General features: G+C 38.9%; 1 protein-coding gene across 1 annotated transcript; it reads right to left on the bottom strand.

Annotated features, from left to right (window-relative positions):
* Positions 1–24,395: 24,395 nt before the first annotated feature.
* Positions 24,396–24,932, bottom strand: LOC145002210 (secreted RxLR effector protein 161-like). Its single transcript, XM_078961505.1, has one exon. The coding sequence runs from the start codon at positions 24,930–24,932 to the stop codon at positions 24,396–24,398; it is 537 nt and encodes a 178-aa protein (XP_078817631.1).
* Positions 24,933–144,179: the final 119,247 nt, after the last annotated feature.

The following is a 144,179-nucleotide window of genomic DNA, read 5'->3' as shown; positions in this document are numbered from 1 at the left end:
TTTTAATTTTTTCATCTTTATATTTTTTTCTTATTTGTTTTCCATATATTTGTTTTTATTTTTTGTATTTCAAAACACGAATATATCATTGTAGTGTAGATTCAACAGACAATGTTAGCTTAGATATCTTGGAAGAAAATAGTTGGAGTCGTACTTTAACAATTGCAATGGTGCTACTTGCTTTGAGATCAATGTTCACCAACCCTAACCCTTGTATGTATTTCATTGTTTTTGTTATAGTTTAATCCTTAAATACCCTATTTAAATTGTTATATTATAATCTTTTAGCATCTTTAAAAATTTGAAATTTGGATAAAGTTGATAATTTTGTTTTTCAATTGTTGCAGATAAACCTCAAGTTCTAGGAATTACTCATTTGTACTTGGTAAACAGAAGTAAACATAATGCACTAGCTGCAGAATGGACTCAACGATTTGCAAAGTAAAAATTAAGCATTTAGGAAACCAAATAGTCATGAGTGTTTTTAGTTCATATATTATATAGGAATTATATTATATATTTCATGTATAAGTATCGGTTTTTCTTATATATTACATTGTAAATTGGCTTAAGAAGTGCATGCTTTTTAAATTTGGAAGATCTTCAAAATACTTGGTCCATATAAGTTAAAAATACAAATAATAATAATAATAATAATAATAATAAAAACAAATAACTGGAAAACAAATAAGAAAAAAATATTGTTACGTGCTTGGTCCATGTCTTACCCTAAGCAGTTATCGCGGTCCAAATTTCAATAGCGGTAACATGCCGCTATTTGAAATCGCGGTTATCGCGGTGGTATAGCAGTGGTATAGCGGTTATTTAATATTATGTATAATTTATATTATATATTTATACAAAATTTATATATTAGATTATTAATACTATATAGAACTAATGTCACAAAAAAATCATATAAAAACATAACATAATCTATATATAATATTCTAATATAGTTATATGGAAACTAAAAAGTATCAAAATGTCCTTACAGCTCAAATCGTTTGTGGTTACTAAGTACTGAAACATATGAGAAAGGGAAGATGTTATTTGTTGATTTGTAGTTTGTAATTAATTATATTTATTATTTGGACTTATTAAGACAAAAATTGTAGTGGACTACTTTAAAAAATAAAAATTTAATATTGAAATATCACACAATCATTTTTTTCTTTGTTAAAGTACTCTAATATGTACGAAATTCTAAAAGCAGGTGTAGCATCGCTATAGTGCTGATGAGTTTCGCGGTAAATAGCGGTCAATAGCGCCGCGAACTGCGCTACCGCTATTTGAAAATGCTATTTCAAAATAGCGGTTCAGTAACACCGCAAAACATTATAGCGTCGTTATAGCACCGCTATAGCGCACTATTGATAGTATAGGTCTTACCTAAATAGACTATTATTTAAATATAGAAAAATAATGGGGTAAGTAATGTAATGTGAGGGGTGGAGTTGGGGATGTGTTTAAAAAATAATGGGCAAAATAGCATTTTTAGGTAAGACATAGACTATGACGTAACGAAAACAAACAATAGAGACTTTTCAAGTTAAAAAAAATATGTTAAAGACCAAACACGCAAATTAACCTAAATCATAGGGACCATTCGTGTAATTTACTCTTACAAATATGTGTATACATAAAAAAAAATGAATATATTAAAAATGTATTTTTTTTGAAAAGCTCTTTTTTGAAATATTAATTTCCATATATAAGGAATATATTTGTTGATTTGAATTTTTTTTTCAAATTAGCGAAAATATTCATTGTATTTCGAAAATAATGTAATTTTTAAAAAAATAAATGCATTTTAACACATATTTATATTATTTTAATGCATGTATATATGCACATATTTCTATTAATTATATATATATATATATATATATATATATATATATATATATATATATATATATATATATATATATATATTAAAGTTACGAAAGATTTTAACAGTAAACTGCTCATTTTTTTTTTTTGTCAATTTTGATCATTCATTGTTTGAATTAAATTGTTTGAATTAATGTTACGATCCTTCATCTTTATGCTTTTGTTCACAAATAATTCTTTCACTTTCGTTTTAATTTTTCATAACCCTCGCCTTTTATTACATATTATTAGTATTTAGTCATATTAATATTTTTTTGGCAGAAATGGTCCCTCACCTATATTTGGGTCATTTTAAAGTTGCTTCGTTTTTGTCTTTTTTGGTTCCTCTACTTCCGTTGGTTATTTGTGGCATTGTAGGTTCTTATGTTTTCGTTTAATTGTCACTTATTTAGTTGTTGTTATTATTATTATTATTATTATTATTATTATTATTATTATTATTATTATTGTTATTAGACAAAATTACACGATTGGTCCCTGTGGTTTACCAGATTTAACACATTGAGGACAACGATGAAAAACGAAATTACTCTTTTACTTCTAATCCGATTTTTTTTTTTTTATTTTATATTTCTATTTTTGGTATTAAATTAATGTTTTATTTATTAGAAAATGTTCACTCAATACCATAAAGTCACCCACCATCTGCCATCACCACCACCACCACCGCCAAAATTACATAAATGGTCCATATGGTTTACCCGTGGTCACAAATTCAGTCCCTACTACCTGAAAAGACCAAATTATTCTCACATTAACGGAGAAAAACCAACGGTCTATATTTTCCAGATTGGTTTTCCGGCTACTGCAATACATGACAATAAAGTTCAATTTGTGAGACCAATTATTTATTTTCCTTATTTATTGCAAGAAATAATGATTTAGATTTCCTTACTTAGGTAATTAGATGACATTGTTTATCTTCCTTTACTAGATTATTTCAATACAATTCAACATACTACTTTACTTTACGAAACAATACCTTCCGATCCCGAAAATGCCAGGGAATCCTTTCTAGTTTATATTAAAAAAACATGTGCCTAGATAAATGCATATGCTTTTTTAATTTTTTAATATATATATATATATATATATATATATATATATATATATATATATATATATATATATATATATATATATATATATATATTCCTATTCTCGTAGATATACATATACAAGTATACATTTGAAATTTCATAAATAAATTCAGAATAGATAAAAAGTTTAATGATTAACTTGGTTAGTTTAGTTTTTCATGGATCTTGCCTCGTACACAATATATCATTTGTATACAAAATTGTATCGGCTGAATGCAAAGATAAATATACGAGCCAAGAGCCTATAAAAGAAATATATACTAATAAAAAAGACTACATAGATTAATTTGTTGATGTATCAATTGAATTTGCGAGTTATCAAAAATGATAGTGGGTAATAATGTCTCATTGCAACAATTTCTTATTTAATATTGAACAAATGACAAATGAAAAAACTTGCGTTGCACTTTTGAGTGCATTAAAATAGTGCAAAAAGTAATACAACATGTTAGAAGTGCCCGTTGATTTGTTGATTTAACCTCATAAAGAAACCTAACCGAAGAAATATTCCATTTCTAGCAACCAATTAAACGATTAGGTTTTCTATGGAAACTTATACATAACACACTATATTGAATAAATTAATTAACAAATATATTAGAAGAGAAACATAAAAAATTTAATTTTGATAACATTTTCTTATTTAAAAAGAAAAAACATAATCTTTTAATTATGATATTTATATAATAATTAATTATAAAATTCACATTTGTTTAGTTAGGTCATATATGAAGTCCATTAAGTCCATTAATTGTAATTATTAGTAAATATTTTCGAAAAGTTGTGAAAAGCAATATATATATATATATATATATATATATATATATATATATATATATATATAGTCAAGATCAAATAAGAAGGAAATTTTTGGTAGGAAGGTAAGAAGTTTTTTTTCTACATATTTTTTTCGCGAACAAACAAAATGAATCATTAGATGATTCATTTGTAAGATGATTCACAAGAAAAAATTCTCAAAAAACTTCCTTCTTATTTGATCTTGACTCTATATAGGATATAGATCCGGTAATAAATTTTTTTTGGTAAGAAGGTAACAAGTTTTTTTTCTACAAATTCTTTTGATGAACAAAACAAATGAATCACTAGATGATTCATTTGTAAGATGATTCATAAGAAAAAATTCTCAAAAAAACATTTATATGATTCATTTTTAAGTAAATTAAGAAAAAAATCCACTTTTATGACAATTTTAGTCAATAACAACAAAATCATTATATAAATGAATCATCGAGATGTTTTTTTGAGAATTTTTTCTTGTGAATCATCTTACAAATGAATCATTTAATGATTTATTTTGTTTGTTCGCGAAAAAAATATGTAGAAAAAAAAAATCTTACCTTCCTACCAAAAAGTATATATATATATATATATATATATATATATATATATATATATATATATATATATATATATATATATATATATATATATATATATATATATATAGGATATATCAATGATTCATTTGAGATTAAAAAATAAAAAATAAAGATTTTGAGATTCAACCTTAGCCACATATTTTTCATTTGCCGTTCTAACGCTCCAGCGGACCGACAGCAGCGGCGTATGCCTAATAATAAATTATTATATGACAAAGAGGTATAATCATATCATGTTTATACGTATATGCATAATCATAAATGATTATATATAAATGTTTGTTCAGAGATTAAGTAATTATATATGATTATGACAGTTGATAGCAGAAGAGGTGGTTGTGACAGATGCAGCGGTGGTATAAGTGACGGAGGTGATAGTAGTGGGGTCGGTTAGTGTCAGAGGTGGTGGTGGTAGTTGTGGTGGCAGTGACGGTTGTATTGGTGGGGATGGTAGTGGAGGAGAAATGAACGGACAACGCTATATAATAATTTATAATTATAACCAATATGTCGCGCCGGTACGCCATATGGTTAGCGTGGCAAATCTGAAATATATCGTTGAGGTTGAATCTCAAGATCTCAATTTTTTTTAATCTCAAATGAATCGTCGCTATACACACACACACACACACACACACACACATATATATATATATATATATATATATATATATATATATATATATATATATATAAGAGACGGTTCCTTTGAGATTAAAAAAAGTAGAGATCTTGAAATTCAACCTCAACCACATATTTCTCATTTGCCGTTCTAATGCTCCAGCATACCGGCAGCAGCAGGGTATGCCTAATCATTAATGATTATATGACAAAGAGGTATAATCATATATGATTATACATGTTTATACGTGTGTATATGACAAAGAGGTATAATCATATATGATTATATGACAAACCATGACTCCGACACAAAATAGAACACGGTGATTAACAGGAGTCTGGATGTCCCATTTAGGATCATGTTCCCGGGGATAGAAATCGCCATAGAGGCGTTTACGGATACTGGTGATGAGGAAGAAGAAATACATGGTAAGATTTATGGTATTTTCATGTTTTGATTTAGTAAGTATTTTCATTTTCTTTTTTTGATTTTTTTTCATGGAAATATTTCTAGTGAACATTAATTATGTAATTCTAAGAAGTCATGGCGGTTCAAAAATCTTATAAAACAGAAAAATAATTCTATGAGAATATTGCACACTAGGTGTTTGTAGAAATGTTTAAAAGAGAACTTGATGTTCAAATTCTTGAAGAACACAAAAATAATTTATAAGTTCATTATTTGTGTTACTTGGTTTTAACATGTAGTATGAGTTCTCTTAGAAGTACTAAAATTTGTTTTATTTTTGTCGTATAAAAGCATTTTCACATAGTTTTATTCTTACATAATTCAATTTCATGAAATTTATTCTTATAGAATGAATGAAGTACATGATGATCAATGACGCGAAGGTTGGATGAATGCATGTGGGATAGACATGAACAATCCTCAATGGTGACAGTAGTGGGGTCGACTTGTGTCAGAGGTGGTGGAAGTAGCGGTTGTGGTGGTAGAGGAGAAAGGAACGGACGCTACTATATAATCATTTATAATTATAACATGCATGTCGCGCCGATACGCAGGAGGGTTAGAGCGGCAGATGTGAAATAAATGGTTGAGGTTGAATCTCAAGATATATATATATATATATATATATATATATATATATATATATATATATATATATATATATATATATATATATATATATATATATATGAAAACCACAAAAGATTAAAAAATATAAGAACCTCATTTTGTAAGTAAATATGTACACAATACTAATTAACTATGTTAAAACCCAATTTTATTTTTTTATTTTTTTTATTTTTTTGTCCTTTTGGTACGAAATGGGAAAAGTTATAATTTTTCCAGTCTAATATTTTCATTCATACATTAATTCATATTTTAACACAAAAATTATACAATGTACAAAAAAAAGGTCCATTTATAGTTTCGTACATAAACTTTACAATTTAAATACAACTATCATATCACTAATTCACTAATTTAGGAGAGTCAAACCCAATGTCTACTACCATCACTAACTACCACCAGTGTTGTAAAACTCGCCGAGTTGGCGAATTACTCCTCCGAGTACTCGCTACTCGGCCCCTTGCCGAGGCGAGTTACAGAATCCCGAGTACTCCCCATTCGGCCCCTTACTGAACTGAGCGGTGTTGTAAAACTCGGTCAACTCAGTGATTAATATGTGTAATATACTTAATGATATATTATTTAACATACACACATGTGACTATTTCCAGCCTCCAAGTCCTAAACCCTAGATTCAAAAACCCTAAAGCAATTATGAGCTTATGAGCCATTTTTGAGTGAAACCTTGTGTGTTTTGAAGCTTGTGAAGGAAGCGGAAGATTTAGGACTCGAGAAGAAGATACTAGATCTAGCAACTTCGTTTCTTTCTCATCATTTTCTGGTAAACAAGTCTCAAACTTGCTTAGTAGCTTCTTAGATCTCTTTATCATCTTTTATTGAGTTTTTGGTCCAAGAAGCTTGATCTTTGGGATATGGATGTCCCAAGTGAGTGAGCCATCAAATCTGGAATCATTAAGGGCTTTCGTGGGATAAAGGTGCAAACTTTATGGCCATTGAAGCTCAATGCAAGCCATATGATGTTATTTTCGGCCTTTTAAGCTCTAAAAGGTCATGCATGAAGTGAAAGGTGGAAACTGTACGTGTTCAAATGATGTCTAAGGACTAAATCTATGTTTGTATGCTTTAGTTTGGAGTATGGAAAACTTGTGGACTAAGATCTAAGTTCTAAAGAGTTAGGGTTTGAGCCAAACCCGTCAGATGAGGGTATTAATGGGTAAAGTTGGAAACCTTACCCTTAAAATGACGTTTTCAATGTGTATGAGAAGCATGAAGCTTAGATCTGAAGTGTAGGGGCTTAATTCATTCAGATGGACCAAACAGATAGAGAAACTCATCGAGTCCATAGGTGAACTCAATGAGTTGAGTCGGTTTGTCCCGATTCTAAACATGGTAGAACTCAACGAGTATGAGGATGACTCGACTAGTTGACTCGCCTAATCGCGACTATGAGCTGCCATGAAACTCGGAGAGTCAGGGGGATGACTCGACGAGTTGGATCGTGATGTAAGGGTTTTTGATTAATGGAACTCGATGAGTTGATGGGGCATCTCGGCGAGTTAAGTCAACCTAGAATGTTGACTTTAACCATAATGTTGAACTTGGGCAAGGGTAAAATGATCATTTTACCCTAAGAAGGATTATGGAACTTTGACTAAGAGTTAATGTGTTAATGATAGTCGAGGAGTCATTGGAGTAGCCGTCAGAGATTCCTCAGCGTGAGATTTCACAGTCAGGTTTGCAAGGTGAGTTTCCTTCAGTAATAACGGGTCGAATGCACCAATGCCAGCTTGTGTAGACTATGTATGATGATTAGTAGCTAAGTGTGGGAAGGGCCTGTATCTTAGACTCGTTTATGATTAGTAAGTAAGTGTGGGCAGGGCCCGTATCTTAGTATTATTTGAGCATGATTATGAATTGGTAGATTATGCTATAATTGTTGTCTGTGTGATACTTGTATGTATGTTTAGATAGAAAGGTGTGGGCGGGGCCCGTATCCTCCAGATAGAGGAGCGTGGGCGGGGCCTGTACCTCCTAGCTAGCTGAGTGTGGGAGAGGCCCATATCTCATAGATAGCTGAGTGTGGACGAGGCACGTATCTCATAGCTAGTCGAGTGTGGGCAGGGGCTCGTATCTCCTTGAGTGTGGGCGAGGTCCGTATCTCCTAGCTGCTTGTTATATGTTACGTGTATGGTATGTAGTAGTTTGGGGAGACTCACTAAGCTTCGTGCTTGCATTTTTCAATGTTGGTTTCAGGTACTTCCGGTAGCAAAGGGAAGAGCTCGGGATGATTGCATTGCACACACCACAACGTTCAGCCTGGGATGATTTACTCTGATATTTGGACATGTGATTTGACACAATATATTTGATATGATGTTTTGAGATATTATCACTTATGTTTTTATGATACGGTTTGGTTTGCTATGGTTTTATTAATAATTTAAATGAAAATTTTGGAGTGTTTCAAAAATCATGCATTCATAGCTTAAAAAACTTAAATTCACATTATTTGAGAAAACACTACTATTATAAAGACACGTTTAAATTCATATTAAAACTTATAAAAAATCATTCCTACACTGTTTAAAACTTATAAAAAAATCATTTAATCACAACTAAAACTTATGAAAAAAAAATCATGCATTTACAACTTAATACTTACAAAAAATCATGCATTCACAACTTAATACTTATAAAAAAAATCATGCATTCATAGCTTAAAACTTCTTCTAATTGAAACAGTCAGATATGTATAAAATCCATGCATTAATAACTTAATAATCATAAAAAAACACTTATTCACAACTTAAGAAACTAGTCTAGACTTTCATTCACAACTTAATAAACTAGTTTAGAAACTTATTCATATTATTCAAAGTTTAAAAACTATACCTTGTTTTCAATGAAGCATTTCACAAAACACCTTCAATGCATCTTATGTCAAGATTTGAGATTTTTACCTTGCTTCAGATCCATGATCACCGATGGTGGGCATCAACAATGGTGGTGTGACGTCGGTTGTGGTAAAGGTGGAGTCACATCGACGGTGGTAGCATGAGATCCGGATGTTAGATCTGTTGGCGGTGATTTCCGTCAAATCTACTGTTCCGAAGAAGCAAATCAGAGAAGTTTTCTTGTATTCCATCGGATTTAGATGTCGAAGAGCTGGAGACGAACTAGGTCTAAACTTCGGAGCAGACTGTGACGTTTTTTGGTGTTCCGATAAAGCACGATAGCTAATTTTAGTCGGTAGCTAGTCGACAATCACATCTGACCAAATCACACCATATTTGATATGTTTTGCACTTTTTAGAGAGAAAGTGAAGTTGAAACAACTTCTTGACACTAGATTTGAGACCAAGTTGAAATCGAAGATCTGGAGCCAACCGGAGCTTGTGGATCTGGTGGTAGTGGTTCGTCGGCAGCAGGAGGCGGCGGCGGTTCGCCAATGGTAGGAGGCGACGACAGTCAAGGGTGGTGGTTGGTGGCTAACTGGTGGTAATGTTGCATGTTTGAAACGACTCAAAAATACGACCCAAAAATTTCGTTTTTAATACCATCAAAACTATAATCAGAGTATCATATAAATAAACCATGCGTGATATGCCCCGAAATATAATAAAGTACTGTGCGGAAACTGTAACATACTATATCCAAAAACAACAACTAAATCAAATCCAGACTAAAGCTGTAACGGTGGTGTGTGCGATGCCGTCACCCAGAGCTCTTCCCTTTGCTTGCGGAAGTACCTGAAACCAAAACTGAAACTGTAAGCACGAAGCTTAGTGAGCTCCCCCAACTTACCACATACCATACAACAACATATAAACACATATTGGGCCTTGCCCACTGCATCGGGCCGGGGCCCGGAAACTGCATCGGACCGAAGTCCGGAACTGACTGGGACCTTATCCCCTGCATCGGACCAAAGTCCGGAACTAACTGCATCGGACCGGAGTCCGGAACTAACTGCATCGGACCGAAGTCCAGAACTGGCTGCATCGGACCGAAGTCCGGAACTGACTGCATCGGACCGAAGTCCGGAACTGACTGGGACCGTGTCCCCTGCATCGGACCGGAGCCCGGAACTGACTGAGCATAGCATAGCATATCATAACAAACATACTGCATACTGCATCGGGCCGCAACCCGGAACATAAAACACATAACACATAGCACATGAATTATGTCTGAACCACGAAGGCATCAAACATACTAACTACTACATCGGACCGAAGTCCGGAAACTACTATTAACTGGACGGGCCGGCATTGTGGCCTTAGACCCGCCCCTACGGGAAGGAAACTCACCTCGTAAGCTAGCGGATGAGTGTGTGGCTCGGAAAGCTAACGGCTGCTGCTCCTGAATCTCCTCGGCTACAAATCCATAAACACACTCAATCAATCACTAGCACTACACTCAGGGTAAAATGACTCTTTTACCCTTGGTCAAAGTTGACTTACTCAGGGCTGACTCGCCGAGTCGGGATACCCGACTCGCCGAGTCCTAGACTCTCCGCTCAACTCTTACATGCTGTTACTCGTCGAGTGTGGCATCGACTCGACGAGTACCCTCTGGATCCAAGAACTCAGATGATCTTCATCCGACTCGCCGAGTCAGATGAACAGACTCGACGAGTTGTTCTTGATCCTCAAGAAGATTGCCTTGGACTCACCGAGTTGTATGAACAAACTCGCCGAGTCCCTCTATCACTGGGTCTACTCTTAACTCGCTGAGTCCACTCCCTAACTCACCTCGTCCACTCGACACTGAAGAAACTGAAGAACTCGGGACTCGCGACCTGACTCGTCGAGTCGTTCTTCCGACTCGCCGAGTCGCCGCCATGCAACAGATTTTTACTCGATTTCTCTTGAATCCAACACATGCAAATGATAGATCTAGCTCCATTAAGCTGTTTTACCACGTAAAGTTTCCAACTTTACATGCACAACCACATGAATGAGGGAAATAAGACTAAAATATGCACAATAAGGGTAGATCCATGGCTAATAAGCAATGTAACTCCAAAAAGACAGTGGATCTGGACTCTACAACACCCCAACACTCAGATCCAAAGGTATTTCGGCTTAATAACACATTCAAGCAAGCATAAAGCTTGGAACAAGCATCAAATAGCCCTTAAAAGAGCTCTAATGGAAGTTTAAGCATGAAACCAGAAGAGAACTCCGAAAATACCTCAATAAGTTCACACTTGATCTTGGATCTTGGCACTAGAACTCGTTTCCTTGCTTCCTTCTTCTTCTCCTTCTTCACCCCTTCACAAAATGGAACAAGATCACTTATAAGCTCACAAGAGGAAGGTTTAGGGTCTCTCACAGTGCTCTCAGGGGGAAAGTGACGAGATGGAGGCTATAATGGGGTTTAAATAGTGAGCAAACCCGGGGAGTTAGGGTTTCACCCAGACGGACGGACTCGCCGAGTCCAGGATATGGACTCGCCGAGTCGCCGGCTCCCGCGTGCACAAGATGTGCGACCCGACTCGGCGAGTCAGGCTAGAACTCGCCGAGTCCCTCTTGAAAATTTAGCCCAAATCAAATTAATTAACATACCGGAAACGGGTCGTTACAATGTTCTTAAATTTTGAGAAGAAAAAGAAGATAATCGTATGAGAGTGTATGTAGTGTGTGCATATCTGATATAACAAAAGCTGAAAGTGAGTTCTTGTGTTATACTTTAATAAAAATGGTTCTTAAGTGGTTCTTAACCTTTAATGGTTCTCATTTGATCTTTTATGTGTGTGTGTATACATACATACATACATACATACATACATACATACATACATACATACATACATATATATATATATATATATATATATATATATATATATATATTATAGGCTAAGGTTATTCTATTCTAACTAATTATTGTGTGGATATCGTATGTTATAAGAATTACTAAGAGAATAAGTTGTTTAGCAATGTGAATACGTTCAATCTTACATAACTATTGTTATTAACACACATTCTTACTAATTAAATCGTCTATAAGGTTATTATACACTTATTATTATTATTCTCATTTCTGTCAGAATGTTGTCAAAATCTTTATTGGGTCGTATTCTGTTAGAATGAAAAAGAGTGAAAAAAGATGTGTGAGAACAAAATTATATAATAATTAGCGAGAATGCATGAAAATGATGATATTTTTGTAAGGTTGAACGTATTCGCATTGCTAAACAACTTATTCTCTTAGTAATTCTCATAGCATATGATATACGCACAATAATTAGTTAGAATACTTGAACCTAGTTATATATATATATATATATATATATATATATACACACACACATACACACACACACACACACACATATATATATATATATATATATATATATATATATAGGTAAAGGTTCAAATGAGAACCTATAAATGTTAAGAACCTTAAGAACCTTTTATTTATAAGTTATCATTAAATTTTTTATTATCTTAATTAAATATGTTATTGAAATATTTAAAAGGTTATTTTTTTTCAATTGCAAAATTTTCATTATTTTTTCTGTTAAGGTATTTTAGTAATTAACAAATGCAAATAAAAACTAGATGTCCAATTAAATTTATTTTTTAATGATAATGGTCGATGTCATCTACTTTCAACATAGATTCATCAAAGATTCTTCATGATTCATTTTTCGTGATCTTCATTGTTTATTGAATTGATAGATTCTGTTAATCGATTATCTTAAGTTGTTTGATATTCATTTAGATTTAATTTATATGGAGTCATTATCTGAAATTGATTCTAGTAGATTAGGATATTTGATCAACAAAATTGATCGGTTTTTGTCGATTGTTCGATCTGATTTCAGTTGCTTTCAAGGTGAAGTATCATCGCTTTCTGTGTCGGATTCAATGCATGTTCAAAGTAATGTTCAAAGCATATCAGGAATAAATCAATTTAATCTTCAATATTTAGGTCAGTTTCAAGCTAAGTCTGATAATGATATTAAAATCGAAGGTGAATCAGTAGCAAGTATGTCGTTTTTTTTATTAATCTTCTTTAATTTTCTTTTACTTGTAACACTTGGTTCAGGTAATATTTATTTTACAAACATTTTGGGGTTCTGGGCTGGAACTCGACGAGTTGGGGAGCTCCAACACGTCGTGTGGGGATCTATTTGGACGCGCAGATTAAGCACCTAACTCGACGAGTTGACGCTGGGGATGAAAACCCTAATTTTTGGGCATTGCACCCTATATAAAGAATATTAACCCCCTTGGATGGCCTCCTAACCAACCTCCTTGCCCAGAGAAAACCCTAGAATTGCCATCCCCTCTTGTTCATTGAGTTTTATGAGTGTTGAGTGATTGCTTGAGATCTTTGAAGGAGGCTTTGAAGAGAGAAGTATCAAGCTTGGAGGAGTGAACTTGGATCTAGAAACTCTACATCAAAGGCTGCATCTTGGAGGTATAAAGTCATACCCTTGACATGTTGCTTATTAGATCTCATCTTTTGTAGTTTTGGGCTTGGTTTTGGGACTTTGGCTTGGATGTCCAAATAAAAGAGGTTTCTAGAGGTTGAGGGTGTAGATCTGGCTTCTATAAGACCTCTAGAGGATTAAAGTTGCAAAGTTTTGTTGAATCAAGATATTGACCCTCTTAAACCTCTCAATCTGAAAGACCCCAACTTTCATATTTTTGAAAGACCCAACCTTTCATACTTCACAATATTATTACTCTAAAACATGTTACTTGTATATTCATAAAAGCAATATATTACATTGATAAAGAAATTACAAACTACTGGATACAAACCGACTATTACAAAGTGTTATATATTACATAAATACCCAGGATATTGTAATTTATACAAACATAAACTGAAGTACAAAAGTACTATTACAAACTATTCTACATCTTTCAACAGTATAAGATCATACCGGTTACTTATCACCTGCAATTGTTAAATATTGATAGGGTAAGCAGTGATGCTTAGTAAGTTCAATAATAGATACAATATAACGTTATGACATATATATACATCAATATAGCATAAGCAAAGAGGAACAACAAAGACATATGTGAAATCATGTGACAAGCGTTCATATCAATCAAAGACTTTATTCAAAGATATACTTTTCAATGCTTGATATACATCAATAAAACTTTGGCCCAAATGGCATACAATTTCTGATTAGCATCTTGTTAGATTTCAGGCTTATAGTCCTGTCTAACCATTTGCCAATGCCATAGAATAGAAGTCATTCTCTTACGGAGACATGCTCTACATGGCCAGAGGCTACGTACCAGTACCAATGTGAATCTAAGTCTTTTCACTGATCACATGGTCAAATGTATTACATTTGCTATAAAAATAGCGAATACAATAACACAGGAAAATAACTCGGAATAATAATACTAAAAAGCACATAGAAAATATAGCACATAACATACAATTGTTCCTATATATTGAACTCACCTTAAATTAACCGGGGGTTAAAATAGTAATTTGGACAACACTTCGGCTTTAAATATGACTTTCTATGTTGAAAACCGAGAGCTTAATTGAAAACCGGGCTCTGCGAAGGCAGGGCTTCAAAACCGAAAAGATAAATCTTTCGGGCTTCTCGGGAGTTTCGGGTGCTAAAATTGATACCGGGGCTTCGGGGGAAGTTAAAATAGTGAATATATGGAATTAGGGTGAAAAAGTGTCAAAAATTCAAAGTTGCCCGGGAAGGCTCGCAGCCTCCTTTTATATAGGGTGAGAGGGTTCGGACCTTGTGGCTGAGAAGGGACCACGTCGCATCTACGAGGCTCAGTCCGGAGGGAGAGGCGTGGCTCATGCGAGCTTCAGACACGCGGCAGGAGAAGCGAAGGCCATGAGGCCACTGCGAGGCTCGAACGTGGCTCAGTATGCGAGGCTGGTAGGCGAGACGTGGCTCGCTTCGGATTGGCCACCGATGCGAGGCGTGTCTAGTTCTTACTGGACCTCGGCCTCGGATGAATCAAAAGAGGACACAAAGCGGACACGCGTTGGTCTCGGACTAGGCCACGTCTCGGATATGTTGCTGCTTCGTGCGAGGTGACGCGGCCTGGCACTATTAATGCAAAAATTCTCGAAAATTGTGCCCAAATCTTCTAAAATTCATAGCTTTTGCATACGAGCTCTGTTTTTGACGTTCTTTATATGCACGCGTAGCTAAAATTATACTCTACAACTTTCGTAATTTTATGTTTGCATCACTGTCTCATGAATGAAGAATTTTATGATAGATTTGTTGTTATGAAATGTAAAGATATTATTGAGTCTACTCCAAAATTTGTTAATGAAGAAGATTCAGAAAGGGGGTGTGAATTTCTTGTTCTAGAAAAGAACTTTTTTTCAACTTAAATTATATTTTTTTCATTTTTGTTTTTCAATTTTGAAGTTGTGACTTTTTAATATTTTTGTTTTTTATTTTATTTTGGATAGGTTGTTTATGAGAACAAGGAATCAAGCTTTTAATGCTCTTGTTCATTGTTCTTTCAGCATGGTATATTATGCAGACATATATTTTGCATTTTTAGGGATTACTAAGTAAACAAGATTCCTTCAAAGTCTATTCTTAGGCATTGGTGCAGAGGTGTAATTCCATGTGAGATTCTTATGAAGCAATGTTCAAGTGATGATGCCTCATCATCTTCATCAACATTATATGATCCTCTTTCTCTTCATGTTTTGAGTTTTGTTGAAGAATGTGTGTCTATTTTGAGTAAAGATGAGGAGAAGCTAAAGGAGTTTTTTAAGCTCATTAAATAAGCAAATGTGAAAGTTGGTGGTGTTTATATCTTGCATCAAATTTTTCAGATTCATTGGTGAAAAGAAAAGATATTTTTGAGTTTGTTGAGTCATCTTATGGAGTGAAGAAGCCATTTATATCTGATTTTGGAAACCCTTCAGATGACATATGTAAGAAAGGATGTAGTACAACTAAGAGGTTGAAAAAAGTTAGAGAAAAAGCCATTATCGAATCAATTAAACAAATAAGGTTTTGTTCCAGATGCAAACAATATGTTATTTGTCACAATAGTAGGTCACGTGAGCATTCGGAAAGAGAAGAAAAAGAAAAAGAAAGTTCTACAAATGGAAAAAATAAGGATGCAGGATGTAGTTAAGAGCTTTTAAAGATTTTTATCTTTTAGTTTTTTACTTAATAGTACTTTCATTATATATGAGATTTTTATATTTTTTATTTCAATAGTATTTGTTTTGTATTCACAGTTTAATTTCTTTATGTATTATGAAATTTACATAATAATCATTGTTAAGTTTGATATCATTAATATCTATGATTATTGAAATTATATCAATATAGTGGTTTTAACAAATGTTAAATTTTTTAATTATATTTCTAAAATTTTTATGTATGCTATTTACAAGTTAATTATATTATTAAAAAACTATCTCATCTATATGAGTGTAGTCAACATAGTAGTTAAGATTCTTAATTTTTATTTTACTTTAATATTGTTGTCTTATATATATGAAGTGCATTCAAATGCTTTTTAAATAAATCATGATGATGTTAAAATTATATATATATATATATATATATATATATATATATATATATATATATATATATATATATATATATCAATTTTTTTCCAAAATTCTATTCATAACTTAATACTTTAGTTATTTGTTTTAATTTAAACATTCATAATTGTCAAAATTAAGATTAACATTCATTTTCTTAATAAATTTTATATCAAAATCAAAAATTAACTAGAAATTCATATTTATCTAAGAAAATATATCATTTCAACATGTTCACCATGTTTGCGCAGACAATATCCAAAATAATAACATCATAGACATCATATTTGCTCAACCAGATAGAAGTCTTCAACATGACCTAAGCATTTATAAAAATAAAAATAGTAGATATTTATTTTTTAGTCTTCACCAATCAACTGAAACATTTCCTCATAGTTGTGCATTCCATGAATCACAAGTTGTTTTTGTTCTATTCACATCTTTTCAAACTCAATACCTTCTTCTATTATCTTGTTGCTATGGATATTGATGCCATTCACCAAGATCTTTGTAATATATTTTGATTGAAGCTTTGTCAATTGTATTTTCTGTTGCTTTTGATCTTTTTCAATGCTAGAATCCCAGTTATTTGGCCCTTGTCCCTTGAAAGTATGCATACGTCTCATCAACATAACTAAACCGTCGTTCATGTTGTTTTCTGTCCACCATTTGAGTTTAAAAATCACAACTTCCTTCTTTATTAAATCTTTTGATGTTGGGTGTTTTTTATAAATCAAGTATGATATCATCAAATTGAATTGTATTTTAAAAAATCATTAGTAAGGATCATAAGATATAAAATTCATAGTTTAAGCGTTAATAAAAAACATTTGCATTTTTTGCTAAGTTATTAATCAATACTCACCAAATTATATGGCAACATTCCATAAGTACGCACAATATCTTTCATGGTTTTTTCATTTTCAATCAGATGTACACTACAAATGATGTAGTAGTGCTTTCTATCCAGTATTGGGAAGGATATATGCATTAATAATATAGTTGAAATTGCTAATAGTTTAATGTAAATGTTTGTATATATAAAATATAATTATAATAAAAAGGAATAAACTTTTTCTTACAATTCCAAGTTTTTTAAAATCCTTCAGATGTGGGTAGTTCTTCATCATTTCATCAGTTTTTCTTCAAACATGTCCGGTCTGTTATCATATCCTATATCTCTATCCAACATTTGATTGCTCTAGGAAAAAATCAAAATCTTATTTTATTAAATTATATTAGTTATTTAATACTACTATTAAAATTCTATAATTATATTTTAAAATATTTCTTACAATCATTCATATTTGGAAGTAGAAGCATAATGGTGTGGTATTTGTTTCATGCCTCTCTTCATCGTTCAACAACATCGACCAACAGTCGATTACTTTTGTGTGGATTCATGCACTTGGTATTAATATTTCAAAAAAACATCTTTTCCACTTTATGCCTATGCATTATTTGAAATATTATTTACCTGTGTGACTAATAGAAAATGAATAAATTTAATTGTATTAAGTTGTCAACATTAAGTTGTGAATGCTGATATTAGTGTTTGTTTTTATCAAAGAGAAAATAAACTATTTTTATTTTAATTTTTTTCATATGTATATTTTCATTCACAACTTAATACAATTAAATTTAATTAAGTTTTTTTAAGTATTATTTGTATTTAAATCATTCACTTACTTGTCATCCTTTTGTAGTGAGAAAAAGGATTTTGAAATCCTTTTCTCAACAGCTTCTAAATTTTTTCTCACTTCAACGGTTCGCCTCAAGTAAGGTGATTAGTAAGGCTCTGTTTTACTGGTTGTCCTCTTTGATCTTTTATAAAAATTTTGTTATTTTCCTCTTCCTTGATCATTCTTCTCTTTAATTATATTTTTTTTTTCATTTCTTGTTGTGAGAACAAGATCGATGCACATGGACAATGTTTGAGAACTCAAACCTTGATTGAATGCTTAAGATCAATGTCTGCTTGCTAATAATAGTTCAAGTCTAGACTAGAAAGACTAGTCAAGTATTAGATAGAATATTCAGCAAATGATCAAGACAATAAATGAAGAATGAGAGTGTAAATGATCAAATTAAAGATAATAAATGAAGAACAAGATGAATGTTTTAATGAACTTATTAAAGATGCCAAAAGTGAATAAAAGATATGTAGTTGACTTGTATTGAATGCTCCTTTATATAGGAGAGAATGTTACAACGAATTAACCCCAGTGTTTACATAAGACCGGACAAAAGAGATGAATCTGACATTCTGATTGTCCAAATACAACTATAGACTAAGTCCTAGGAAACATTACATCAATGACAAGACAAAAGTAATAAATGAACAAGAGACAAAACATAGATGTTCCGGATCAGCATGCTTTCCGTACATGAGGATCAGCTCCGGAATGCCTTCATTCTTCTCATCTTCTTACTTGGTTTGGACAGATTTCGGACCACTGTTCACTTCGGAAGTCACACCCTTCGGAATAAGGACTTAGGATTGCTAGAGGTTCACTTTCAGGTTCCAACAATCTCCCCCTAAGTGAACTAGCAAGCTTAGTTCATTTCTTCCTTGATGAAGGTGTAGGATCTGAACAACCATTCTCGCACCGCAATGTACCATATATGCCAGTTGACTTACAAACTTTGCATTGATATGTTCTGGAGCATCAGACTTGGATGCTCGGGATATGAACTTCTTCAAGGCGTTCGTCGGAACTAGATATTTGTCAAGGACTCGGAAGCAGTCCTTTTTGTTTGTTTTTCTGGTGGTGTAGACAAACCCTAGAATCGGTTCTTTAATGGGCCATCAACAAGAACTTCGGATTTCGGAAGAACGAAGTCGATCTTTGCAACAAATTGTGCTGTTCCGTAGAGGTGTGCAAGCTCGTAGTCATATCAGTAGAACTCAGCAACATAATCTTTTAGAAAGCTGAGAGTTGCGTGGTAAGTACCCATACTGACGTCATCCTTCTGATTTTTTATCAAGTAAGCAGCTAAGGTAAGGATGTCATTTGCATTTATTGAAGGAAAATCCGCATCAGAAATGGTTCGGGGAGTTGTCTTGTTTTAGAGGAGATGGAAGCGGAATAAGGGACAATTCAGCTCAAATTTTACCAATATCTTTCTTCCGAAGCCTTGAAATTTAGTGATCCTCTTCCTTGTTTACACTTCCTTGAAGGGTTGAGCATTCTTGGCATAGAAGGTTTTGAGCCTTTCTTGCTCTGTCCGGATGATCACTTCCGGATTGTCAGTTGGGCGAAGAGGAGCAAATTTGGTGTAGAATTTGATGTAAGGAGAGAGAGGAAGATCCAGCTGATCAACATCATTATAGGGAAGTTCATAATAGAGGCACATAATGATTTCCTGAGCCTTGAGGATGCCTTCATGGCAGAGAGGAGAGATGCCACACATCAAATCAGGATTGTCTTTCAGAGCTTGGATCTGGATGCTGTCCTCTAGTACCTGATTCATTTCCTCCTGAGACTATCCATGTTTTTGCTTGGGAGGAGGTCCAGAGTGAAGGCTTTGTTGTTCAATGGTCATAGGATTCATCCCTTTGTCTCTTTTCAGAGCTTCCATGACAAGCTTCATGTTCTCATTGATCGTAAATTCTGGAATGGAATTTGGAAGTGGTTCTTCCGGAATTTCATTAGGGATCTGGAGAGGAGAACCCTGGTCGATCGGAGCAATTTTTGGTTCTAGAATGGGAGGCTGCATGGAGGGAGTGGCTCGGAAAGCTTGTATGGTGAGGAGGGATTTTTCTTTGGCCATTTGAGCTGCCTTTTGAAAAGAATATGGTAAAGAAGTTGGCCAGGAGATTACGGACCAAAGTATCTTCTCTTCCTCAGATATAAATAGAACCTTTGGGAATATCTTCTTAGGAGCTTCAAGGCCTAAAACTCCATTTTGTGACGTACGTATATCCGTTACTGTCTTCTTCATCAGTAGAAGAGTTTCCTAGAAGTCCGGACACGATTTGAACTTCATCATCGGAATCCAAGTCTTCATCTTGGAGTTTGAACTTTGAGGTTGGTTTCCATGGCTTACTTGGTCCTTCTCCCTCTCTTGCAACGGTGACCCTCGGAACCGGTGCAAGTGACAAGAAATTCTTGAGCTCGTCAAATTTGGAGAAAACTCTTTGAAGGCTAGTTTTATGCTGAAGGTTGAGGGCACTTCGGATGTTGGGGCTTGAGCAGAAAGATGTTTGAACATGTCACCGAGGATGGATATCATCTCATCAAACTTCCAGTTTGCAACATCAATAATGTTCCAGGTTGATCGAAGAAATTTGATAAGGACTTGTTGAATTATCATGTTCATCTCATCCTTTTTTTTATCTCCTTCTCCAGCCTTTGAATTTGTTTCTCATGAAGAAAGTGGGTCTGCTTTATTAGGTCGTTGGTAGTAGCCACCAAGTCATCATGGACCTTCAACATGGAAGTGGTTATGTTGAGATAATTATCGACCAGAATGTCGTATTTTGAGTCCACTTCCTCTATTGTTCATTTGAGTCGGAGAGAGATCAGCTGATCCAGATGATCTTCTCTCTTAGTAACAGATGGTTTAGACTGCTGAGAAAGAGATTGAAGAATGGCATCAAGCTTGAAATCAAGTCCGGAGACCTTTTGATCCATCTTCGTATTTAGCTCAGTGAAAGAAGTTTCAATGGAGGCCACTTTCTTCATGGTGTCGTAGACATTCGTTTGGATCTTGAGGACTGCGAAGGGGTCTCTATAGTCACTAGCGGAGGATTCGAAATTCGAATCTGAGTTGTTTAGAGGAGCTTGGGAGGAAACGTTTGTTGAAGGACCCGACTTTGTTGCTGCATCATCTTCTTGAAGTTTGGCATTTTAACCTCTGTTCGGAGTGGTAGAAGATGAGGATCCAAAGTCATAGGCAAACTTAGATGCATATGACTTTGATTGGTAGTGAACTGAAGTCATAGAATGTGCGTCCGAAAGGGTTTTTGCATCTTCATCCAACATGATTTCTTCAGAGATCCCTTCTTCGGATCTATGTGGAAAACACTTTGATGTGTAGTAATGGGGGTTGTTCTGAGGAGAGCTTTTTTATAGCATCTACATTAGTGGGAGGTACATAGGGCAAGTTGGTTTGAATAGCCCTATTCCTCATGGCAATAAGCGTTGACTCCACTTGAGCTCGAGTGAGATCTGAACGTCTAGATGCAGCCCGATTAACATAATCTTCCCAAAGAGGATCATTAGTACCTGGTCGTCCTGTACTCCTTCCTGGTATCATACCAGTTAAGGCTTTCGGAGTTGGAGAGACTGCTCCATCCCCAGAAATCTTGGGGTCCAAAACAAGGGTTCCGGAATGTGTGCATGTAGAAGAGACGATAGGATCATCAAAGGTGACACGTGGGTTGGTTCCAGGGGGCTGCAAGGAACTTTGTTCAACACCTGCATCACCTTTTTAAGAAGGTGAGGGTGGATTGTGTGGAGACTCCCCGTGCGTGTGTGCGAGTGATTTTGAAACATTGAGGAGTACCTCAGATGAGTGCGTAGGTGAGGTGTGCGGATGGCCAGAATTAGCCGGAATGTCATGGGTGTCTTCCTGTTGAGAGGAAGTACCGACTTTGGCTTTCTTTTTGGTCTTGGGCTTTGTGGGGGAATCCTTTCTCTTTGTTGGCTTCTTGATTTTAGATCCGGACTTAGCAGGTTTAGCCTCTTCCGATGTAGGATCAACTGAGACAGGGGCAGGTTGTGTTAGGTCGAGCACAACCAAAGTATCAAGATGATGTTTTAAATAAAGGGATTTGGAAGGAATGAGGGCCAACATATGGTCCGGAAGGTGTCTCACTGGACCAAATGAGGATTGGTCTGGAATCCTATAAGCCTTTACAAGTTTAAAAATTACACGTACCTCCGGAGGAATGGTGTTGACCTGAAGCGGTTCTGAAAGCTCCTTGAATACTTGTTGGAGTGTCAGTTCCCCAGAACCTACGACTTGAAATTTCATTAGGCTTCCTCTTGGTAGCAAATTTGCAGAAGTCTTTCTATAAGACTTCCGGAAGATCAACAACATTCATGCGTCCGGAGTAGATGCTGAAGGCGACATTGATCGAATCCTTGCTTAAGGTGTCCGTTCCTCCATGCTTTCCGGACAACCATCTGATGATGAGGTGCATAAGAACAATCCAAAGTATGGAAACAACAAACTTCTTGAAATCCTTGGCCTTGTAGTCTAGTATGTAGCCAATGTAGTTCAGAAATGTCTGAAACTCTTCAGATGTTGGTTCATCGACCTTGAAACCCTTGGGATTTGCCTTTATACCAATAGCCTTGAGGAAGGTCAATTTGTAAATGGAAACAGTTCTTTCTCCAATGATGGTGGTCTCCAATGTACCATCATTTAATCTGAAACTGGTGAAAGCTCGGTGAAGATGATGAAGTGGTAGTGGAGGTTCATGGATTTTGGTAAGTGGAATGGATATAGGGTGATTTGCGATGAACTCAATCATAACCCTGATCGATTCATCATAGTCAAGTGGGTTGAGAGAGAACAATTGGGTAGTGTCTCTTAAGAATGGTTCTTGATCAGCAGAGGAGGAGGAACCTTTTGAACCTTTAGAAGACTTTTTATTTGCAATGGAATTCTTTGGGATTTGAGCAATTGGCCATTGTTGCAGGTTATCAGTTCTTGGGGAACACGAAGAAGAGTTGAGAGAATTTAGAGATTGAGGGTTTTAGGAGCATAAAGAGGTAAAAGGGGTTTTGAATGGGTTTATATAGGTGAGGTTAGTGGGTCAGGTCAGTGAATGTGATGATGAGGATCCGGATGGAAAACGGGTCGTATTAAATGATAAGAGTATTTGTGGCTAAAAATGGAATATGTAACCGTCGAGTTGATGGCTACAATTATGGGGGCGTGCAATTGTGTCACGAAAATCGAGGAAGATGGGATAGAGGTCTTCCTAAAAAAGTAATCGTTAAAAAAATGTTTAACCTTATTATCCTTTGGACTTCCGGATGATCTATTCCGGACAAGGTGTGACCAGAAAAAGATTGTATTGCAAAACATATTTGTTTGTTTTTGTTTTTGTTTTTTTTTGTTTTTTTTTTATTAAAAAGAAGTTCGGAATGAGAAATATTACGGAGTGAGTTTCATTTTGATTTGAAAGAGTTGGTGAGTCTAGAGAAGAAATTTCAGAATGGTGATTTTAACAAAGATTCGGAGTGAAGATTTTGAACATATTCCGGAGTCGGTTTATGAAAATTCCGGAGTCGATTTTGAAATTTTCAGAGTCGATTTTGAAATTTCGGAGTCGATTTTGAAATTCTAGAGCACGGAATGCAATACCTTTTCCAGAGTGGAATTTCGGGATGCCATTATGAAGTGTATTCTGAGATAACGTTCCAAATTCAAGATCAATGTGGGCTTAATACAACAATCAATCAGAATGAAATGTACAACTTGAAAACTCAAGTGATGGTCAGAAATAAAGATAAGAGAAATGATCCTATGTATTCCGAGTGAAAGTAGTTCCGAGATGAAAAGATTTTGAGATCGAAACTAGGTTTCTTTCAAATATGTCTTTCAAAGAGAAAAAGTCTCTTGAAAGAACTGCAGATCTGGTATCATCATACCCATCTTGTTCAGAAAACCATTGAATTCGGTTACGTCTAATGCCTTGGTAAAGACATCAGCAATCTCATCATCATATGGAACAAAAATGAGTTCAATGTTACCATTCAGTACATGGTCTTTTATGAAATGGTACCTTATATCAATATGTTTGGTCATTGAGTGCTAAATTGGATTGTGAGAAATCGCTATTGCATTTTGAGAGTCACAATAGATAGGAATGCGTTGAAAGTGGGAACCATAATTGAGGAGTTGAAATTTCATCAACAAAACTTGAGATGTACAGCTGGCAGCAGCAATGTATTCCGCTTCGGCTATAGAGAGGGCAATGCAGTTCTGTTTCTTAGATGACCAACTGACCAAACGACCACCTAAGAATTGACAGCCACCCGAAGTGCTTTCTCTATCAAGTTGAAGACCTCCATAGTTTGAATCTGAATAAGCTTGAAGTAGGAAGCTCTCATTTGTTGGGTACCAGATTCCGAGACTCTTGGTACCTTTAAGGTATCGGAAAATTTGTTTCATAGCCAAAAGATGGGACATCTTTGGCTTGACTTGAAATCTGGAACATAGGCATGTGGAAAACATTATATTTGGATGACTTGTTGTGAGATAGAGTAAAGATCTAATCATTCCATGATACTTCTTTTCATCAACAGGAACACCGGAAGGGTCAGCAAAGATCTTGTGTCCAAAGCCCATTGGTACCTTTGCAGAGGCACAAGTGTCTATTGAGTATTTTTTGAGGAGTTTTGAGATGTACTTCTCTTGGTGAATGAAAATTCCTCTATTAGTCTATTTGACTTAAAGACCAAGAAAGAAGCTTAACTCCCGATTCATGCTCATTTTGAATCGATTGATCATAAGTTTAGCAAATTTAGCATCCATAGATGGGTCCGTAGATCCAAAGATGATGTCGTCCACATAAATTTGCACTAGCATGAGATGCTTACCATTTGATCTTCAGAATAGTATGGGGTCAAGAATACCTCTTTGAAAACTGGAGCGTTTGAGAAAATCAGTGAGGGTCTCGTACCATGCCCGAGGAGATTGTTTGAGTCCGTAGACAGCCTTCCGGATTTTTTAACAGCGGTTCGGAAAGGAGAGATTAATAAATCTGGGGGGCTATTGAAGGTACACTTTAGATTCAAGTTCACCGTTAATAAATGCACTCATCACATCCATTTGTTTAAATTTTGAAGCCTTCGTAAGCAACATAAGCAAGAAAGATTCTAATAGCATCAAGACTTGCAACCGGAGCAAAGGTCTCATCGTAGTCAAGGCCATCAATCTGAGTAAATCCTTTTGCCACCAGTCTTGCCTTATTTCGAATAATAACTCCTGCGTCATCTAGCTTGTTGCGAAATACCCATCTCATGCCGACAATGGGATGATTCTGAGAAGGAGGCACGAGAGTCCAAACTTCATTTCGGTTAAATCCAGCCAGTTCTTCCTGCATGGCTGTAATCCAGTCAGCATGCTCCAATGCTTCCTTGATGGATTTGGGTTCAACCATGGATATAAATGCTGAAAAATTGCATTCATTTTGGACACTTGTAGCAGAACGAGTCTTTATACCAGCATTGGGGTTACCGATTACTTGGTTCGGAGGATGATCCTTGGTCCAAACATGTAATCATGGTAGTTCTTGTGTCGCAGTTGATCCTATATCAACATTGGAATTGATTCGCTCCCCCTGAATGGTTTGAATGTTGGGATGACACTCCCCCTAAACTTCTGAACCAGAGAGATTGACATCATCATCAGAAGGAAACTTAAAGAAGTTTTCATTTTCATCATTGTTGAGAGGATTAGAGTCATTGAATTCAGCAGCTGCATCTTGGAAGCCATTCACATTTGATTCAAGAGAGGGATGAGCACTCTCCCCCTCAAACTGAGAAGGTTGAATGGTTCAGAATCAAATGAAGGGAGGCTTGGGATCAGACCGGAGACGTTTTGTGAGACACGAACTTCCGAAGAGGAGATTGGAATGATGTTTGGTCTTGATCGAGATTCTGAATCAAGAGCAGTTTCTGAAGGACCAAAGAGTGTTTCAAAATCAACTTCTAAGATAGATTGAGGGTTTGGACATCCTGGAGGAGGAGCATCAGACTCCATAATGTGAGTGGTGATGTGAGTTGGGCCAGAATTCCGGACGAAGTTGTCATCGAAAGTAACATCAAAGATTTCTTCCAGAACACGAGGTCTCTAGTTAAGAACTCTGTAAGCTTTCAATTTTGAGGAGTACCCAAGGAAGATGGCATCATCAGCTTTAGGTTGAAACTTGTTAAGTTGATCTCGGTTGTTCTTGATGAAGCACCTACATCCTAAGAAATGTAGAAATGAGATTGTTGGCTTCCAGCCATTCATTGCTTCGTATGGTGTCATGTTGATGCGTTGATTGATGATACTCTGATTTTGAGTGAAGCAAGCAGTAGATACTACTTCAGCCCAAAGGTAGAGTGGCAGATAGGCGAAATTCAACATGGATCGAGCAGCTTCAACAAGAGTTCTATTTCATCATTCGACTACACCATTTTGTTGTGGGGTATAAGGAGCTAAGAAGTTGTGGTGAATTCCTTTTTCGATGAGGAATTTTTCAATGGTGGAATTAGTGAATTCCGAGCCATTGTCACTTCAGATTCTCCTAACTGGGAGTTTGATGAGAAATTCTATTCCCTTGATAAAATTGATGAGCTCTAAGGCGGTTTCGGATTTCAACCGAAGGAAGAAGACCCAAGTGAACCGTGTAAAATCATCAACAACCACAATAATGTATTTCTTATGATGAAGACTTTCTACAGTAGACAGTCTACAAAGATCAATGTGTAGAAGCTCCAATGGTTCCGAAATGAATTTTTTGATGATAACAGGATGACCCTTCTTTGATTGTTTACCACACTCACAAGCAGCACATAAATGATCATTTTCGAATCTGAAAAGAGGTAAGCCTCTTACCATTTCACCAGATACAATATCATTTATGTACCGAAAGTTTAGATGAACAAGCCTTTGGTGCCATAACCAACTGACATCAGGAAAAACTTTGGAGTTATCGACCGCACGCATCAGTCAGTACAGATTAGGACCCCTAGTGGGGGAGAGCTAGCGGTTCAAGGTGAAAAGCCACAACGAGGACCAGCTTTATGTTTGGCAGTGAGGTTTAGGCGCTACCTCTAGTAGGATTGCGCAGGTTATGTCACCTATGTTATGGATACCTGGGAGACGGGTAGAACGATGGTGGGTGATGTGCCTGTAGTATGGGAGTTTGAGGATGTATTCCCCGAGGAGTTGCCCGGGGTACCTCCGAAGAGACAGGTGGAATTCAGAATCGACCTAGTCCCTGGTGCGGCTCCGATAGCCAAGGCACCATATCAGTTGGCTCCACTTGAGATGCAAGAGTTGTCTACATAGTTGCAGGAGCTGTTAGACAAAGGGTTCATTAGACCGAGCAGTTCACCCTGGGGAGCCCCGATTCTGTTTGTGAAGAAGAAGGACGGGTCGCATCGGATGTGTATAGATTATCAGGAGCTGAATAAGGTGACGGTGAAGAGCCGTTACCTACTCCCGAGGATCGATGATCTCTTTGACCAGCTACAGGGAGCATCTTGGTTATCCAACATTGATTTGCATTCAGGGTATCACCAGATGAGGGTCAGAGAGGAGATGTGCAGAAGACTGCCTTTATGACCCGTTATGGTCACTATGTGTTTATGGTGATGCCATTCAGGCTCACTAATGCTCGTGCCACGTTCATGGATCTCATGAACCGTGTGTGCAGGCCGATGATGGATCGGTCTGTGATAGTTTTCATCGATAACATCTTGGTCTATTCCAAGACGCAATAGGAGCATGAGGAGCATCTGTGAGAGGTTATGGAGATTTTGAGAAGGGATAACTTGTATGCTAAGTTCTCCAAGTGTGAATTCTGGTTGCACGAGGTGCACTTTCTTGGGCACCTTGTCAACCAGAATGGGATTTCAGTAGATTCGGCCAATGTGGAGGCCGTGTTGAGATCGGTGGTTCCGAGGTCTCCATCTGAGATTCGGAGATTCCTAGGAATAGTCAGATACTATCCAAGATTCATCCGGGATTTCTCCAAGATAGTCGTACCCCTGACCAGGCTAATGAGGAAAGTCGTGGTCTTTCATTGGGGGCCTGAGCAGCATGCTGCATTTAAGATATTGAGGCAGAGGTTGTGTGAGGCGCCGATCTTAGCCCTGGTAGATGGCATGGAGGATTTCATTGTGTACTGTGATGCGTCCATCTCAGTTTTCGGTGCAATATTGATGCAGAGAGGGCATGTCATTGCATACGCTTCAAGGCAGTTGAAGCCTCACGAGACGAACTACCCGACGCATGATTCAGAGTTGGGGCTGTCGTGTTCTCCTTCAAGATTTGGCATCATTACCTCTATGGGGTTCATTGTACAATTTAAACGGACCACAAGAGCCTGAGGTATCTCATGGACTAGCCAAATCTGAATATGAGGCAGCGTCGATGGCTTGATGTGGTAAAGGATTATGACTGTTGGATCCTCTACCACCCAGGAAAGGCCAATGTGTTGGGTGCCGAGTTTAGCTGCAAGGCAGTGCCGATGAGGAATATCTGTCTGAGGATAACAATGGTGACTCCATTGTTAGAACGGATTCGGAAGGCCCAGCAGGAGGCCATGAAGGAAGAACATCGAAAGAGCGAGCGAATTGTGGGGCAGGTTTCCTCCTTCGACTATGACAGCAGATGATTATTAACACAACACCATAGGGTTTGGGTGCCATACCACGGGGGTCTGCGCCAGGTTCTGATGGAGGAGGCACACAAATCTCGATTCTCCATTCATCCTGGGGCGACGAAGATGTATAGGGATCTTCATCTGTACTATTGGTGGCCCTGCATGAAGTGGTATGTGGCACAGTACGTGGAGCAGTGCTTGACATGTAGGAAGGTCAAGGCCGTGCATCAGAGACCTCACGACAAGATGCTGCCGTTGGATATCCCGCTGTTGAAATGGGAAGACATTACGATGGATTTTATCACAAAGCTTCACAGGACCGCGCGAGGAGTGGATTCAATTTGGGTCATCATTGATCGGTTGACCAAGAGCATCCACTTTATTTTGATTCAGGGGAGTATTTCGGCTGAAATGTTGGCCGACATCTATATCATGGAGGTGGTGGCGCGGCACGGGGTCCCGGTGTCGATGATTTCATGTAGAGATGTTCGGTTCACTTCCAGGTTTTGGAAGAAGTTTTACCACCGCCTTCCACCCATATACAGATGGTCAAAGTGAGCGAACCATCGTGACTTTGGAGGACATGTTGCGGGCATGTGTCTTAGACTTCGGAGGTAGTTGGGATACTTACCTTCCGTTGGCTGATTTCTCGTACAACAACAGCTATCGCACGAGTATCGATCGTACTCCCTTCGAAATGTTGTACATGAAGAAGTGCAGGACCCCGATATGCTAAGGAGAATTTGGCCAGAGGGTCATGGGGAGCACCGAGGTGGTGCTCAAGACGACAGAGAGGATTCAGTAGGTCTGGAGCAGGCTTCAGAATGCTCAAAGTCGGCAGAAAAGTTGTGCTGATAAGCGCCGGTCAGACCTGGAATTCCAGGTTGGGGATATGGTTCTCCTGAAGGTGTCGCCATGGAAGGGCATCATTCAATTCAGGAAACGGGGCAAGTTGGGCCCCAGGTACATTGGGCCTTTCAGAGTTACCGCCCAAGTGGGCAAGGTGGCATACAGGTTGGATCTACCAGCCGAAATTAGTCAGATCCACAACATGTTCCACATCTCCTAGCTGTGGAAGTTCCTGGTGGATGACTCAGCAGTGGTACCCTTAGAGGAAATTCAGGTCGATGACAACCTGAATTATATTGAGTGGCCAATGGCAATCCTCGACCAGAAGTCGAAGGATCTGAGGAACCGGAGAATGGAGCTAGTAAAGGTACAATGGCAGCAATGGAAGGGATCAGAGTGCACTTGGGAGCTGATGGATGAGATGATGGAGCATTATCCAGAACTTTTCCAGGAATGAGTAGCAGACTTCGAGGACGAAGTCTGAAATAAGTGGGGGAGATTTGTAACACCCATTTGCTGGTATGTATTTTATTTAATGTATTTTTCATTTTTGGCCTGGGACTCGGTGAGTTGAAGGCCCAACTCGTCGAGTAGGAGCAGGTTTGGACACGGCACATAAGTGGCAGACTCGTCGAGTCGGTGGACAGACTCGACGAGTAGGCTCTGACTGGATAAAAACCCTAATTTGAGGGTTTGCACCCTATTTAATCATCTCTTTCACCTATCACTCGTCCCTATTGCTCCCAGAAACCCTCCATAGCAAACCCTAAATGTTTTAGTGCAAGAGCTAAGGCTTTTGAGTGATTTTTGTGGGTTTTGACCTCAAGGAAGAAGGAAGAGCATAAAAGGATCAAGAGGAGACTGAATGATTTGAGTTTGGTTCATCATTTGCAGTCTTTGAAAGGTATAAAGTATGTACCTTGCTTGCTTGTTTGTTAGATCCCTTTTGGGGGAAGATTTAGGGCTTTTTAAGCCATATAAGGTGGCCAACCATGATTACAAACATGGTTTGGGGTTCAGACTTCGAATCTAAGTCTTGGGAGGAGTCACAAGGCAGATTTGGGTTGCTTTTACACCCAAGGAAGGTCCCATGCAACAAAAGAGCCATTTTAGAGCCTTTTAGGCTCAAAAGTCCCATGCATGCATGTAAAGTTTGTAACTTTGCGCGCTAGATCGAGCTTAGGGGCTTGGATCTATCATTTGGTTAAGTGTTGTACATCAGAAATAGAGGATTTAGGGTGTGGACGTTATCAAATCGGCGAGTCCGTTCTTGGGGCTCGACTAGTCCAAGGCATTAAGTCCCATATCTGTTGAGGGTCAAAAGAACTCAGTTGGGTGTTAGAAGGGTTGTATCAGGTCAGAAGGAGTGACCCAACGCATTGGACTTAGTTCTAGAAATGGAGTTCATGGGACTTGATGAGTGCTAGAACAGACTCAGCGAGTCCAAGGAAATCTCCTTATGGTTGAAGATGAACTCGACGAGTTGTTCATACAACTCGGCGAGTCAAGGTCAAGAATTTTTCATCAGATGAAAGTGAACTCGACGAGTTGTTCATACAACTCGGCGAGTTGGATGAAGGTTCATTCGATGCTCATAAAGATGAGGAACTCGTCGAGTTGTTGCTAAACTTAACGAGTCGAGTCGTGTATAAGGACAGGTAAAAGCTTAGGGACTCGACGAGTTGATGACCCAACTCAGCGAGTCGGGTCAACTTGAAGTTGACTTTGACTGGACTTGAACTACCCTGTTTAGGGTTGCACGTTCTGTGTGCTGACTTGAAGGTTGTTGTGTAGGGATCGAGGAGTCGAAGGGAGTCAACTTGTATGCTGAGGAGAGTTCAAAGACTATACGACATTGAGGTGAGTTACCTTCCAGTAGGTGTGGGTATAAGGCCACAATGTCGGCCCACCAAAGAGGGGTATTTAGAAGATTATTGTCTTTGTGATAATTATCTTGGTCTGGTTATGTGCTTTGGTCATGAGACTTATCTGTATGATATGTTATGTGTATAGTAAGGATCAGTTTCCTTGACAGCGGTCCTTAGGATTAAGGGGTAGGTCGGTACCCAGATATGTCTGACTGTATGTTTATATCTTGTTGTTGTATGCTAGTGGTAGGGGTGGAATAGTCCCCAGTTACTGGTTGAAAGATACCGATGATGATTACCGGTTGAAAGATATCGATGATGACTACCGGTTGAAAGATACTAATGATGATTACTGGTTGAAAGTTACCGATGATGATTATCGGTTGAGAGATACCAATGGAAGTTACCGGTTGAAAGATACCAGCGATATTGTATGGTATGTGGTATGATGGGGGAACTCACTAAGCTTTGTGCTTACGGTTTCATTTTTGGTTTCAGGTACCTCTTCGCCTAAGGGGAAGAAGCTGGTGGCGTAGCATCACATCAGACATATATGATTCCGCATCAGACTTTCTGGGATTGTACTCTGATTTTTATTGTACTGATGATGTGGATTATGAGACATGACTTTATGATTTACTTTATTGGCAATGTTCTGGTGTTATAACTTATGTTATACTTAATTTAAAATGAAATTTTCGGGCTTGAATTTTGGGATGTTACACATTTTCTATTCAAACTCCAAGAATACCCCGCATTTGAATAAAAAAGAAGTGAACTTTGATATTCAAATAAGGGATGTAAGATATGACATGCATCTGAATAGGTGTTCTAAAACTTGAACCTTTCATAGTGAGTAGTACTTGGATCTACTTTGTGGGTAGTGAACTAGAGTCTTGAACTAACCATTTTTATAGTAGAATAAAAAACAAGAAGTATCACACATATCATATCTAAGCATAGATCATTTCTTACCGTTGTGTTCACTTCGGTCGTGAACAATCCTTTCTTCATGACACTTTTAGAGAGCTTAGCCATATCAGCTCCCACAGATGCGACCTCACATCCATCTCACATAGGTAATGCTAATCTGGAACAATCCGTACTTATTCCACTATAAAAGCTATCAGCATTATTAAGAATAAAGAATTCATCCCTATATCATCAATGGAAAAACACAAAATAAATATCATAAGAGTGAGCATACCTTTGTGTTATTGCTTCTTTGAGTCTTCCCTAACTAGTTGTCCTATTGAACCTAGACCATGGGATCTCCAATGTTGCTAGATTAGGTTTCCGCCAGGTGGTGACTCATTGTGTTGGCTTTAAGCCAATTCCCCTCGATGTGAAGAGAACTTGCTCTCTACTAAGGCCTTTTGTCAAGGGATTAGCTATATTTTCCTTTGACTTTATGTAACTAATGGAAATGATTCCATTCTTCAGCAAGTCTCTTATTGTAATATGTCTGCGCCTAATGTGTCTCGACTTGCCATTGTATATATGACTTTGTGCTCTAGTAAGAGCATCCATACTATCATAATGTATGCCAATGGCAGTAACAGGTTGGGGCCACAGAGGAATACCTTCTAGGAAGCTTTTAAGCCATTCAGCTTCTTCAACAGCTTTGTCTAAAGCAACAAACTATGCTTCCATTGTAGAACGAGTATTCACAGTTTGCTTAGATGATTTACAAGAGATAGCAGCTCCACCAAGAGTGAACACATATCTACTTGTGGATTTTGCCTCTTAGGTATTGGAAATCCAATTTGTATCACAATACCCTTCAAGAACAGGAGGATATCTTGTGTAATGCAATCCATAATTTATTATATGCTTTAAATATCTAAGCACTCTCACTAATGCATACCAATGATCTTTCCTAGGATTGTGGGAGTAGCGACTCAATCTACTTACACTATATGCTAATTCTGGTCTTGTACAATTCATAATATACATTAAGCTACCAAGAACTTGAGTATATTCTAGTTGAGCTACATTATCACCTTTATTCTTCTTTAGATGAATAGAAGCATCAAATGGGGTGACAACCGGCTTGTCATCGTAGTGCCCAAACTTCTTGAGTGCACTTTCAATATAATAGGACTGAGTAAGAGTATAACCATCTGGTCTTCTTTGAACTCTTACACCAAGGATCACATCTACTACTCCCAAGTATTTCATAGAGAAGGAAGAGTGTAGTATTTTCTTGGTTTGATTAATCACATCCAAATTAGTACCCATTATATATATATATATATATATATATATATATATATATATATATATATATAATATGTGAATGTTGAAAGTTTGTAACATAAAAAAACATATAGTCAAAGTAAAACTACATCGCCTTTGTTCTAGACAGAAAAGAGTAAAAGTACTCCTTACACTGACTATGTTCACATGCATCCATGAAAAATAATAATATTAAGTTATATGGTAAGCATAAATATAAAAAGTCGACGAAACATTACTATAAATAATATGGTAATTATATGGTAAGCACATCAAAGGAAGCTTCATGTAAACCATAGAGAACCATCCCCAACGTGGACAAAACACAACAACCATCCCTATTAGAGGGTTAAATAAAATCACCATTCCCATCGGGGAAGAAACAAAGCAAATATCCCTCAGGAGCATAGTCTCATTTCAACATTCACAAGAGATTACCACTTTATGTTCAATCCTATCCTTTGGTCTTCCTGGACATCTACCTAACTACCAAGTAATTCCAACACATATGTTACTTACAACAAAAATTAACAGTTATGAATAAAATTCAACATGCTTACAAATATCCATTACATATGGTTACTCATTTTTGAAGATGTTATATATCTACTTCAATCTTTGATGTTTCTTGCTTTCGTTGAACCTTCAAACCTGTGTTTTACCAATTCAAGGCACTAAAAATCAATTCACTACATTACTTTGCACTAACCAAGCATAATAAAACTAACTATTCATCTTGTAGTCCATTTTTATGCAACTTTAGTTTGTTTTAAGATTTAAATATTTTTAGCTGACATAGTTTTGCTTGGACTACACATGACTTTTCCATGCACTTATTAGGACCATGTATAAGAACCCAAAAAATGTTTAAGTTGCCCCAAAATTCATAATTTCTTAGACTCTTGCTTGGATTAAACACCAAATGACTTGATTTGTTTTACATTAACTTAACTTTTAACTTAGTTGCATATTAAAGTTTTTGAAACAATCATATTTGAAAATAGTATTGAACGTATACAATAGTGTCCAAGAAAATATGCTATTTACTCCATAATAACATTCTAACTTGGGAACTGTGATACTTGACATATATGTACACTACTACGTTATTTCAAGAATTAATTTACATTGACATATATGTACACTTATATATTATTTCAAGGATTTATTTACATCATATACACCCTTAAAACATTTGATAAGGGTTCTAAAAGTTCTTACATAAACATATATGGGTGTTACATTCATGGTCTTCTTAGAACAACTAAATTTTAGCAAGAAGCTAGAACGGTAAAAGATTGTTACAATGATTTAAATGGAGTTTAGAGTCAAGAAGCTCACTTTACATTTGTTAATGGTTGCTAATATATTGATTTTGATCCTAAATATCTCAGATGCAAAAACAATCCTGATGACATCTGAACATATTCTAACACAATATAAGTATTGTGATCTTAGGATCCTGATAACATCTTACCTTGATCTCAGATATTTATCCTTATTCCATAGTCAAGTGTTAGCCTTCTAATCCTTAGGATATTCATCCTTTTTTACTAAAAAAGTCTCATGTAGAGCTTTAAAACATATACATTCTGCTTGAAATCGATACTAAAAAAATCCATACATTAAGAGCTTTAAAACATATACATTATGCTTGAAATCGATACTAAAAAAATCCATACATTAAAATCAAATGCGAGCATAACAGATGGCAGAATACCTCATAGAACATCATAGCTCCATCTAATCTTACAAAATTAGATATAGCCTCATGACGCACATGTTATCTCACTTTGTGATGTGTTTTTAGTTGTACATGGTCATAAAAATATTGGTACTTGTTATTTTTTTATTTTTTATTTTTGCTTAAGATGTTTTCTACGTAATTATATGTGGTTTACATCTCCAAATTATAATGTATGCTTTATAAGTTAATGTGGATTTCACTATCGATTTCTAAATCATCATCAACTTATCATGCATTCTGTATAGATAAGATATTACGAGAAATATTAAGACTAATTGATTTTGTTATGGTATTTCTATTTTCATCGACTCTTAATCATGATCTTGGAAAACATAAAGGATTTATGATCCAAATCTTGACAATTTTACATATATCTAGTACATTATGATAAAAAAAAAATATTGATAACAAATATTTAAAAAAATATCAAATAATAAAAATTTAACAATGTTTAATTGGATTATCATTTGAATTTCTTAAAGTCTGGAATTTATAATAACATACTTCAGATTTTACGTTACAAAGCATCAGCCTTTAAAATAACATATAGAGTAAATTACATAAATATTCATTGTGGTTTGGTCGAATTTTCAGTTCTTTTACAACCCTACATATAAGTGAATGATGTAAACAAAACATATATAAAAAACAACAATAAATAATTATATTGGACGAACAAAATGTTAAAAAAAACACAAAATTAAAAAATATATTTAAATAAAACGTCCAAAAATATTTAAAGGTTTTTAAACCACAAAAACAAATATAAATAAATAAAGGATTAATAATAATAATAATAATAATAATAATACATGATTTAGATAACTTATATAAAAATTAAAAATAGTTTTACAAATAATCTATATTAATTATGTTAAAATAAAGAAAAACAAACAATAATACATATATATATATATATATATATATATATATATATATATATATATATATATATATATATATATATATATATATATATATATATATATATATATATATATATATAATTTGTTAAAAGAAAAAAGGAAAGAAAATAAAATTTGATTTTTTTATACGGACCAAGGACTTACAATGTAATTTTCACAAATCACAAGGATATAACCTATCAAATTTTAAACTTAAGGATAAAAACCGAAAATTCGACCAAACCATAAGTACCATTTCTATAATTTACTATAATATATACTCATATAACATGTTTTTCTGAGTTTAAAAGACGGATTTTGTTTTACCTTTATTTTTATAATTAAAATAATTAGGCACTAAAATATATTATTATACATAGTGCAAATGGTCAAGGTGTCTACTCAAGTAGTTTGAATTTTTAGTTGTATATGATGTGTCTTCAAAATCGTGTTCACCTTTTGGCCAAGTAATGCCTCTCAATATCCTTTTTGACTAACAAATCCATAAACAATCATAAATAAATATATTCATAAATTGATTATATACAATATTATCATTTTCGCATTTTGGCTCCCTGTTACCCGTCAAGGTCTAGGTCCCTTGACAGATATGGAATGAGAAATTTTAGGAAAATAACTTACTAATGTAACTTTTTTTTTATGGTTTTGTTCATATTTACCTAATTTTTTTTTATATATTTTATCATTTAATTTGTTATTATCATATTTATACGTGTTTACATATCGTTATTATTGTCGGTTATAGTAGGTGATAATGGACATATATGAACAAATTAACAAATTAAATGGTTAAATTTGTACAAAAAAAGAAAATTACATAAATGTGAACAAAACGAAAAGTTATATATACTCTGATAAATCATTTTTCTTACTTTTAATAGCGATTTTATTTTTCGTATTTGCTTGTATTAGTTTTTAAAATGTTATTTTTAAAGTATCAATAATTTATGAAATATTAATTAAATATTGATCAATTTTAAACTTTATTTTTTAATTAATAAATAAGTTTTTGTTTTGTGCACTATTATATATATATATATATATATATATATATATATATATATATATATATATATATATATATTCCTTTTGCTTTTAAGCCTATACCATATTTTTAAAGTAAATAGTGTAACAATAAAATTAAATAAATTAAATATATAACAATAAGTATGTAGGTTATTTAAAAAAAATAATAAGAAAATAATACTTAACAGATAAAACAAAAACAAAAAAAATCTATATAATGTAAATGTTCTAAAATTATTCCAACTTTTTAATACTTTTTAATTAGAAGTTTATAAACTTTTTATTTTTTTAATATAAAGTTTTAAACTAGCATTTAACGAAAGTATTTATAAATGTTATAAAAAATACTAAACTGTCATACAAAATCTGTGAAATAATTTAAAAATGTTATAAATGAAAGTTTAGATATAAATGTATGAAAGTATAAAAAAAATTGTACGAAAATGTAAAAAAACTTCGAGTTAAAAAACTTGTAAAAAAATTTAAAACATTTATAAAACATTTGGTTTAAAATCACTTGTATTAAAGTTATATAAAATTATAAAAAAGTTAAATAAAAAAATTATAAGAAAAGTTTAAAACAATGTATTAGAAAAACTTATAGGAAACAAATACATTAAAATGTTGTAAGAATTTATAAAAAAATTGTTCACATTTAGATAACTTTTTTTTTTTGTTTATATTTAACTATTTAACTTGTTAAATGTGTTCACATATTATCATTATCACTTCCTATACGAGGTAACAATACTAATAGGTTAACACATTTAACATATTAATTGGTCAAATGTGTAAAAAAAAATAAAGTTCCATAAACATAAATAAGATGAAAATATAAATACCTTTACAAGTCATTTTCTACATAAATTTTCCATAGAATCTTTTATCAGTTTAACCAATAAATTTGATATAGCTTTGGTGAATACCACTTGACAAAATCTTTTATGGATACATGAAAAATAACCAATGTGGCAAAAAAAACCGTTTCCAAACTATCATACATTTTGATTTGTGAGGAGCTTTGCTTTGAGACTCATTTATATCGTCGGAAAGCTCTCAACGGCCAGAGCTTCTTACAAACCGCCAAAGGCAATTTAACCTTCAATCGAGCTCCAATTTGGCAAATCCCATTGGTTAGGATCCATATTATATTTTCTCTAAATTATTGTTTATTTATGATTCACCTTTAGCACTTTTGATTGTAAATCATGTGATTGATTGCCTAAAATCACATGATTGATTAATATTTTTATTTCTATGATTTTTTAAAATTGTATTTACTAAAAACCTGACAATGCGTGTTAGATTTAGATCTCTCGTATAAAACATGTTGAATGTAACACGTAGAAATCATTAATTTACAAACATTCACCATTTGGATTATCTTGAACAAGTTTTATTCTTGTTTTCATTTTATATATACTTAATTGTGGGGAGCCTTACCTACAGATACTTTTTGTATCTTCACATTTTGGCCACTAAAAACATTCCAAAATCAAAATTTGGACACTTTACTTTAATTTGTTTTGCCTACTTTACATTTTCGCCACCAAGTTTGTCCCATTTTTTTTGCCTTTTTGACACTTTATTTTCATTTTTCTATTTCTGCCCTTATTTTATCGACTGCTCCTCTCGCCCAATCGTTGTCGGGTGTCCCTTTCGCCCAATCGCTTGGTGCACCGCTATATCATCGGTTAATAAGTCGCCTTCTTCTTCTTATCTCCATTTCTTCTCGATTTCGTTCACACCTCCGAATACGCTGACATAGGTATTTATTCTCTCAAGAACATGGTGCAACACAAACGATCTTTTTAATCTCTCCTTTGTTGCGTATGTATAGCATCGGTTTTTCCTAACTCTACATCGTTCATGATTTTGCTCGAATTGGATTATACGGTCGGTGTTTTTTTCATAACTCTAAAGCATTCATTATTTTGCTCCAACACAGGTACAGAAACTTCAACAAAACACACACACACAGACTCAAAAACCAACGTCTGTTTGCTCTTACTATTCATGGAATTTCAATTTTGGACCTTACAGGATCATCTTATAGCTATCGACTTGTGATGTCTCAGGTTTTTCATAATCATTTTTCTAGATAAATCATGTTTTTAACATAATTTCTAAATCAATGAGTAAACCTATTTTTAAGTTATTTTTAATCTTCTTCATACTTATGTTTAGTTGGCAGAATCTGGATTCTAATATTTTAGGCGGCTGGTTGGATAGGATTTTGTTTCAGTGACAAGCCACAATCAAGATATGGCTTTGACTACACTTGTTAGTAATATCAATGGCGGAAAATGAATATGTGAACTTCTATTTACTCAATTTTTTGTTAGACTATTAAAGTTAAATTTATTAAAACTATCTAACCAAAGTTATTGTTAGACAGAAAAAGAGTACCATGAATAACCAACAACTAGATAAATTGCTTCATGTCTTGGAGGTCAAATCCCCTTTCTCAATGTTGGTTCAGCGTTGACCTAATTTGCAATTTTATTTGTAAAAACTTCTTTTTTTTTTTTTTTTTTTTTTTTTTTTTTTTTTTACAATGATGTAATTAGACTACTTATGTGTCTCTTGTTGACTCTTATTTATTATATGGATTACTTTTTGGTTCTTATGGATTAACTTGGCCTTTAAAAAATCGAAGCAGAATATCCAAACTTGTAATTATGCACACTTTATTGACAGCTTCATCTCTTGCCCAAGACTGTTTCAATAGCTCTAGTTCATATTCTATAACAAATATTTGATTTTTTTTACAAAAAATATAACTGTCACACCCCCAAACCAGAACGACAGAAACGTTCGGGGGCGAAGGATGTCATGTACAGTCTCATAGCAATGTACAATAGTAAACAAGCAACAACATCATCCATTGCATTAATAATATAATTTAATACAAGTGTGTTCTGTGTATAGTTTGAAAGACACCAAAATATGAATCATAATAAAAGACGAGTCTCGAATGTGCTCCGTCTTCTCAAAACCTGGTCCAGTGTACCTGTCTACTGGTGACCTGAGAATACAAGTTATTTTGAAAGAGTAGATCAACATTTAAGCTAGTGAGTTCATAAGTAATTTAGCGTCAATGTTTGTATAAGTTTGATGAAAGTGTTTGTAAATATTTGATGTAAATGTTTGTGTAGGGTTTCAAAGCACTCCATGGATGATGGCAATGGGCCCCTTTGATGAATTCTAGGTTAAAAGCTCAAGACTTGTCTTTTCCCTATAAATAGTCATGTATTATTCACAATTAGGGTTAAAGAGAGTGAACCAAAATGTAGCAGCCATGTTTTGAGGTTTCTTGTAGAGTTAGATTCTTATTTCTTAAGTGTAATTTATTCCTCATATTTGAATAAATCGAGTGATCATTCGACATAATCTTCATATTTGTGTTTGTTCTTATTTCCGCATCTTGTTCATCAAATCTCAATTAGGGTTTTAATCCCAACAAAATGCATTTAAAAAATCATTTAGTACAAAACCCAACCTTAATATTTATTTAAGGATTAAATATTTTATTTTTTCCGTTGAAAATTTCAAGACAAAACTTCAAATTTGTTTCTTGTGGCTTCAAAAAATTATCGATAGACTTTAAAAAGTTTTCGACTTGCATGGAAGGTCCAAAATAAAGAATTTTTCTTAGTTTTGGTACCAAAATTAAGATATTCCCATGGTTTTGGTCATTGGAAAACCTGAACGAACGGTTTTGCCCTTGAAATTTCTTTTTTACACTACGTTTATCTGTTTTAATGTTTTATAATTACAAAATAAAAAGAAATATAAAAAATATACACCCACTTGAAGATTTAATGTAAGCTTCATTGCAACCCACAATTCATCCATCCCCATTTCTTCATTGGAAAACCCAAAAAAAAACCAAAAAAACCCACCGGGTATTACCAGCTTTAACCTGCAACCGGATCAAAACACACCCACACACATTGAGAATCGATCTGTAAAAAACCAACAAAAACTTACCAAAAAAGCTTCAATTTGTCTGTAATACAACCAAATTGCTAATGGTAGTAATGTTATGGCTCTCCGACCTACATATCTGGTGGCTGTCTAAACGATGGTGGCGATGGTGTGGCTCTCCAGCGACCAGATTCTTAGCCTCTAATGAATGAAGGTGTTGGTGATGGTGGGTTTGATTTTCTTTGTTCTTCCTGATTTTAATCTTGATTTCACAACTAGGTCAAGAACAAATTAAGAGGTGAAATTAATTCTTGAAATCCCAGACTTCAATCCTCATACAAAATCCATCCTTATGAAAATTGAAACCCTTACCCTAGATTGGTTGCCGACCATGAAAGGTGCCATCGGTGTAGCGTCTCAGTTGCATAAGCCTTGGGTTCTCGATCCAACTGTCGCCGGAGCTTCTAGCTTCAGTTTAAAGACATGTTTTGAGCTAATTCAAATTAAACACACAATGATTCTTGGAAACATGTCCAACATTATTGCTATTTCCATGGCTTCTATTGGTTCCACCAATGTAAAATTACTAAAAATGTCTCTTTCATCACTCAGATATATTGAAAAGGTCCGAATTTAGCATTCATGATTATCTAGGTGTCCTCGAATTTGATAGACAAGTGTTTTTTACATAATCATGGTGGTGGGTCTTCTTCGAAATCATGGCCATTATCTTCAGAATTTGGAGATTGTAGAAAGTAGTGAGAATTTTGAACATATTAGAAAGACTTTGGTGGGTGGGTTTGATGATGAAAGAAGATGAATGATCAAGTTACATGTGCTTGTATCTTTTGAGTTGCAGGTGTATGAATGTGTGTCAGAGAGAGAGAGAGAGAGAGAGAGAGAGAGAGAGAGAGTGTGTGTGTGTGTGTAACACCGTAAAAATTTGAACAATTTTTCACTTTTGTAGCCCACAAAATATCATTTGAAATCATAAACAAATCATTATATCAACATTGTATCAATACAAAACCCAAGATCTATATATATATATATATATATATATATATATATATATATATATATATATATATATATATAAACACCGGTATGCGTGTGTACGAATCATGCCGACGCCTTCCCGCGATCATCGTCGGTACCTGAAACACATAACATATAACACTGTAAGCATAAATGCTTAGTGAGTTCCCCAAAATACCACTCTAACACATAATAGCCACTCGAGGTTGTAACTCTGTTGACCCTCAGGTCTATGCGTCTCAGTGGGGCCCTCCAGCCCCAACTCTCTATGGGCCCTCTGGCCCTAAATCCGTGGACCCGAAAGTCCTAACTCTGTGGACCCGAAGGTCCTAACTCTGTATTTCTGAATCATACATAGCACATATCACAATAAATCATAGCACATAAATAACATGCAATTACACTAGCATATAACTCTAAAATACTCTATCATATAACTCTGTTACCACACTAGGTAAAGTATAGTGAGAAGACTCACCTTAGGCGTCTCGGTAAATCTATGACTCGGTAGGAATATTGCCTAGTCTTTTCCTATTCACATAAAGTAAATACTCTTATAAATATAATTCTCAAGACTAGACTCAACCTGCCTTTGGCACCCTCAGGTGGGAAAAAGGCTATTTTTCCCCCTTCTCGACACAAGTACACCATTGACCAAACCCTAAAAGTCAACGGTCACACTTTGACCCTACTCGTCGAGTGCACCCTAGTGACTCGGCGAGTTCACACATGCTCTTTAACACTTTGTCCCGCTTGGCACGCTGAGTCCCTCCCTATGCTTGACAAGTCATACTAGGCATGAATTGCGGGGCCACCACGACTGAAATCGCCGAGTCTCAAGAACAACTCGGCGAGTACCGCCTTGAACTCTAGTCCTCTAACTCCCTTCTGACTCACTGAGTCATCCCCCAACTTAGCAAGTCTACTCACTGAGCAATTTACGTGAAACCCTAACCTTACTCGCCGAGTCTCAGGAACAACTCCGCGAGTTCATGCCATGCACAAACTCTACTGGCCTCCTAAGGTCAGATCTGTTTCCTTAAATCAAAGATCTGGCCTTCCCAAGCATGAATGTCACGTAAAGCACGAAACTTGATGCTTGTATAACAACAATAATGCATCAAAAGGAGATTTAGTCCCAAAAATAGCAACCTAAGTCCAATAACCCCAAACTGATCCATAAAGCTCCAAGGGTTAAGGTCTCTGGACCTCTTTGAGTCCAGATCCAAGGTACAAACTCGAAGAGGGACCATTTGCTCCACATAATCACTCTCCAAAATGATCAACACCAAAACTGAATGAGATTCGAACTATTACCTCAAAATGAAGTCTCTGAATCCCTGAAACTGCTAGAATCGCACCTCCCCTCTTGCTCTTGCACCTCCTTCTTGCTAAACCAAAGATACAAGGATCAAAAGTGACTTCTTCTTCCTCACAACGATTTGGCTCACTTAGGGTTCTCTCAAGGGATTGGTATCCGCAATGAGAGGCTATAAGTGCCCTTAAATAGGCTCCAAACCCAGGGATTTAGGGTTTCATTAAACAGCGTGGAATCGCCGAGTCCACTCATGGACTCGCCGAGTCCAAAGTGAATCCGGATGAACAATCACGATCCTACTCGGCGAGTCTACGCATCAACTCGCCGAGTTCCTTCTCATAATTCAAAATAATTAAATAAAATAATATTCTTGGAAACCCGACTGTTACAATTCTCCCCCACTAGAATCGGACTTCGCCCTCGAAGTCTCACTCTGGAAATAACTCTGGATGCTGCTCACGCATCTCATGCTCCAGCTCCCAAGTCAGCTCGGACCCTTTCCGGTGCTGCCACTGAACCAAAACCGGAGGCACTTCCTTGTTCCTCAAAACCTCGATCTTCCGATACCTGATCACCACCGGTCTCTCAGCATAATTCAGGCTCGCATCCACCTGAATTTCCTCCAATGGCACACCAGCCGACTCATCTGCTATACACTTCTGCAACTGCAATACGTGGAAAGTGTCATGAATCTGACCCAACTCTGTAGGTAGCTCCAAGCGATACGCTACCATGCCCACCCTCGCGATCACTTTAAACGTCCCAATATACTGGGGTCCCAGCTTGCCCCTCTTTTTGAATCGGATCACTCCTTTCCAAGGAGATACCTTCAGAAGCACCAAATCACCGACCTGAAATTCGAGCTCGGATCGTCGCCTATCAGCATAACTCTTCTGGCAACTCTGAGCGGTCAACAATCTCTGCCTGACCTGCTGGATCTGCTCAGACGTCTGAAGCACTATCTCCGTACTACCCATCACACGCTGCCCCACTTCTCCCCAACAAATGGGGGTCCGACACCTCCTCCCATACAACAATTCAAAGGGTGGCATACCAATGCTCGAATGATGGCTGTTGTTGTAGGAAAATTCCGCCAAGGGTGAGTACGTGTCCCAACTCCCACCGAAATCCAACACACATGCCCGGAGCATATCCTCGAGCGTCTGAATAGTCCGCTCACTCTGTCCATCAGTTTGGGGGTGGTACGCGGTACTGAAATGCAGTCTAGTACCCAATTCCTCATGGAATTTCTTCCAGAATCTAGAGGTGAAACGCACATCTCGGTCTGAGACAATCGAGATCAGCACTTCATGCCGTGCTACCACTTCCCTCACATACATCTCCGCCAACCTCTCCGCGGAAGAGCTCTCGCTAATAGCGAGGAAATGAGCGCTCTTCGTCAATCGATCTACAATCACCCAAATTGCATCGACGCCCCTCGCGGTCCTTGGCAATTTGGTGATAAAGTCAATGGAAATATGTTCCCACTTCCACTCGGGAATCTGCAATGGCTGCAACTTGCCGTGAGGTCTCTGATGCTCGGCCTTAACCCTGCGACATGTTAGACACCTCTCCACGAACCATGCAACGTACCTCTTCATACAGGGCCACAAATACTCCCTTTTCAGGTCCAAATACATCTTAGTGGCCCCAGGATGGATCGAGAACTTCGATCGATGAGCCTCTTCCATCAAAATGGTACGCGTTCCGCCCACATGCGGTACCCAGATTTGACCCTGAAACATCATAATCCCCCGTCCATCGGTGATGAACTCTGATACTTTCCCGACAACCCGCTTTCTCTCTTCTGGTTTTCTGGCCTAACGGCCTCGGCATGAGCTCCTCGAATGGTGTCCAACACTGGAGTCATCACCGTCAACCTCATACAAATGTCACGCTTCGGAACACTCTCTACCCTATGACTCAAAGCATCGGCCACTACGTTGGCTTTTCCCGGGTGGTACAGGATCTCGCAATCATAATCCTTTACCACATCCAGCCATCTCCTCTGCCGCATATTAAGGTTGGGCTGATCCATCAAGTACTTCAGGCTCTTGTGATCCATGTATAAGGTACACCGGACCCCATATAAATAGTTACGCCAAATATTGAGGGCGAACACCAATGCCCCCAACTCTAAATCATGGGTAGGATACCTCGCCTCATGCGGCTTCAGCTGCCTCGATGCATACGCTATCACATGACCCCTATGGATAAGTACTACTCCCAATCCTGATATCGACGCGTCACAATATTCCATAAAATCCTCCATTCCCTCCGGAAGGGCTAATACCGGGGCTTCGCATAATCTCTGGCGAAGTGTCTCGAAGGAGGCATACTGCTCTGGACCCCAAGCAAAAACTACACCCTTCCGGGTCAACTTGGTGAGTGGCACGACGATATTGGAGAAATCCCTGATGAATCTCCGATAATAGCCTGCCAGCCCTAGAAAACTCCTAATCTCCGTGGGCGACCTCGACACCTCCCAACCCATCACCGCCTCAATTTTAGCAGGGTCAACCAATATCCCTTTCTGGTTAACGAGATGCCCCAGGAACTGGACCTCTCGTAACCAGAAATTACACTTGGAGAACTTGGCATAAAGCCTCTCCGATCTCAAAACCCCTAGGATCTCCCTCAGATGCTCCTCATGCTGCTCTCTAGATCTCAAATACACCAAAATGTCGTTGATGAATACGATTATCGAGCGATCCAACATCGGTCTGCACACCCTGTTCATGAGGTCCATGAACACCGCTGGTGCGTAGGTGAACCCGAAAGTCATCACCACGAACTCGTAATGCCCGTAACGAGTCCTAAATGCTTTCTTCTGAATATCCTCATCTCGCACCCTCACCTGATGATATCCAGACCTCAAGTCGATTTTGGAAAACCAAGATGATCCCTGCAACTGATCGAACAAATCGTCAATCCTCGGCAACGGGTAACGGTTCTTGACCGTTAATTTGTTCAACTCCCAGTAGTCAATGCACATCCGGTGTGAACCATCCTTTTTCTTGACAAAAAGGATAGGAGCTCCCCACGGTGAACTACTTGGCCGAATAAATCCCTTCCCCAACAGCTCCTGCAGCTGCGAGGATAGCTCCTGCATCTCCGGTGGCGCAAGGCGATAGGCGCGGCCCCCGAAACCAAATCGTTACTGAACTCCACCTGCCTCACAGGAGGAACGCCTGGAAACTCCTCTGGAAATACATCCGGGAACTCACGCACTATCGGAACCTCTCCCACAGACCTCGGTCTCTCCGACTCAACCCTCGCGTCCATAACATATGCTATGAATCCTTTACATCCCTGCTGAAGGATCTGTCTCGCCCTGGTGGCTGAGCAAAATGCTGAACCGGAACGTGTACCCTCGCCGTACACCGTAAGGACTCCCCCACTAGGGTCTCGCATGGTCACCAGCTGTCGCTCGCAGTCGATGATCGCTCCAAATCTGCTCAACCAGTCCATGCTCACGATGACACAGACATCCCCCATCGCAATAGGGACCAAATCTATTGGAAACTCAACCCCGAAAATCTCGAGTACACAACCACGTATCACCTAGGTGGCATACACCACCCTCTCATCCGCGATGGAAACTCTCAGAGGTCGACTCATCGCCTCTCTACTAGTACTAATGTGTCGGCTAAAGGCCAACGATACAAAAGATCGACTCGCACCCGAGTCAAATAACACTAGAGCAGGTATAGAATTCACAAGGAAGGTACCTACGCATAACATAATCTAAGCATAATCATCACAGAATGCAAAAGAATACATGAAAGAGTACATACCAGCCACGACATCGGGCGCTGCACGGACCTCCTCCGCAGTCAACTGGAAGGCTCTCCCACGTACCTTCGGTGCTTCAACCTTTGCAGGCTGAATATTCGTAGCTCTCACCGCAGCACGGGCTGATCCCGGAAATGCTCCCTACACTGACCCCCGTAACTGTGGACACTTTTCCTTCCGGTGTCCAGTCTGGTTGCAATGAAAACAGACTAAAAACCCCTTAGGGCAATCCTTGGCCATGTGCCCCTCCTTGCCACACTTGTAGCAAGACCCTTCTTTGCAAATCCCCTCATGGCTCTTTCCGCACTTGCCACAAGTGCGGCCCTTCTGGTTCTCAAATCTCGAATCAGCGGGTTTGACCTGCTTGGCTGCCGGCTGAGACTGAGCCGGCCGCTGATCCTTTCCCCGAGACTCAGCCTCCTCCCTAGCTTGGGTCTCCAACTCTATCTCCCTCTTCTGGGCATTTGCCTGATGCTCGGTAAATGTCCGGTACGTCGAGTTCGCCATGAACTCATGTATATCCCTCCTCAAAATGCTCAAATATTTGCTCATGCGTGCCTACTCGGAGGACACGTGCTCTGGACAGAACATCGTCCGCTCATGAAACATCCTCGTAATCACCGTAACAGACTCAGTAACTTGCTTGAGGGTTAGAAACTCCTGGGCCAAACACTCCCTCTCCACCTGGGGAACGTACTCATCTCGAAACATAGCGGTGAACCTCTCCCAGGTCACCGCAGCAAGCTCAGCATGCGTAAAATGCGCAGTCACAAACTTCCACCAGTCCTTCGCTCCCAAGCGAAGCTGGTTCAGCGTGAACCAGACTCTCAAATGCTCTGGAGATGAGCAAGTAAAGAAACACCCCTCTATGTCATAAATCCATCTCATCGTCGCGATCGGGTCCTGGGTCCCGTCAAACTCCGGTGGTTTTGTGTTACTGAACTCTCGGAATAACAACGCATCACCACCCTGCGGCCTAGTCGCAGTTATAACTGCAGTGGCCGCAACAACAGCAGCCTCAGAAAGAGCAGTATATCTCTCATCAAATGTCTCCATCAGATTGGGCTTGATAGAACCGGACATCTCTGGTATCTCTCCCCTGATGGCCGCAGCCACATCCTCCTGGATGATCCTACGGATCTCAACATCACTCGAACTGCCGATCACTGGTGTGTGGCGCGTCCCAACCATGGTCTCCTTCTGAAATACAACATAAGAATATTGGAGACCCTTTTCGAGTATAAATACACTCGATAACTCCACCCTACTCGTTCCTTGGTGCCCAAAGGATTCTTACTTGGACTGCGTACCAACCCGGTATCTTCAGTAGTAGAGGCCCAATACTACCGTCCAAACCATGTTGGCATTCATCCCAAGTCCTCGTCCTTGAGCCTCCAATCCCAAGTACTCTACTCTTTCTATCATGTGCTATTCACTAACAAAACTCTCATAAGCACCTCGCTGCTATCTAAATCACTTTTAAGCATCTCTAGCAGCGAAACCCCTAGACTAAGGCATCATGTATCAGGCCACTCTAGTCCTAATAAGAATACCTAGTCTACTCTAGCATGCATATCGTAACTCATCATATAGCATACATAACATATCTGATAATCACTTATTAGGAGGGTATTTTGGGAAATCACCGTTCGGGCGCTGGCTGATCGTACACACGGCTCAGCTCTGTTTGTCTCTAGACTCATTTTACTCTTTTTCAAAAAAATAATATTTTTATTATTAAAAGTTTCCTCAAATCCCCAGTTTGAGTTCAGATACGCCCGAAGATATATCCGAATCCCTCAAACCAAGGCCCGAAGATATATATATATATATATATATATATATATATATATATATATATATATATATATATATAAACTCTGGTATGCGTGTGTACGAATCATGCCGTTGCCTTCCCGCGATCATCGCTAGTACCTGAAACACATAACACATAACACTGTAAGCATAAATGCTTAGTGAGTTCCCCAAAATACCACTCTAACACATAATAGCCACTCGAGGCTGTAACTCTGTTGACCCTCAGGTCTATGTGTCTTAGTGGGGCCCTCCAGCCCCAACTCTCTATGGGCCCTCTGGCCCTAACTCTGTGGACCCGAAAGTTCTAACTCTGTGGACCCGAAGGTCCTAACTTTGTAACTCTGAATCATACATAGCACATATCATAATAAATCCTAGCACATAAATAACATGCAATTACACTGGCATATAACTCTAAAATACTATTTCACATAACTCTGTTACCACACTAGGTAAAGTATAGTGAGAAGACTCACCTTAGGCGTCTCGGTAAATCTCTAACTCGGTAGGAATATTGCCTAGTCTTTCCCTATTCACATAAAGTAAATACTCTTATAAATATAATTCTCAAGACTAGACTCAACCCACCTTTGGCACCCTCAGGAGGGAAAAAGGCTATTTTGCCCCCCTCTCGACACAAGTACACCATTGACCAAACCCTAAAAATCAACGGTCACACTTTGACCCTACTCGCCGAGTGCACCCTGGTGACTCGGCGAGTTCACACATGCTCTTTAACACTTTGTCCCGCTTGGCACGCTGAGTCCCTCCCTATGCTTGACAAGTCATACTAGGCATGAATCGCGGGGCCACCACGACTCAACTCCCCGAGTCTCAAGAACAACTCGGTGAGTACCGCCTTGAACTCCAGTCCTCTAACTCCCTTCTGACTCACTAAGTCATCCCCCCAACTCAGCAAGTCTACTCACTGAGCAATTTACGTGAAACCCTAACGCTACTCGCCGAGTCTCAGGAACAACTCGGTGAGTTCATGCCATGCACAAACTCTACTGGCCTCCTAAGGTCAGATCTGTTTCCCTAAATCAAAGATCTGGCCTTCCCAAGCATGAATGTAACGTAAAGCTCGAAACTTGATGCTTGTATAACAACAACAAGGCATCAAAAGGAGATTTAGTCCCAAAAATGGCAACCTAAGTCCAATAACCCCAAACTGATCCATAAAGCTCCAAGGGTTAAGGTCTCTGGACCTCTTTGAGTCTAGATCCAAGGGACAACCTCGAAGAGGGACCATTTGCTCGACATAATCACTCTCTAAAGGGGGTTAGAAAACCCTAACTCTAATAATCAACACCAAAACTGAATGAGATTCGAACTATTACCTCAAAATGAAGTCTCTGAATCCCTAGAACTGCTAGAATCGCACCTCCCCTCTTGCTCTTGCACCTCCTTCTTGCTAAACCAAAGATACAAGGATCAAAAGTGACTTTTTCTTCCTCACAACGATTTGGCTCACTTAGGGTTCTCTCAAGGGATTGGTAGCCGCAATGAGAGGCTATAAGTTCCCTTAAATAGGCTCCAAGCCCGAGGATTTAGGGTTTCATTAAACAGCGTGGACTCGCCGATGCCACTCATGGACTCACCGAGTCCAAAGCGAATCCGGATGAAAAATGATGACCCTACTCGGCGACTCTACGCATCAACTCGACGAGTTCCTTCTCATAATTCAAAATAATTAAATAAAATAATATACCTGAAAACCCGGCTGTTACAGAGAGAGAGAGAGAGAGAGAGAGAGGGAGGGAGAGAGAGAGGTTGCCAGTTGAGTGATAAGGTGGGTTATAACTAATTTTTTTATTCTTAAATTATAAAAGGTATTAACATAAATATAGAAAATTGAAAAAATAAAAGAAAAGGGTAAAACCATCTTTCAAGTAGTCGAGAGACCTAAATCATGGAAATTTCTTGATTTTGGACATTCCATACAAACTAAAAAGTTTTTGGACCCTATCCTTAATTTTTTTTTTTAAAATGATAAGAACCAATTTTACAGTTTTATCAAATTTCAATAAACATTACAGTTTTATCATTGATTTTTAAGATGGCATCCCGTAATTATAAGTTTAATCGGAGATGTTCTAAGGTAACAATCAATGTTACATAAAAAAACACTTCTAGAAACTTTTTTCCAAAACTTAAACCCTTCAATGTCACATAGACAACCCTTCTACAAACTTTTTTCCAAAACATAAACCGACTTGAGTTAAACTTGAATTTTTTGGTTTACATTATGGATAAAATATATATCTATGTAAACAGAGCTAGGTTCAAATGTTGATTGACATCTATTATGTGGACGTGTGGACAATGTTATTATGTGAGAATGACAAAGAAAATATGTTGTTTGATAATGCGAATACGTTCAATCTTACATAATTGTTGTCATTATCATGCATTCTCACCCATTAAATCATCTATAAGGTTATTATAGACTTTATTATTATTATTCACATTCTGTCATAATATTTATTGAGTCGTATTCTGTAAGAATGAATATGGATGAAAAACGATGCGTGAGAACAAAAATGAATAAAAATTAGTGAGAATGAATGAAAATGACAATAATTGTGTGAAGTTGGACGTATTCACATTACTAAACAACTTATTCTTTTAGTAATTCACATAGAATAGCACTGTCCATATATCCGCACAATAGTTATCCATCCACATTATAACCTAACCCTATGTAAACATGCTTAACTTTTGTTTATTAACTTAGATATAAAAGTGTAGAACACTATTTGTAAGACGGAATTAACTAGACGGGAACATGTGAGTTTGTTACCAAAATTCACCAATCTATGCTTGCATAATCCGGTTTATATATAAATGATTATCTTTATTACATATAATGATAACAAATGCAAACATTGTAGTAAAAAGATAAGAATAACATTTAATACAAATATTATTGCAGATGTATCCATTTTACATTCCATTTTATATAATGGTTTAAATGAGTAAATAAAATATATCAAATAAACGGTCCCCTAAAATACTGTTTTTAATTGTATATGCATCATTACCATTTTGGATATGTCTAAATATTATTTAAATCATGACCACCTTAAAAGTGCCCATCGTGCGTTGCTTTTCTTCATTCTTCCACGTCGTTATATCACTCTCAAGTCTCAACCAAGACCTTAAGTCAACTTGATTTTCCATTACGCATGATCTAAAAAGTTGCAAAAGATTAGGACACAACCCTTACCAACTCACATGTGACTTCTGATTTATTGAAAACGTGTTACCTATCGGTTTGTAGGAACAAGCACTCTAGCTAGCAGCCATAGCCCATAAAGATATTTGAGTTGCCAAATACCAAGTTACGAACTTGGCAATTCTGGTGGGTCAAATCGAGTGATCAAGTCACTTGACACATGTTTCTTAGAGTTATTGATACACATTCATACATATCTTGTCGAGTCATGTCGAGTCGTTCTAGTACCAAACATATTAACACCCATAAGAATTAGTCCAATCAAATGATATTGGGTCTGACATTTGATGACGATGGTTCATAGGAGTCTCTAAAACGTGTTAGTTAGCCATCAAATGGGCAATAACTGGTAATGGTGGCTGCCAAATATCATTGTCTATAGTTGGCCTTCTTTTGCTAGCTAGTCGTTTTCCATTGCATTTTGTTGGGGATGGCCTCTCTTATTTGTCTAATGTTTACACGAATTGCAAGAAACATTTTCCAGCTAAACACATAAAGATAAAAAAAAAATAATAATATTATGTGTTGTGCTTTTAGTTTAGGGAATGACTTTTCAAATCAACGCACATGATTTAAGGATCTATACCTTTTTTAAGACAATTGCACGTACTCTCAAAGGGTTTCTAGCCAATAATGTTTTTCCTCCTTGAAGTCGAGAGTGGGTTCAAGTCGCGTCTGAAACATATATGAAATTGTGAGTAGTTTAGTGGTGGATTGGAGTTATCATTTTAAAAGAAAAAAAAATCAATTCATACTTACAACTCTTATTGATTTAGTTGTAATTCTTTTCTTTTCAAGTGTGATCATCATGACTCATGAATCGTGGTGTAAGATTATGGAAAATGTCATCTAGAGAATGATAAACAGTTTGTTGTTACAGCACCCTCAAAATCCAAGAACATATACCCATAGGAACACATGATGGAATACAAAAATAACAACACTATAAACCGAGAAGTCCGAATTAGCACATATTACAAAACTCCTTTGGGCGTTTCTACATAAAATCTAAAATATAATAAATATTAAATATCTAAAATCTCAACATGTTCACATTAGTAGTGTAGCACTTGGCCTTTTAATACATGATACACCCTAAAAAAAATTAGTTTTTTATTTATAAAACACATTGATGTATGCTTACATTAATAATCTAACACAAATAGTTATCAACATAATCACACTAAGAGTATAACATACAATGATGAGAGTTGAACATCACTATCTTTCTTCTCCAATCTTTACTTCTTAATCGATTTACCTGTAAAACACACATCAAAAGGATAAGCTACAAAGAGCTTAGTGAGTAATCGTTAACTAATGTTATCTTTAATCACACCTTTCAGCTATACTCATGAAATACAATCATAACAGCTCATTATGTATCTCGTCATACACTCTCTACTCTTATTCTCTTTTGTCCCTCTTACTCTTTACTTATCCCATTTCACCATATCTCTCTCTATACTTATTCCTTTACTCTATATGCCCTCTTTACTTATTCTCTTCCTTTTCCTCTTCATCTCTCTCTCTCTCTCTCTCTCTCACACACACACACACACACACACACACACTTTCTTTCTTTCTTTCTTTCTCTCTCTCTCTCTCTCTCTATATATATATATATATATACATATATATATATATATATATATATATATATATATATATACACTATCTCTTCCTCTATTTATTCTCTTTCTCTTTATATCCTTTATAATCATTCTCTTACTATGTTGCTACTCTCTCTCTATACTCTACACTGTCACTTATTCTCCCTCTCTCTCTCTCTCTCTCTCTCTCTTTGTGTGTGTGTATATGTGTATAAATATATATATATATATATATATATATATATATATATATATATCCTTACACTCTTACGCATTCTCTCGCTCTATGTGGAGAAGTCGATATCTGTTATGGGCAGAAGAACGAAGGCTCTACGGAACAAGGTGGTGACCTTGGCGAAGGTGCAGTGGCAGCACCGGAAGGGTTCCGAATGGACGTTAGAGACCGAAGAGGAGATGTGTGAGCACTACCCAAATTTGTTTACTGCTACAGATTTCGAGGATGAAATCTGATTCATGTGGGGGAGAATTGTAACACTCATTCCAAGTATGAGTTTATGCTTAATATGCTTAAGTTTATAAGTTAGGTTTTGAGTTTTAATCTCCTTCACAACATGGTGTTGTCTTACCACGACATGGTAATGCCACGTTACTATGCTGTGTCATTCATTAAACCTCTATAAGTGGTCACATTCCTAGCTTTGTAGCTTAAACTTCCTGGATCTAGCATTTTATGGCTTTTTATGTACCTTTTGTGGTTTTGAGGGTATATTTATGTTGGACTTGACCTAGGATGGTCCTGATTGATAAGGTACCATATCGCCTCGCACTGCCTAAAATGCAATGGTTATCCTCTCAGCACCAAGAGCTTTTGGGCAAAGAGTTTATTCGACCGATCAATTCGCCTCGGGGAGCGTTGATCTTGTTTGTTATGAAGAAGGACATTTCACATCAGATGTGCATAGACTACAGAGAGCTGAATTAGCTAACAATAAATAATTGTTATCCACTCCTAAGGATCAATGACATTTTTGATCAGCTGCAGGGAGCATCTTCGTTTTTCAAGATTTACTTGAGGTCGGGTTATCATCAAATGAGGGACAGAGAGGACGACCTTTTAAACTCCTTATGGTCATTATAGCTTGTGATGATGTCATTTGGGCTTATCAACGCACTGTCAGCGTTCATGGACCTGATGAACCAGATGTGCATGTCGATACTCAACCGCTCGATTATTGTATTTATTGATGATATTTTGGTCTTTTCTAGGTCCAAGAACCAACATAAGGAGAAATTGTGGGAAATTATTAGGGTTTTGAGGAAGGAAGTTTTATATGCCAAGTTCTCTAAGAGTGAGTTCCGAAGTCTCCATCTGATATTCAGAGTTTCCTTGTTTTAGTAGGTTGCTACCGGAGGTTCATTCAAGATTTCACCTATATTGTTGTTCCTTTGCCCTAAGCAGCAGGTGGCATTTGAGACATTGATACAGAAGCTATGCGAGGCTCCAATGTTGACCCTTCCTGAGGGCGTTGCGTATTTTGTGGTATATTGTGATGCTTTGATCATAGGGTTGGGAACGGTATTCATGCAACTTGGTACAGTGATTGCTTATGCTTCTAAGAAGTTAAAGCCTCACGAGGCTAATTATCCTACTCATGATATTGAGTTTTGGGCAATGATGTTTTCCCTCAAAATTTGGCAACACTATTTGTACAAGGTTAATTGTACTATCTACATAGATAGCAAGAGTTTTAGATACCTAATAGACCATAAATATCTCAATATAAGGAAACATAGATGGCTCGATGTGGTGAAGGATTATGATTATGAATTCTTGTATTACCCAGAGAAGTCCAATATGGTGGCCGATGCTTTCAGTCGCAAGGTGACTAGCGCTCCTATCGGAGACCTATGTTTGAGGATTACCGGATGAAAATAAGTTCACCACTTTTGGATTTGATCGAGGAGGCACAAGTCGAAGGGATTAAGGAAAGGAACTGAAATAAGGAGAAGATTAGGGGTCAAATTGCTAACTCTTCCACTGATAGGCGTGGATTACTGAATCAATGTGGCAAGGTTTGGGTTCAAGTTTCAGGTGGGGTTCGAAAGATGTATAGGGACTTGAGACTTAGTTATTGGTAGCCTTGCATGAAGAGGGAAATAGCTTGGCATGTAGAACGGTGCTTGGCTCATCCGAAAGTCAAGGTTGATGTAACAGCCTGAAATCCAGGTATCCTTCTATTTAGCCATGCATCTTTGATATGTTGCCATTTAGGGTTTGCATGTTAGGCGAGTACACTGGGCGTACCAGGAGTACGTTGCGCGTACTCACGCTCTTTATTTGTACGCGTTCACCCTCGGGTACGCTGGGCGTACCCAAAGTTACGCTGGGCGTAACCGGTCCAGACCTAAAAACCCTAATTCATTCGGAGCGCTATAAAAGGAATGTGTGGCTGGACTTCTCAGCCACCATCCCTCAGAGAGAAACCCTAAAGAGAGTGTGCATTCGTTTTTAGGCCATTTTGTGAGTATTCTACGCTTGGTGGTGCCATTCCAAGGTAGCAAAGGAGAAGAAGAAATCATTGGGTAGGCTAGAAGTGGTGTTCAAGTGTAGATCTGAGTTTTGCAAAGGTTGAAGCTTCATTATCAGGTAAAAAGTTTGGATCTTGACATATGGTTCATGATATATGCTTCAAGTACCATTTTCTAGGGTTTTAGTCCCAAAGGTGGAAACTTTTTGTGCAAATGGTCTTAATAAGCTTAGATCCATCATATTTCTGGTCTATTGGAGTTGTAGACTCATAAAAATGATATCTTGGACGTGAATGTTGCACCATGCATGAGATCTAGGTCTTTAACTTGGAATAAAATGATGTTAAGAGGTGTTGGAGCCTTTACAGCCATGCCAAGGCTTAAAGGTCTCGACTTTATGGGTATAGATGCATAAACAGAGCCGGATCTAGAAGTTGGAGTAATGGCTTAACCGATTAAGACCAGATATGATGTATGCTAAAGTCTGATGGTTACAATGGGCGTAACTCCCGGTACGCAGAGCGTACTGGGCGGAGACCCCGATCCATGGGTTGGCGATGTACGCCCCGCGTACATCAAGCAGTACGCCCCGCGTACTCACAAAGTTGACTTTTGTTGACTTTTAGGGTTTTGGTCAACATGAAGACTTTGGGTCAAGGAAGGGTAAAATGATCTTTTACCCTCTGAGGAATGATGATAATGGGTAAAGTTTAGTTGTGGAAGTCTTTGATTATTAAAATGATATTTTTATGATTAGGCGAGCTAGAGTCGTCGTTGGGAATCGGAGATAGCGAGTACGCGAGATCTTAGACTTTCCACGAGGTGAGTTTTCTCACTATACTGTACCCGGAAGGGTTTTATTATGTGATTGGAAAGTCGGATATGTTATGAGTTATATGCATTGTATGTGATAAGTTAATCGTTTATATGTGCCATGTATGATATGCTTGATATGGGCCGGAAGGCATTATGTTATGGTCCGGAAGGCGTATATGTTATGGGCCGGAAGGTGTTGTGATGTGGACCGTAAGGTTGACGCAGGTAGGACCGGAAGGTTTATCTAGTCGGGACGGAAGTCCCCTGAGACACATGGACCGGAAGGTCAGGGCCTGGAAAAGCGTATGTGCGTAAGTTGTATTTTGGGGAACTCACTAAGCATTTATGCTTACAGTTGTTGTGTTATGTGTTTCAGGTACTAGCGAGGACCGTGGGAAGGCGCCAACGTGATTGTACACACTGACGTAGAAACTATTTTTTTTATGATCATGGATGTAATTTGTTATGATAACAATGTCCACGTTTGAATTTGGAATATTAAACGATCGTTTTTGATGTTTGCAAAAATGAAAATTTTGTTTTAAATTTACGTTGTTACAAGTTGGTATAGGAGCCTTGGTTTGAGGGATTCGGATACACCTGCGGGCGTAACTGAACTCAACCCGGGGATTTGAGGAAAATTTTTAATTAATAAAAGCAATAAAAATTTGATAAGAGATTTCGAAACAACCAAAGGAGAAGCAGTGTGTACGGTCAGCTAGCGCCCGAACGATAAAATCCCTAAAATACTCTTACAATATGTGTTATGAGATATGTTATGATATGATACGCATGCTAGTAGACTAGGTACTCATATTAGGACTAGAGTGGCCTGATTTGTGAATTCTTAGTCTAGGGGAAACTTCTGCTATGAGAAGCTTTGAGAGCGAGTGGGTAGCCAGCGCATAGCAAGAATAGAGTACTCATGATTCGGGGTTGGGGGAGGAGGACTTGGGGTGAATGCTGATGCGGTGTAGTCGGTAGTATTGGGCCCGTACTACTGGAGACACCGGGTCAGTGGGCAACCCAAGTAAGAATCCTTGGGTATCGGAGACCGAGTAGGGTTGTGTTATCGAGTGCGATTATGCTCGATGGAGTCTCTGATATTTTTATGTTGTATTTCATAGGCATTATGGTTGGACCACGCCACAAACTTGGTACGAGCGGTGTGAGTGACGAGGAGCTTCATCAGATGATTCACGAGGAGGTGGCTATGGCGATCCGGGTCGAGATTCCGGAGATGTTTGGGTCTATTAAGACCACTCTGATGGAGACTTTTGATGAGCGGTACACCGCGGTGACTGAGGCCGCAGCTACCGCAGCTGTGGCTGCTGCCAGACCACAGGGAGGTGACTCGTTGCTATTTCGGGAGTTCAGCAACACGAAGCCACCCGAGTTTGACGGGACACAGGATTCGATCACTGCGATGAGATGGATTGCTGATATTGATGGATGCTTCTACACTTGTTCATGTCCGGAGCATCTGAGGGTACGGTTCGCTTTGAACCAGCACCACCTGGTAGCAAAGGATTCGTTGAAGTTCGTGAAGGCGAACTTCACTCTTGCGGAGATTTCAGCCGTGACTTGGGAAAGATTTACTTCTATGTTCAGAGACGAGTATGTTCCCCCGGTGGAGAGGGAACGGTTGGTTCAGGAGTTCTTGACCCTCAAGCAGGGTAATGATTTGGTTACGGTGATTACTCGGAAGTTTCATGAGAGGGCGATGTTTTGCCCTGAGCAGGTGTCCAGTGAGCAGGCTCGGATGAGCCGATATTTGGGTGTACTAAGGAGGGATATCCGGGAGTTCATATCGAACTCGTCATACCAGACCTTCGCTGAACTCCAGGAAAATTCCAGGAAGAGAGAGATCGAGTTGGAGACTCAGGCCAGGGAGGAGGCCGAGTCTCAGCGGGTGGATCGGCGGCCGGCTCAATCCCAGCTAGCAGCCAAGCGGACCAAGTCCGCCGATTCGAGGACGGGAGGTCAGAAGGGCCGCACTTGCGGAAATTGCGGCAAGGGTCATGAGGGGGCATGTCGATCAGGTGTTTGCTACAAGTGTGACAAGGAGGGGCACATTGCTAGAGATTGCCCCAAGGGATTTATGGTTTGCTTTCATTGCAACCAAACTGCCATCGGAAGGTCGAGTGCCCTCAGCTTCACCAGGGATCTACACCTACTGCTAGGGTTACCGAGACTCGGCCGGTGAAAGCCGAGGCTCCGAAGGCTCGTGTTAGAGCTTTTCAGTTGACTGTAGAGGAGGTCCGCATGGCGCCCGATGTCGTAGCTGGTATGTATGCTTTCGTGTATTTACTTTTATGCTAAGATATTGTGCTTATATTATGATATGCGTAAGTACTTTTCTTGTGAATTCTGTACCTACCTTGGTATTATTTGACTCGGGTGCGAGTCGGTCTTTTGTATCTTTGGCTTTTAGCCAACACATCGGTATTGATCGGGAGGTGATGAGTCGACCCCTGCGGGTTTCTATAGCGGATGCGAAAGCGGTATACGCCACTGACGTGATTCGAGGATGTGTGCTCGAGATTTTTGGTGTCAAGTTCCCTATAGAATTGATTCCTATAGCGATGGGGGATGTCTGCGTCATCGTGGGCATGGATTGGTTGAGTAAGTTTGGGGCAGTCATTGACTGCGAGAGACAGCTGGTAACTATACGAGACCCTAGTGGGGGAGTGCTTACTGTGTATGGCGAAGGGACCCAGTGTGGGTCGGTGTTTTGTTCGGCTGCCAGGGCGAGACAGAGTTTGCAGCAGGGCTGCAGTGGATTCATAGCCTATGTGATGGACACTCGAGTGGCCGCGGGGAGGCCAAATTCGGTTGGCGAGGTTCCAGTAGTATGCGAGTTTTCAGATGTATTCCCCGAAGAATTACCAGGTGTGCCTCCGGAAAGGTAAGTGGAGTTCTGTATCGATCTGGTTCCGGGGGTGGCGCCCATCGTGAAGGCGCCCTATCGCCTCGCCCCACCGAAAATGCAGGAGTTATCCTTGCAGCTTCAGGAGCTGTTGGGAAAGGGGTTTATTCGACCGAGTAGCTCACCTTGGGGAGCGCCGATTCTATTTGTCAAGAAAAAAGATGGTTCACACCGGATGTGTATCGATTACCGGGAGTTGAACAAGTTGACGGTTAAGAATCGATATCCGTTACCTAGGATCGATGATCTGTTCGATCAGTTGCAGGGGGCATCTTGCTTCTCTAATATACACTTGAGGTCGAGTTATCATCAGATGAGGGTTCGAGATGAAGATATTCTGAAGACTGCATTCAAGACCTCGTTACGGACATTAAGAGTTTGTGGTGATGCCTTTTGGGCTCACCAATGCCCCGGCTGCGTTCATGGATCTTATGAACAGGGTGTGCAGGCCGATGCTGGATCGGTCGGTGATCGTATTCATTGATGATATTTTGGTATATTCGAGGTCTAGGGAGCATCATGAGGAACATTTGAGGGAGATTCTTGGAGTACTGAGATCAGAGAGGCTGTATGCCAAATTCTCCAAGTGTAATTTCTGGTTACGAGAGGTCCAGTTCCTTGGGCACCTTGTTAACCAGAAAGGGATATTGGTAGATCCGGCCATGATCAAGGCGGTGATGAGATGGGAAGTGCCGAGATCGCCCACTGAGATCAGGAGCTTTCTAGGATTAGTCGGCTATTATCGAAGGTTTATCAAGGATTTCTCCAAGATCGCCATGCCACTTACTAAGATGACCCGGAAGGGTGTTGCATTTTCATGGGGACTGTAGCAGCAGTCCTCATTCGAGACCCTTCGTCTAAAATTGTGCGAGGCCCCGGTGCTTGCACTCCCGGAAGGGATGGAGGATTTTGTGGTATACTGTAATGCATTGATATCGGGATTAGGGGCGGTGCTTATGCATAGGGGACACGTTATAGCGTATGCTTCGAGGCAGCTAAAGCCTCATGAGTCGAGATATCCCACCCACGACCTGGAACTAGGGGCTGTGGTGTTTGCCCTCAAGATCTGGCGGCACTATCTTTATGGGGTTCGGTGTACCATATACACAGACCACAAGAGTCTGATGTACTTGATGGATCAGCCAAATCTGAATATACGACAGAGGAGATGGTTGGATGTGGTGAAGGATTATTATTGTGAGATCCTGTACCACCTGGGCAAGGCGAATGTAGTGGCCGATGCGTTGAGCTGTAGGGCGGAAAGCGCCCCGATCCGAGACATTTGTATGAGGTTGACGGTGATGACTCCGATTTTGGACACCATCCAAGGAGCTCAGGCTGAGGCTGCGAGACCAGAAAACCAGAAGAGGGAGCGGGTTGTCGGTCAGGTATTAGAAATCGTTACGGATGGACGGGAACTCATGACTTTTCATGGTCGGATTTGGGTACCGTTTGTGGGCGGTACGCGTACTATTTTGATGGAGGAAGCGCATCGATCGAAATTCTCGATTCATCCTGGGGCTACTAAGATGTATTTGGACCTAAAGAAGGAGTATTGGTGGCCCTGTATGAAGAGGGATATTGCATGGTTCGTCGAGAGGTGCCTGACTTGTCGTTAGGTTAAGGCCGAGCACAAACATCCTCACGGTAAATTGCAGCCGCTGGAGATTCCCGAATGGAAGTGGGAACAGATTACCATGGATTTTATCATCAAATTTCCGAGGACTGCGAGGGGGGTCGATGCAATTGGGTGATTGTGGATAGATTGACGAAGAGCGCTCATTTTCTAGCCATCAGTGAGAGCTCTTATGCGGAGAAGTTGGCAGAATTATATGTGAGGGAGGTGGTATCGCGGCATGGGGTTCCGATGTCGATTGTTTCAGATCGGGATGTACGATTTACTTCCAGGTTTTGGAAGAAGTTTCATGAGGAGTTGGGTACGAGGCTGCATTTCAATAACGCATACAACCCGCAGACGGACGGACAGAGTGAGCGGACGATTCAGATGCTTGAGGATATGCTCCGAGCATGTGTTTTGGATTTTGGAGGGAGTTAGGACACCTATTTACCCTTAGCATAGTTTTCGTACAATAACAACCATCATTCGAGCATTGGTATGCCACCCTTTGAGCTGTTGTGTGGGAGGAGGTGTCGCACCCCCATCTGCTGGGGAGAGGTAGGGCAGCGGGTGATGGGTAGCACGGAGATTGTACTCCAGACGACCGAGCAGATTCAGCAGGTCAGGCAGAGATTGTTGACCGCGCAGAGTCGTCAGAAGAGTTTTACGGACAGGCATCGGTCTGAGCTCGAGTTTCAGGTTGGTGACCCGTGCTCCTAAAGGTCTCTCCTTGGAAAGAAGTGATACGATTCAGGAGGAGGGGCAAGTTGGGACCCCGGTATATTGGACCTATCAGGGTAATTGCTAGGGTAGGCAGGGTAGCCTACCGGTTGGATCTACCTGCTGAGTTGGGATAGATCCATAACACCTTTCATGTCTCGCAGTTGAGGAAATTTATTGCCGACGAGTCGACAGTGGTGCCATTAGATGATATTCAGGTGGATGCCGGCCTGAACTATGTGGAGAGACCAGTGGCGATTAGGGATTGGAAGGTTAAGGTTCTGAGGAACAAGGAAGTACCCTTGGTACAAGTGCAGTGGCAACATCGGAAGGGATCTGAGTTGACATGGGAGTCCGAGTCTGAGAAGCGGGATCAGTATCAGGAGTTGTTTTCAGTATGAGACTTCGGGGACAAAGTCTAGTTCTAGTGGGGGAGAATTGTAACATCCCGAAATCCAGGTATCCTTCTATTTAGCCATGCATCTTTAATATGTTTCCATTTAGGGTTTGCATGTTAGGCGAGTACGCTGAGCGTACCAGGAGTACGCTGCGCGTACTCGCGTGCTTCATTTGGATGCGTTCACCCTCGGGTATGCTAGGCGTACCCAAAGTTACGCTGGACGTAACCGGTCCAGACCTAAAAACCCTAATTCATTCGGAGGGCTATAAAAGGAATGTGTGGCTGGACTTCTCAGCCACCATCCCTCAGAGAGAAACCGTAAAGAGAGTGTGCATTCGTTTTTAGGCCATTTTATGAGTATTCTAAGCTTGGTGGTGCCATTCCAAGGTAGCAAAGGAGAAGAAGAGCTCATTGGGAAGGCTAGGAGTGGTGTTCAAGTGTAGATCTGAGCTTTGCAAAGGTTGAAGCTTCATTATCAGGTAAAAAGTTCGGATCTTGACATATGGTTCATGATATATGCTTCAAGTACCATTTTCTAGGGTTTTAGTCCCAAAGGTTGAGACTTTTTGTGCAAATGGTCTCCATAAGCTTAGATCCATCATATTTCTGGTCTATTGGAGTTGTAGACTCATAAAAATGATATCTTTGACGTGAATGTTGCACCATGCATGAAATCTAGGTCTTTGAGTTGGAATAGAATGATTTTAAGAAGTGTTGGAGCCTTTACAGCCATGCCAAGGCTTAAAGGTCTCGACTTTATGGGTATAGACGCATAAACAGAGTCGGATCTAGAAGTTGGAGTAATGGCTTAACCGATTAAGACCAGAAATGATGTATGCTAAAGTCTGATGGTTACGCTGGGCGTAACTGCCGGTACGCGCAGCGTACTGGGTGGAGACCCCGATCCATGGGTTGGCGATGTACGCCCCGCGTACATCAAGAAGTACGCCCCGCGTACTCACAAAGTTGACTTTTGTTGACTTTTAGGGTTTTGGTCAACATGAAGACTTTGGGTCAAGGAAGGGTAAAATGATCTTTTACCCTCTGAGGAATGATGATAAGGGGTAAAGTTTAGTTGTGGAAGTCTTTGATTATTAAATTGATATTTTTATGATTAGGTGAGGTAGAGTCGTCATTAGGAATTGGAGATAGCGAGTACGCGAGATCTTTGACTTTCCACGAGGTGAGTTTTCTCACTATACTGTACCCGGAAGGGTTTTATTGTGTGACCGGAAGGTCGGATATGTTATGAGTTAAATGCATTGTATGTGATAAGGTAATCATTTATATGTGCCATGTATGATATGCTTGATATGGGCCGGAAGGCATTATATTATGGGCCGAAAGGCGTATATGTTATGGGCCGGAAGGCATTGTGATGTGGACCGTAAGGATGACGCAGGTTGGACGGGAAGGTTTACCTAGTCGGGACGGACGTCCCCTGAGACACATGGACTGGAAGGTCAGGGCCTGGAAAGGCGTATGTGTGTAAGTTGTATTTTGGGGAACTCACTAAGCATTTATGCTTATAGTTGTTGTGTTATGTGTTTCAGGTACTAGCGAGGATCGTGGGAAGGCGCCGACGTGATTGTACACACTGACGGAGAAACTGTTTTTTTTTATGATCATGGATGTAATTTGTTATGATAACAATGTCCACATTTGAATTTGGAATATTAAACGATGGTTTTTTATGTTTGCAAAAATGAAAATTTTGTTTTAAATTTACATTGTTACAGTTGAGCATCACATTCCTTCTGAAAAGTTATAGCCATTAGAGATCCCTATATGAAAATAGGAACATATCACCATGGATGTTATTATGAAGCTACCAAGGATTACTAGGGAATTTAATGCTACTTGGATTTTCTTTTATTTTTATCCAAGAGAGCTCTTTGGCTGAGAAATTGGTAGATATCTACGTTCAAAAGGTGGTTTCAACTTTTATAGTTTCAGATCAAGACATTCGGTTCACTTATAGGTTTTGGTAGAGGTTCCACAAAAAGTTGGGTAGTCGGTTGCATTTCAGCACTCCATATCGTCTACAGACAGATAGGAATAGTGATCGGACCATTCAGACAATCGAGAACTTGTTGAGGGCTTGTATTACCGATTTTGGTGTGAGCTTGGATTCCTATCTTTCTTTGGTGGAATTTTTATACAATGGAAACTATCGTTCTTGCATTTGTGTTCCACCCTTCGAGCTTAATTATAAGACAGAGTTTTAGACCCATATTTATTGCGGATTGGTTAAGTAGAGGGTCATGGAAATCACTGAGGTAGTGCTCAAGACTATAGAGCTCATTTAGTAGGTCAGATAGTGACTGCAGACAACATAAAACCATTAGAATCGTTATGCAGTAAGACATCATTTTAAGTTGGATTTCCATGTCAGAGTGAAGGGTCCAGTTTGTGGTTTGGTCTTGGCTTTCTATTGTATATGGTCTATTGAGTCAATTTTGTGTATTTTGGGGGTGTTTGGTAGTTTACGGCCCAGATTGGTGTTTATGGCCGTAAACCTAGTTTGCGGCCAGTGTACCCTATATATAGGGCTTGTCTAAATCATTTGTCAGGTTGTTTGTCTAATTGTTCACGGCCAGGTGTATTCGAGTTGTACCAGGCATTTTAATAAATAAACGAGTGTAAGCTTGATTTAATTCTTTTCTACTCCAATTCTTGTTACTTTGATTGATTAATATCTTGATCATTGGCTAAGATCCGTTTTCAGGACCTTACAATTGGTATCAGAGCAAAACCAGTGTCAAAGCATATTTCAATCAAGTTCTCGGCAAAAGGATATTAGCTTCATCACTATTCCAGATTGCTATTAGTGATTTTGTAACTAGAGGGAATCGAATCTACCAAAATCACTGTTTTTCGTCAGCATTCGAAGAGTTTACAGCCACATGTTTACAACCGTAAACTCCTATATACAGCCATAAACTCAAGATCATTAATAACCGTGAACACAAGAAAATCCATTGACTGTGAACTCGTTTGACCGTAAACTCCAGTTGACCGTGAACTGGTTTGACCGTAAACTCTGTTTATGGCCGTAAAGATCCTTGACCGCAAACCATCATTTGAATTTTCTTGTTTTTAATCCTGTTGATTTAAAATCAATTAAATTAATTAAAATGGACTCTCAAAGTCAAGCACATCATCATGAATTGGACTCAGTTATGGGAATAACCATGCGAATTCCAAGAATGATGTCTGCAGATGGGTTTCGTGAATGGAAATACCGAATTGAAAAGTACATCAAAATGAAAGACTTCAAGATTTGGCTAAGCATTGTTAAAGGTCTAGTTAGAATTACTAATACTGTTGCGGGACAACTAGTTGATTAAGCAGTTGAAAACTATATTGATGTAGATTTTGAGAAAGTTGAAGAACAGGAACGGGATTTAGCCACTCTGACTATGGCTTTGCCTCCTGATATAGCTCATGGTTTTAGACAATATACTTCAGTAAAACCTTTGTGGGAAGCCCTGATCGAGGTGTATGAGGGAAATGAAGATATGAAAGAAAGTCGTCAGGATATGCTACGACAGAAATTCAACAAGTTTAACTATATTCCTAGAGAAACCCTGGAGGCTCAGCTATAATGATTTACCACTCTGACTACTGAGATGAATATAGTTGGGATCTTCTTGACCAAGTTTGAGATAAATAAAAATCTACTGAACGGACTTCCAAAATCTTGGGATATGAATGTTGTTGTTATCAAGAAGACGAAAGACCTAAGTCGTCTCACTCTTGATGAAATAATGGCGATTATCAAAGCTTGTTATCTTGATGATAAGCAGCGAGAGATTAATCATGTGAATTCCTATTCACCTGCAAATCTCGGGATTTCTTGAAAAAATGTTCTTTCATCACTCATCTCCTCTCAAGGCCAAGCGTTTGCTGTTCAACAACCTCAGAGTTAGACTTTTGCTACTCCATCAGCAACATCTCTTCCTCCTACGTCATCCGTGTCTCCATCTATTGTTCCTCAAGCAGTTCCTTGTGGTGGCTTCTTCCTCAATTTCCAAAGAAAATAATGAGAATCTTGCTCTTCCCATTGGACTTGTCAACTGCTACAATGACCTTTTAGCCGGAGAGCTCCCACCTCAGCTATCATTCGCTAGCCTGGATCAAATTCATCCAGAAGACGTGGAAGAGATGGATATTACATGGAAAATAGCTATGGTAGTGTTCAGAGCGAATCGGTTCGCAAAGAAAACTGGAAAGAACAACTGGGAAATGAACGCTGACAAGAAGGTAGGGTTTAACAAAGGAACGTTGTGTCGTTTCAACTGTCACTAGCCATGTCAATTTGCTCGTGAGTGCCCAAAACCAGATCGAAGGATGAATAATGACAGAACAATGGTAGCTGTGGGAAACCCCTAACGGCCCAAATAAATGATGATGCTCCTATGCAGAATGTTGAGGCTGATCTAGAAAAAAAATGATGGAGCTAGAGTTTGCCCTAATGGTATCTTCTACCTCAGAATCCAACAAGATTGAGGTAAGTTTATCTTCCTGTTCTCAAGCATGCATTGATTATGTTATAATTCTTAGTGAGGAAATAGAATCATTATGTAGAGATGTTGAGGACCTAAAATATGAATGTTATCAACTCAAAAAAGGACAGAAACCCCTAAAGGCCCAATTAGAAGCAAAAACCCAAGACTTTAGGAAACTTCAGGAAGACTATAACAACAAATGTGAAAATTATGACTACGTCAAGAGACAATTTGACGAATTGACTGCTGAGCTTGACACATTAAAAGGAAAATTTGAAACTGCAAATTTTGATTTTAGAAAATTTGATGTACCAAGCAAAGTAGTTGCCAACATGATACATAACTGCTTGCAATTTAAACATAACCAACAAAAGGGTTTAGGATATGACAAAGTGTCTCCTCCTTTTAATCATAATTATCAGTATCACCCCGTAACTGATGAGGAGATTAACACCGAACAATTCATGGTTTATGGAAAACCAACTGGTTTTGTTTCAGGAGGATTGATTAATATTGAATGTATTAATGTTTCTACTTCTCCTGCAGATCAATCCTTAGACCAGTCAAAGCACGAAGTTGAAGGATTTGTTTCTGAAAATAAAACTATGTATGGACTTGAAAATAAAATTGTGTATGAACCTGCTGTTTCTGTTTTGAATGAAAACCTTAATGTTTCTAATGTTAAATTTGATGATACTGCATCGGATCCTATTGAGTTAATTTTTTTGACATATTTGAAGATTTGTGTGATAATCCTGATACTTCTGATGAGTCTGTTACAAGCACATCCACTCCACCAGTCACACAACCTGATGCACCCTCACTTATCGCACAATCTGGTTCTTGCACTTGTTCTTATGGGAAAAGTAAGGGTGTCATTAAGGAAAATAAATCTGAAAAACGTAGTACCAGTTTCAATAACAATAAACAAATATGTTTTAATTGTGGTATTGGTGGGCATATTGCTAGGAATTGTCCCAATCGGGCTTTTGTACATTTTATGTCACCAAGAGGAGAGAATGAGTCTAGAGGAAGGTCTTTAACTAGAAAGCCCTCAGGAACTCACTCTCGAGATGATGATTCAAAGAATGATCAACACAAGAAAAGGGAAGTTTTTCAAAAGAATAAACATGTTTTCAATAACAAAGTCACAAACAGTTTGCCAAAATCGAACAAGGCTCCACCACGATCTGTTTCGTCAAAGAGTGGATCTGGGTCTTCAACCACTTCTAGTAGAAAATCCAGATTTTCAATGCAAACTGAAAAGAAATATCTTTCAAAACCACCTGTGCTTCTTAATAAACCTAAATATCAATGGATGCCCAAATTAACTCCCAACCAATTGTCGTCATCCTCTAAAAAAGTAGTAAATGATAATTCAAATTTAAAAGCTTCAAAAGACACATCTGAGTTAGCAAAGGGTCAACCCAGGAAAGTAATGACCTGGGTTCCCAAATCTAAATGATCCCGCTCATTTTACAGGGACAGTTGTGGAGGAATGTCGTCAGACCTTGGTATGTCGACAACGACTGCTCCCGGTATATGATAGGAGACATCTTTCAATCGAGCAACATTCAATCCTTTAATGGGGGATATGTTTCCTTTACGGGTGGAGAAGGTGGAAAGATCACTCAGAGAGGAACCGTAACAAATGGAGTGCTAAGTTTCGGGAACTTCAACTATGCTCCCGAGTTAAAGCATAGCTTGTTGAGTGTTTCTCAGATTTGCGACAAAGGTTACTCAACGCATTTATGCCAATAAAGAATGTATGATCCTTAAGCCAGGCATTGTCATCCCAGAAGAGTGGATTCTTGTCAAATCAAAGCGGGATGGAAATGCATATATCATAGATATGAACAATAACATTCCAGAACAAGTCACATGTCTCTTTTCGAAGGTCTCAGAACAAAATTGAATGTTGTGGCATCGACGACTCAATCATGATAACGCTAAGAATCGAAATCGTCTTATGAAAAATGAGGTGATATGTGGCTTACCTGTCAAAGACTTTATAACATTTGAGAAGTGTGTGTCATGTGCCCAGGGAAAGCATCATAGAAAACCACACCTTCCAAAACAGGTTAATTCAATCAGTCAGGTGCTCCAATTATTGCACATGGACTTATTTGGTCAGGTAAATGTCCTAAGCATCAACAAAAACTCGTATTGTCTAGTTGTGATCACTGATTTCTCTCATTTTATGTGGGTTTTCTTCTTATCCGACAAAGTTGGGGTTGCCAATCTGGTAAAGAAGTTTATTGTGGTTATTGAGAACTAAACTATCAACTGGGTGAAGGCGCTTCGCACTGATAATGGAACAGAATTCAAGAATGCAATTCTTGATCATTTTTGCATAGAAAAGGGAATTATGCATCAATATAATTCTCTTCGCACACCTCAACAAAATGGTGTGGTTGAGCGAAGAAATCGAAGATTAAAAGACGCTACAAGGACGATGCTTTGTGACTCTAAGTTACCTGTTTTCTTTTGAGCTGAGGCGATTAACACTACTTGGTACTTTGAGAATCATTTTCTGATCAATAAAGCCCAGATGAAGACTCCATACGAAATTCATTATGGTCATAATCCTTCTGTCAGCCACTTTCGTGTATTTGGCTGTCCTTGCACCCTTCTTCACCTGGAGTCCAACCCAAAATTTAATGCCAAAGCCGATGATTGTTACTTCGTGGGGTATGTTGTACGCACAACATATAGGGTTTACAATAAGAAGACAAAGCAGATTGTTGAATCTTTCGACTTGCGCTGGTTGGAGGAAAGTGAAACAGATGCTCGAGTGGGTCCTGATTGGCTATTTGATTACACATCGTTATTCAAATCCTTCAATGTGTCTTTAGATGGTTCGTCTGGCTCCTCCTCAGGCTCGAAGATTTCTCCTGAAGATGAAGACAAAGAAGTTGTTTACAGACCTCCACCTGTATCCTCTTCAATACCTCAGGAGGAGTCATCTGTTTCACTTAATAGTCCATAATCTCGTATTCAGCATGACGCTCCAGATGTTGATGCTACTCCTCTTACTCCTGTTGAAAGAGAGTTTATGTCTAGAGATGCTTCCGCTGTTACTCCAACTTTCATGTAACTACTCTTTCCTAAAAAAATTGCTAATGAGTTTGTAGTAGATCCATCTCATGAGATAGGTTGATCTGATATTCAACGTTTAGCAAATGATGGAGTTATCAACATTCACAATCTTCCCATCTCCCCTGATGACATCAACCAAGAGATACCCTCATGCATTCAACACGATCATCCAATCGAGAATGTCATCGGCCAACTGGGTGATAGTGTTAAAACTAGAAGTCAGAGTGGAGATGTAAATACATGCCTCTATTCTTGTTTTATCTCTCAAATAGAGCCAAAGAACGTTGAAATGGATTTGAATGAGCCCATCTGGGTAGATGCTATGCACAAAGAGTTAAATCAATTTGAGAAACTTGGTGTTTGGAAACTAGTTGAATTACCTCAGGGAAAAAAGTCTCTTGACACATGCTGGGTATACCGCAATAAGTAGGATGATTTTAGATTCATAGTGCGTAATAAGGCAAGATTGGTGGTTCGCGGGTTTAAACAGATCGAGGGTCTTGACTACACTGAGGTTTATGCTCCAGTTGCTCTCTTGGAGGTTATCCGTATCTTCCTTGCATATGCTTCATACATGAACTTCACAGTTTATCAGATGGATGTTAAGATAGATTTCTTGTATGGCAAGGTGAAGGAAGAAATTTATGTTGACCAACCCCCTGGGTTTGTTGACTTGAAGTTTCCTAATCATGTCTACAAGTTATACAAGGCGTTGTATGGATTACATCAAGCTCCGCGAGCGTGGTATGAGGCTATCACAAAGTACTTGCTCGAACATGGATACTCTTGTGGCACTATTGATCAAACTTTATTCATCAAGCATGTGGGTAATGATCATATTCTAGTCCAGGTCTATGTTGACAACATTATCTTCGGGTCTACTAGTCCGTAGCTATGTAAAGAGTTTAAAGGCGTGATGAAAAAGAGGTTTGACATGAGTTCTTTAGGGGAAATGACCATGTTTTTGGGGCTTCAAGTCCAATAGAAATCAACCGGAATCCTGCTCCATCAAGCAAAGTATGTGGAGAATATACTTGAGAAGTTCGGGTTTCAAGACACCAAAACTGCATCGACATCGATGGCCGAAAGACCTCTGCTAAATCCAGTTAATCATGGTGAATCCATAGATGAGACTCTCTACAGATCGATGATCGCATCATTGATGTATCTAACTGCAAGCCGCCCAGACATCATGTTTGTAGTTTGTCAATGCGCACGTTATCAGGCTAATCCTGAACTTTCACATCTTATTGTTGTTAAAAGAATCTTTCGGTATATCAAAGGCAACCAAAAATTCGGTCTTTGGTACCCAAAAAATTATGAATTTGATTTATATGCATTTGCTGACAGTAATTATGGAGGTTGTGAGCTTCACAGGAAATCTACATCAGGAGGGTGTCAATTCCTTGGTGATCGGCCGGTCTCATGGCAGTGAAAGCAACAGCACATTGTCTCAAACTCAACAGCAGAAGCGGAATATGTTGCTGCCTCTGCCTGTTGTTCTCATGTTATATGGATCCAACATCAACTGTTGGATTATGATTTGAACTATCTAGAAACCCCTATCTTTTGTGATAATGAGGCTTCCATTCAGATCACTAAAAATCATGTCCAACATTCCAAAACCAAGTGCATTGATATCAAAATTCATTTTCTCAGATACTGCTATGAGCGTTCGCTCATTAGGCTGGAACATGTCCCCACTCCTAATAATGTGACAGATCTCTTCACACAGCTTGATTCGATGTGCTTATGAGCTTTTTGAAAATGATTTGTTTTGAGGATTAATGTTTTTAGGTTAGTTTCAATTTGTGCATTTTAATTTCATTCTCACTCATGCACAAATTTAGGGGCAGAAAGAAACAATAACCAAAAAAAATCAAAAAATCAAAAATCCAAAAATAGTGTTAATTATGTTTTAATTTTTGTTAGAAAATACTTAAAAATCCAAAAACATTAGAAAATAAAAATTAATTAAAAATTTAGGTGTTTTTGTTAGTTTTGTCTACTGGAGGTGATATAATTATGTGATAACAGATAATCTGAATCTGTGTAAGGTAACTAAGTCGAATTGTTTTGATCTATGTTTGATGTGCCGGTAGACATGATGGATCTTTTAATGGACTTGACTAGGATCAGATGAACTTGAAAAGTTTAGAGACCTGACAAACCATAACGTAGATATTTCCATTGAGTTTGACAATACGATGCTTATATAGGTTGAGTAGAGAGATATACATGGGAATCTGCGAATACACTAAATTAATAAGCATCTGTCACACCCCCAAATCAGAACGGCGAAAACATTCAGGGGCGGAGGACGTCATATTCAGTATCATAACAGTTCATAGAAAGGAAAGTACACACCACCATACATATATAAAGGTTTTAAAAATGTTTACATAATTGTATTCATTACATGTTCAAAAGATAAATACATAAACATCTTTCAAAAGAAGTAATTAACGCCAGCGCGTTAATCCCAAAAGTTGATTTCCAAACCTGCTTAGCGGTGCCCTAAGAATACAAGTTATTTCAAAGAGAAAGTGTCAACAATTAAGTTGGTGAGTTCGTAAGTGGTTTAGAAAAATTGAATGCCATTCCAAAATGGGTGTATGTTTTCCAAGAAAATCCCTTATTTTCTTATAAAAGTATGAAATTCATGAGAGTATTTGTGTTTGAAAAATGTAGATAGTTGAACCAAGAAAATCCCTTATTTTCCTAATAGTTGTTTAATGTTCAAGACTAAAAATTGGAAGCAAGCCACATGCTTTTAAACATAGATCTATATAATAAACCTATCAGAGGATTTTCGTTTGTTAGATAAAGAATAGTTTTAATAGCTACTCGTTCATCAATCAGATGTACTATAATAATTGTGTATCCGATGAGTTTTATAACCATACTATACATAATATGCCTTTAGCGACGTTCTTCAGGCGTCGTAGCGTTATGACAACTATCACCCCAAAGGATGGACTATAGCTAACAGTCAGGGCGCGGGATCATGACTTCCCATATAGATTCATACACATTTGACATGTGCTCCTAACGGGAGACTCTGGTTATAGACAGGACTTGTAGCATTACTCTCTAATAAGAAAGTAGTATTTGAAGATATACACGTCTTATGGATTCTCAACTAAGTCTGTATTAAAGTGATAGTTTGTATGCAAAGTTTATCCTTTTTCACAATGTTTGACAAAGCATAAATCATAAGTTTTTAGAATGTATAAAACGACTTAGCAACGAATGGTACTTTGAAATCACTATATACTTTGTATAAGTCTAATGCATGCAAAGTATGACAAGAGTTTTCCATAGTAGTAATGAATTCCAAGTGATTTATTCGATAAAACAAGTGAAGTGAAACTTTATAAAATACACGATAATAACCGTATGTTTACTTGTATCCCCCCCTAAAAGAGTATAAAAGCATTTAAAATGTATTTAAAGTGTGTTTGAAGGGGGTATGAACTCACTTGATAGTTTGAAGAAGGTGTGACGAAAACCGAGTAGAACTTTGGCTTGAAAAAGTGGATTTTCTCGGGATTCTCGGGAGTATAAACGACCTTCGGAACTTGAGCTAATCGACCAGGGCTTCGGGTTTGCACGGGCACGGAAAACGAGGCAAAACGCAAGAAGAACGAGAGGAAATGAGTAAGTTTTCCCGGAACCCTCGCATCCCTTTTATAGGGGCTGAGAGGCCTCGGTACGCAGGGCGTACCTGTGCGTCATGCATGACCGAGTCCTCGACTGCCCCGGAGTTCGGATGGGACGGGGCGTAGCTCGCATAGTACCGAAGTTTTCAATAAAATTATATATTAATTATTTATCAAACTTCAAAAATTCATATCTCCTTCATAAGAACCCCGTTTTCGACGTTCTTTATATCCACGCGTAGGTGAGACTAAGATCTACAACTTTCGTTTAGATTCCGTCGGCAAATTCTGAAATTATTTTTATTATTTATTTTATTAAAAGGTCGGGGTAAGAAAATTCGTTAAAAATTCATAACTTTTTCATACGATGTCCGTTTTGGGCGTTCTTTTTATGTACATTTGTAGTTTAACGATATATATGACTTTCATTTAGACACCTAAGGTCAAAAAGTATTTTATTGAAACTTTGCGTTTTTACGTAACTTCGTATTGCCGTTTTTTGTCGGAAAACTTAGAATGGTCATAACTTCTTCGTTATAACTCGGATTTTAGTGTTCTTTATATGCTTGGAAACCTTAAGACGATATTTACTACATCGCGTACTCCGAACATAGCTTTTGAATACTTCATTTTTCGATGATATTCCAATCCCTTTTTCAAAGAGGTTACAAGACTCGATCTTCAATGACCTGAAATGACAGGTTGTTACACCATCCCCCCGTTAGAGGGAATTTCGTCCCAAAATTTTAATACAAAAGAAAAGTTTTAGGGACCGAGGAAGAGGTGTGGATACTTCTGTTGCATCTGATCTTCTCGTTCCTACGTGAACTCAGGTCCCCTCTTAGGATTCCATCGGACCTTTACTATTGGAATGCGGCTCTGTTTAGTTCGTTTAACTTCCCTATCCATGATCTCGACGGGTTCTTCTACAAAGTTAAGATTTTCATTTAGTTCGATTTCATTGAGTGGAATTACAAGTGTTTCGTCAGACAAACACTTTTTCAGGTTCGATACGTGGAATACTGGATGTACTTTGTTAAGCTCGATTGGAAGTCGGAGTTTGTAGGCCACTGGACCAACTCTTGAAATGATTTCGAAGGGTCCAATGTAACTAGGATTTAGCTTCCCACGTTTTCCAAAGCGTGTCATGCCCTGCCAGGGTGAGACCTTTAGTAATACACGGTCGCCAATCTGAAATTCCAAGGGTTTACGTCTTTTGTCGGAATAGCTCTTTTGCCTATCCCTTGAGGATTTCAGTCGTACTCGTATTTGTACGATCTTTTCAGTTGTTTCTCTGATGATCTCTAGACCAGTGAGGGTGCTATCAGGGACTAGACCTTTTGCTAATTGCGTGTCGCCCACTTCCGTCCAACACAGAGGTGATATGCACTTACGGCCGTAAAGGGCTTCAAATGGAGCAGTCTTGATACTAGTATGATAACTATTGTTATAAGAGAACTCGACCAAAGGTAAGTGAACATCCCATGCCTTACCAAAGTCGATTACACATGCTCATAACATGTCTTCCAAGGTTTGGATCGTCCTCTCACTCTGTCCGTCAGTTTGGGGGTGATAGGTTGTACTCATGTCCAATCTTGTTCCCATGGATTTTTGCAATGATTGCCAGAATCTGGAAGTGAATTTGCTATCTCTGTCTAAAATGATAGACATTGGCACACCATGAAGTCGTACGATCTCCCGGATGTAGGTTCTCGATAGCTTTTCCATTTTATCAGTTTCCTTGATCGGTAAGAAATCAACAGACTTGGTTAATCTATCGACGATTACCCAAATAGTATCTTGGCCACCCTGAGTTTTGGGCAGTTTCGTTATGAAGTCCATGGAAATCTGCTCCCATTTCCACTCAGGTATTTCAGGTTGTTGGAGTAGACCTGAGGGTTTCTGGTGTTCTATTTTTATCTTGGCGCAAGTCAAACACTTGCTCACATAGGTAGCAATCTCCGCTTTCATGTTTGGCCACCAGTAGAGTTGCTTGAGATCTTGATACATCTTGTCTGACCCTGGGTGTACGGAGTATGGAGTCTTGTGTGCCTCGTTCATAACTACCTCTCTGAATCCACCAAACTTGGGTGTCCATATTCGGTTCATGAGGTAGCGTGCTCCGTCACTCTTGATTTCTAAGTTCTTGTCCATTCCCCTAAGGGTCTCACCTGTCACATTTTCAGGTTTCAAGGCCTCTATTTGAGCTTCCTTGACTTGTGTTGACAGGTGCGAATGGATCGACATGGCTAATGACTTCACTCTTCGGCCAGAGTACTCCTTACGACTAAGGGCATCTGCCACGACGTTTTCCTTTCCTGGATGATAGCGAATATCACATTCGTAGTTGTTGAGCAATTCGACCCAACGTCGCTGTCTCATGTTCAACTCCTTCTGGTCGAAGATGTGTTGGAGGCTCTTGTGGTCTGTAAAGATAGTGCACTTGGTACCGTATAGGTAGTGTCTCCAGATTTTAAGAGCGAAGACCACCGCCCCAAGTTCTAAGTCATTAGTGGTGTAGTTGACCTCATGCGTTTTCAGTTGTCGTGAGGCATATGCAATAACCTTTCCCCTCTGCATTAGCACACAGCCCAGCCCTTGCTTCGAAGCATCGCAATACACCACAAAATCTTCGGTCCCCTCTGGAAGAGAAAGGATGGGTGCACTGCAAAGGGCATGTTTCAAAGTCTGAAATGCAGCATCTTGCTTTTCTCCCCAGTTGTAGGTCACACCTTTCTGGGTTAAAGCGGTAAGAGGCTTTGCGATGCTGGAGAAATTCTGAATGAACCTTCGATAATAACCAGCAAGACCTAGAAATTGGTGAATTTCTGTTGGTGTAGTTGGTGCAGACCAATTTTTGATAGCCTTGATTTTTGATGCATCCACGTGGATTCCTTCCTTGCTGACCACGTGACCGAGGAAATCCACCTTTCTAATCTAAAACTCACATTTTAAGAATTTTGCATATAGTCTCTCAGTCCGTAACGTCTCTAAGACTTGCCTCAGATGCTGACTATGCTCTTCTTTATTCTTTGAATAAATGAGTATGTCGTCTATGAATACTATCACAAATTTATCCAAGAATGGACGACATACCCGATTCATTAGATCCATGAATACAGTCAGGGCATTGGTTAGTCTGAACGGCATCACTACGAACTCATAATGTCCGTATCTCGTTCGGAAGGCCGTCTTGGGAACATCACTCTCCAGGACTTGCAGCTGGTGATATCCCGACCTCAAATCGATCTTGGAGAAGTAGTTGGCTCTTTGGAGTTGGTCGAATAAGTCGTCGATTCGGGGTAGGGGGTATCAGTTCTTAATGGTAAGTTTGTTGAGTTCTCGGTAGTCGATGCACATCCTGAATGATCCATGCTTTTTTTTCACGAACAACACGGGTTCTCCCCATGGCGAGAAGCTCGGCCTGATGAATCCTTTTTCAAGTAGCTCATTAAGTTGGCTGGATAGCTCTTGCATCTCTGTCGGGGCTAATCGATAGGGTTCTTTGGCTACTGGGGTAGCTCCGGGAACCAAATCAATTATGAACTCGACTAGTCTCATGGGAGGTATTCCCGGAAGGTCCTCGGGAAAAACGTCGGGAAAATAACATACATCGGGCACATTCTTGACGTCTTGGACTTCGCGTTTCACATCTACAACATGTGCCAAAAATGCGTGACACTCCTTGTGTAGGCACTTCTGAGCTTGGATACTTGAGATGATACGAAGAGTGGTACTGGGCTTGTCGCCTAAGACAATGAAAGTTTCGCCGGTTGGCAGATTAAGGCGAACGGCCTTATCGTAACATAAAATGTCCGCATGATGAGAACTCAGCCAATCCATGCCAATGATGACATCGAAACTCTTAATCGAGACTGGCATGAGGCTGATTGAAAATGGATTATCATTTAGAGTTAGGGTGTAGTTTAAGTATATCTCCTTAGTGCCTTCGGTTTTCCCGTTGGCCATTTCTACTATGAATGGTTCACTTAATGATTGTGGTATTGGTTTTAGCAGGCCTTTAAAGTTGTGACTCACAAAACTCCTTTCCGCTCCACTATCAAACAAAATGCATGCATACGAGTTATCGAGAAGAAACGTACCCATAACAACAGTAGGGTCCGCAATGGCTTCATTTTGTCCCATTGCGAAAACTCGGCCCCTTCCACCGGTATTCCGGTTGTTTGCCTTTGGGCAGTCCCTGCGGTAGTGCCCCGTGTCTCCGCACTCAAAGCAGGCACGGCTTACTCCGGTATTAGCAGTGGGGGCGGATGGTTGGGTTGGCTCTTTGCAATAGCAGGCTGTATGTCCCTTCTTATTGCACCTGGTGCATTGAAGATCACGGCAAGGACCGTGGTGGTGGAAGTTGCATTGGTTGCACTTAGGAAGTTTCCCATTGTATGAGCTTGTGGGGGCATAGTTGGTAGGTACAGTCATAGCGTGGGTCGCTACTACTTGTTGTTTCTTGGGGTTCTCCTGGAGGTTTTGTCCCCTCCTCTTGTTCCAAGGCCTACTCTGGCCCTGAGCCTCCTTAGATGGAGTTGCGGTTGCTGCAATGGTACCCTGTTTTACTCCGTGGTCGATGAGTCGTTGAGCTAAGCGTTTAGCGCTGTTGTAGGTAATAGGGTTGGAAGCTAGGACATGCCCTTGAATCTGGGGTGACAACCCCCAAATGTACCTTTCAACCTTCTTTGATTCTGGGTTGACCATGGTAGGGCACAATGCAGCGAGGTCGTTGATCCTAGCTGTGTAGGTGACTAGATCAGACCCAGTCATTTTTAGATTCCAGAGCTCCTGCTCAAGCTTTTGCACTTCGCCCCTTGGGTAGTATTCTTCCAGTAGTAGAACCTTCAGATCCTCCGAACTCATGGCGTTGGCGACAGTGAGCGTCACCGAATTCACATGGCTTTTCCACCAAGTGAGGGCTCGATCTATGAAGGTGCAAGCAGCGAATTTAACCTTGCTTGTTTCTTGGCATGAGCAGATCTCGAAGACTGTTTCGGTCTTTTCGAACCATTGCATTAGCGCAATGACTCCTCCAATGCCATTAAAAGTCTTTGGCTTTGAGTTGGAGAACTCCTTGTAGGTACATTCCCTTACTTGACCCTGGTCGGTGCCACGATTGGAATGATTCGTGCTGCTTCCTGTTCCTCCATTTGCATTGGAGTTTATTTGCAAGAGAGCTGCTGTTACAGCTGCTGTGATAGCAGCCTGGACCATGGCCGGATCATAAGTTAGTGGTGGAGGTGCGTTTGTACGTGCTGATCTACGAGGAGCCATCGTTCTGTCAAAAGAATAGAATGAGAGATTATAAGTTTCAGTGGTTACGAGTTGGATGATATTGAGTTAACTTTTAATAGTTTAAGAATTTGGTTTGGCCAACACAGGGTTTTGAGCTTGAAAATAAAGTTTGAATAGATGTACTTATGAATTGAACGAACTACACATAATTAAAACAAGAAAGGGATATGCCCTTATATATATATTAAACATATAGTTGTGTTACATCTGAGTCTAGACAAAATTTTTTGACCTTTCTAAAGGTCTCCGATTACAGAAAATTTTAAAGAAAATAATACTTTTATCCGAAGACCTAATTTATAACAAAAATTGAGAGTCGGGCAAGTACTACTTGCGGCGTGGTTTGCGCTTGGAGCTTGACTCCGTGTCGGACTGCTTTGACTCCATGAGGTGCCTATCAAATGCGGTTTGTCGTTCCCTTATCTCCGCTATTGCTGCGATTGTTGCATTCATTTGTTCTTGGAGGGCATTAGTGCGGTCTAGGACATACCCTTGTAACTTGTCCAAACGGCGAATGTCGGAAGTGTGCAGTTGCACTTCCACATTGACCTCGCGGATCCGGTTGGCTTGAACTCCAGATTGATAGCACTGGTTGGCGAGTTTGCCAACCATGACCAGAAGTGCTCGGTCTACTGATCCCCCGCCTCTGACATCATAGAAGTCTCGGCACATGCCGTAGGGAGGGCGTAAGCTTTGTTGTTGGCTCCAATGGTGGAGGTGACTTCCCCACACAGGAGTGGGTCCTTGGAAGTTCCTCACGTGGACGGGAGGTTGTGGGATCGGTGGATTGATAACCTCTGGCTCCGAATCTGTACCAGAGTCATCTCCTTCCTCCAACTCTATAGGCTCTTCGTCTTCTTCAGGATCTTCTTCGATCCATCCTCCATTACCTTGGTTGGGGTAGTAGGGGTCATTGGGGTGATGGAATCCAACCATTGAGTCTGTACGAGAATAGTGTTAAGAATTTACTATAAGCTAGAGCACATGAAACTTACCCTTTAAGTTTAATGCTTGATGACAACACAAAAACTCCCTTAGTATTATGTGATGATGTGCTTTTGGTAAGTTTTTAAGATTGTTGTCCACTGCAGACACTCCTTGGCATACGTTAGTCGTCTCTCGAACAAATATAGTTGATCAGGCTATATTCTTCCCAATTCCGATTACATGTCCCAAGGCGTACCTGTACTGCACAACTTATTTATAATACCTCTAAAATTATTCGATATGAAACTGTTATTAGTATGAAATGAGTGCATGCTTACCTTAAAAACTAAATAAATTTAATTTCAAAAGTATGACTTTTCTCAGAGTGTTTTTGCCCATTTGAGTTTATAGTTGTATACCAAAAAAAAACAAATGGTTTTGATATACTTAATTCCCTATAAACAAAGCTCTGATACCAATCTGTCACACCCCCAAATAAGAACGGCAGAAAACATTCGGGGGCGGAGGACATCATATTCAATATCATAACAGTTCATAGAAAGGAAAGTACACACCACCATACATATATAAAGGTTTTAAAAATGTTTACATAATTGTATTCATTACATGTTCAAAAGATAAATACATAAACATCTTTCAAAAGAAGTAATTAACGCCAGCGCGTTAATCCCAAAAGCTGATTTCCAAACCTGCTTAGCGGTGCCCTGAGAATACAAGTTATTTCAAAGAGAAAGTGTCAACAATTAAGTTAGTGAGTCCATAAGTGGTTTAGAAAAAATTGAATGCCATTCCAAAATGGGTGTATGTTTTCCAAGAAAATCCCTTATTTTCTTATAAAAGTATGAAATGCATGAGAGTATTTGTGTTTGAAAAATGTAGATAGTTGAACCAAGAAAATCCCTTATTTTCCTAATAGTTGTTTAATGTCCAAGACTAAAAATTGGAAGCAAGCAACATGCTTTTAAACACAGATCTATATAATAAACCTATTAGAGGATTTCCGTTTGTTAGATAAAGAATAGTTTTAATAGCTACTCGTTCATCAATCGGACGTACTATAATAATTGTGTATCCGATGAGTTTTATAACCATACTATACATAATATGCCTGTAGCAATGTTCTTCAGGCGTCGTAGCGTTATGACAACTGTCACCCCAAAGGACGGACTGTAGCTAACAGTCAGGGCGCGGGATCATGACTTCCCGTATAGATCTATACACATTTGACACGTTCTCCTAACGGGAGACTCTGGTTATAGACAGGATTTGTAGCATTAATCTCTAATAAGAAATTAGTATTTGAAGATATACACGTCTCATGGATTCCCAACTAAGTCTATATTAAAGTGATAGTTTTGTATGCAAAGTTTATCCTTTTTCACAATGTTTGACAAAGCATAAATCATAAGTTTTTAGAATGTATAAAACGACTTAGCAACGAATGGTACTTTGAAATCACTATATACTTTGTATAAGTCTAATGCACGCAAAGTATGACAAGAGTTTTCCATAGTAGTAATGAATTCCAAGTGATTTATTCGATAAAACAAGTGAAGTGAAACTTTATAAAATACACGATAATAACCGTATGTTTACTTGTATCCCCCCCCCCCCCCCTTAAAAGAGTATAAAAGCATTTAAAATGTATTTAAAGTGTGGGTGAAGGGGGTATGAACTCACTTGATAGTTTGAAGAATGTGTGACGAAAACCGAGCAAAACTTTGGCTTGAAAAAGCGGATTTTCTCGAGATTCTCGGGAGTATAAACGACCTTCGGAACTTGAGCTAAGCGACCAGGGCTTCGGGTTTGCACGGGCACGGAAAACGAGGCAAAACGCAAGAAGAACGAGAGGAAATGAGCAAGTTTTCCCGGAACCCTCGCATCCCTTTTATAGGGGCTGAGAGGCCTCGGTACGCGGGGCGTACGGGCGTAAGCGAGGCGTACCCGTGCGTCATGCATGACCGAGTCCTCGACTGCCCCGGAGTTCGGATGGGACGGGGCATAGCTCGCATAGGGGGCGACGTGGACTAACTGGGGCCAAGGCCTTGAGTACGCTGGGCGTACTCGCGTGACTCAGACTTCGGATAATACCGAAGTTTTCAATAAAAATATAAATTAATTATTTATCAAACTTCAAAAATTCGTATCTCCTTCGTACGAACCCCGTTTTCGACGTTCTTTATATCCACGCGTAGGTGAGACTATGATCTACAACTTTTGTTTAGATTCCGTCGGAAAATTCCGAAATTATTTTTATTATTTATTTTATTTAAAGGTCGGGGTAAGAAAATTCGTTAAATATTCATAACTTTTTCATACGATGTCCGTTTTGGGAGTTCTTTTATGTACATTTGTAGTTTAACGATATCTATGACTTTCATTTAGACACCTAAGGTCAAGAAGTATTTTATTGAAACTTTGCGTTTTTACGTAACTTCGTATTGCCATTTTTTGTCGGAAAACTTAGAATGGTCATAACTTCTTCGTTATAACTCGGATTTTAGTGTTCTTTATATGCTTAGAAACCTTAAGACGATATTTACTACATCGCGTACTCCAAACAGAGCTTTTGAATACTTCATTTTTCGATGATATTCCAATCCCTTTTTCAAAGAGGTTACAAGACTCGATCTTCAATGACCTGAAATGACGGGTTGTTACATCATCTAGAATGGTGGATCAATTTTTCATGGATGTACGAACTAATGTCCTTAATTCTGGTTCTGATGGGGCAAAAGGGGGTTCTGAAAAAGTAGGTCTGTACGAAATTATTTTCTTGCTTTCTTTCTGTCAGTTATATGTTGTCTCCTCTGCGTGATCAGAAGATCCGACCTGGAACACAACATATGCAACTCTATCTCTGCACACCTTCTTATCTATCTAAATCTGTCAGCCATATGCTATCCCCTCTTCATGATCGGAAGATCTAACCTGGGACACAACCTATGCAACATTCAACTTCTCAATCCTTTGTAACGACGTGAATTTTCAAAACAAATTTTCATTTTTAAATCATATTTTTTATCACCAAAAACAATATAAAACAAACTATATCCAATGTCATCATGACAATCAAATCCCATAATTTCAAAACATAATATTTATGAGTGTGTACGGATCATGCCGGCGCCTTCCCACGATCCTCGCTAGTACCTGAAACACATAACACACCAACTGTAAACATAAATGCTTAGTGAATTCCCCAAAATACCACATACAATGCATACACCTTTCCAGGCCATAACTTTGTGGGATCTTCCGATCCAAGTGTCTCAGGGGACTTCCGTCCCGAATCCCAGTAGATCTTCCGGTCCTACTCGTATCGACCTTTGGTCCGTAACCTCTTGACCTTCCGGTCCATATAATCTTGACCTTCTGGTCCTTATCATCCATAACATACATAACACATACATATCACATAACAACATATAGCACATACATCTCATAGCATATAAGACCTTTTGGTCACACATAGGTACCCTTCCAGGTACAGTACAGTGTGAAGACTCACATCAATGAAGTCGGATAACTCTCGTGCTCAACGTCTCAACCTAGCCTCCTCCTATCATTCAAATAACATTCCCAATCAACATCCTCTCATCGTCTCATCTCTAAAGATTGGGTAGAAGGCCATTCTACCCCTCCCTGAACTTTCTCGAATCAGTCTTGACCAAACCCCTAAGGTCAACGAAAGTGAACGGTCATACTTTGACCCAACTCGTCGAGTGCACATGGGTGACTCGGCGAGTCCATATGGGTCCTCTAGATCCTTCTAACCTCTCTTGGCTCATCGAGGCATCCTTCCACTCGATGGGTTCCACCTGTCACGAATTGCGGGGCAACCCCAATACGACTCATCGAGTCTACTTATGAACTCGACGAGTTGCTTCGATGTTCATACACAAATGACCTTTTAAGGTCAGATCTGCTTCTCTAATCTATAGATCTGACCTTACCAAGCATGATAATCATGTAAAGGTCGAATCTTGGTACACATGCAATACACCTAAAGCTTCTTTTGGTGAAATAACCTCTAAAATGGCCTCCTAGGCTCATAACTCAAAAGGTATGGCATAAAGTAGAGTGGTAAGGACTCTCTGGTCCTCTTAAGGTCCAGATGTATAAACCATTTTGCCTTGGGACCTCATACTCCAGATTCAAACTAAAAGAGGCATAAAGAGAACCCTAGATTCCACTAGAATCATATAAACATGATAAGAGCACAAATTGTTATCTCCAACAACTTCCTCTAATGAAATAAGACTGGATACTAGCTCCATCAAGCTGCTTAACTTGTTCTACCTCCTCCCTTCTTGCTAAAACACACAAGAAATGGTGAACAATGGCTCTTCTCTCACTCTCTCAAGGATCATAGATGCTAGGGTGTACTCTACGACGAAGTTAGCCACAACTAAGGGCCATAAGATCCTTTAAATAAGGTACAAGTGTCACACCCCAAAACCAAGAACGGCGGAAATGTTCTAGGGCGGACGACGTCATGTACAGTATCACAACATAGTATAATAGTAAACAAGTAAACAACATCATCCATTGCACTAGATATATAATTTTAATACAAGTGTGTTCTATAGTATATAAGACACGAAAGCACGAATGAAAATATAAGATGAGCCTTGTATGCGCTCCATCTTCTCAAAAGATGGCATCGGTACCTGTCTACTGATGACCTGAGAATACAGGTTATTTTGAAAGATTTTATCACGATTAAAGTTGGTGAGTTCATAAGTATTTAGTGTCTATGTTTGTATCAAAATGTTTGAAACAGTGTTTGAAGTACGAGTTTGTAAACGTTTGTAGTAAAAGTATGTGAAAGTTTGTAAGTGTTTGTAACTCCTAGAAAATCCTATATTTTCTACTAAAAGTAGCCTTCTACCAAGGCACAACTGTTTTGTATGTTTGTTTCTTGTAAAAGTGTGTAATTTTCACAAGTGTAACTATCATTATCAAAATATAGTTTATACATTAATGTTTAGGTGAAGTGATCACTAAATAAATGTAACGGGTAAATTAATGTAGTACTAACAGTGTTCTAAAAGGTATTATAGGAACTACTGATGTACTAACTACCTTAAACCAGATTTATATCAAGGTATTATGTGATTAATTGTACCATACTATTGAATGCAAAACACGACAATGTAAGTCGTCAAAAGGTATGACATTTGGCACCCGTAGACTTCCAAGTCCCACTATAGCGAGAAGTAAGGTGTAGGATAGTCAATCCAGTATAGATCTATACGTAAAATCATGCTCTCCCTCCAAGAGATTCTGATTACAACTCGGGCCATGACAATGAAGTCATGCTCCGATACAGTGGATCACATTTATGTTAAAGTATACTTGTATATGTAATGTATTGATTCTCATCATAGTATCATTGTATATGTTCTCATCATAGTATCGTTGTATATGTTCTCATCATAGTAACGTTGTATATGTTCTCATCATAGTATAGTTGTATACGTTCTTATCCTAGTATAGTTGTATATGTTCTCATCCTAGTATAGTTGTATATGTTCTCATCCTAGTATAGTTGTATATGTTCTCATAGTAATAAGTAATGACTCATGAATGAACTGACTCTTGAATGCTTCATTGGACTAGAAGTAGTAAGTAGTGTAACCCTAAACTATATCTATTATAGTATATTAGTAGACTTGTTTGTGTGACTGAATGTACTGAACTGAGATAATAGTCTTTATATCTATACATATATGCATAATATATATAACTAAGAATTCAACAACACTCGGACAAACAACCGGGTACTTTAAGACAACAACCAAACAAGGACAGGAAGTAAAGTGGGTTATCTCTCCTAAGTCCTTCAAACCTTATTTATATAACTATACATGTAGTAGACATGATTTTAACAATATATAAGTTTGAAAACTGTAAAAGAAAGGTTTAGCATACGAAAGTGAATTTGATAAAGAGTTTGATATGTAAAATAGTCTGATAAATAGTTTGATAAATAGTTTGAAGTCATTTGATATGTAAGACAGTTTAAAGTATGAAAAATCCATTTGTATGCTAGTTATTAATCACATATGATTGATCTAATAACTAACATGGCTCAACTCGTATCCCCCCCCCCCCATTAAGAATTTAACAACTTTTAAAATCATTTCAAAGGTTAATTAAGGGGTATGAACTCACTTGTCTGTGAATAAGTCGAATGTAAGATCGATATAGGAAGTTGAGTATCAATTGAAGACTTGAGCACAAACGAATCCTATTAACCATATAATGACATATATGTATACAATTAGTGTATGAAATAACTAATTATTTATTTTTAACCATCTTAGGGACTAGTAACCACTTATTATGAAGTGTTACAACCATATAAGATTGTATATGAGTGGTACATGACTATACAAGCGAGTGTATGGTCAAAATGCACAACAAATGTGTGTATGCGGCGAGGGTGTGCAGCCAGGAGGTGTGTGTGGCCGCACAATCCTTATGGAATATGCCAAAACGTGATTTTAAACTATAAGAGAGATCTAGGAAGGTTTCATTCTTCATGCCTTAGCCTTAAATAAAGTTTGTTGCCGTTGTGGACCTAAAAAGGGTGTGTGACGCCACCATGGAGGTGTGTGCGGCTGCACACACTTGAATATCATATGAAATGATGTTTTTAATGTATAATTTCAAGTGTTCTTAGCATATAACTAGTTGTGATAAGTGTATACACGTTATAGAGGCTTGAAAGGGGTGATTATGGTCCAAAACTTAGTGTGTGTTCTTGGTGTTCTTGAAGATCTAACACCAAAATGTGTTTTTCATGGATCATAGTAGGGAAGAAGGCTAGATAATTTCAAGTATCAACTATTCAAAGGAAGAATTACTTACTTTTATGAAGATCAAGATAAAGATGTGGATGGTACTTGAGAGAATCTTGAGTTCTAGCCTTGAAGGAGTGGAAAAGTGATCAAAATTGGCTAAGTGTTCTATTTATATGAAGGAGTGTGGCTGAAATGGGTGTATGACCGCACACTCATGTGTATGGCCGCACACTCCATATGTTGGAGTGTTTGGTCCGGTTTTGATTGCTATGCATCGAGTTAACCCATTTCTAAGCTCCTACCTTGATTGTATTAAGTTTGGAACACTCCAATAAGCCCTAAACAGTGCTACAAGATAGAAAAATGAGTCTAACTTTAATAGAATTGATATATTGAACATGAAAATTTCGGGTTGTCACATTAAGTCCGAGGATTTAGGGTTTCAACTCACAGCGCCGACTCGTTGAGTCCACCCCTTCCAACTCGTCGAGTCCGTTCATTAAATCAGTCAACAGATCGTGATCCTACTTGATGAGTCTAAGTGCCAAATCGTCGAGTCCCTCTCTCTAAACCAAAAATAATCAACAACATAGAATACATGGGAATCCAGATGTTACAATTCTCCCCCACTAGAATTAGACTTCGTCCCTGAAGTTTCGCTCGGCAAACAATTCGGGGTACTGCTTCCGCATCTCCAACTCCGGCTCCTAAGTTAGCTCGGACGCCCTCCGATGTTGCTACTGGACCTGAACCAGGAGCACCTCCTTATTCCTCAGAACCTTGAACTTTTGATCCTGGATAGAGATTGGTCTCTCAGTGTAATTCAGGCTCGCATCCACCTGAATATCCTCGAGTGGTACCACCACCGAATCGTCGGCTATACACTTCCTCAATTGAGACACATGGAAGGTATCATGAATCTGGCTCAATTCTGCAGGTAGCTCCAACCGATACACTACCCTGCCCACCCTCACGGTCACCCTGAACATCCCAATGTACGGGGGCCCCAGCTTGCCCCTCTTCCTGAATCGAATCACTCCTTTCCAAGGACACACCTTCAGGAGTAGGAAATCTCCCACCTGGAACTATTCTGGCGACTCTGAGCCGACAACAACCTTTGTCTAACCTGTTGTATTTGCTTGGTCGTCTGATGCACTATCTCAGTGTTGCCGATCACGCGTTGTCCTACGTCTCCGCAACCAATGGGAGTCTGACACCTCCTCCCATACAACAACCCGAAGGGAGGCATAACAATACTCGAATGATGGTTGTTGTAATAGGAAAACTCAGCTAACGGCAAATACGTGTCCAAACTCCCTACGAAGTCCAACACACATGCTCGAAGAATGTCCTCGAGCGTCTGAATCATCTGCTTACTATGTTCGTCCGTCTGTGGGTGGTAAGCGATACTGAAATGCAGCCTTGTGCCCAACTCCTCAGAACTTCTTCCAAAACCTGGAAGTGAAACGTACATCTCGATCAGACACAATCGAGATCGGTACTCCGTGTCACGATACCACCGCCCTCACATACAACTCTGCAAGTCTCTCTGCAGAAGAGCTCTCACTGATAGCAAGGAAGTGAGCGCTCTTCGTCAGCCGGTCGACAATCACCCAAATTGCATCGCCACCCCTCGTGGTCCTTGGCAATTTGGTGATAAAATCCATGGAAATATGTTCCCACTTCCAGTGGGGAACCTCAAGTGGATGCAACTTGCCGTGCGGACACTACTGCTCAGCCTTAACCCTACGACAGGTCAAGCACCTCCCAACAAACCATGCAACATCCCTCTTCATACAGGGCCAACAATAATCTTTCTTCAGATCCAAATAAATCTTAGTGGCCCCGTGATGGATCGAGAACCAAGATCTGTGCGCCTCCTCCATCAAGGTTGTACGTGCCCTGCCTGCATACGGCACCCTAATCCGACCCTGAAAGGTCATAAGTCTGCAGTTATCGGTAACGAACTCGGGTACCTGCCCGATCACCTTCTCTCTCTTGTGGTTCTCCGGTATCACGACCTCTGCTTGGACCTCCCGAATGGTGTCCAACACCGGAGTCATCACTATCAACCACATACAAATGTCTCGAATCGGGGCACTCTCTACCCTACGGCTCAGGGTATCAGCTACAACATTTGCTTTGCCCCGGTGGTACAGGATCTCACAATCGTAATCCTTTACTACGTCCAACCATCTCCTCTGGTGCATATTCAGGTTGGGCGGATCCATCAAATACTTCAAGCTCTTGTGGTTAGTGTATATGGTATACCGAACCCCATACAGATAGTGACGCCAAATCTTGAGGGAAAACACCACTACCCCCCAACTCCAGATCGTGGGTGGGATACCTCGTCTCATGAGGCTTTAGCTGCCTTGATGCATACGCTATCATATGCCCCTCTGCATAAGTACTATACCCAACCTTGATATTGATGCGTCGCAATACACCACAAAATCCTCCATCCTTCCGGTAGGGCTAACACCGGAGCCTCACATAGTCTCTAGCGAAGTGTCTTAAACTAGGACTGCTGCTTCGGACCCCATGAAAAAGCAACACCCTTCCAGGTCAACCTGGTGAGAGGCACAGTGATCTTCGAGAAATCCTTGATAAATCACCAATAGTAGCCAGCGAATCCTAGAAATCTCCTGATCTCGGTGGGTGCTCTAGGCACCTCCCACCTCATAACCGCCTCAATCTTGGCCGGATCAACCAAAATCCCATTCTGGTTGACGAGATGCCCCAAGAACTGGACCTCCCGTAACCAGAACTCACACTTGGAGAATTTGGCATAAAGCCTCTCCGACCTCAATACCCCGAGAATCTCTCTCAAATGCTCCTCATGCTACTCTCTAGATCTCGAATACACCAAAATATCATCAATGAACATGATCACTGTATGATCCAACATCTGCCTGCATACCCTGTTCATGAGATCCATGAATGTCGTCGGTGGATTGCTGAGCCCGAAAGGCATCACCACATACTCGTAACGCTCATAACGAGTTCTGAACGCCATCTTCTGGATATCCTCATCCCGCACTCTCATTTGATGATACCCAGACCTCAAGTCTATCTTGGAGAACCAAGACACTCCCTGCAACTTATCGAACAAATCGTCAATCCTCAGTAATGAGTAACAGTTTTTAACTGTCAACTTGTTTAACTCCTGGTAATCAATGCACATCCGGTGTGAACCATTCTTTTTCTTTACAAAAAGGATCAGCACTCCCCAAGGGGAACTAATCAGTCTAATAAACCCTTTCCCCAAGAGCTCCTGAAGCTGTAAGGATAACTCATACATCTCTGGCGGCGCAAGTCGATAAGGCCCCATGGCGATAGGCGTTGCCCCCGGAACCAAATCGATGCGGAACTCTACCTGCCTCTCAGGAGGCACACCCATCAACTCCTCGGGACAAACATCTGGGAACTCGCGCACTATCGGAACATCATCAATCGAACTTGGCCACCCAACGGCCACTCGTGTGTCCATCACATAGGCTACAAACCCGCTGCAACCCTGCTGTAAACTCTATCTCGCTCTGGCAGCCGAATAAAATGCTAACCCACATCGGGTACCCTCACTGTACATCGTATGTACTCCCCCACTAGGGTCTCGTATTGTCACCAACTGTCGCTTATAGTCTATAACTGCCCCAAATCGGATCAACCAATCCATGCCAACTATGACACACACGTCCCCCAATGCAACCGGGACCAGATCTATCGGGAACTCAACACCGAAGATCTCGAGTACACATCCTTAAATCACATACGTAACATAAACCGCTCGCTCGTCAGCTATAGAAACTCGCAGAGGTCGACTCAACGCCTCTCATCGGATAGTGATGTCCTGACTAAACGCTAAAGACATAAATTACCGACTCGCACCCGAGTCAAATAACACCAAAGCAGGTACATAATTCACAAGACAAGTACCTACGCATATCATAAAATAAGCATCACATCACAATTCAGCATAAATAAACGAAAGAATACGTACCAGCCACGACATCGGATGCTGCGCAGACCTCCTCCATTGTCAACTGGAAAGCTCTTCTACGAGCTTTTGGTGCCCCAGCCTTCATTGGCCGTCCATCAGTAACTCGCGCAAACCCCTATGCTGACCTCTGTAGCAGCTATGGACACTCGGCCTTCCGATGGCCCCTCTAGTTACAATGAAAGCATACCATGAACCCCTTGGGGCAATCCTTGGCTATATGCCCCTCCTTGCCACATTTGTAGCAAGCACCCGATCGACAAGCCTCGTCAAGTCCCTTCCCGCTCTTCCCGCAAGTGCGGCCTTTCTGGCCTCTAGATCTCGAATTGGCGGGCTTTTCCCGCTTGGATACCGGCTGAGACTATGCTGCCGCCAATCCTTCCCCTGAGACTCGACCTCCTCCCTAGCCTGAGTCTCCAACTTAATCTCCCTCTTCCGAGCATTTTCCTGGAGCTCGGAAAATCTCCGGTAAGTCGAGTTTGGCATGAACTCCTAAATATCCCTCCTCAAAATGCCCAAATTTTGGCTCATGTGTGCATGCTCGGTAGAAACCTACTCAGGGCAGAACATTGCTCTCTCATGAAATTTCCAGGTAACCACAGTAACATAATTAGTACCCTGCTTCAAGGTCAAATACTCCTGTGCCAATCTTTCCCTCTCCACCGAGAGAACATAGTCATCTCTGAACATGGTGGTGAACCTCTCCCAGGTCACCTCTGAAAGTTGTGCAAGAGTGAAGTTCACCGTCACGAATTTCCACCAATCCTTCGCTCCCAGGCGGAGCTGGTTCAGTGCGAACCGTACCCTCAGATGCTCCGGACATGAACACATGCAGAAGCATCCCTCGATATCAGAAATCTATCTCATCGCAGCGATCGGATCCTGCGTCCCGTCAAAATCTGGTGGCTTTGTGTTGCTAAACTCCCAAAACAACAACGAGTCACCTCCATGAGGCCTGGCAGCAGCCACAGCTGCAGTGGCTGTAGCAGCTGTAGCCTTAGTCACTGTTGTGTACCGCTCATCGAAAGTCTCAATCAATGTGGTCTTGATAGACCCAAATATATCCGGAATCTCGACTCGAATCACTGCTGCCACCTCATCATAGATCATCTAACAAAGCTCCTCGTCACTAAATCTGCTCGTCTCAGGTCTGTGGCGTGTCCCAACCATGATGTCTCTGAAATATAATGTAAAAATATCAGAGACCCGCTCGAGCATATTCGCACTCTAGAACTCATCCCTACTTGTTCCCTAGTACCCAAAGGATTCTTACTTAGAGTGTGCATTTCTCCGGTGTCTTAAGTAGTACGGGCCCTATACTACCATCCACACCGCATGAGTATTCACCCAATGTCCTCCTCCTTGGATCCCATATCGCAAGTGCTCTACATCTTGCTAGCATAGGCTACCCCTCGGTAAACCTCTCATAGCTCCTAACTGCTACCTACTCGCTCTCAAGCATCTGATAGCAGGAGAAATCTTCCTAGGCTAAGGCATCACAAATCAGGCCACTCTAGTCCTAATATGAGTACCTAGCCTACTTTAGCATGCATAGCATATCACATAATATCTCATAACACATAATGTAAGGGTATTTTGGGAAATCACCGTTCGGCGGTTGGTTGATCGTACACGTTGCTTCGTTCTGTCTGTCTTAAAATATTTTATTCTCTTAGAAAAATTGTTTATTTTACGAAAAACTTTCTCAAATCCTCAGTTTGAGTTAAGATACACCCGAAGATGCACCCAAATCCCTCAAACCAAGGCTCTGATACCAACTTGTAACGACGTGAATTTTCAAAACAATTTTTCATTTTTAAATCATCTTTTTCATCATCAAAAACAATATCAAACAAACTGTATCCAATGTCATCAAATCCGAGAATCTCAAAACATAATCTTTATGAGTGTGTACAGATTATGCCGGTGCCTTCCCGCGAGCCTCGCTAGTACCTAAAACACATAACACAACAATTGTAAGCATAAATACTTAGTGAGTTCCCCAAAATACCACATAGAACACATATGCCTTTCCAGGCCATAACTCTATGGCATCTTCCGATCCAAGTTTCTCAGGGGACTTTCGTCCCGAATCCCGGTAGACCTTCTGGTCCTACACGTATCGACCTTCCGGTCCGTAACCCCTTGACCTTCCAGTCCTTATCATACATAACACATACATATCACATAACAGCATATAGAACATACATTTCATAGCATATAATACCTTCTGCTCACACATAGGTACCCTTCCAGGTACACTATAGTGAGAAGACTCACCTCAATGAAGTCGGATAACTATCGTGCTCAACGTCCCCACCTAGCTTCCTCCTATCATTCAAATAACATTCCCAATCAATATCCTCTCACAGTCTCATCTCTAAAGATTGGGTAGAAGGCCATTCTACCCCTCCCTGAACTCTCTCGAATCAGTCTTGACCAAAACCCTAAGGTCAACAAAGTCAATGGTTAAACTTTGACCCGACTCGTCGAGTGCACATGGGCGACTCGGCGAGTCCATGTGGGTCCTCTGGATCCTTCTAGCCTCTCTTGGCTCTTCGAGTCATCCTTCCACTCGACAGTTCCACTTGTCATGAATCGTGGGGCAACCCCGACTCGACTCTTCGAGTCCACTTATGAACTCGGCGAGTTGCTTCCATGTTCATACACAAATGACCTTTTAAGGTCAAATCTGCTTCTCTAATCTATAGATCTGACCTTCCCAAGCATGATAATCACGTAAAGGTCGAATCTTGGTACACATGCAACACACCCAAAGCATCTTTTGGTGAAATAACCTCTAAAATGGACTCCTAGGCTCATAACTCCAAATGTATGGCATAAAGAAGAGTGGTAAGCACTCTCTGGACCTCTTAAGGTCCAGATCTATGAACCATTTCGCCTTCGGATCTCATACTCCAGATTCAAACTAAAAGAGGCATAAAGAAAACCCTAGATTCCTATAGAATCATATAAACATGAGAAGGGCACATATTGTTACCTCCAATAGCTTCCTCGGATCAAATAAGAGTGGATCCAAGCTCCTCAACCCGCTTAGCTTGTTCTACCTCCTTCCCTCTTGCTAAAACACACAAGAATTGGCGAACAATGGATCTTTTCTCACTCTCTCAAGGCTCACAGATGCTATGGTGCTCTCTAGGACGAAGCTAGCCGCAATTAAGGGCCATAAGGTCGTTTAAATAGGGTACAAGTCCGGGGATTTAGGGTTTCAACTCACAGTGTGGACTCGTTGAGTCCACCCCTTCTGACTCGTTGAGTTCGTTCAGTAATTCAGTCAACAGATCGCGATACTACTCGACGAGTCTAAGCGCCAACTCATCAAATTCCTCTCTCTAACCCAAAAATAATAAACAACATAGAATACTTGGGAATCTGAATGTTAGAATCCCTCTATCTTGGTTAGTTATACGTTGTCTCCTCCGCGTGATTGAAATATATCTGACCTGGGACACATCATATGCATCCATTTCTAAATCTGACTTCCTCCCTAATAATTGTTTACTCACCTAAAGTAAGGAGTTCTTTGGAAGTTCTTGATAACCAGTGTATATCGGGAATTGGGGAACACGTTCTAGTGAAACTAAAATCAAACTACTTAGAGGTTCTCTGTAGATCTCACTGCTTGATTTAGGTGAACAACAATATCCTTGGTCGTCACCAGTTGAATGGTCCTTTAAGGAAAATATCTAAGTTTGCAAAATTCATTGTCTTGTCATTATTAACTTATCCGAAATCTTATCACAAGTCCGTTATGTTTAAGCGGACCACAATACCAGCAATCAACCAGACATAGACATGAAGGTAAAGGTACCAAGAAATGGATTAAAGTTGTCTAATAACTTTGATCCCAATATCACAAAAATTATGTTCAGTATCAGTTGAGATGAATTAAGTTTGTTTTTATTTTCAATTTTTAATTTTAACTTTTAATTTTTTTTTCACTTTTATTTTATTTCACTTTAATTTTAATTTTAATTTTTATTTATTTTCTATTTTTAATTTTAATTTTTATTTATTTATTTTATTTACTCTCTTTAAATTGTCTAAATCTTAATTTCCTTTAAAAAATTTAGAATTTTAGATTTTAGAAATTTTTATTATTCTATTTTATTTTAATTTTAATTTTTACCCTCAAAATGTTTTTATTTTTGAAAAATTTGGGATTTGGACTTCATCTTACACTGTGTGGATAACAGCTAAAATCTAAACAAGGTATAAAAGGGAGTTTACAGCCGTATTCATCACTCCTCCCTTCCTTTTTAAGATCACGGCCGTAAACCCCTCCCTCTCTCTCTAACTCAAAAAAAAATTCATGTTCTTCAGTGAAATTGAGTTGTGATTCTCATATGTATGTTAAAAATGACCGGTGAAGTGTGCTTATTTCATCAAATCGACGACTTTTAAGGGATTAATCAGTGATTTAGATCTTTCGGTGTTTACGGACCAGCCGTGTACGACCAAGCCGTGTACATCGAGGCTGTTTACGGCCAATCCATGTACGACCAAGCTATTTATGGCCGTATATGCTCATTTTGTTAACAATTTCAATATGGTCAATTTCTTGTTGACTTGTATCTTAATGCCAAAGATTAAACTATTTGATTGAGAAATCCATAAATTTTGTATCATTTAATTTCTGTTTTTTCTCATTTGGACCGTTGTGTGCAGTTGAAATGATAATTCTTAAGTTTGCAGTCAGTCACAATCCTGCAATCCTGCTGGTGGAACCTCCTGCTGCTGATGGAGAGTTCAAATCGATGATTCATGGGCTAAAGGAGTGTTGTCTGTCCAATGCTCTCACCGTGAGTCCTGTTGTGTATCAAGGAATTATTAATGAATTTTGGATGTCTGCCCAAATGAAAAGAGGAAATGACAGATCTGTGTTCATTAATGCTGAGGTGAAAGGATGCAAAATTATCATCACAGAGCACATCATTGATGCTGAGGTGAAAGGATGCAAAACAGATCCAACAGATTTTTCTCCTCCTCAAGATGATCATGATGCTGCCTCTTTGAGGCTTGCTCAATTTCTACCTAAAGAATAGAGCTCAATGCCTTTTCCTAGAGCTAAAGAAATTTCTATCAGAGAAGGCCACTCAAGAGAAGACAATCCTTCTATTGTTGAGCTTCAAAAGGAAATAAACGTGCTTAATCAAAAGAACATTGAGCTTGACATTCAGGTGGCTGATCTTATGAGTGAAAATACCAAGCTCAAGATTCAAGTTTCTGATCTTGAAGAGGATAATGCTTTAAAGACTAAACAGATCTCTGATCTTCATACCTATTTTGGTCTCCTCACAGCTATCTACTTTGATCTAAAAAGGAAGCTAGAAGAGGAACTTGGTGACAAGTTGAAGTCCTTTGTTGATGAGTCAAGGATGTATCTGCCTTCTCAAGCTCCCCCGGTTGTGCCACCACCTGTACAAACATCACGAGTTGTGGGATCCTTTTAATGTGGAACCAATTCAAGCTCCCAATGTCGTAGCTCTGAAGCGTGCCAGATTGGCAAAAGTAGATAAGAAAGGTCAACTTTTTTTCAAAAGGAGCTTGGATCAAAATGCTCCTGGGGATCAACCTAAAGTCACTGTCACAAATCTTCAAGAAAAGAATTTAGAGACATCGACAGGGACAGGTCCGAAATTGTTTCATGGGGATTTCATGATACTCTAAACATGTGGCTCGTGAGACGTAAAAGTGGCAACACAGAATTCTACAAAGATATTCATGATTTTAATTCGTGGACCAGGGTTGATCTTTCAGAACTGTTGAAAGATCCTTTTTCAAATCCCTCCCAAAATCCCAAGGCAACACAATTCAAGCACTTTTTGGAAGATCAAGTAGTTAAAGGCTTTCCTTCAATGAAGACTGTAGAGTCTATCATCAAACTATACCCAAGTTTTCTTGATCCTAAAACTAATCTTCCTCTTTGGAATGTGATGTGGCCTACTACAAGTCAAGTAAAACAGATACCTATACTTCAGAATTATCCAGATGGATCTTTATCATCCATGCTTTACTGGTTTTTCGATGAAACTACAGCCTCCGCTGTCATAAAGCTTCAAGATGGATCTGTTTTAGTTTGGGAAAAGGGATATTCATCGATTGAACCTACATCAAATCAATGTTGCAGAAGACATTTTTGAGCCAACTTCTAAGGATTATACATCTATGGTTGCCAACATCCTTAACAAAAGGGTGTGGAATGGGTGATGGGCGATTCAGATGTTCTTCTTGTCGACAAGGACTATGTCAACCTAGCCCCAAACCAAAGGGGAGATTGAAGGGTCCAGTCTGTGGTTTGGTCTAGGCTTTCTATTGTATAGGGTCCATTGAGTCAATTTTGTGTATTTTTGGGGTGTTTGGTTGTTTACGGCCTAAATTGGTGTTTACGGCCGTAAACCCAGTTTACGGCCAATGTTCACTATATATAAGGCTTGTCTAGGTCATTTGTAGACGTTTTAATAAATAAACATGTGCAAGATTTATTTAATTCTTTTCTACTCCATTTCTTGTTACTTTGATTGATTAATTGCTTGATCAATGGCTAAGATCTGTTTTCAGGACCTTACACAGAGTTATGGTATTGATGAAGGTATCACCGAGGAAGGGTGTTATTCATTTTTAGAAAGCAAGGAAAATTGGGCCCCAGGTTCATCGGACCATTCCAGGTGATTCCTAGGATGGGCAATGTGGCCTATCGAGATCTACTATTGCATTAAGGTGTCTAAGGTCTTAATTAAATTGATATGATCTTAGTGAATAAAACTAATGTATTTTTTAGGTTGCTTTCATAACCAAAAATAGCTAGATTGATATTAAGAAAAAGATAAAATTGTTTGTTAATATATTATATGATTAATATAGTAATTAGAAATAGTTAATAACTAATTAAGAATTATTTAAAATTAAGAAAAAGATAAAATTGTTTGTTAATATATTATATGATTAATATAGTAATTAGAAATAGTTAATAACTAATTAAGAATTATTCAAAATTAATTAGAAATAGTTAATAACTAATAGATTGATATTAAGAAAAAGATAAAATTGTTTGTTAGTATAATATATTATTAATATAGGAATTAGAAATAGTTAATAACTAATTAAGAATTATTCAAAATTAATTGGAAATTATATTTGGATTAATTACAACTAATAAAGGTGCAAGGGTTGAATTGAAATTGTTCAATAGTTGAGCAAGAGAGGCAATTATATAACCTCCCATTCATTGGATGGGTTTATGGAGGAACCGGAATGCTTCTGGAAGCCTCCTAAAGTTGATAAGGAAAAATATCTGAATTATGATAAAATACTATTAGTTTATTATTCAAAGTAGTGTTTCTAGCAACTATAAATATGGAGCATATCCCTAGCAGAAAACGCTCCCAACATACTCAAGAAATAGAAATCGGTATTCTTATCCCTCCTCTCCCCTTATTTTCGATCGTTGGTTTCTCTAGGATTTTAGGTGTGAACTATTAGAGGCATCCATATTATTGGTGCTTGCCTTCCAAGGAATCATTCAAGAGGATTGTTTGCATTATTCGATTTTAATAAAAAGGTATGCTTTCTAAGTTGTAATTTTGTATTTACACAGGTTAGGAGTTTGTTTCATACGTATGTTTCTATAACTTGAGAACATATCATAATTTTCTAGGTTGCGTGTACCCATAAGTGTTTATGTAAACTCCATTGAGTAAATATTTTGATTGTAACCTAGAAAACCCATAAACGGTATCGGAGCCTACGATTTTCTGTTATTTGTGTATATATCAAACTGGAAATAGATACTGGAAGAAATAAAAAAACATGACAATCGTAGGTTGTGGTGTGCTTGGTTCTTGGTGTGGCATGCTTTTGGATGCAGTCGGGTTTCAAGATTACTTGTCTTTTTTTTTTTCAAATTATATGATAATTATTAGATTTTAATTTTTATTTTATCTGAATAATATATGAACCTTTAGACTAGATAGTTATAAAACCCTAATTCGAAAATTGAGAAAGTATAAAAGGAATTAATATTATTTAATTATAAGATTAATTATGATAATTGTTTAATCCTTAAAAATATTTAATATAAGTAATTAAATGTTTAATTAAGAGATAAAAACTAAATCTAAAATTGGTTTAAATATTAATTAATTAAAAGTTAATTACAGTAATTGAACTTAAACCTTGTATTATTAATAATTTCTAAAATACACTCTTACACACACATACACATACACACAGACACATACACACACACACATACACACACATATATATATATATATATATATATATATACACACACACACACACACATACATATAAGAGATATAGTACTATATGTATGAGATTAATAATTGTCAATCAATCCTCGAGTAAGCTTTAATCATGAAGTCATGCAATAAGAGAGGTATAAGGAAACAACCTATAAAATGACTATTTAATATGTGTCCTTTCCAACCATCGGTTCTTTGTGTGGTGGATTTTAGTTAGCCGAAAGGGATGTGAAATTATCTGTTAATCTATGAAAATAGACATTGTTTCTTTTTAAGTCATTAGTGGAGTGTGCGTGGTTACTCAACACACTAATTTAGGACTCCAACGTTGAAATGATGGTACAACTTGATTTTATGATTATTAATTGAGTGTGTGTGGTTAAACCACATACCACTGTGAGATCATAAATGACAAAGAGGGAGGCATGTGGGTTTGCATGGTTATTCACAACTTGTTTGTGATTCTCGTTATCCCAGTCACAAACCGGGGAGTATAATTTGATATTATGCTGAGAGAAGAGCTTGATAATAAATAGATTATAGTGCAAAATTGAAGTTAATCTCATGTATCATGATGAAGCCTAACAATAAAAGATATTGAAGTTATAAAGTAAACATAACAACAACATATATTGTTAAATGTAAGCAAGTTAAAGAGGTACTTATTAGATCATAACTTGTTTTACAGTCAAATACAAGTTATTATTCAGTAAACAATAAAGTATGAGCAATGAAGAATATTAGATAAAAGATAAGAGATATGGAGATTTGTATTTCACTTTATAAAATCACAAAGATGATGGAAATTGGAAACACTACAAAAGGATCAAAAGTCTATCTATTTATAGAAGGAAATAGTATACATTTATAATTAAGATAATGCAAAAATTATCCTAATATAGATGATCATGCTTCCCACGGTTGTGACTAGCAAAACCAATCAAATACACAATATCAGAAATGGTGTTTAGTGCATTTCTGACACTTCGGTATAACAAAAAACAAAATTATAACGCCCATGTTTCGAGGCTAAGCACTGATTTGATGATGTAATAGTTAGGCTCAACAAATGTAACTTATTTTGAAGTACTAAAAAGGAATTATTTGAATTTATGTGCTTTATACTTGTTTATAGTGATATAATAAATTAAAAATGAAAATATATGTTAAAAATAAAATGTTAGATAAACTAGATATCTATGAAAAAACTTATAGTTGGTCGTGACAAGGATTCTAGAGATATAAAGAATGCTAAAATTCGAGTTATACCGAAGAAGTTATGACCTTTCGAAGTTTCAAGACAAAACCAACACGATACTGTGTGACGTAAAAATTGAGTTTGCGAGAAAGTGCTTTTTAGCCTTAGCAATCTAAATGAAAGTCGTAGTATATATTAAACCGAGAACGTATATAAAAAGAACGTCCAAATCTGACTTCGTATGAGGAAGTTATGAATTTTCTAAGATTTGGCCTAATAATGTGCAGCCCGAAGTTTGAATTTTAGATCGAGCGATTTTTATTCGACAAAACCTACACTAGAATCAAAGATCTCATTAATAGAATGTTGGGCTTAGAAGATTGCGTCTTTTGGGCTCGTTTGTTTATAATGTTTTGTACTACGGTTTGGGCCTGTCCAACCGTGTGTCTTTTATGCTTTGTATATAAGCTTATGCTTGCATGCATATTAGGTTAAGGTTTAGAGATCTGAGAATACGATATTTTCCAGACGACAAAAGGTTTCTTTGATCATACTTGTAACCTTCCAATCCTCTACAGTTGATGTTCTTAATCGAGCTCTTCTGAGGATTTTGTTTTAATCATTCGACACGTTTAATTCATTCTTGTTCTATAATTTTACTGTGTTTATATCGACATTGTTTTCATAACTTGTTCAAGATCTTATCGATCTTCATAGATTAAAAGAATCTTTAATCTCATCAATTGGTATCAGAGCAGGAGGCTGTGTAATTGATACACATCGTTTCTGTTAAAAAGATTTTCATTAGGGTTTTTCCGCAATCATCAATATTTATTGAGCCGTCATCTCTTTATTGACGTATCTTGATATTTATTATTTTGCCCTAATCTGCTTTATTACAAGTCTGATCTTTGAACAGGTTTTTACGATCATAATGGACGCGACACAATCAAACGTTATTAATATTTCAAACAACATTGGTTCGACGACAAGGATTCCGATCTTATACACCAACGATTATGAAGTATGGGCACATCATTTCGAAGACTACGTTATTGGGTCGGAGGAAAATGGGTATTTGATTTGGGAAGCCATCACAAACGGACCGTTCTCTCATTCTGCAACGTCCAGAATCATTAAAACTCAAAAAGATTACAATGATCTGCTCAAGGACGTGAAAGACATTGCACAAGATGAAAAGGACAAGTTCCAATGCAATATCAAAGCACTAAGATTGATCCGGTTCGCCATTCAGTCCGATACATTCAGATTGGTTAGTTCATGCACGACGGCGAAGGATGTTTGGGACAGACTTCGTGAACTGTACTCTACAGACGAAGATCTCGAACATTCTATTCAAACTCTGCTTCTATCTGAGTTTGGTGAATTCAGACAAGGGGCTGAAGAATCTGTGACCCAGACATTCGATCGCTTCAATCATCTTCTCAGCAAGATGATCAAACATGATATCGAAAGGAAGATCATCGAACAGAAGGATACATTCCTGAATGGTCTAAGGTCTGAGTGGAGAGCAGTAGTTTCCACGGTTAAAGCCCATGAGCAATTTAAATCATACTCTTTGGCGAAACTGGTAGGAATTCTCAAGTCTCAAGAGAAAAACGTGGTGCAAGAGAAGAATGTCGTTTCCGGTCTCGGTTCGTTGGCTCTCTTGTCAAAAAGTAAAGCCGTTATGGAGGATGAAGACCTCAGCCTGGAAGAATATGATCTCACATCAGAAGATTATGCCTTGATGGTATCCAATCCCAAAAGGTTCATAAAGAAGAAATTTCCCAGCAACAAAAACCGAAACTGGCAGGGAAGTTACAGCTCTGAAAAGGTGGTTAATGAACCGAAAGTTGAGGAGCACAAGAAGGAACCGAAGGTTGACGGCGACTCTGGAGTGAGCTGTTTCTACTGTGGTGGGAAAAATCATTATGCTAAGGACTGTGTCCTCAAGAAAATGGCTGAGAAAGATGATGGGAACGATGAGGAAGCTGTGTTGCAGAAAAGGCTAGATGAGTAAAGAAAGAAGAAGTCTGCTGCTAACCCGCCTAGTAATGCTCTTATTGTGCAGGGTTCTGTTCCAGGTGATGAGTTCGGTAGCACGGAAGTTTGGTCTACCGACTCAGAAGACGAGGAAGTGAGGCAGCCTACTCATGGAAAGGCGTTCGTGTCTAAGGAAGAAGGCAGTGGTGGTAAATGCCTTATGGTTTCTGGCGTATCTCAATTGAGGGGATACAACACCGATGGAGGCAATGATGGACAGAATGCAAAGGAGGACATGTGCTTCACAGCCAAACCACTCAGCCAGCAGTTCAATGAGCTGGATGAACTGATAAAGAAGGTACAATCTGTTTTTATTTCATGTAAAGTACCATCATCCTCTTATGAGAAAGAACTAAAAAGTGTCAATTCAAGAATATCTCATCTAGACAGTAGCTTAACTCAAACTCGGGTCACAAATTCTAACCTAACTGATCAATTGAGCAGGGCAGCGTCAAAGAGTGAGGAGCGGAGAATGTGGATAGAGTTGAAGGAATCAGAATTAGTCAGAGTTAAAGATGAAAACATTTATTTGCAAAGAGACAATTTGAAATTGTTAAAACAACGAAATGTTTTTTGTTTAATTGCTAAACGTCTGTATTCTAATATTACTCAGCTTCACTTGAATTGTGAAATAGGCCAAAGGATTCACCGCATGATCTTGCCCTTCCTAGAATTTAAGGAAGATGAAATCGATGCCGAAGCCTATAATTGTGAAAGTGTTATATCGTCCGATGACATAAATCCCACCTATATGTATGGACTGGACAAAACTGAGTCCTTCATTAAATCTAAAGACCACAAGCTCATGCTTAAAAATCTTTTGGATGAAAATGACAGACTTAAACTGAGAACCGAAACCATGCAAAAATTTGACTCTTTAAACGCCAATGTAAGCTCAGAAAACAAAATTGATGTTGAAAATGCATCTGAGCTTAACGAGGACGACAATATGAGTGAAATTTCTGTAGAGGACACGTTTGACTGCTCAGAATTTATTAAAACCGAGCCAGAAAATCACAAGAATCTTATTTCTGAAAATTCAGTAGAGTTCGCTCGGTTGTCCCATCAAAAGTCCCCGAAATTAGTTGAGAAAGTTGTTGTGTATCAAAAGGTCAGGACTACTCCAAATCAAGTATACAAGGTAACAGGAGTAACTGAACATCAAACAGCTGAACTTGCAGCCATTGTAAACAAAGACAATGCTGATGACTGTGATGAATACTTCTGGGAAGCTTCTATTGATAATGCAGACGAAACCATTGGTTTATCTGAAAGAACTTCCTGGAAGAGCAAAGGAAGATACATACCCGAACCATTGAATAAGCCAAATAACCTCAATGAGCCGAGCACTAGTGGTACAAAAGATACTCCTCAAAAGAATGTTCACTCACCAAAAGAAGACATTCCTTCGGCTCCTTCAGCTCAAAGTGATTCAACCGCAGTTCAAATGGAACCGGTCAAGAAGTCAGCAAAAACGAAAGCAAATGTTCATCAACAACCATCTCAGATGCGGAACAGGAAGATAGAAAGGAACAATAGATACCGGAAGAACCTTTCTGAAAGGAAACAATTCTGGCGTTCCCAGAATGCATACTTCACTCATCAAGACAAGAATCTAAAGTATGAAAACATTCCTGCAGAAAAGCTTGAAAGTCCCAAAAACCGAAAGCCGAGGTTCGGTTCACAAGAAGATATCAACCGAAAGTCAAGGTTCGGTTCACAAGAAGATATCAACCAAAAGTCAAGGTTCGGTTCACAAAAGGATAACAACCGAAAGCAGAAGTTCGGTTCTGAAAAGGATATCAACCAGAACCAAAGGTTCAGTTCCAAAGGTGGCTCCAACCGAACGCAAAGGTTCGGTTCTGAAGACAAAAGAGTACAAAACTCTAAGTTCGGTCCCTCCAATGATCAAAAACAAAAGGGTCACCTAGAGTCTCCTTCTAAGTCTAATTCTTCTCATTCTTCTAATTCTTCTTCACCCTCTGTTTCATATCGATCTCGTTCTAAATCTCATTCATCAACTGAGCAAAAGTGGAAGCAGAAGGTCAATAAATCCACACCAGAGACCGAATCTAACTCTACTAATCTTAACAAAATAAAAGTGTACACCATTAAAAGGAAAGATAAAAAAACTCTCGAAAAAAAAACTTATCTTGTTGATATCTCTCTCATTGCTCCTGTTTCCATGCAAAGCTCACGTGGACCCAAGAAACTTTGGGTTCCTAAATCTGTCTAAATTTTGCAGGTTATAAGTGACGAGCAGTTCGACGAAGAATGGTACATTGATAGTGGCTGCTCACGTCACATGACAGGGAGGAAAGATGAGCTTAGGGAGTACAGATCGCTTGCAAATGGTGGCAACGTCAAGTTCGGAAACAATTCTTTCGGCACTATAAAGGGATACGAGATGATAACCAATGGGGACTTCTCTATAAGGAAGGTGGCTTATGTGGAAGGACTCCAACACAACCTCATTAGTGTATCTCAACTGGTTGGAGGTACAGGTCTCAAAGTCTCATTCGATGATGAAGGTTCAGAAATTATAGAGAAAAAGTCAAATAAAATAATTCTCAAGTCAGAGCGAAAGGGTGAAATGTTTCCCTTAAACATGAAACCCATCAAAGGAAACCCAGCTGTATGCTTATTGTCAAAAGCGCAATCCGACGAAAGCTGGTTGTGGCACAGAAGATTATCTCATCTTAACTTCAAAGATATCAATCGTCTTGTTACAGGAGGTCATGTAAGGGGCCTTCCATTACTCAAGTTCGACAGGGATCATCTATGTGCTGCATGCGAAATGGGAAAGCAGAGTCGTCAAAGTCATCCATCTATAATCAACACAAAAGTTGTTGAATCACTCGAATTAATTCATATTGATTTGTGTGGTCCTTCATCTATCGAAAGCATCGGTGGTAGCAAGTACATTCTTGTTATCGTTGATGACTTTTCTCGATTTACATGGGTGTTCTTTCTAAAGCTCAAATCTGAAGCGACTCAAAAGCTAAAAATGTTTATTACGCAAATTGAAGTATAGCTCAAGAAGGTTGTTCGCAACATCAGAAGCGATAATGGTCTCGAATTCAAGAATAGGGAGTTTGAAGAGTTTCTTGCAGAGAAGGGAATTAGTCATAATTTCTCAGCTCCCTACACACCACAACAGAACGGAATAGTCGAAAGACGAAACCGATCCTTGTGTGAAGCTGCCCGAACTATGCTAAGTTTCGCTTCTTTACCTCTTTATTTTTGGGCTGATGCTATTTCTGCTGCTTGTTTTACACAGAACAGGTCATATCTCAACAAAAGGTTCGCACTCACCCCATATGAGATATTGAACAACAGGAAGCCAAATGTGAAATTTTTCCATGTGTTCGGCTCAAGGTGTTTCATCTTCAACTCTAAAGAGCACCGCAACAAGTTTGATGTCAAAGCCGACGAAGGAATATTTCTGGGCTACTCTCTCACATCCAAGGCATACAGGGTCCTAAACAAGCGTTCAAGAAAAATTGAAGAGACGTATTATGTGACCTTTGACGACAACTATGTCAAGAAGCTGCAGGCTAAAGAAAATATCACTGGGGAAATCTTTCCTCCAAATGGCATGGTTACCATCTCGGTTGCTAATCTATTCGAGACATTTCTGGGGCTCTTTGACAAACCTGAGAATGCTTCACTTTCTGAAGCTGGTGCAGCAGATAACAAAGTTGATCACATGGAGCAGATTGTTGAAGATGCTGCAAGGAGAATGTATGAAGAAGAATCAATCTGTAACGACTCTCCTTCGAACGAAGCTCAAATCGAGGGGGAGCCAAGTGCTCAAGTCGAGGGGGAGCCATGTACTCAAGTCGAAGGGGAGCCAAACGCTCAAGTCCAGGGGGAGCCAAATTCCACAACTTCAACCGAAAAGGTCTCAACACCAGCAAGCTCAGGCCCACTAGAATCACACGAACCTCATATCTTCCAAAGTACACCAACTGAGGTAGAACATGATGATGTGACACTCGGTTATGATAGCCAATCTGAGCTAGACGAAATAATCAATGTTGAATTAGACCCAACTGTTGATCCAAATTACCCTCCTCTTATCAAATGGACCAGAGATCATCCTGTCTCTCAAGTAGTTGGGGATGTATCTGAAAAGGTTCTGACCCGATCACAACTGAAGGCTAAACAAACTTCCTTATTTTCAAAGGTAGAATTTTGCATGTTCAATTCATTCGTATCAAAAGTTGAACCAAAGACAGTTAACACTGCTCTCGATCACTCTGATTGGGTTCAAGCAATGCAAGACGAGTTGAACGAATTTGAAAGAAACAAAGTCTGGCGCCTAATTCCAACTCCTCCAGATGCTTCGGTTGTTGGTCTCAAATGGGTTTTTAGGAACAAAATGGACAAGGAAGGTAATGTTATACGGAACAAGGCTCGTCTGGTGGTAAAGGGATATTGTCAGGAGGAAGGGATAGACTACGAAGAGACTTTCGCTCCAGTAGCTCGGCTAGAATCTGTTAGAATATTTCTGGCTTATGCTGCTCACAAGAACTTTGAAGTTTTCCAAATGGACGTCAAGTGTGCATTTCTCAATGGAGAACTTGAAGAGACGGTGTACATAGAGCAACCTCCTGGATTCGTGAACGAAAAGCATCCAAATCATTGCTATATTCTGGATAAAGCTGTGTACGGCCTTAAACAAGCTCCGAGAGCCTGGTATGAAACGCTTACAAAATTTTTAAAGTTGTCTAAATTCAAACAAGGTTCGGTTGACCCAACCTTCTTTCGCAAAAAGGAAGGTAACCACCTTATGATAGTTCAAATTTATGTCGATGATATCATCTTTGGCTCCACGAATCCAAGCTTAACGGCTGAATTCAAAAAGCTGATGGAGACTAAGTTTGAAATGAGCTCAATGGGTCCAATTAACTTTTTCCTTGGTTTAAACATAAGACAGGGACCCGAAGGCATCTTTATTAATCAGGAAGCTTACACGAAGACTCTCCTAGAAAAGTTCGGTATGATGGGAGACTCAAAAGTCAAAGTCCCAATGGCATTCGGCACTAAGCTTACCCCATCTCTAGACAAACCAGCTGTTGATATCACGCTCTATCGTCAAATGATTGGATCGTTAATGTATCTTACTGCTAGCAGACCTGATATCATGTTTTCTGTGTGTTATTGTGCTCGATTTCAGGCAAACCCTCGTGAACCTCACATGCTTGCAGTGAAGAACATCCTACGATATCTCAAGCGAACCACCTCCTTAGGTCTATGGTATCCATCCAACTCAGGCTTCTTCGTTCAAGCCTATTCTGATGCTGACCTTGGAGGATGTGGACTCGACCGAAAAAGCACGACTGGTGGATGTCAATTTCTTGACGGGAAGTTAGTCAGCTGGCAATCCAAGAAACAGACATGCGTGTCGCTATCCACAGCCGAAGCAGAATACATTGCAGCTGCATCATGCACATCACAAGTGATTTGGATCCAAAGTCAACTTCGAGACTATGGACTCAATATGAAGAAGATCCCACTATATTGTGACTCTGAAAGTGCAATTAGGATCTGTCATAACCCAGTGCAATACTCCAAAACCAAACACATAGCACTAAGGTATCACTTCATCAAAGATCATGTGGAAGATGGAAATGTCGAAGTTCACTTCGTAAGAACCACTGATCAGCTGGCTGACATCTTTACAAAAGCTCTTCCTGAAGCATCATTCAATCAGATATTGCAAGGCTTAGGCATGATGGTTGCAGAATCGGTCCCAAATCCTCATGTCTCTATTTAAAAAAAAAAAAAAAAAAAAAAAAACTTTCTGCTCTGGCGCTTTAACGGAACCGAAGCTAATAGAACGCTCTGTTGCTTTCTGCTCTGGCGCTTTAACGGAACCGAAGCTAACAGAACGCTCTGTTGCTTTCTGCTCTGGGGCTTTAACGGAACCGAAGCTAACAGACCGCTCTGTTGCTTTCTGCTCTGGCGCTTTAACGGAACCGAAGCTAACAGACCGCTCTGTTGCTCTCTGCTCTGGTAAAATCAAAGAACCGAATCAACCAGACCGCTCTGTTGCTCTCTGCTCTGGTAAAATCAAAGAACCGAATCAACCAGACCGCTTGGTTACTCTCTGCTCTGGTAAAATCAAGGAACCGAATCAACCAGACCGCTCGGTTACTCTCTGCTCTGGTAAAATCAAGGAACCGAATCAACCAGACCGCTCGGTTACTCTCTGCTCTAGTAACACAACGGAACCGAAACAACCAGACCGCTCGGTCTCTCTCTGCCTCTACAATATCGGCGCTCATTCAAACAAACCGCTCGGTTCTTCCTAATCTCTGCTTCTTTTCTTTGTCTAAATTTTATCTTTAAGGTTTTTTTTATTTCTTTTTCAGAAAATTCAAATTTAACAAAAATATTTTATCTTTCTGTTTTTATTTCTTTTTCAGAAAATTAAAAATTAACAAAAATATTTTGTCTTTCAGTATTTATTTATCTCTAAGTAAATTTCAAAATTTCAAAAATATTTTATATTTCTAGTATATGTACTTCTTGCCCAAGTGAATACAACCATCTCCTTATGAAACGTTCATCCACGTATGTTTTTCTTTTATCAGACTAGTTAGACGTCCCTAGAAGCATGCTGCTGTATGTTGTCTCAAGCCTCTATGACCTCGAGCATGCCTTAATGATTCGATCAATACCTATCGTTTCTTCCCAATCAGGCTATTCTCTCATATTCGGTCTAGAGCTACCTTCTTTTACTCATCTGAAACATGAGTTGCTCTGCTTTGTCCCATTTCTGTAGCAGAAGGTACGTTCGGTCTCTTAACCATCTCTTCAACTTCTTCACTTACATTCGCTCCCCAAAGTAACCCTTGATGCTCTCGGTCATTACCACTGAGGCTTATGGTTGCACAACATCTGTGTTCATGATCTTAGATTCGTTTACCACGTTCTGAGTGAAACCCAAAATCCAACACCTAAAATGAATTGACGGTGAGTAATTAACTCAAGCTTTTACTTGGAAATTTTTTTTGTGAGTGATCTTTTATGAAACTGTCTCGTCCTAAGACATTTCTTCCCAAAGAGGTCCAGTTTAATTTATTTTGAGATTTCTGTCTATATCATTCCCATCACGAAATACTTCCCACCTACCTGTTCAACAGATCACATCGGTCTCACAGGTAACTCTACCAACACTTAGTTTTATGTCAAGACTTAATGTTTGGTTTGAGTTCAGCCACCCCTTAGCCATCAACATGAGATGCCTTTCATTGTTTCTCTAAAGACAACTGATCGTATTTCTCGGGAAACCACACAAACACTTCAGGTCTCTCTTGGCTCTGAAGGAAGCGATTCTTGCCCGGAATCTTCTGCCTTCTGTCTTTTATCTAGACAACACGCACTTCCAAACACATTTGATTTATTTCCTTGTCTTTCACACTCTTATGCACGGAATTTTTTCCCACATTCTAATTGCTGTTTGGCACATGGTTCTAAGTTTCAGTTGTAACCAAACAAGGGCACAAGGGATTTCAAACGGTACGAAAAATATTTGGGCGCGTGCAAAGGATTCGTTTCACACCCACGTGTGCTGACGTATTCATTGAATACACCATAACTTCTAATCGCGCTTCCTCGTCATCACGATTTTCTCTCTCCTGAGAACGGTATAAATAAGACGTGATCGTGTTCTTTGGCAGTTACCTCTCAAAGCATTATCTCTCTGAAAAAGTTACCACTGTTCATCTTCTTCCAAAAACTCAACAATGGCGACTTCTTCTTCTGCTCACGATCAATCTGCTTCTTCTTCTTTTCTTACAATCAAACCAAATCAGAACATGATCATAGAGTTGTCTCCATTCCTCTATGACTCATACATGCTCTATGTGGTGGAATGCCTCAAATATTCCCCATTGGTATTGGCACTGACGCAGGTGGAGTCCGTTCCTATGTCCCTGCTATCTCAAGTCTACACCATGGCTAGCTACGACAGAAACAAAGACCGCATCTACTTTTCTATTCACGACAAGAAGACTTCCGTTTCCAAAACACGGTTTTGCTCTCTTCTAGGGCTTGCCGTGGACGCTTCTGTCATCTCACCAGATTTCATCACCACCGCCCAGATCTTTACGATGATGTATGAGATGGGGTATACAGATGTTCTAACATCTATTGCCAAAGTCAAGAAATCATGTCTTCCATCTCAGTGGAATGGATTGCTTACCCTTTTAATTAAGGGTTTAGCGGAGCGATGTGGTGGTTCCGACACCACCAACAAAGGGTTTCTTACAATGTTGTACGGTCTTTACAACGGCATTAATCTTGACTATGGGTCGATTCTCTGGTCTCAAGTGGTTCAGAGTCTCAATACTACCGCCAGGCACTCAGAGATTTCATGCGCCAGGTTTTGGACCCTCATCACCAGGAGAGCCATTGATTCTCTTGACATCCCTGTCATGAAGGATGTTCTTACGGCTTCAATTGCCACATACCACACCAAGAAAATCATTCTCTCAGATTCAAGTAAGTTCCTCCACTATGGACTAATCCCTGAGTCCATGTACAGATGCGTCACGCCCCACAGCAAGATTATAGCGGACTACAGCTCCAGAACCCCCTGCCTCCTAGGGTTCTTTCCGAGGAACAACGTGCTGCTCTTGAGGCTCTGGATCAGCCTGCTAACCGGGGCAAAAGAGTGAGCAAAAAGGAGAAGGCTGAGATGAAGGAACCCGCACCCCAAAAGGAGAAAAAGAGAAGGTCCTCCAAACGCAAATCCGAGGCAGAGGCACCTTCTCAGCCCAGAACGAAAAAGGTCAAGAAGATGGCTAAAAGAGCCAAAGGATCTCCTTCTGAATCAAAACAGAATGCACCATCCGAAACAGAAGCCGTTGATCCTCAACCCGAAACTACACCCGTTTCGTCTCCACAAAACTCACCTACCCCACCAGCCGTTGATCCTCAACCCGAAACTACACCCGTTTCGTCTCCACAAAACTCACCTACCCCACCTAAATCTCCCCAAATTACCAAATCACCTTCTCCTCCTACTTCCCCAAAATTTTCAACCCCAACCCAATCACCCAAACAGAACATCTCAAGTTCTGCTCCAACATCAATTCCCCAAACCTCAACCGAAACTACTATTCCCTTCACCGTTTCTCAACCTTCATCTTCTATCTCCAAACCTATTATCATAGAATCTGTCACCATCACCACAACCCAACCACCAGTAACGGTCAACGTATCTGATACGGGGGCTGCCTCTGTGGTTGAAAACCCGGTCATCAATCTTCAATCCTCCCCTTCTCCATCTTCCAACTCCGGTGCTACCTTAGGGGGTGATTATGAAGAATTTGATTCCATCTATTACAGCCCTTACCGGATCCCTACCGACACCGATGCTGATACCCCTGTGTCAAGTCAGCAACTTCAAGAGATTCACGCCAAACTCGACAGTCTGCTGGCTGACAGTAAAGCCTATGGGGGTGCTGTGCTGAAGGCTTTTATCGAGTCAGCGATCCAGACTTACACCGAAGCCTTGGATCGTTCTACTGATGCCGTAGGGAATTCAGCGGCCTCATGCTCCAAAGCCACTAAGGAAGTTTCTGAGGTTGTTCATACAACTCAGATCTTTCTTGATTCTCTCAAGGCTCATGCTGACTCTAATGCTTCCAAATTTCAAGCGTCAGTAGACTCGTTCACAGCCACCCTTCAGGGAGAAACCAGGAAATTTGAGGCTCTGCGTGCTGACCTCAAAACTGAATCCACTTCACTCCTCAAATCTTTGGATTCACGTTTTGCCTCTCTGGCAGCCGAGAGCACCCTGAAGGAAGAAGTTATCAAGCACCAGGCAACTATTGACTTACAGAAGGTTCAACTGGCCCAGGCACAACAAGAAATCACTTTGCTTCAAACTCAACGGGCAGTTCTTCAAAGTTGCGCTGGTGACGTTAAAAATCTGTTAACCGGTGTTCTTGACTCCCATGATCCCTTCCTAACCCTCACTATTTGTCAGCATCTCCAGGCAAAACTCCTTCCGGCAATCACTATCCTAAGTGAAATGAAGGGTGTCTCGGAGAAGCCTGTTCTTCCGAGACAAGGGGGAGAGGAAGGTGTGTCCAAAACAGAACCGAAGGGTAATGTAGCTTCGGGTTCTGGTAAACATGTCCAAGTTGAGAGCGAATCAGAATCAGATGAAACCATTACTGAAGCTCTTCAACGCAAGAAACGGGACAGAGAGCTTGATGAAACATTGAAAATAGCTCGTGAGGCAGAAGCCAGAGAAAGGAAAATCCAGGAGGATGAGGAGGCTCTTCAAGCTAAAAAGACTCTGTTCCCAGATTGGGACAGAGACACACTCATCACTCAAGCAATTGAGTTTCCTTCTATTTATTGGTTGGAACCGATTGCATCTTTTGAGTGTGAAAATTCTAGAGACTCGCAGTTCGACATGCCCATTACGCGTAAAGCCTTCACTTTTCACTGCTTTGATGTCACTGCAAACGTCCCTCATCCGAACCCGAAGGTTGACAGGGAGCTTATCGATTTCTATCTGAAATTCGGTCAACCTCAGTACTTGACATGGAGTGCCCAGAAAATTATTAAAGTCAAGGTACTGAAACCAACCCAGGCTGGAAAATTTGTGAACGTCAATTTCAAAATCAACAGAGGAACTGCCAACACCGAACATCTTATTTCTCTGGCAGATCTTCCCAGTCTGAACCCCCACGATTGGATCTTGCTATTCAACATTCTTCTCTCCAACCAGAGAGAATATGAACCAATTCTTTCTCATCTTAAAAGAATGTTGGCTTCCTATGTCCATGAGCTCGCCACTATGGATCAGGAAATAGCAAAGGTGATGAACAAGAAACCAACTGTCAAGCCCACTTCCAAAACCGGAGATGTCCATAAAATGAAGTTGGGGCAGATTGATTCTTCCAATCTGACAGTTATGTTCACAAGGGGTGATAAGCACAAGTTTCTGTTTGCGTTGGTAGACAAGCATCTGTTCTCTACAGAGTGTCTGGAGCACATCATCAATATCATTCACCGATGCAAACAGAACACAACAGCAGATAAGAAGAACTTTACAGACATGCTTCGTTGGTATATTACCTTCAGGCATCATATTCTGGCTTTGATACCGAAGATTTTTCAAATGGTAAAGAAGCCATCTGCTTTGAAGAGAGAGTGAAGATCTCGCCCCAAATTGACGCAAAGGGGGAGATTGTTGGGCTTAAAAGATTGCGTCTTTTGGGCTCGTTTGTTTATAATGTTTTGTACTACGGTTTGGGCCTGTCCAACCGTGTGTCTTTTATGCTTTGTATATAAGCTTATGCTTGCATGCATATTAGGTTAAGGTTTAGAGATCTGAGAATACGATATTTTCCAGACGACAAAAGGTTTCTTTGATCATACTTGTAACCTTCCAATCCTCTACAGTTGATGTTCTTAATCGAGCTCTTCTGAGGATTTTGTTTTAATCATTCGACACGTTTGATTCATTCTTGTTCTATAATTTTACTGTGTTTATATCGACATTGTTTTCATAACTTGTTCAAGATCTTATCGATCTTCATAGATTAAAAGAATCTTTAATCTCATCATAGAAGCTCAACTATAAAAAGATAGACGAAAACGAACGTCGGACAACAAAGTTATGAATTTTTAACGGATTTTTCCTATCCCGACATATTAAAAATATAACTGTAAAAATAAAATAAAAATTGAACTCTAAATGAAAGTTGTAGAGTACATCTCCACCTACGCGTGGATATAAAGAATGTCAAAAATGGTGCTCATATGCGATAGTTACGAATTTTAGCAGTCGAACAAGGAAAATGTGAAGATGGATGCGAGGCTACGCCCCGCGTAGTCCTTCCGACACCCCGCGTTGACTCAGTCCGAAGTAAGCCACGATGCACCATCCGATGTTTGACACCTTCCCCTTATGTGTAGCATACCACTGGGGTACACCAACGTACTGCGATGCTTCGGCCTATAAAAGGGGAGCGAAGGCAGCCCCATTTCTCACATCTTCCACTCTTTTCTTTCTATCTCTACTCTCTCTGTAAACCGCCCAAACACCCTCAAGCCTAGGAAACCTCACTATGACTAGAAGAAACCCTGGAGCACCTGAAGACTCCGAGAAAAATAGTTTTTCAGATCGGAAAGCCTTACCCCCACAGAGCCCGGTTTCGTTGAAGCGAAGCGCTGACCAAGTTGGAATCATAGCCTTATCAAGTAAGTGCATAGTCACTTTCATCTTACACATAGATATGAAGTATTTTATATAAATTAGGTGCTATGTGTGTATATTATGTGTTTACCTAAGATCTATGCTAGATGAAAGATTTAAACTTCTTATTTTTTTCTTCAGATCTAAACCGTATATGTATTTTATAGATCTACGTGGGATGAAAGATCTAAACTTCTTTCTTTTCAGATCTAATTTTTTTTTTGCAGATCTAAACTGTATATGTATTTTATACTTTGAGATCAATGCTGGTTGAAAGATCTAAACCATATATGTATTTTATATCTACAAATATGTTGGGTAAAACATGGGTAAATGAAATAGTTGATGTGTGATGAAATAAAATGATGATAGACCTCAATGTTGACAATGATCTAGTTATCTAGCAGAGTACGGATGACAACCAAAACATTTTCTAGACAATCCAGTGGAAGGCTAGCAGGCTCACAACCTGTAGGTGTTTGTGAATGATGTGTTCACCGGTGTACTCCATCCCCCCTTTGTTGCCTTACTGACAATTAATGTTGAGGAACTCCCTTAGGAGTGGTGTCTACCCCGATGAAATTCCTTAGGCTAGGTCGCTTATAATAGATGCTTTAGGGACAAAAAGTGAGGATAACTGGAACGGGTAATCAGGTTGAACTATTTGATGAAAGTAATAAACTTATTTATTGTGGGTTGAAAACCCTATGTGCTCACCAGGCTCCCCATCCTGACCCGCTCAGTTTCCTTTACTACAGGTAGTGACACAAGAGCATAGAAGCGATGATCTAATGAGAAATTATGGATTATAGGCAAGTAGTAATAAATATAAATGTTGTAAGGCATATGTTGTTTTTGGTTTATGCTTTTGATCTGTATTAACAATGACATCCCGAGTTTTGTAATGAAATGAAAGTTCATTTCTTCGAAAATGCTTTGATAAATTCTTATCTATATTTTTATGGGAAGAAATTCTGCAACACTTTCTTTAAAAAGTTACTTTGGTTTAATTATAAAGCATAAACAAAATCGGTCTTTTTTTGGCCGTGAAATTGGGGATGACATAAAAATCCTTCAACTCTTCGCACATCCTTATATCCAGTCTTGAAGTCTTTAGTTAGGACGATGCAACACTTCGCTATCACTTGTCTTACAAAATCTTTGCTACATAATTTAAACAATTATTCTCTTAAAAAATATAGGACATAACTATTGAGGGACACAACTTCCTGTATCAAGAGTTTCCCCTAGGTGACCTCGCAACTATCCTCTTCATCAATTAAGTTTGAGAAACTTAATCATAAGCCACCAAAACTTCCTAACTTAAAGAAGCCATTTGAGTCTTCTAGTTAACTCATACTTCACTTCATCGGTGGTGAACTTGAACTTTTCAACATACGAGATAGTGTCTTCAACTTGTTTCTTCAAGCATCGATGAAACGCATTGACTAGAATGAAGAAAATTTCACTATCTTTAGATATTTTGAAAAGAATGCCAAGTTTTGGAAAGTTTTTGGATCGGTGGCTTAGATCATGAATTCCTTCAGTAATTGTTAGAGCATATTCGAAATGAGGAAAATTCATCTTTCAGCAAGGACATGTTATATCTCGGCATCAATCCTTCCAATGTCACATACCAGATCCTTAAGAAAGTAATAGGCTCTTGCATATATGGGTTAAATCTTGTGGTATTTTTCTTTCTTGTTTTAGAAAACCCTTACAATTAGAAAGATCTCTTCAGGATTCATAAAGACAAAGTCTGCTTGAGTGCGATGGTATTCTTTGTTGAAGCGAGAAAGCATGTATTGAAAGTATGTTGTGCCTTTGAATGAGTGAGGTTTGTATTTCTTAATTTGTTCCAGAACATCATTAGACCAGCTTTCATCAACTTTCTTCCCATACTCGTTGTGAATCAAGTTCGAAGTTTAAAACTCCAATGGAAGCATGTGATCATTTGGGATGTGAAGATCAAATGGTTTGAATATTGGGAAGTATTTTGCATTAGGAGACAGAGGAATCTCCAAGTATCCATCAGTGAGCGGCTCAACATACGTTAGATGAAGGACATAGTCTGTTTCAAAAAGTCTTCACATTTGGTTCATACATGAATGCATTAGTGACTCATTCCTCTATACATCAAATCCTTGTTCTTCCACATGTAGTATGCTCATTTGGCAGATCTACAGTTAGAGTTTTGTTGTTTAGTGGTAGGGGAGTCATTCGACTTATCTAAAGACATATAGGGCTCCAGAACTGCTTCCTTGATGGATGAGGTCTTCTTTGGAGATTGCGGTGGAGTTGTTTTGTTGGGTTTTGAGCATTCTAACACTCCTAAGTGTACATGCAACCTAAATACCTTGGATCTATGTTTTCTCTATCATACATGCAAATATGAATATTCCAAGGTATTACCCTAACTAGCATATAATCTTTTGATACTTGGATAATAAACTAGATAGAAACACATACCTTGTTGATGTAGCTTGACTCCATTAAGCTTGAGAGCCTAGTGTCCCAAGTGTGACACCTCAAATGGCTCACACCAACACATGGAATAACCATGAGATGAAGACACTCATGCTCAAATCGGCTAGCCCTCATATATGTATCACTAGTGCCAATTTCTTGAGCCAAAGGGGTCCTTATACAGTGTGCACATTAGGGTTACACCATGTAACCCACGACTTTACCCATTCCTTATGCTCCATGGGTTTTAACCTCCATGGAGTATCCATGGGTCACCACATGGGTTAAACCCAACATAAGGAATCATGGATCATAAGCCCACATGTATAAGAATGAATGATTTACACAATCAATGCCCATTTATTTAATTAGTCTCTTTTGATCACTAAATTAAGTCCAGATTAATTCTTAATCAATACTAATTATATAACATGCTTTCATATTAATATATTAGAACTTATAATATACTAATATGTCACAAATGTCCTCTTCTCACAAACGGTCTATCCAAATGTTTCGATGCCATGCAACCCAAATGGACCATGTCGAGTCAGGTCAAGTACATACCAATTATAGTTATGGACTTAGACACTAATCCAATAGCATTCCACTTGGATAAGTCTAAAACTATTATTATGTATGACTTCAAAAACCAACTGGAAATCGTAGCTCTCAAAAGCCGTTGTCGAACTCTGACCTTGTCGATGAACTCTAACCTTTATCAATGACTTTTCCATTAGATAAGGGATCATATATATTCCTCCATTGTAGATATCATATCGATTGAGACATGGATTATAAATCATTCTCTCTGTCCATTTGTTGTTTTCTGATTTCCGATTTATGACGACCGACTAATTGAACAAATCACATTAGTCCTAGCTTGGCCAAACACTTCGGGGTGTCATCACCAACTTATCTATGGGCCCACAGATATCGCTTTTATCCCGAAGGTAAAAGGAATGGATAAAATTCAACTCATATGGCTTGTTCTACTACTTGTTGAATCATACACAAAGGCACGTTTTATAACATCGAGTTACAAATTCGGTTTCGTGCAATCAATGTATAACCAACTCATAGTAACAACTCATATCTCTAGGTTTGAAGAATAAAGGATATTATCGTCTCATGATCACTCGTGATAAAATCCATGAAGAGATTCCAATGAGCGTAGGTTGAATCCAATACTCAGAACTTATGAGCACTCATGAGTGTTGTAGCACCACTTTTTCCAACATCTTAGACCTCTACAAGCCAACCCATGACAGTCTTGATTCTTATCTACTTCCAACATATGACCAACTGTGGATTGTTTGAATAACTTAGTCAACCAGGAAGAACGACCTAGTTATTCTGGAAGTCAAAACATGCAAAGTGAAGCACAAGAATAATCGAATCCAATATGGTCTCAGAACTTATGAATATAAATAAAACATCTTTTATTTATCACCATATTGATTACCCATCATTCATTGTATACTGCTTCAAACTATCCACTTTATACTTGAATTAAAACAATAGTTGTCCCATTCTCCAAGCATGTACACTATGTTTTTCTAATCACTCGTCATCCCATACACCAAGTATGCATACTAAGTTTGTCTATGATCTTTACTTTGTGAAATAGATCGATTGAACATAGTTCCAATGGTTCTCATTTCACACTCCCAAATCCTTACCGCAAACGCAAGAATTCCAAATTCCTACCATTTACCTAAATCTGTTAGATTCTAAACTTATATGCATTGGTCCTCTTGTAATGGTTATGAGAAAGTCACAGAGACTTGTCAACATACACTGCAGAGTATTCCAATGGAGACCCACTCCATGGAACCGAAGTCTCATATTCAAAGTTTATTGCCTTTGAACATTCTTCTTGCATTAATTTTCCTAATCTTACACATATTTAATGAATAACTTCCACCCATGGGAACATTTCCATATTCCCATTTTGACTATCACTCGTGAAAAAAAGTTGCCTATTTCCAGAATATGTCAGTATGGTCTTTCCAAAATTAAAACCATACTTCCAATTGTCCTTGAGCAACTAATCTTTGGTAAACCTTAGATTGTCCTCAACAATTGTTTATTCATTTTAGTCATATCCAGTTCAAACTTTTCCCCTCTCAATACCCCAGGCATTTGGAAAATTGTAGAAATGATGAATATTATAGCACATGCAATCGATCCTATATCCGAAGCATATGGGAATCGATTCATGATGTCTCACATAAAGACATGATACTAGACCAGTCCTTTTTGCTACAATATTTCTATTTGCCAAGTTCTCGTAATTTAGATTATGAAAAGGGATGCTGTAACACCGTAAATTTCAAAGCAAAATTTTCGTTTAAAATGATCATTTTAATATTAAAACACTTGTTAAAAATCTCGTTCATAATTGAATTACAAAACATAGTTTCATTTTCACTTGAATAGAAAACCAGGATCCTCCAAAACTTGACTCTTTCTCTGGTGTGTACAATCGAGCCGGTGCCATCTCGTGTTACTGAAAGAACCTGAAAACAACATAACACAAAACACTGTAAGCACGAAGCTTAGTGAGTTCCCCAATATACAACTTACGCATATACGCCTTTCCAGGCCCTGACCTTCCGGTCCACAACACAACCCGCCTTCCGGCCCGTAACATATTCGCCTTCCGGCCCATAACATATTGCCTTCCGGCCCATATCACATTGCCTTCCGGCCCATAAAACATACACAGCACATATAACAATTAACTTACCACATATAGCACATATATCACATATCATATCCGACCTTCCGGTCACGTAGCATATTCCCTTCCGGCCCATACATATTGCCTTCCGGCCCATATAAATATACATAGTACGCATAGTAATTATCTTACCACATATAGCACTTATAACACATATCATATCCGACCTTCCGGTCACACAGTCCAACCCTTCCGGGTACAGTATAGTGAGAAGACTCACCTCGCGGATACTGAAAGTTAGCAACTCCTGAAATCCCTCGTACTTGATCCGCCGAGCTACAAGTTCCCTATAACATCATATATCTCTTATTAATACTTTTATCTTCCACGTTAACTGACCCTAAGAAATTACACATGGGTCAACTCTGGTCAACGGTCCACGGTCAACTCGACCGGACTCGGCGAGTACTCTGGCGACTCGGCGAGTCTAGTCGTCCTCCAATCCTCTAAGGTTTCCCTTCTACTCGTCGAGTATCCTCCTTGATCCGACGAGTTACTCCTGGAAGAATCGCGGGGCCACCCCGACTCCACTCGCCGAGTCTGTGGAACAACTCGACGAGTCCCAGTTATTCTTCAAGCTACTCGCCGAGTCTTCTCATCTGACTCGGCGAGTCCATGCCATGCAACTGCTCAAACTGCTCCCTAAGGTCGGAACTGCTCCGACCATTCATAGGTCTGGCCTTCCTAGACTGATCCATTATGTATGGTCCTCATTTCGGTGCTCATGCTACGCCCCAAGACTTATAATTCACATGTTGACCTAAGGCATAAGGATTTCAATCCAAAACCTTCACCAATTCCCGAGATGCACAGACATGGGGGTATTCTGGACCTCCAAGGGTCCTAATACAGGGTTACAATCGTTTGGGGAACAAGGGTAACATTCAATCTATCCATAAAAGGGTTCCATAAACCCTAATCCTCAAAATACATCACCATAGCAGAGTATACACGAATTCTTACCTGGATAAGGTGTTCTCTGTGTCCCCAATCCTCAGAATGTGATCCCCTTGCTGTTCCTTAGCCAAGCCCTTCTCTTCTTTGCACAACAACTCCTTCAAAATCACCAATGGCCTTTAATCTTGATCTAGATGCACACAATCGATTTAGAGTTCTTCTCAGAAGGCTAAAACGAACAATGACAGCCTATAAGTCCCCTTTATACGTCCCAAACCTAAACGGCTAGGGTTTTCGCTAAACAGCGCAGACTCGCCGAGTCCCTATTTGACTCGTCGAGTCCAGTCGCGAACCCGCGACCAGGTCTGCGATCCTACTCGGCGAGTCTGGCTCCAACTCGCCGAGTCCCCCCTTAAAACACCCCCTAAAATATAATTTAAACAATACTTGAAATTCCGGGCTGTTACAATTCTCCCCCACTAGAATCAGACTTCGCCCTCGAAGTCTCACTCTGAAAATAGTTCCGGATGCTGCTCCCGCATCTCACGTTCCGACTCCCAAGTCATTTCCGATCCCTTCCGGGGTTGCCACTGAACCAACACCAGAGGTACCTCCTTGTTCCTCAGAACCTTGATCTTCCGATCCCTGATGGCCACTGGTCTCTCAGCATAACTCAGGCTCACATCCACCTAAATGTTCTCTAGTGGAACCACTGCTGACTCATCGACTATACACTTCTTCAACTGCGACACATGAAAAGTGTTGTGGATCTATCTTAATTCCGCTGGCAACTCCAAGCGGTAGACCACCCGTCCTACCCTCACAATTTCACGAAAAGGCCCAACATACCGGGGCCCCAACTTGCCCCTCTTCCTGGATCGAATCACCCCTTTTCCAGGAGAGACCTTCAGGAGTACGAAGTCGCCGACCTGAAACTCAAGCTCGTACCGGCGTCTGTCTGCATAACTTTTCTGTCAGCTCTAGGTGATCAATAACCTCTGTTTAACCTGTTGAATCTGCTCTGTCGACTGAAGCACGATCTCTGTACTGCCCACTACTCCCTGTAACCGAGAATCACCCACGATGCAATTCTGCTCCAAATCTCAACGATCACTCGACCCATAAGGGTTAGGAAACCATGAATCACCGGATCCCCGATCCAAAATCCACTTTATACATTTCGGAACGACTGAGGGACCCATTCGCACTCTCAGAGCAACTCTCACGAGTTCCCTTCTTGTATTCTCATACACATACTGCACGAGCCCCAATATACCTTTCTCTTCCCTTGCCTAGGGAAATCCGCTTGACGACCTTGCCACTACTCCATGTATCGCACATGCTCTGGATCTGCTCGCAAGGACTCTCGGGTCTATGCGTTACCTCTCCTCAGCAAATGAGGGTCCAATATCACCTCCTATGCAACAGCTCAAAAGGGCGGCATACCAATGCACTAATGATGGCTGTTGATATGGGACAACTCAACCAAGGATAAATATGTACCGCGGCTTCCTCCAAAATCTAATACACATGCCCGAAGCATGTCTTCGAGCGTCTGAATTGTTCACTCTCTCTAAAGTGTCATTAGATGTCATCAGGATAATCTCCTTTCTCATATTCCTCTTCAAGACTGAGTACCAGATCAGCTTTTGGCTCCACAGCTGAGCCCCCAACGTCACCCGTATCATGATCCAAGTGTCCCACTAACTTCCTCCCCGTGACCACTATCCCGGCCCAGTGACACGCAAGTCACGAAATCCTCTTTTCCTCATGCGAGAAAAATACAATCCAACCGAGGATCGTCTCAACTCAAATCTCTGGTTTCTGCTCCGCGTATTCCCTGCGTATCCCCCGCATCTCCTGACAGAGACGAAGACCCCCGTCTCGCCCCCGACTCAACATCCAAGCTCCAAGGACTCAATACCAGGGCTACTCAAACCCAACTCTTCCACATCATGCACTGCTCGAAAACATTCCAACATCGAAATTCTCTTGCCATCTAGTGAGTACTACAACTCCACGCAGCATCACAACACCCTCTGAGTAGGGAGTACTATAGCTCGAATATCCATCACAGACTCTGGAGGCAATCAACATAACAAATGCCCATCTTTGCGAAAATCCACTCTCTCAAATAATCTCCCTGGATGCCCATACTCGAAGGGCTCCCACTAGATTCACAGATACTTGATATGCCACACATCGATTCAATTCAGGATTCACAAGTAACTCCGAAATGAAGATATCATACTCGGATATCTCAGAATACCCCAACAAAACATCACAAGATCCTGCCACAACCACTGATCTCCTGCCCCAAGCATCATATAGACACAATAATACATCTCCTCTGAACCCCATAATTAGATCTACATTTTACCCCCATTACAACTTCGGTGCATATAATTTCTCGATTGGAATACGAGAAAACGCTGACGCTACGAAATATGCTGATAATTCTCCGAAACTCTTTTTCCCGACGCTCAAGATCCAAACAAGGATACGCATACCAACCCCGGGAGTTGGCCGCCCAGTCATTCTCTATCTACTTGCAACAACACCAATCACCTGTCATGGATACATTCGTCCTCCTCCTCAAGTACTTCCCGCATTAACTCACTTTGACCCCTTTCCTCGATCACCGACATCTCTAGTATCATGATTTCTTACAGCATATCTCTATACTCCACTTATAACTACTCTTGACAAATCTTTGCTTTACATACTGCACCCGGTTCTCCCCCACTTAGGGTTCGAACCATTACCAATTAGCACACAACCAACCCACGACTATTTTTCCACCAGCGAAATCGCACCTGTCCCCGGAAAGTGCTACACCACGCCCGATAATTCCCTTTTAAGGAACTCAATCAACCCCCTATACTCTGAACCTCTGATGAACTCCTCAAGAACCTCTCATCACGACTGCCTCTAATCGTTCCAAATCTCATACCAATCCAACACTAAGCATCTCAACTGCTCAATAACATCCCTGTCTCATAGACTGCACCGCAAAATCATCGTTCCTCTCACCTCAACTCATCAACCAATGTTCCAACACCGGAATTTTCCCAAGGACAGGGACCCACTCCCAACATAGACGAAAACTCCCTGCACTGCAAAACTCAACTGAACTCCCCACTACTACCACTATAACACAACCTACTATTCTCAATTAGGTGTGGTGTGGTCCTCGACTACCTCAGTCCCAACTGACTGTCTGCTCCCGATAAGTCACTGCCTCGCGGCACACCTGCCACCTGTTACTCTGGGGAAAATCATCACCGATACGACCTGTAGGGTGTACCCCTAAACCCAAAACTGAAACATCAGGCCTCCCGTGTCTTGCACACGAACAAAAATAGCACCACCCACCTAGAAGATGACCTCTCCTCTATCGACTGATTGCTCAACTCAGACCGAAATTTTCTCCTTCCTTTAACTCCTTACCAAAATACTCTGATAGGCACTCGCCTTTCCTCTCGAGGGACGCCTCTTCATACTCAATCATGGTCTGCAGGCCTAAAACCCATAGCGTCCGATCTCTACCTCATCGATCATGACCAGAATAATAAAATAATCACCAGCATCATTCACTACGAACCATGGTACTCATCCCATGACATCCCTTCTCAATCTGCTCCGGTGTATGGTACCCGAACCATAGTATCACTCCTCAATCTGCTCCGATGTATGGTACTCGAACCATAGCATCACTTCTCAATCTGCTCCGATGTATGGTACTCGAACCATAACATCACTCCTCAATCTGTTCCGATGTATGGTACTCGAACCATAACATCACTCCTCAATCTGCTCCGATGTATGGTACTCGAACCATAGCATCACTTCTCAATCTGCACCGATGTATGGTACTCGAACCATAACTCACTCCTCAATCCGCTCCGATGTATGGTACTCGAACCATAACATCACTCCTCAATCCGTTCCTTAGGACCTTTAGAATGCTCCCTGTAACAAGTATGGGTCCTCTGCTTTCAGTAGTACGGGCCCATACTACCTGCCACATCTACCCATACTTTCCACACGGACCATCCCAGAGCTCCTAAGTAGCTGCTCGACCTGGTCTTTCACCAATCTCATCGCACGTGCCCGCTCTCTAGCGAAATCCTCTACTTTACCAGCGCACTCATCTGGATAGGTTTACTCCCTAGTCTCTTCCGTCGTCCTCCCACTTCTTTGCTATCAGCTGCTGAAGAGCTCCTAATGATGTCAGCCATCTACCTCTTGAATATCGTCATACTCACTTAGTAGCTGACTCCCATCATCGAGAGTTCCACAAAGCACAAAGCAAGCAGCATTCGAGCATCGAAGAATACATAGGACTCCTTATCTGTGATAACTCCACCTTCTCGGCTCATCCTCGGAAATACCCCTGAACTCTGTAACTCTACCCCTCGTGCGTTCTAATTGGATACTCTCACTCATCACATACTCAAAAGCATAACGCACATATAACAACAAACCCTAGGCTAAGGCATCACAAATCAGGCCACTCTAGTCCTAAGATATGAAATACCTAGCCTGTCTCTAACATGCAATAATATCTCATAAAGTGCATCACAGATATTTCATAACACAAAAGTAAGGGTATTTTGGGAAATCACCATTTGGCTCTAGCTGATTGTACACACTGCTCTTTCTTGCTTTCTCTTTGAACTCTTATTCGCTTTTAGAAAACTATTTATTTGAAAACTTTTTCTTACTTCCTCAGTTTGAGTCCAGATTTACCCGAAGGCGCATCCGAATCCCTCAAACCAAGGCTCTGATACCAGTTTGTAACACCGTAAATTTCAAAGCAAAATTTTCGTTTAAAATGATCATTTTAATATTAAAACACTTGTTAAAAATCTCGTTCATAATTGAATTACAAAACATAGTTTCATTTTCACTTGAATAGAAAACCAGGATCCTCCAAAACTTGACTCTTTCTCTGGTGTGTACAATCGATCCGGTGCCATCTCGTGTTACTGAAAGAACCTGAAAACAACTTAACACAAAACACTGTAAGCACGAAGCTTAGTGAGTTCCCCAATATACAACTTACGCATATACGCCTTTCAAGGCCCTGACCTTCCGGTCCACAACACAACCCGCCTTCCGGCCCGTAACATATTCGCCTTCCGGCCCATAACATATTGCCTTCCGGCCCATATCACATTGCCTTCCGGCCCATAAAACATACACAGCACATATAACAATTAACTTACCACATATAGCACATATATCACATATCATATCCGACCTTCCGTTCACGTAGCATATTGCCTTCCGGCCCATACATATTGCCTTCCGGCCCATATAAACATACATAGTACGCATAGTAATTATCTTACCACATATAGCACTTATAACACATATCATATCCGACCTTCCGGTCACACAGTCCAACCCTTCCGGGTACAGTATAGTGAGAAGACTCACCTCGCGGATACTGAAAGTTAGCAACTCCTGAAATCCCTCGTACTTGATCCGCCGAGCTACAAGTTCCCTATAACATCATATATCTCTTATTAATACTTTTATCTTCCATGTTAACTGACCCTAAGAAATTACACATGGGTCAACTCTGGTCAACGGTCCACGGTCAACTCGACCGGACTCGGCGAGTACTCTAGCGACTCGGCGAGTCTAGTCGTCCTCCAATCCTCTAAGGTTTCCCTTCTACTCGTCGAGTATCCTCCTTGACCCGACGAGTTACTCCTGGAAGAATCGCGGGGCCACCCCGACTCCACTCGCCGAGTCTGAGGAACAACTCGACGAGTCCCAGTTATTCTTCAAGCTACTCGCCGAGTCTGCTCATCTGACTCGGCGAGTCCATGCCATGCAGCCGCTCAAACTGCTCCCTAAGGTCGGAACTGCTCCGACCATTCATAGTTCTGGCCTTCCTAGACTGATCCATTATGTATGGTCCTCATTTCGGTGCTCATGCTACGCCCCAAGACTTATAATTCACATGTTGACCTAAGGCATAAGGATTTCAATCAAAAACCTCACCAATTCCCGAGATGCACAGACATGGGGGTATTCTGGACCTCCAAGGGTCCTAATACAGGGTTACAATCGTTTGGGGAACAAGGGTAACATTCAATCTATCCATAAAAGGGTTCCATAAACCCTAATCCTCAAAATACATCACCATAGCAGAGTATACACGAATTCTTACCTGGATAAGGTGTTCTCTGTGTCCCCAATCCTCAGAATGTGACCCCCTTGCTGTTCCTTAGCCAAGCCCTTCTCTTCTTTGCACAACAACTCCTTCAAAATCACCAATGGCCTTTAATCTTGATCTAGATGCACACAATCGATTTAGATTTCTTCTCAGAAGGCTAAAACGAACAATGACAGCCTATAAGTCCCCTTTATACGTCCCAAACCTAAACGGCTAGGGTTTTCGCTAAACAGCGCAAACTCGCCGAGTCCCTATCTGACTCGTTGAGTCCAGTCGCGAACCCGCGACCAGGTCTGCGATCCTACTCGGCGAGTCTGGCTCCAACTCGCCGAGTCCCCCCTTAAAACACCCCCTAAAATATAATTTAAACAATACTTGAAATTCCGGGCTGTTACAGATGCCGTAATCATAATCAAATTTTAGAACGCAAATATGTACCCATATATAGAATTTCCTTTTGTTGAGCCATTCAAACATAACATTCATATATATATATATATATATATATATATATATATATATATATATATATATATATATATATACACTTGACTAAATTTGATTAAAGTCTCATGATCTATGCTTATAGATTTGAGAGGAAGTATAATTTCCTCTCTCTTAATTATAGCAAAATGTGACATCCCCAATTTCACGGCCAAAAAAGACCGATTTGTTTATGCTTTGTTTTTTTAATCAGATTAATCTTTTAAAGAAAACCGTTGCAGAATTTGTTCCCAAAACAAAATATGATAAGAATTTATCAAAGAATTTATTTAAAGAAATGTATTTTCGTTATATAATAAAATCTCGGGATGTCATGTTCAATACAGACCAAAAGCATAAACAGAATACAAATAGACCTTACAACATTTATTCATAACTACTAGCCTATAAGCCAAAATCGCTGGTCGTGTCAGCCAACTTATGCTCTCGTACCATAACCTGTAATACAAAGAAAACAGAGAGGGTCGGGCTTGGGAGCTTGGTGATCATATAGGGTTTTAAACCCACAATAATATAATTATTATATTTAATTATCAAACAATCAATACAATTATCCACCACTATTATCTCCATTTATTTCTTAAAGATTTATCCTAAGAACCGATTACCCTTCTCGCATTCATTCCTAAGGATTGCCCTAAGGATCTAGCACAAAGTCTAGTGCTGCCAAGGTTCTTAGATTACCTGTGGTGAACACGCAGTTCACAATAGTTAATGAACACCTAGTTCAAGAGCACCTAACGAACACTTAGTTCCAATATTACCCAATGAACACCTAGTTCACAAACACTTAATGAACACTTAGTTCAAATATCCCCGATGAACCGAATCACTTAAGGAACATAGAGTACGAAAGCTCTTAGTTTAAACAATGTGATAATAAGGTATATCTCGATCCTATAAAACTACTAATATTGTAAACACATATAAACATTATTTCTAAAACAATATATCCCATCCAGTCGATCCCCACATACTGACCCTATACAATGATCTTACGAGATCTAGCCTAAGGAATCGATATGAACCACAAACTAACGAAGTTGCTTCAGAAATACCCTGGCAGTAAACGAGGAACAATAATGACATCAAATGAGGGAAATGGAATAAGTTTCACCACAAACCTTTGTTCATAAAAGAAAGAACCACAAGACATTTTAAGTCAGGGGTAGTTATCTAAATAATAATGCCTAGGCATGGTCCGACTATCACGAGGTATTATACCCCCAGACTCTACCTATCCTAGCATCGAACTTTGCCTAGAAGTGGCCTGAATATCATGAGGTATTTCACCCCAGACGCACCCTATCCATCAATATAACACCAGACATACCTAGCAGTGGTCTATTACCGACACACTTTATTAGACAGTCTACAAAGTGCCCTTAGTTACATCGTGAAAGAAAACGTTGATATATAAAACTCGGTCGATCACTTCATAAAAGAAACGCTGACTCCAAAACTCTCTCAAAATAAAAGTATGGGGAAATACAAATAGAGTACTCCCGTAAGCTCCCGTAACCAACACATAAAATTGTCAAAAAGTCTTTGTACGTGATAATATTTCTAGCACGTTATAGTACTCTGGTATGCGAAGGACTCGTACCCTAGAACATAATAGTACCCTGGCACAAGCAGCACGCAAGACACAGAGCTTTGAAAAGGACTTCGTACATAAAATGTACTTCTTTACACAGGACGTATTCCACCGATCATCAACCTCACAACACACGTACTCTTAATAAGAGGCTACCCAATGTCCAAACTTAATTGACCTAAACATCCCTTTTTAACTCTTGACCCATCAATAGGCAAACCTATAATGCTTATAATCAATTTTCGATACTAACTCCGTTTAGGCAATGCTAACTAGTGTATACTTAACACAGAATTTTAAGGAATAATTGATGGGTTTTGGTCCTAAGAACATCCTATGTGCTCATACAAACCCTAAAGCTCGGATCTAGGTTTCTCTATTGTACATGCAAGTTATCCAAGACTATAAACCCTAATTCTAGCATTCAAATAATCATATTAACATGAGAATAAGTTTATAATGTTACCTTGATTGTTATGCAGCAATAACAATCCCAAATCTCCTTGAATTGACTTTGGAAGGCTTAGAGCCACAAGTGTCACTCCTCTAATGGTTCACAAACACCATAAGCAAGAGGATGAAGAGGAGAGAGGTTGGAGGCTACCAAAAACATGTAGAAACCCTAACAAGAAGCTTAGCCACGTTTTTGAGCCTTAAGGGGTCTTTATATAGTTGGGCTATTATGGTTATCTAACAAGGAAACCCTAATTTGGATGCTTAAGCCCTAAGCAACCCATGGAGCCCTTTCCTTAAGCCTTGGACGATTTCATATGGGCTTCCCACATAGAATTCGTCCACCCCTTAATATAAGGCAATCCATGGCCCAAATTATAATTATCTTATAATTACAATACCAGTCCCTTAAGTTTAATTAATCTCTTTTAGTCACAAAACTAATTACCAATTAATTATTGACTAATATTAATTAAACAGTATGATTTCTCCTTTAATATATTATTCCAATAATATATTAATAAATCATATTTAATCCTTTCTCTCCATAATTCATCCTATCAAGTTGCTTTGGTGAAGGCAACCCAAAAGGACCATGCACCATCGAGTCAAGTACATACCAAAATAGTCATGGACCTAGACATTAATCCAACAGTCTCCCACTTGGATAAGTCTAATAACTATTCTGTGTATGACTTCAAATCCTGATTTGCAATCGTAGCTTTCCAAAGCCGCTATCAACTCTGATCCTATCAGATACACGTGTCCTTAGATAAGGGATCATATATTCCTCCATTCTAGATATCGTTTGAGATATGATTTCTAATCATTCTCTTTGTTCTATATCTCGATCTCCTATTTATGATGACTGACTAATTGAACAAATCAAACTAGTCCTAGCCCGGCTGAGCATTTACGTTTGCCATCACGAAATCATCGAGGGGCCCAAAGATATCGCTTTTATCCTACTTTGGATAAAAGGAACGGATAAACTTTGATACAATGCTTCCTTGCACTCACTTACCGAATCACACAGAACAATATGTTTTATAACACCAAGTTACTAGTGGGTTTTCATATTATCAATGTGCAACCGATTAGCAAGATACAACTCACACATCTTAGTTTCAAGAATATAAGATGTTATCGTCTCACCAATCACTCGTGATACAATTCATGGAGTGATACAAGTGAGCGTGGGTTTAATCCAATGCTCAAATTCATATTCATAAGCACTCATGAACGTTGCAACAAACATTTGCTTATGTCTAATACTCTTTTAGACAATCCACACACCAATTCACGATAGTCTTCATTCATATCTACTTCCAACATATGAACGACTGTGGCCCGTTTGAATAATTTGATTATTCTTAATAAACTCAATTATTCTGGAAGTCAAAACATGCAAAGTGAAACACAAGAATAATACTAATCCCATATGGCCTCAACCCTTTGAGTATAAATAAAACTCCTTTTATTTATCACCATATCGATTACTCATTATTTTTCGTTTCGGGTAATCAACTTCTTACTTGAATTACAACACTTATCCCATGCTCCTAGCATGCACACAATGTTCACCTATGGTTCTTACTTTGTGAAATAGATCACATTGAACACATTTCCAATCATTCTCATTTCACAACTCCAAATCCTTTTTCATAAGTGAAAGAATATCAAAATTCTTGCTACTTATAGAATATGCTAGATTCTAACATTCTATGCAATGATTCTTTCGTAATGTCACTGCACCAAAGTCACAAAGACTATTGCTAATGATGTTACAAAATCTTCTATCGGAGATTGTTACAAGACAATTCCTTAGATATGATGTCTCTTACTCAAAGTACATTCCTTTGAACATCCTTTTGCATAAAAGTTTCTAATCTAGACATAGATTTTCAATATTCAATTCCCAATATGGACACGCTTCCATATTTTCCATATGACAACTTATTCTTAATAGAATCTTATCTATTCATAATAATGTCAATATGGTCCATCCAATACCATGCTTCCAACTACTCACAAGCAACCAATCCTCGTCGAACTTTGGATTGTCCTTTGATAGTTGTTTAATTATTTTAGTCAAAACCAATTCTAGTCCCTTTTTCCTCTAAATGCGCTAGACATTTGGAAAATTTTAGAATGGTCAAACATTAAATCATTTGCAATCAATCCTATACCCGAAACATATGGGACACGACGCATAATGTTTTATTCGCTATGTTCTCAAAATTTGAATTGTGAAGAGGAATGTCGTAATCATAATCGAAAATTTTAAGAACACACTGTGTACCTTTGACTAAATTTATCAACATTTCTCAACCTAATCCTTTAGATTTGAAATGAATTATAATATTCTCTCCCTTAATTATAGCAAGACAACTTTACAACCGTTACGACTTTGTAAGGTCTAACTCTTGTTTTCTATAATTAATATTGCCAACTTGCAATACTTGCCTTAATAATCATACAATCATAACATTTATGCTCCCACTATCATGATGATTATTATAAAACATAACACTTATGCTCCCACTAGCTTCGACATGTATTCATAAACATCTTAACTTTCAGAAAAACAATACTTATCGAATTTCTTAAGTCCATGTTTCCAATACTTAATGCTTTGATAATCTTTTATCAAGGCTTCTCGAACTTATACACCTTTGCCTTAGATAGTTCATATGTGTGTGTAAACACTTAAGACTAATTGCCAAACCTCACAATTCAAATCATGGAAAGGGATACCCTAACCATAATTGAATTCGAGAATGCAACTTTACAATCACTATCTTCTTAAAATCTTTCTTAGTGAAAGCATTTCCTCACAATCATTTTCATGAAGGAGGAAATCTTATGACACTTAGATTTTAATGGTGTATATTTTCCTATCCATGTGAATTTGTCAAAACCAAAATTTACGACAAATTCAAACTCATATGGACCGAACTATTTTAATCTTGATTTCTTGCCTTATGGTAGCATAGCTGCCCACCACGTCTTCCAAGCAGTTAAGCAGCTCACCTTTTCCTATCAATGTACCTTTCATTGATCAAGGTGCCTTGCCTTTTACGCGTTCAAAATGAGAACTCATAGAACTCACATGCATAATTAACTCAATTGGAAACAGCACAGAAACAAAATAATGTTAACACGATAGGTTGCAAACCTCAACTCGTGTGCTAGTGATGATCGATAAGGTTTATTTGATTTGTTCTTGAAACCTTTCAAGACCATTAAGACTCCCACTGACTCCTTGACATATAAGATTCTCTTGTCAATAACCATTTCTTGACAAAACAAATATTCAAGAGTTAGTGTAGCTTTTATCAAAACATTTCATAAATTTGTCCTAGTTGGCCTTTGTCTTATCCAAGACATCACAACTTTCCACATTTGATGAATGTTACAAACCTTCTTAATACTTGTCACTCATTGTCACAATCTTAACTTTAAGACTTGTTATTGGAACGAAGTATGATTGACCTTTTGATTTAATCATTTCTTCAATTCTTGATTCCTCTTCTTAAACGTACAATTGTACTAAGACTTACTTAGAGGATCAATTGAGATATGGTTCTTAATCATTAAGACATATCATAAAGCATAAAAGGTACTCTCCCTTCTTCTTAGAATGGAGAAACTTTTATCTTTCTGCCTACTTGATTCTTCTTATTCGTTTTGCTATTGATTTAAACCTTTTTAATCAATTCCGAATTACACTTAATCTTATAAGTATAATCATATTTACTAAACCTTTAGTAAATCATGACGAATATCTTTGTTACTCTTATGGCGAACTTGATCATCACACAACTTTGTGTACTCGATCTCCTAGTCCTTCACTTGACACTTTGTCAACGAATTAGTTTAATTTCCAAATATGAAATTTCTCATTCATCATGCAACCAAGTTGCGTGATTCCAAATTTTTGTCCAATTGAAATTTAGGCGATGAGAAAATCTCCCTATTTGGTAAATTGTCGACATTTCCATAATTACCATAAATAAGAATCATATCCATTTGTTGTAGAAATATGCAAACATCAATTTTCATAACGATTTCATTGCAAGGAAGTAAACAAATAAATAAATAATTCAAACAAAATTTATTTTATTTATAAAAGCAGCGGAAAACATTTGTCCTTACAATGCAAAATCCATTGAAAACTATGTATTTCAAAAGGAAAATTTCTAACAACTCTATCATAACTATCTAAGCTGAAAATCCAATCTTCAAGTCCATGCGATCAAGATCTATTTCTTGTGATTAGATTCATCTTGCTCTTTCACCAAGCTTCCTTTCTTTTCACCGATCCTGCAAAACATTCAAATGCAATCTTATCACATCATGTATTAACAATCAATGAATAGGAACTTAACGGAGTTAGATAGTGGATTTTACCTGAAGCGTAGTCATACTCTTTGACTCTCCTATCTTTGGAATTTTCAGGCTCTTGGGGAAGATTTCTATCCAACGCCCTTTCTCTTGGCAGCAAATGCAGGTCGCTTCTCTTAGAACGTCCTCAGAAGCATGGTCGGTTGACTTTCCCAAAAAATACGCTCCGTTGCTTCGCCAAATCATTTCTGATTCAGCAGCAATGAGCATGTAAGTTAGGTCAATGAGGTTGTCGTCATGATCTATCATATAATACTTTCTTTTGAACTCATTATATGATTCAGGAAGTGACTGCAAAACCCAATTTACAGCCAACTCATTCGGGAATGACACACCCAACATTATCAACCTATCAATGTGCGATTTCATTCCTAGAACGTGGGCACACACGGGTTTACAATCTTCATGTTTCTTTTCCAATAGGGCTTTAGTGATAATGAAACTTTCAATTCTTCGATCTTGTGGTTAGGGAGAACAATTGGAGGAGGTGGAGGAAGTGAAGCATGATTTCTTGTTCCTAGATCGAATCGTGGAATACCATCTTCATGTGGAACGCTTGTTCCACGGGATTTGGGAAGACCATAGTTGTCGAACTTTGACATCTACAAAACGGGAGAAAACAAATTAAAGTTAGTTGATTGATTGAGTCCTTAGTAAATCACCCAAATGAGATACTAAGGCTAGGACCCAACACAATACGCTACAACCTAAAAAATGGATGCCGTAATCTAGTTGCAGAATATTTGAAGGTAAGCGAATGACGATTCACTAATTTCCACCATGAAAAACGAAAAATAAATTTAAGTTTTAAATCTATGAAAACTCCTAGATCCTTTGAGATTCATTAAACATTTCAATGGCATGTTTAAATCTCGATATGCCCCTCTTGTTTGCGATTGGGATGCCGAGGATCACAAAGCGGGTGTGAATAACCATGCAAACTTACATGGTGCCCTCACATGTTACAGTCACCTATTCGATGTGCCGGTAAACCACACACGCTCCACCGAACTATGACAAACATTGAGTCACCCTTTGCTACCTATGCTTAGAACCATTTAGTGTGCCAGTAAACCACACAGGCTCCACTAACGTCTTCGCAAGGGCACAAAGTGTAATTTCATGGAATTGCATCAATTCACTTTGCCTAAGTAACTAAGATTGGGAATTTGTAAAAACATTTAGTTACTTTTGTATTTCATTATACTTATAATGGAAGGTTTCGTCCTATCATACCCGTTCGGCTAACGACCCTCCACTAGTCAAGAGTGCGGTGGGTAAGAGTGGATATCCATTCAATCGCCACTTTATAGGCAATTTCCTTAAACACCCCTTATAGACCATCTTCGTGAATGAGGCCTACTAACGGTAAGACTAACTTTTACTCATACATATATATATAATGTTAGACTTTTAATGTTATATATAGTATAGGGTGCATTTTACACTTTTAAAATATTAGGTGATCAAATTTAACCATTATACTTTTAATTCAATTAAATTGTAAACCAAAACCTTTATGGATTTATTAAACTTTTTTTAATTATACACCTTAATTAATTAATAAAACCATAAGGGTGTGATTGAACTTTTCAAAACTTTATTAGGGTTTTAGAATTTAACATTCCTAATTAAACTTTTAATCAACTTTTAAATTCCAAAACTTGAGGGCAAGTTTTGAAACATTTAAAAACATTAGGGTTTTAAGTATTTAAATTTCAAAACAACAAAACTTTTCGGTTCAAATTTAAACTATAAAACCTAAAGGGGAAAATATGAAACTTTTCATTACAACAAGGATCAAATAACAAATAATTTTAAATTAACATTTAATCAAATAGTTATCCATATTTGATTTATTTAATGATTTCTTGCAAAACAATTTATCAATTTACTCAAAATAATTAATCAATTATCTTATAAGGAAACAATTATCTTATTAATTGATAAATATCTTCATTTAGATCAAAAATATAGTCAAATATATCATATAATCGGATTAATATTGATCTAACATGATAAGGTAAGTATCCTAATGCAAAAACAGCAAGAAATCCCGAGATAAGCTCTATCTGACGAGTTGACTCGTCGAGTTACCTTGGACTCGGCGAGTTCAGCTATGGACTTGGCGAGTCCAGCCTCCAGAACACCAAAAATTGAATTTTTCAGATATACAATGCATCAATACAATTGAAACCAAGTTAGGCTCTGATACCTTTGATGGGTTTTAGTCCTAAGAACATCCTATGTGCTCATACAAACCCAAAAGCTTGGATCTAGGTTTCTCTATTGTACATGCAAGTTATCCAAGACTATACACCCTAATTCTAGCATTTAAATAATCATATTAACATGAAAATAAGTTTATAATGTTACCTTGATTGCTATGTAGCAATAACAATCCCAAATCTCCTTGAATTGACTTTGGAAGGCTTAGAGTCACAAGTGTCACTCCTCTAATGGTTCACAAACACCATAAGCAAGAGGATGAAGACGAGAGAGGTTGGAGGCTACTAAAAACGTGTAGAAACCCTAACAAGAAGCTTAGCCACGTTTTTGAGCCTTAAGGGGTCTTTATATAGTTGGGATATTAGGGTTATCTAACAAGGAAACCCTAATTTGGATGCTTAAGCCCTAAGCAACCCATGGAGCCCTTTCTTGAAGCCTTGGAAGATTTCATATGGGCTTCCCCCATAGAATTCGTCCACCCCTTAATGTAAGGCAATCCGTGGCCCATATTATAATTATCTTATAATTACAATTCCAGTCCCTTAAGTTTAATTAATATCTTTTAGTCACAAAACTAATTACCAATTAATTATTGACTAATATTAATTAAACAGTATGATTTCTCCTTTAATATATTATTCCCATAATATATTAATAAATCGTATTTAATCCTTTCTCTCCATTATTCATCCTATCAAGTTGCTTTGGTGAAGGCAACCCAAAAGGACCATGCATCATCGGGTCAAGTACATACCAAAATAGTTATGGACTTAGACACTAATCCAACAATAATATCATATATTCACATCTTAACACATATTAAACCATAACTGATTCGCACGTTGTGTATCATCAAATATATCTAGCACGTATTTCAGGCAATAAAAAATACTTCATATATATATATATATATATATATATATATATATATATATATATATATATATATATATATATATATATATATATATACCAATACATGTATTAACATCATGTCCATGAAAGGGACTATGCACAAGATATCTTATCGGATGAACAAATAGTTCAAAAATACATAATCCGTAACTCCCGGATCTAAAACTAACCTCTTGATATGATCCATACTCCCAAATCTAAAACTAACCTCCTGATCCGATCCATACTCCCGGATCTAAAACTAACCTCCTGATATGATCCATACTCTCGGATCTAAAACTAACCACTTGATCTGATCCATATTGTCGGATCTAAAACTAACCTCCTGATCTGATCCATACTCTCAGATCCAAAACTAACCTCCTCACCCTTTTATCTCATTATCCAACTCATCTTTTATCAGCTACCAACAACCACATCTACCCTTGTTCTACCCAACATATTCGTAGATACAAAATACATACACAGTTTAACTCATTTAAAACTTATATAATTCATCCATTCCACAACCATCTCAAATAAGCAACAACATATTATACACATAGCACGTATTTCATAGAAAATGGTTAATATTCATGTGTTAGATGAAAGTGACTATACACTCACTTGATCAGAAGATGATCGGGCAGCACTACAGCTTGTAGAGGTAGTATTCTTTGGTGAAATTGTGATCTCTTCACACACCGGGCCTCGTGCGGGTAGAGCTGCGGCTAAGAAAATCTTTTTTTTTTCGGGATCTTCGAAAATCCGGGACTAGCTTTAGGTTTCAGGATGATATTGGGGCTTCAGGGGGTTAAAAGAGGACTTAGAGAGAGTATCGGGAGTGAGAGAGTAATAAAGTAGCAACCTAAATCGGCTGCCCTTAGATTTCTATTTATAGGGCTGAGTTTCTGGATTCACGTCATGAATATCAAATATTCACGTCGTGAGTTCAGTCATCATCAGATGCGTCATCACAACTTGAACCTATCAGGCTCCATGAGGCGTCAGAAGTCAGTTCACATTGTGAACACTGTTTTCACCTCGTGAACTCTAACACAACTTTGGGGAACCCGAACTTCAGAAATTCATAACTTTCGCATACGAGCTCCGTTTTCGACGTTATTTATATCCACGCGTAGGTAAAAACAAGATCCACAACTGTCATTTTGACTTTATTGGCTAATTTGGAATTTATTTTTAATATATTAATAATATATTATTTTTAGTACGTCGGGACAGGAAAACTCCGTTAGAAATTCATAACTCCTTCATCTGACGTCTGTTTTCGACTGTCTTTTCACTGTTGCACTACTAATAACAAGATCTTCGATTCTCGTCTAGATTGTTTCGACCAAAAATCACTCGATCTTAAATTCGGGTTTCAGGTTGCATACTGCTAAGCTGAAATTTAGAAAAATCATACCTTCCTCATACGAAGTCACATTTGGGTGATCTTTTTATGCACGCTCTCGGTTTAACGAAATCTACAACTTTCGTTTAAATCACTAAGACTAAAAAGCACTTTATCGTAAATTCATTATTTACATCGCGCTATGTCGTGCCGGTTTTGTCGCGAAACTTCGACAGGTCATAACTTCTTCGTTATAACTCAGATTTCAACGTTCTTTATATGTACGGAATCCTTGTAACATATACTACAACTTAGTTAAGACTATTGATTATAAATAATCTTCTATCAAAATGTCATTTTTGACGCTTAACGTCTCTAAATTGACTAGCCCGGATCTACGGGCATTACAATTATCTCCCCCTTAGGATGATTACGTCCCGGAATCATCAACGAAAATAGGGGTTGGATTTTGATTCCATATGTTACCTCTTCATCTTAAGTAATAATCGTAACTTCCATCTTTCATCGAATGAGTATTTAACTCTAGGGCTTCTTGACTACAGACGATGCTTAATCTTGCATCTGCTTTTCGTACTATGTTGTACTTTCAATCATAACTTCCGAGTTACCAAATAAGTCCTTATTCTGGACTCCTTCTTCTTCTTAGGATAAATACTTTCCTTTATCTATTGTATCAGACCGATGGGTCGTGCTCTACTGACCTCTCATCGCACAATGCGACGCTTAGATTCGGTCTTAAAGCTAGGTTCTAGAATGGAATATACCTTCCTTAATATTCTAATGTGATATAATCACATTTCAGCATGTACATTTCTAGCTACAAAATTTATTAACAACGAGCGTGATACCAATGATCGCATTGATTTCAATCTTCTGACTTACATCAGATGTTACTTCGAACGTGGTTCTCCGAGCCACGTAACATACTGACCGTAGTCGGACTCCAATTGGATATGAACACTAGGGTCGCAACAAAAACCATATTACTAGTCATTACCAAAACAATGGTAATGACATACCAGAATAAAACGGAATCCATCACTAGGTTCTTGGTAACCTTGTGACTTCCCCTGATCTAAGTGCAAGTCATGTGCTTCTGGTAGTATATGCATCTACTACCTTTCACGCCTACTCATACTCGTCCCAAGTATCGTCCAGAAGTTGACCAAGTCACCATATAAGAAAATCACAAAACAATTGAACACATATGAATGTGTCCAAATAATCATAAAAATTTCCCTATACTTTACTAGGACTTCTTCATTGCGCATCTTCAATTCATCAATTCTACTTCAACTCGGCTGGTGATGGAAATTCCAGACGATGGGATAACTTCAAGAATTACACCAATCGTTCCATCATCCTGCTAATCAAAGGTGTACTCGAGACGTACCGCACTCCCCTAAACAGACTGTTATTTTATTAGCCATATTCTAAATGCTAGATACCACTCTTACAATATCTTCTGATAGGTGTCATTCACTATCATAAGCCTTATCATCTCCTCCATTTACTCAATTCCCTACGAGTCTTCACCATGACTTCTTGTACATCCAAGCAGACATTCGGTGCACTGGGTGAGAATTTAAGCTAGGAAAGCTTCATTTACGATAAACGTATAAATCTCCTTATTGTTGGATTAGTGTCTAAGTCCATAACTATTTTGGTATGTACTTGACCCGATGATGCATGGTCCTTTTGGGTTGCCTTCACCAAAGCAACTTGATTGAAGAAATAAATAAAGAGAGAAACGTTATTATGATTTATTAATATGATATAAGAATAATATATTAAAGGAGAAATCATATTTGTTTAATTAATATTGGTCAATAATTAATTAGGAATTAATTTTGTGATCAAGTGTGATTAATTAAATTAGAGGGGCTGATTTGTAATTATGTGATAGTTATAAAATAAGGTAAGGATTATCTTATTATTAGGGTGAACGAATTTAAGGTGATAAGGCCTTAGAATTCGACTATGATAAGGATTCAAAGATTATCTTATGGGTTGCTTTGTGGATAAGCAACTAAATAAGGATAATGACTGAAACCCTATCTCTACACTTATATAAAGACCCCAAGGCTCATGAATTCGTGTATCTCTTCCCAACGAGTCCTAAGGACGAATTCTAACCTCTCTCCTCTCTCTTTATACCTTCTCCATTTGCTCTTGGTGTTTGTAAGCCATTAGAGGAGTGACACCTGTGACTCTAAGCATTCCAAAGTCAATTCAAGGAGGATTTAGGATTGTTATTGCTACATAACAATCAAGGTAATATCTTAAACCTAATTATATGTTAATATCGATTTCCATATGCTAGAATTAGGGTTTATTGTCTTGGATTCATAGCATGTACAATAGAGAAACCTAGATCCAAGCATTAGGGTTTGTATGAGCACATAGGATGTCTTATGACCAAAACCCATCAGTGGTATCAGAGCCTAGATTGGTTTCAATTGTATTGATGCATTGTATATCTGAAAAATTCGATTTTTGGTGTTCTAGAGGCTGGACTCGCCGAGTCCATAGCTGAACTCGACGAGTCCAGACATGACTCGACGAGTCAACTCGTCAGATAGTGCTTATCTCGGGATTTCTTGCTGTTTTTGCATATGGATAGTTACCTTATCATGTTATATCAATATTAATCCGATTATATGATATATTTGACTATATTTTTTGATCTAAATGAAGATATTTATCAATTAATAAGATAATTGTTTCCTTATAAGATAATTGATTAATTATTTTGAGTAAATTGATAAATTGTTTTGCAAGAAATCATTAAATAAATAAAATATGGATAATTATGTGATTAAATGTTAATTTAAAATTATTTTTATTTGAACCTTGTTGTTATGAAAAGTTTCATATTTTCCCCTTTAGGTTTTATAGTTTAAATTTGAACCCAAAAGTTTTGTTGTTTTAAAATTTAAATAGTTAAAACCCTAATGTTTTGAAAAAGGTTTCAAAACTTGCCCTCAAGTTTTGGAATTTAAATTTTGATTAAAAAGTTTAATTTTGATGTATATTTAAATTCTAACCCTAATGTTTTGAAATGTTTCAAAACTTGCCCTCAAGTTTTGTAATTTAAAAGTTGATTAAAAGTTAATTAGGAATGATAAATTCTAAAACCCTAGAAATGTTTTGAAAAGTTCAAATACACCCTTATGGTTTTATTAATTAATTAAGGAGTATAATTAAAAGAGATTTAATAAATCCATAAAAGTTTAGGTTAACCAATTAATTGAAGTAAAAGTGTAATTGTTAAAGTTAACCACATAGTATTTTAAAAGTTATAAAATACACCCTATACTATATATAACATTAAAAGTCTAACATTATATATGTATAACTAAAAGTCAGTCTTACCGTTAGTAGGCCTCATTCACAAAGTTGGTCTATAAGGGGTGTTTAAGCAAATTGCCTATAAAATGGCGATTGAATGGGTATCCACTCTTACCCACCGCACTCTTGACTAGTGGAGGGTCGTTAGCCAAACGGGTAGGATAGGACAAAACCTTCCATTATAAGTATAATGAAATACAAAGTAACTAAATGTTTTCCAAATTCCCAATCTTAGTTACTTAGGCAAAAGTGAATTGATGCAATTCCATGAAATTACACTTTGTGCCCTTGCGAAGACGTTAGTGGAGCGTGTGTGGTTTACCGGCACACTAAATGGTTCTAAGCGAAGGTTACAAAGGGTGACTCAATGTTTGTCATAGTTCGGTGGAGCGTGTGTGGTTTACCGGCACATCGAATGGGTGATTGTAACATGTGAGGGAACCATGTAAGTTTGCATGGTTATTCACACCCGCTTTGTGATCCTCGGCATCCCAGTCACAAACAAGAGGGGCATATCGAGATTTAAACATGCCATTGAAAGTTCAATGAATCTCAAAGGATCTAGGAGTTTTCATAGATTTAAAACTTAAATTTCTTTTTCGTTTTTCATGGTGGAAATTAGTGAATCGTCATTCACTTACCTTCAAATATTCTGTAATTAGGGTTACGGCATCCCTTTTCTAGGTTGTAGCGTATTGTGTTGGGTCCTAGCCTTAGTATCTCATTTGGGTGATTTACTAAGGACTCAATCAATCAACTAACTTGAATTCGTATTCTCCCGTTTTGTAGATGTCAAAGTTCGACAATCATGGTCTTCCCAAATCCCGTGGAACAAGCATTCCACATGAAAATGATATTCCATGATTCGATCAAGGAACAAGAAATCATGCTTCACTTCCTCCTCCTCCTCCAATTGTTCTCCCTAACCCACAAGATCAAAGAATTGAAAGGTTCAATATCACTAAAGCCCTATTGGAAATGAAACATGAAGATGGTAAGCCTATGTGTGCCCACGTTCTAGTAATGAAATCACACATTGATAGGTTGATAATGTTGGGTGTGTCATTCCCGAATGAGTTGGCTATAAATTGGGTTTTGCGGTCACTTCCTGAATCATATAATGAGTTCAAAAGAAAGTATTATATGATGGATCATGATGACAACCTCATTGACCTAACCTACATGCTCATTGCTGCTGAATCAGAAATGATTTGGCGAAGCAATGGAGCGCATTTGTTGGGAGAGTCAACCGACCATGCTTCCGACGACGTTCTAAGAGAAGCGACCTGCACTTGCTGCCAAGAGAAAGGGCATTAGATAGAAGTCTGCCCCAAGAGCCTGGAAATTCCAAAGATAGGAGAGTCAAAGTGTATCGCTATGCTTCAAGTAAAATCCATTATCTAACTTAATTAAGTTCCTATTCGTTGATTCTTAATACATGATGTGATAAGATTGCATTTGAATGTTTTTGTAGGATCAATGAAAAGAAAGGAAGCTTGATAAGAGAGCAAGATGAATCTAATCACAAGAGATGGATCTCGATCGCATGGGCTTGAAGATTGCATTTTGAGCTTAGATACTTATGATAGAGTTGTTAGAAATTTTCCTTTTATGTAGTTTTCAATAGATTT

This window comes from Lactuca saligna, chromosome 1 (genome assembly GCF_052625555.1).
Source record: "Lactuca saligna cultivar CGN05327 chromosome 1, ASM5262555v1, whole genome shotgun sequence".
NCBI classification, from domain to species: Eukaryota; Viridiplantae; Streptophyta; class Magnoliopsida; order Asterales; family Asteraceae; genus Lactuca; species Lactuca saligna.
The sequence above is the reverse complement of the archived record's forward strand: the minus strand, read 5'-3'. Positions and strand labels throughout refer to the sequence as shown.

What these genes read in the sequence shown, in the direction of transcription:
- LOC145002210 (XM_078961505.1), bottom strand. Translation starts at nt 24,932, where the DNA reads ATGGGCTTTGGACACAAGATCTTTGCTGACCCTTCCGGTGTTCCTGTT.